This window comes from Aquila chrysaetos (genome assembly GCF_900496995.4).
Source record: "Aquila chrysaetos chrysaetos chromosome W unlocalized genomic scaffold, bAquChr1.4 W_unloc_5, whole genome shotgun sequence".
In the NCBI taxonomy this organism is placed as follows: Eukaryota; Metazoa; Chordata; class Aves; order Accipitriformes; family Accipitridae; genus Aquila; species Aquila chrysaetos.
In genome coordinates, this window is record NW_024470325.1 from 256,185 (window position 1) to 392,691 (window position 136,507).

Consider the following 136,507-nt stretch of genomic DNA (forward strand, 5'->3'; position numbering starts at 1 on the left):
CTGCCTATGGGAGCTGGGGCAGATGAAACCCCCAGCCGAGGGAGAGGGACCCCAGCTCAGCTCCCAGCAGTGCCTGCTTTAGGGGAGGGACACAAAACACCCTCTGCCATGGAAATGTGCCCACATGAGCATCCTCCCAGACAGGCCCTTCTCCAGGCCAGGGGCTGGATGATGGCTGTGGGTCGCAGCCCATGTCTCTTGAGGATCCTTCCTCCCTCCCCCTGAACTTTCCCTCCTCTGCCTCCCAGACTGTTGAGGGAAAGGTCCCCAATTCACCCTGCTCCCATGCCCCCTGCCCCTGCACACAGGTACTGTCCTGACACAAACCCACACTGACACCCCTGGGGGGGCAGCAGGAGGGCAGGGGTGGGGGCTGGAGTGCAGCGGGAAGAGGTCCCAGGGCTGACAGGAATTCTGGGGTCTGCAAGGGCCCAAGGCAGCAGGAACAGCCCATGGAGACTGGGGTCCTGGCAGAGCCAGCAAAGGGGCAATCCCAGCCCGTGTGCCCCAGCAAGTGGCTCAGCACCCTGTGCCAGGGCAGTGGGGAGCAGAGCTGCCTCCTAACCACTGTCGGAGGTGATCCATGGGCCATGAAACACCCTGGGGCTCGCCAGGGTGTTCATGGCATGACAGCAAACTTAGGGCTCACTTCTGTGAGGCTACAGCCCAGGGCTCACCCCAACACAGCAGCTCTGCCACGGCCTCGGCCCTGTTCAACCAGCGTGGCCCAGGCAGGGCCTAGGGGAAAGAATGACCAGGGAATGCTGGGGTGAGGAGATGGGCGCTCCCACTGGGGTGCATCATGGGAACTTGCAGAGAACCATTTTGATGGAACCTGTGACTGTCAGGATGGAAATGTCAGCAGGAATATTCCCCAGGCACCATGGGCTCTTGCAGCCCCACAGCCTGACCCCAAGACTGCTGTCCCTGAGACGTGTCCCTTCCCCACCGCCACGTCTTTGTGCTCTTCTCCCCCCAGTCAGCCTCAGGGAGACACCCCAACACTTGGGCAGGCAAAGCACCAGCTCTGGCTCAAAGTCCCAAAGGCTTTTAATAAGAACAGCGTAAAAACAGGGTCCTAAAAATAGAGGAAATGCCCAGCTGCTTCTGCTGCCCGTGGGAAAAGGGAGACGGTTCCCTGGTGCTCACGGCTCTCCCAGCTGCACAGACCTCTCCTTCCTCCTGGCTGCACCCATCCCCACGGCAGGGACGGGCTCTCCTGGCCCTGCGATCAGGGACTGTTGTGCACTGAGCTCCGGTGTCACAGCCGCTGTGTCCTCAGGGGGATGTGCCTGAGACCCCTCTTCAGCATCATCATAGCCTGTGCTCTCTGGGGACAGGGACCAGGCATCTCCCTCAGCTCCAGGGGCCCCAGCACTTCTCTGGGAGCGCAGGTTTGCCCCTGCAAGCAGCAAGGCAGGCCATTGCACATTTGCCCCATGGGGTGCCGCTCCTGGCCTCTACATTACCTACCTCTATTCTCCTCACCAGTCCTGAGGTGTTCCGCTCCCTCTCCCACCCGCACACCCCCAGAAAAAACTCCTGGGTCATGTTCCTTCACCCCAGGAGGTTGGGCTCTCTCTCAGGACAGCACCGATTCATCCAGCACCCAGGAACTGGCAGCGCTATCTTTCCCTCTCACCTCCAGCTGCATCCCTGGGCCCTGCTCCCTCCTCTGGTGCCCTGGGCATCTCCCAGTCTCCCTGCCCAGACACAGGATCCTCCCCAGGGTCAGAAACCTCCCTGGCATCATCATAGCCATCCAGTGGGTCACCTCCGGGCAGCACAGGGATGCCTGCAAGGAGAGGGGAGCTGGTGACAATGAGAAGATACACATGCAGAGCAGAGATTGGGAGGATATGCAGGGACACGAGGCTCACACAGTGGTGTTGGCAGCACCACAGGAGACCCCCATGTCCTCCCCAGCTTCAACAGTGACACCGCTGTTCTTCGCATATCTGCAGGGAGGAGGCAGCCACTCCTTCCCACACCCTATTACCTGGTGCTGACCCCAGACCATCCTCCTCCTCGCTGTCCCCAGGGTAGGGCTGCAGATGGGTCAGGAACCCCTCTGAATAGGAGCCTGCAGAGAGGTGCAGCAGGTGCTATGGGAGCGTGCTCTGCTGACCCAGACTGTGAGCAGTGCTTCTGGGGACAGGGGACCCACAGAGCCAGGGCTGAGTGAGGAGGAGAGCTCAGGACTCACCCTGCTGCCCTGGGACAAACCCTGTCTCAAAGGGGCTCCCAGAGCTACCCCAGGACAGCATCTTCCCTCAGCCCTCAGGTGTCACCCAGGGTGCAGGGGCAGGCAGAGAGGGGCTGTCCCCCACGTGGATGGGAAGAACTGGTGGGGAGGAAGCTCCTCTCTTGGGCCCAGGACCTGGCTGCTCTCCCCACAGACCCCACAGCCCCAGTGCTGCAGGGACCATTGGCCATGGGACTGCAGGGGGTCAGCCCTGAGTGGGGGGCAAGGGGAGAGAGCCTGGCAGATGTGCCCCCTGGGAGGGACCCACACCCACCTGAGTGACTGAACCTTGCCTGCTTCTCCCACGCCGGGCTGTAACAGATCTCCTCATACACGGCCTCAGGGAAGGGCTCCCAAGCTCTCCTGGAGCCTGCGGACAGTGGCAGGGCTGGCCCAGGGACAGGCAGAGAGGGGACAGGATCCCGCTCTGCCCCCCCAGCTTTGGTCCCCTGGGCCAGCAAAAGGCTATTGCCACAGCACAAGCCCTGCCGCGCTGTCTGGTTGCTGCTACCACCTCCTCAGTGAGGGCAACGTCCCCATGGAGATGGTCTGGAGCAGCGACACCCTCGCACTGTCCCCTCAGAGACAGCCCTTGTGCCCCTCTGGCCCCTGGGTCAGGTCCCTGGTGCTGAGCTGGGAGCAGCTCCCACCTTTCCCTCTCCCCCTCTCTGCCCATGGATCCACAGCAATGGCTCCTGCCCTGCCGGGAGAAGGTCGGGGTTGGACAGAGGAACAGCCCAGGGGCCTGAAACCATGGGCCTTCACCCTGCTGTCCCACACTCCTCCTGACATCTCCCCTGCCCCAGAGCCCCCTCCAGAGCTGCCCACAGTGCTTCCAGTGTGACATCCTCGTCCGTCTCCCCTCTACTCCCGTCTGCCCCAGCCCAGCTCTGCCATTTCTGTCCTCACCCCATCCCTAACTCCCCCCGTGTCTGGACTCTCTACCCCTTGCTGCTGCTGGCCCACGGTCAGGCAGTCAATGAGGCAGTACATGGGAATGAAGGCAGAGCACACCCTTGTCCTCCCAGCTCTGCCTGTGCCACTCACTGGCACCTCACAGCATCCCTGGCCTTGCCGGGAGGCATCTTCCCCCGGTACCGCAGGGGAAGGACCCACCTCTGCGCCCAGCCCTGGCGCTTCGCAGTTGCCCAGCCAGGAGGGCCAGGAGCAGGCAGAGAAGGGCCCCCAGGACGATGCAGATGATGATGGGCAATGAGACCCTCCTACTGCTGGTTGGACGGCCCCGCGTGGGATCTGCACGGGCAGGAACACAGAACGGGCAGCACCAGGCCTGGGAGAGGTGTGGGGCCAGGACACACTGGTCCTGACCCCCACTGAAAAGGTGGTGAGGGACCCCAGGGTGTGAGTGATGGGGAAGCTCCCACCCCACTGGGTAAATGACAGCCCTCCCCAAACCTCACACCACAACTATGGTGCTTATTTTGGGGGAGTTTCACACCCCAGCAAGGAGCCCCTTCCCTCTGGCTGTGGGTCACAGCCTGGCCCCATGAAGACCCAGTGCTGGTGGGGAGGACAGGTTACCTGCTCTGGGGTTTGGTGCTGCTGTCCTGGGTGCAGCTGCAGAGGAGAAGGAGAGCTGGGCTGAGAGGGTGGGTGTGAGGGTACCAGGAAGCATCCTCTCTGAAACACTGTGTGTGTGTGTGTGTGTGTGTGTGTGCACGCACTTGCGCACATCTATCCCTGACACGTTGCACCCAAATCGCCCCTCCTGTGGGGCTGGCCAGGGTGGCTGGGACTGAGCCCAGGGCCCTGCTCTGGGTATTGGGCAGGAGATGCCCCTGGGGGCTGCAGGGCCCTGCGGGCAGAAGCTGGAGGACATCCAGCCCCACAGAGGCTGCTGCCCACTTGGCACCGGGCTCCCATGCTCTGCAGGGATGGCCTGGCTCTCGGGAGCTCTGGGGTTGAGATGGGACCCAGTGGGGAAAACATCTTCCCCAGCTCCCTGCCAATACCCCAGCAAGGGGTCCCAGACCTGCCACTCACCTGAGCAGTTCACAGCAGCGTCCTCCTTGTGCCGGCAGGCACCGCTGTCCCCAGGCCGGGCCCAGCAGTCCTGCAGAGATGGCTCTGTCCCACGGCACTCCACCTGCTCCAGCCAGATGGGGCCTGTCCCCATCCCAAACGCAGCCTCATGCAGGGCAGACACCGCGGGGCCACAGCCCAGCTGCCTGCACGCCACCTCAGCATCCCGCATGTCCCAGGAGTCGTCGCACACCGTCCCCCAAGAGCCACGGTGCCAGACCTCCACTCTGCCCGAGCACCCGTCCTCACCTCCCACGGCACGAATCTTCTCCCTGTCTGGAGAAGGCAAAGACCTCCCATGGCACCGGGACAGCAGGCAGAGCCCTGCCGGGTGAGAGGGACATGTGGAGGAGCAGCTACCTGTGCAGCTTGCGGAGTCTGGGCACGCAGTCCCCAGGGATGGGGGCGTTTCTGGCCGTCTCCCTGCAGAAGGAAATGCTGCCGTGAAGGGGCTGCTGAAGGGGGGGTCATGCAGCAAAGAGCAGGGCTGAGCTCTGCTCATGCCTCCCCGTGCCACCTCACTCACGGCAGCAGCTGAACCCCGGTCATTCGGGGGACATGCATGGCAGTGTGGGGGACCCAGACTGCTCAGCCCCAAAAGGGACCCTGGTTCACAGAGCAGCAGGAGGATGTCCACAGAGGGGACAGACCTCGGAGCCGTGGCTGGTCTCTTCTGAGACCTTGCCTGGAGACACCTCTGCCTCCCCGGGGTGCTGCTGCGAGCCCAGCTGGCAACTGCTGGTGAAGGTGTGGGGCTCTGAGACCTGAAATCCCATTTTTTGCTACCAGCAGCAGAAGAGTTTGGCACATAAAGAAAAAGCTCCTACGGGCTGTCTCTGCGTTTGACCCTGGCTAGCAAGGAGCAGGAGTTAGGGAGGTGCTGGTGCCCGGGTAGCTCAGAATTACCATTGCAGGTGATGTGCGTCTCATCTTGCAGGTCATCGCATGACTGAGGATCCCAGGGACCCGAAGGACACTGCCAGAAGGAGCTGTTTCTCTCCCCACACTGCACATGATCTAGCCAGGTGGGGCCAGACGTCCTGCCGGAGGGCCGTTGTGTGTCTAGGGACCCTTCATCCCCACAGCCCAGCTCCTTGCATGCCAGCAACACCGTTTTGGGAGTCATGGAGTTGGAGCAAACGCTGCCCCATGTCCCGTTATAGAAAACCTGCAGGCGCCCAGAGCAGTTGTTGCTGTTCTCCAGCCTCAGGGCCATGAACTCTGGGAGGAAGGGCCCCAAAGGGGAACAGACTGGTGTGGGGCTGTGGGAGCAGGGATGCCCCTAACAGCCCCAGACCCTCAGCCAGGCAAAGGCATGGCCAGCAAGTCCCCCTTGCACCCACTGGCAGAGAGAAGTCCCCGATGGACAGAAAACCCTGCCCTCCCTGCTTACCCCTGGGGACAGCCGAGCTCCCCAGTGGGACTGAGGGGATGTGTGCGTGGGTGTCTGCGGGTTGGGCTTGGGCAGGGACTGAGAGGCAGCCAAGGACAGCCCCGGCCATTGCCAGCTCTCCCCTCGTCTCGGCCTCCCCGGGCAATGGGCTCCCACCACAGCTCCCACCACAGACCTGAGCAGATGACTCCTGCGTCCTCTTTGTGCCCGCAGTCGTGCTGCCCCCAGGACCCTGCTGGGCAGTCCCAGAGAGAATCTTCGGCCCCGGAGCAGTTCACACCATCCAGCCAGATCTGACCAGAGCCTTCCCCGAACTGAGCGGAGCCAACCACCTCCACTGCCCCTCCACAGCCCAGCTGATGGCAAATGACGGTGGCATCCAACAGGTCCCAGCCGTCATCGCAGATGGTTCCCCAGCTGCCCTGGTGGTAGACCTCCACTCTCCCAGCACAGCGCCCGGACCCGTTCACCAGCCGGACCTGCCGGCTCCCTGCAGTGGGAAGAAACCCCAGCTGCTGTCAGGGGCTGGTGCCCACCCAGCCCAGAGCCTGGGAGGCCTCTGCAGTGTCACTCACCCCAGCAAACGACCCCCACGTCCTCCGCAACCCCTGCCGCCGGTGCACTCTCGGGCAGGGAGGTGTTGCAGAGGGCCAGGTTGGCCTCGTGCCCTGCGCACCGGACCCCTCGCAGCCCCACGGGGCCCGTCCCTCGCTCAGGCTTTGGGGGGTTGTAGGCTGTCCCTGCCTCTCCGCACCGCAGCTGCCGGCACACCACGCTGGCCTCCTGCACGTCCCACTGGTCATCCAGGACTCTGCCCCACGCCCCATTCTGGAAGATCTCCACTCGTCCATCGCACGGGCTCCCTCCACCCACCAGCCGCAGGGACGCGGAGTCAGCTGGGCCTGGGGAGAGCAGCCATGCCCCAAGCCTCAGCAGCACCAGAGAACCCAGACACCTGCAGTGCCTCTCAAAGCTCTGGGACCCTCACGGTGTCCTGAAGCTCACCCGCCCAGCCCCAGCCCTCTGCAGTGAGCTTCAGGAACAGGTTTCCACAGGATTTGTTTCCCAGTCCCTGAGCCTTCCTCAGCAAGACACCGTCTTTGCTTTTGGTGGGGTAGAGCCACTCAACACATCCCTGCTGAGGCAGTTGGGGCAGCTCCCACAGGAGGGAGAAGCAACCAGCGCAGTTGCCCAGGGACAGGCAGCACCAGGAAAAGCCTTGCCGAACCTCAGCCCCTCTGCATCCCTGGGGATCATGGACTGGGAGCCTGTGTCCCTGGCAGGGAGCAGAGCGAGGGGGGCCTTTCCGATCAAACAGGACAAGTCTGGGACTTGCGCCAACTAGAAGCAAGGGCCCAACCCTGCTCTGCAGCTCATATCCCAGGTCTGCTGCTGCTGCTGCTGCTGGGGGCACCCAAGCAGCCCCTGCGGGTGTGGGATGGGGCTCTGAGAAGGACTCTGTGGGGCTAGGACAGGGCTGTCTGCAGCCAGAGGGATGGAGCAGAGCTCCACAGCCCTGTCCTTGACCTGTCCTGCAGCACGAGAGCAGAGGAGCCCAGGCCTGGCAGTGGCTCCGGGGCATGAGCTGCTGCCCCAGGGGCCAGAGACACCTCTCCCAATTCAGCACTCAGCTCTCCCACATCAGAGCAGTCAGTCTGAGCAGACAAAGCTCTCCAGACCACTGCTGGTGAAGCCAGGGTTTCTCCAGGGAGAAATTCACACTCATGCTGCCATGGGGTCTCCTGCTTTGGGTGGCCACGTCACACCCAAGGGGCAAATGGGGTTAACGCAGCATTTTCCCTGAGCAGCACTCACCTGAGCAAATGACAGCAGCATCGTTCTCCTGGGAGCACAAGGCCCCCAGAGCAGTCACTGGGCACTGCCCCAGGTGGCCTTCAGTCCCGTCACAGTGAAATGAGTCTCTCCAGAAGGGGTGGGTGGCTCTCCCAAAATGACCTGGCCTGGGAATGGACTCGGCAAACCCGCAGTCAAGGTGACGACAGAGAACGTGGGCGTCCAAGAGATCCCAGTGGGAGGCACAGAGCTTGCCCCAGGTCCCCAGCACCTGGACCTCCACTCTCCCCTCACATGCCGTGCTGCCGTTCACCAGCCTGAACCCTGTGAACTCTGGGAAGAGAGAAGGGTGAGAAAGGACAGACTTGTGCTGTTGCTCCCTCAGGAGGTAGAGGAGAGGCCAAATGGATGCCTTTCCTTTCTCCTCCTTCTGCACGATTTTAGGGCTGCAGACAAACATTCAAGGTCAGGTCTAATGCGGCTCTGAGCAACCTGATCTAGGTGAAGATGTCCCTGCTCATTCCAGGGGCAGCTGGACTAGATGAGCTTTAAAGGTCCCTTCAAACCCAAACCACTCCATAATTTTATGATCACCCCTTCTGTCCTCCCCTCCAGCACAGTCCTTTCCCTGCTCTCCCGTCCTTAGCACACCCCCGGTGTTGAACAGCCCACCCTGAGTCCTTACGTGTGCAGGTGACACCGGCATCCTTTGTGTGGGAGCAGGACTTGTCCCTTGGGGATCCCCTGGGGCAGGAAGCAAGAAAGGATTCATTCCCCACACACTGCAGCTCTCTGTCCCAGATGGGACCATCCCCTTCTCCAAAGTGAGCTGCCCCAGCGACAGACAGGGCTGTGCCGCACTGCAGCTCCCTACAGACCATGGTGGCAGCTTTGGGACCAAAGTCTGAGTCACAGATGGTTTTCCACTGGTCCCCATCACGGATCTCCACTCGTCCTGAGCAGGGGCTGTCACCCCCAACCAGCTGGACAAATCCTGTAGCAACCAAAGACCCCCGTGAGTTCCCAGAGCCCTCTGGCAGTTAGTTACCTAACCACAGGCCACCTAATCTCTAAGGTGGCTGCAGGCAAAGAGCCCCACAACCATCCCAGCAGCTCCCACTGGGTGCCGATGGCACAAACACACCAGAGCCCTCCTGCTGCTCCTCAGGCATTAGCACGGCTCTCGGGGGCTGCCTCGTCTCCCAAACCCCCAGCCGCAGGAAACACTCGTTCAAACTGGTGCCATCCTGCAGACCCTGGGCTGCCTGGCACTGGCCCCAGGCTCTGCGGCACCCAGAGCGCTTGAGCCCAAGGAGGTGGGCCGAGGCACTGTCGGCTGCTGCAGCCTGCTCTGCCCCACCAAGCTCGGAGCCAGGCTCAGGAACCCCTTGGAGCCACTGGAAATGCACCCCATTCCCAGGTGGTTCTCAGGCCATTGGGGCACTGCTATTAGAGGGCACAGGGCACAGACGCGGTGCAGGTGTACCTGCTGTTGCTGTCCTCACCAGCCCCCGGCTCCAGCGCCTGACTGAGGAGGGGGTCCTCAGCCAGGACCAGAGTACACTGCCAGGTGTGCACATCCCTGGCCAACAGCTGGGTAGAGGGCAGGAGAGTGGGCAAAGGAGCAGCCCTGGGCTGACACAAGCTCCCAGTGCAAGGACGGGCACCAGGGAGAACCAGAAAGTGCTGGCAAATCCCCTGTGGTGCAGGGCAGCCAGGGGCTGGGGTAGGCAGGAGAGCCTGGGCAGCAGGTCAGCACTGCCTGCACAGGGTTGTTTCCCTGTGGACTGGCTCTCACGGGGTGAGCCTGGAAGAGGAATGAAGTGGCCACGGGCCACCCTGTTGTTCTGCCCAAGCCCAGCGCTCCTCCCCTCTAAGCAGCCCCTCTGCTTTGGGGGACTCGTGTCTGCCAGGGGACACAACCCAAGAGTCCCCGGCCACCTTGGGCCCTTCCTCAGGACTGTGGGCGGCCATGTGAGCTGCTCTCACTGCCTCTGCCATGGTGAGACCTGGTCCTCGCTGCTGCCAGACAGGTCCTGGCTGAATGGGAGGAGAAAGATGGGAACCAAAGGAGACTGTGGACCAGGGCATGGCATTCATCTCCCAGCCAGAGGCTCTGATGGAGGGTGAGCTGAGCCACATCCCAGGCCAGGCAGTGGTGAGTTCGCCCGGGGCTTTCCTCAGGCACCAGGGAAACCAGCAATGACAGTCACAGCTCGGCAGTGTGCCTGGCCACACCGGGACCTGCTCCAGTACCCCTCCGTTGTTCCCTGAGGGTGCAGCCAGGTCCCTTCCCCCATCCTGGCCACAAAGGTAGAGAATGGGCTGGCCTCTTACCTGAACACGTCACTCCAGCATCCCAACGGTGATCACAGTACTCTCGAATCCATTCTGTGTTTGTGCACTCAGACAGGGCAGACTCGGTGCCATCACACTCTACACCAGCCATCCAAATGGGGCCAGATCCTGACCCAAAATGTGCTTCCTTATGAGCTTGAAGAGCAGATCCACAGCCCAGCTGCTTACAAACCACTGCAGTATCATTCATGTCCCAGAAGTAACCACCACACACGGTCCCCCACTGGCCCTGTTGTTTCACCTCCACTCTTCCAGCACAGCGCCAGCTGCCACCCTCCAGCCTCACCTCTGCAGCTCCTTCAAACACCAACATAGGACCAGTCAGAAGAGCCCCGAGCCCCAGACTGCAGGTCTGTGGGCCCCCTTCCCACGTGGAGCCACAGACACCGGCACGGGAGCCCTCCCCCTTCCACACTGTCCCCCAGCCACTGTGGGAGCCCCTCCTCTCCCCACGGGCTGTGCAGGCTGGCGGTGCCCAATGCCAGCCCTGCTGGGCCATTCACCATCTCACAGCCCTTGGCACCTCCTTCCACTCCAACAGCCCCATGCCCGTGCCCACCTCCACACTGTGCCCCCAGGCCCTGCCCAGGGCACCATCTCCTCCCCAGCCCAGCACACCCTGCACAGCCCTGTGCCCCCAGGCCCACAGCTTCCCCTGCCCACCACCTGCCCCAAACCCACACCAGACCCTGAGCTTTCCATGTCCTCAGGGAGCACTGAGACAACCCCAAGGTTAACCCAAACGCACATCCCCTCCTCACCCCTGGCATCAGCCCAGCCCCCGTGCTTGGCTGGGGCCCCTAGGAAGGAAACTTCTCTGCCACCTGTGGGTGCAGACAGCCCCATCCCCTTCTCTCCGTGGGGCACAAACTGCCTTCCTGGGGTCGGGGCTCCCCTGGAGCGTGGGGGCAGTGAGCAGCACACAAACCCTCCAGGGCACCCTAGAGATTGGCTGTGCCCTGGGGATGGCTGAGTGCTGCCATCACCAGCTGGGCCACCGCCAGCCTCAAGGGTACAGCACTGGGGAACAAGGGGTCCCAAAAGGGTAACCTAGGATGGGGTGTCTCTAAATGCAGCCAGGCACGGGCTGCCATAAACGCAGACAGGCCCAGGGAAAGGCAGAAGGTCCATGGGCTTGAACACCTTCTGACCCTTGTCTCAGGGGAGCCTGGAAAGGAACCGTGTTCCCAGAGGGATCCCCATGATCCCAGTGGTGCCCACTGGCCCCAGGAAGTGGGATGAGGGAACCAGCACTTACCCCTGCACATCTGCACCCACAGGAGAAGCCACAGCACCTCAGGGAACACCAGTCCCTCTGTCCCCATCCTGAAAGTCCTGCCCTGCTGGCACAGCCCTGCTGCACCCAACTCCCTGTCACGGCTCCCGGGGACACACGGGGACAACAGCGATGGGAGGGTTATATATCTCTGCAGATGCCGACGCAGCTGCAGGAGGAGCCAATCGAAGCAGCAGCACCTTTTTAGACATTATCGGGAGCCATCTCCCCTCCGACACAGCCCAGCCCTCCAATGAACTTCTCCTGCGCCATTCATGACCATATATGAGAGATGGCTCCGCTACAGGTGTCACGTCACTGTGGTGGGGGGCCGTCAGAAGACAGGGCCAGTTGTTGGGGGGGAAGAGGTTTTTCACCCCCTGAACCATGCCGTGTGGACTAGGAGCACTGAGCATCTCCTATTCCGGGCACATCCAAGAGCCTCAGGTGCGAGTGTCCAGCCACCCCTGTGCCGTGGGAATCACAGGGCTGAGACTGCACCGGGGGCTGTGTCGGGAAGGGAAGGAAACAGCCCCTGCCCCTGCTTCAGATCCCACTCTGCGGGGAGCAGCATCTGGGAAAGGGCCTTGGCCAGGGGAAGAGCTCCATTCCATGAGTGCCGGCTCATTCGTCCCTCCCTGGAGAGCCCCATGGTGGGTCCCTCACAGAAGCCAGAGACAGAGCTGGGACATGTCTATGTCCCAGCAGCAGACATGCAGCCCAAAGGCTCAGACACATCCCTGACTCTCAGCATGTCACCGAGGGGCCGTTATTCCCCCGGGTGGCTCGGGAGCTGCAGCCTGCAGGTGCACAAACCACAGCGCACGTGGCCTCGCAGCGCTCCCCGCGCTCCGGAGGAAGTCTGTGGTTTCCTCCTGGCGCCGTGCCCAGGCACATCCCTGCGGTGCCCCCGAGCCGCCCCTACCCCGACTGCTCCAGCCAGGGCTGCAGGGGCTGCTCCTTCGGCCTCGCAGAGACGGGGCCGGGCGGATCCCGTCCCCTCTGATGCCCTTGTGACAGCACACGGCCGCTCTGCACCGAGCCCCGCGGCCATGGGGTGCCATCGGTGACGTGAACACTGCCATCCTCCCACGGCCACCGCTGCGTGCTCATGATTTATACTGACGGTGACCTCACACCCTTCCTACCGCCACCGCTGCGTGTGCCTGAGTTACAGTGCCACACGTGTGGGCGCGGTGGATGGACTTCTGCTAATGATGGTTCTTCCAAAAAGCCGTGTTTGGTTGTGGTCTGAATATTATTTTGGTGACACCAGAAGCACCCACCCTAGCTATGTGCCAGCTCCTGGCCTATCAGCTCTCCAGGCACCAGTGACATCACAAGTTCATCCATACACAGCCACGTGTGTACTCCTAGCCTATCTGCTACTCAGCCACAGTTGATGTCATAGTATCTGCATCTGACATGGGCCTGCTCCTGGCCTATCGGCTATTCAGACACCAATGACCTCAAAACCACCGACACAAACCAGGGAGCTGCTCCTGCCCTATCAGCTACTCAGGCAGCAGTGACATTAGAAGCACCTACACGTGGCATTGGCCTACTCCAGGCCTATGAGCTACTCAGGCAGGAGTGACCTCATGAGCACAGACACAAGCCATGGGCCAGCTCCTGCTCTATCAGCTACTCAGGCACCAGTGACCTCCCACGTACGTGTACACCCATTTGCCAGGTACTTGCTGGTGCAGTAGTCTGCCTCCAGTGACCTTACAAGAACCTATAAGGGCCATGTACCTGGTCCTGGCCTATCACCCCTTCAGCCCAGAATAACAACACAAGTACATACCCAAGCCATGTGTCTCCCTGTCCTGGTTTCAGCTGGGATAGAGGTAATTGTCTTCCTAGTAGCTGCTACGGTGCTATGTTTTGAGTTCAGTATGAGAAGAATGTTGATACACTGATGTTTTCAGCTGTTGCTAAGTAATGTTTAGTCTCAAGTCAAGGATTTTTCAGCTTCTCATGTCCAGCCAGTGGGAAAGCTGGAGGGGCACAAGAGGTTGGCACAGGACACAGCCAGGGCAGCTGACCCAAAGTGGCCAACGGGGTATTCCATACCATGTGACGTCACATCCATTATATAAACTGGGGGGGACTGGGGGCTGGGGGAATCGCTGCTTGAGGACTAACTGAGTGTCGCTCGGCAGGGTGGTGAGCAATTGCACTGCACATCATTTGTACATTCCAGTCCTGTTATCATTACTGTTGTCATTTTATTAGTGTTCTCATTATCATTATTAGTTTCTACTTTTCTCTTCTATTAAACCGTTCTTATCTCAACCCACCAGTTTTACTTCTTTTCCCAATTTTCTCCGCCATACCACCAGGTGGGGGGTGAGTGAGTGAGCGGCTGTGTGGTGCTTCGTTGCTGGCTGGAGTTAAACCATGACAAAGAACCAGTCAGTATGCTGGAGGGCACTACTGCAATCCAGAGAGATCTAGAGAGGCTGGAGTGTGACTAGCCTCCAGCAAGACCTTGTGCCACTGACCACCAGTCTGTGGGCGTGGCCATTCAGCCAGTTTTCAATCCACCTCACTTTCTGCTCATCCAGCCTCTGCTTCAGCAGCTCCTCTGTGAGGGATTTATGGGAGACAGTGTCGAAAGCCTTACTCAACTACCAAGGCAGCCATTTCGTTGGACAAGTTTATCAGGTTATCAAATAGGAATGGCATTTCCTTTCATTGGCTGTGCTCTGGGCCTCTGTGGTGTGTCGGTTGGGGTCTGGCACTTGGAGGGCCATGATGTTATGCCATTGTATAGGCCATAAAGTTTTGGCCACCTCAAAAAAGGGATGATAGGAGGGAAGTGCTACCAGTTTTGGACATTGCTTGGTAGCAAAGAAATAATAGTGGGCTCTATCCAAGCTCTCCAACCTCCATTGCTCTCAGCTCTGTTTAGATATGAAATGCAGATGTCAAATGCTTTAATATAAACTTTTCCTTGGAACAGTTTCTCCATTCAAAGTCTTCATAGGTAATGCATTTCAGAAATGACTGTATAAATCTAGATTTACATAGAGGGAGAAAAAGGGTGATCAGCTTGCTGTTCCATGTCAATGACCAATAGAGAAAGCAATCCTGAGGATTTATAGAAAACCCTCAAAACGCTGAAAATGAATACTTCTTACACACTTATTACCCTCAGCACTTTTCTGCATATGTTTCACTATGTACCCATCATCTCCATTCAAGGGTTGATGCAGTTTCCCACACAAGAGTGGCCACCGTCTCCAAGATACCCTGACGTAGCTGAAGACCTCATGTGGGACCAAGAAATGTGAGGCAGGACCAATGGCAGAACTTCTGGAGCATGAGCTGGTGGACAGGCAGGGTGTGTCAAAGCCTCTTGGCTGAGACAAGTGATATCTCTCCCTTGACTAGAAAGGGAAGCCTTTGCAATTGCACACAAGGTGTCTACTGTTAGAAGTGATCACTCTCATCCCTGCCTTCATCTACAATTGAGACACCTGTAATTTTCCAAGCACCGAATGAAAAACAAGTGTGTCTAGATGATGCAGAGTCTGCTTGAAGATGTTCCTGTAACCCGGATATGTTTGGGTTAGTGCAGATTTGGCTATTCAAAAGGGAGCATTTCATTCCCTTTTTCTCTTTGCTTCCCTCTGCGAATTGAGGGAGCTCGTGACTTCAGCGTGTGACACACTGTGTGCAAGAGTGAATATGGAGAAACAAACAAACTCCAGGACAGGGAATGTTTGGGGAGGTCCTGGGATCTGTGACTAAACACAAAATATGTTTTCTGTTGGTCTAAGGTTATCCACTGTAGAAAGTAGACTTCAACTGAGGCAATGTGGACTTAATACCTAGCTGAGGAATGTCTTTTATTTTTAATTGAACTCTGCCTTCCTTTGTTTTCATATGTTGGCAATTAAACACCCTTCTGCGTCTGTGCACCACTCATTCTCCAAGTGAAACAGGTGGGAATTGGTGCCCATGGGCTGAAACTTACAGCTACAGACTTCAGTGGACAGCGCCCAGATTGGAACAGGGCTGCTCCAAGTCCCAGGTAGCTGATGAGAGACATGGTAGGTTGGGGGTAAGGGTGAAGACTGACCACAGGTTGTGGAACATAAAGGCTCTGGATTTTCTTATCTATGCACAGTGCATTAAGAGTTGCACAGGAGTAATATCGATTAGAGATTGCTGATAGCAATTCATGTATAAGCAGAGAAATAACGTGGAGAAAAAGAAACCCTTTCTTCTTGCTGTTGCTTAGCGTTCATATCATTTCACTTTGATTATACTCCTGAAACTGCTCTAATTAACCACATCAGAATTGAAGACTTAAAGGAAAATAATGCACAGTGACTTGACTTGTTAGGGTGTTTGGCATGTTAATGAGCCCTCTGGTGCTGACTTCCTGAACTGCAGGTCCTGAAAGATTGAAGAAACCCCTAGAGAAGTAAAAGTCAGCAGCAAGCCTCCAAGTTTCTAAGCATGTTAGTGGGCCCCAGTGAGGGCCATCCCTGAAAAGGCCATGGAGGGAATGACCAGAAAAGGGACTATCCCTGGCAGCTGGTGAAGCAGGAAGTCAGACGCACTGCTTAGAGGTGGAAAACCAAGCATGGAATGTGGCTGTGAAAACCCTTGATGTGTTTCACCAAGCAGGACAGCCAAGCCCTGACTCCCATCCTCTGGGAAAGGGGTCCCATTACCTCCTGGGATGCTTGCGTCTCTTCCAAGGAGCAGTGAGATGTGGGGGTGAGCAATGCTGAGTGCAGGACAGGATCCACAGAGGGTGGGTGAGGAGGCAACAATGCCCTGGGGCTGTAAGGACCTGGTGTCTTCTCATGGGCCTCAGTGGAAGAGACAGCAGCCAGGGTGGAGAGGATAAGGATCTCCATTGTGTTGGCTGGTGGTGATCTCACCTGCTGCAATGCCCTCAGTCATCCCCATTGCAGGCTGTCCTACACTGTCCTACGCCTGTGCTGGTTTCCCGGCAGACTTTAGCTACGTCCCCATTTCCCCACCGCATGCGGACCCTGGCATCTCCCGAAGCCATACTGATGCCCTTCTGTCCTTACTGGCTGTTGCTTCAAACACAAAGCTGTGGTCAAGCAAGGATTGGTCAAGGCCTGTGAGTTGCCCACAACCTGTCTGCCTTCTTCCAATACCCTCATCATGCTCTTCTCGCACCCAAACTATCACAGCCCCACTCTTGCTTGAATCTTCTATTTCTCTCTGTATGCCAGCCCTGAAATACATGTCCTCCTTCTGCCACCTCAAAATCAAAACTCCTCTTATTTCACTTCAGCAGGATGCCCTGCTACCCCTTCCACCACTTCAAGTCTGCTACCATAGATGAAGAATGCTGTGTTGCATATATTTATATTTTGGAAGGTGACTGACTTGTTTTTCGTTCTCTTTTTTTTTTTTTTTTAAATAGATACTGAGAGTCCTGGGGAAATCACACAAACACCTACTGAAGGATTCTTGATATGGTCAGGGCTGTATGTATGGGGGCACATAAAAATCAGCCCTGCACCTGATGTGAATTACTTCTGTTGCCAGGGAGAAGCTGAGAGCTTTCCCTCATTTGAAAACATGAAGGGGAAGGAAGGACAGCATCATTCAGGATGGAAAGGACCTCAGGAGCTTTCTGGAAAAAAACTACTGCTCAAAGCAGGGCTAGACCAGATTACTCAGGGCTTTATCCAAAGATGCCTTGGTCACTTTCTGGGATAGAGCTGGCACAAAGTCCCTGGGAAACAGCTTCCAGCATGTGGCTATCCTCATGTTGGAAATGTATTTCACTATATGTACACCAACCCCCTTGTTTCAGCCCATTGCCTCTTGTCCTTGTGTCTTGTACCATGGACACGAGCCTGACTCAGTCTTCCTGGGAACACTGCAATGCTGCTACATGTTTAGCCCAAGATCTTCCTTTCTCCAGGCTGGACAAGCCCAGCTCCCTCAGCCTCTCCTCACAGGTAAAGTGCTCCAGACTCTGACCATTATGGGGGCCCTTTGCTAAAGTTGCTCCAGCTTGCCAACTTCTTTCCTATATTGGGATCTGAAATCTGGACACAGTGTTCGGTATAATCCCTTCCCTCAATCACCTGGCTGTGCTCCTGTTCGTACAGCCCAGGGTGATCCTGTCCTCCCTTGCTGCCAGGGCACACGGCTGCATTCTGTCCATCTCACTGTCCACCAAGACCTTTCCAAAACGCCTCCTTCCAGCCAGGCAGCCCCCAAATTGAGCCACTGACAGGGCTAGTCTCCTGCAGGGACAGAAACTGGCATCTGTCCTTGCGGGATTTCCCGAGTTTCATGCCAATGCATGCTCTCCTCTTCCTTGAAGCCTTTCCCTGAGCACAGGGGCCTGGAGACCATTTCAGTAAAGAGTCAGGCACAGCAGGCATTCATTCCTTCAGCCCCAGCTGTGTCTGCTGTTATTAAATCCCCTTCCCCATTCAGCAGGAGCCCTGCATTTTCCTTGTTCAGCCTTGGTCTCTCAGAAGTGGCCAAAGCTCTTCTGTTTGCTTTTGAATTCCTTTGCCACCAACATCTCCAAGTGAATTTTTCTTTTCCTACGCTCATGCCTCCACAACAAATGCAATATATAGAAATTCCTGCTTTGTACCTGTCCTTGCTGACACCTCCTGGCAGCTGCTTCATGGCGCCTGTCCTTGTGCTGGCCCAGCCCCACTGCCCATACACGGTCCCACTCTGCAGACACAGCACAGGAAAGGGTGCAGTCAGGGATGGGGAAGGTTCCCCCATTTGTGATCCCAATGGCAGCCTTCAGATCACAGTTCCCCCACAAACCTCCTACTTTTGCAATTTCCCCAGCACCCGACCCCTGCCCTGCTGAAGCCTTGTCCCACGTGAGGCTTTGCAGACAGCTCTGCTCCAGGGTCTGCCAGGGTCTGAGGAAGGAGAGAGGCTGGGCAGGGCTGTCTGTTCCCCAAAAGCAGCCCTTGGCTCAGCAGGAAGATGGAGATGGCCTCACAGCAAGACTCAGCCTTAAAACTGGGGTGACCGGCAAGTGCTGCAAATGACCAATAAGAGACACTGGGGATGAGGAGGACCCTGAGCCACCCTCCCCATCTGTCCACACCACCAAGGGCACAGACCATCCTCCTCTCCTCTGCACCTCCATGTCTCCCATGCTTGCCACAAGCCCTGTCCCTGCACCACAACCCCCCGGTGTGAGTCCTCGCCCTGCATGGTCTCACACTGCAAACTCCACACTGATATTTTTCTCTCCTGGGCACTTTCCAGCACAGCGCAGCTCCCCCTAAACTCTCCCCACCTCCCTTGACCTCCCTCCACCTCCCCTGCCCTCTCCCCAGCACAGCCCAGTCTGGCATGGCCCCACACCAGTGCCCACCACAGGGTGCGGCAGAGCTCTGGGCACTCACCCCACAGCCCCAGACCCTCTGAAGGGCACAGCAGCTCCTCGGGGGTGGAGAGGGCTGAGCCCCAGGGCTGGGGGGCATCTGTGGCACAAGGCCTGAGGAGATCCCCTTGTATGATGGAAATGCTGCAATGGAGGCCAGCTCTGTCACACAAGTGCCCATTGCCTGTCCTTGCCTGCGGCCACAGGCCTGCCACACAGCAGGACTGTAACCAAGCTTGAAGAGCACTCAGGCCTTCCACCAACCAAAGGTTTCAGAAGAAAAGCATGGAAGTGGGAAGAGAGCAGCTCGGGAAAGACCAAGCGCTGGTGCTCCCTGGCAGTGCCGCTGTGCCAGGACTCTTTTCTTCTTCCCCTCTGCACACAGGCACTGCTCCCTGCAGCTGCAGAGAAGGTCTTGGAGGAAGAATCTCAGAAGAACAAGTCACTGCAGGGCCCTTTATTTAGGTTAAATACACAGACAGTACAGCTCCTTATTTGCACAGCCTCCAGGGCACACAAAATTTGGATAGACTGTGAATTAGAAACCAGAGGTATAAAGATATTTGTTTGTGGAAAGCATTCAGATGAGTAAACCAAAAAAAAAACCCAGCAAACAAAAGTCAGACTCAAACCCCAAAATCAGCCTAAAAAAACACCAGAAGAAAGGTTGGGCCTGTAAAGATATTTGAGTACTATGCAAAAGACAACAGGAACTTTATTCCTTCTGAAAAGCATCCAGTCATTAGTTTTCTCAGAGCACCCTTGATCTCCTGGATTCTCATGCTGTAGATGAGGGGGTTCACGGCTGGAGGCACCACCGAGTACAGAACTGCCACCAGCAGGTCCAGGGATGGGGACGAGATGGAGGGGGGCTTCAGGTACGCAATCATGCCAGTGCTTACAAACAAGGAGACCACAGCCAGGTGAGGGAGGCAGGTGGAAAAGGCTTTGTGCCGTCCCTGCTCGGAGGGGATCCTCAGCACGACCCTGAAGATCTGAACATAGGACAGCACAATGAAAACAAAACACCCAAATGTAAAACAGACACTAACTGCAAGTACCCCAAATTCCCTGAGGTAGGCATTTGAGCAGGAGAGCTTGAGGATCTGGGGAATTTCACAGAAGAACTGGTCCACAGCATTGCCTTGGCAGAGGGGTAGTGAAAATGTGTTGGCTGTGTGCAGCACAGCATGGAGAAACCCACTGCCCCAGGCAGCTGCTGCCATGTGGACACAAGCTCTGCTGCCCAGGAGGGTCCCGTAGTGCAGGGGTTTGCAGATGGCAACGTAGCGGTCATAGGCCATGACAGTCAAAAGATAAAACTCTGCTGAGATAAAAAAGAATAACAGAAAGACCTGTGCAGCACATCCCAAGTAGGAAATAGCCCTGGTGTCCCAGAGGGAATTGGCCATGGCTTTAGGGACAGTGGTGGAGATGGAGCCCAAGTCGAGGAGGGCGAGGTTGAGGAGGAAGAAGTACATGGGTGTGTGGAGTTGGTGGTCACAGGCTACGGCTGTGATGATGAGGCCATTGGCCAGGAGGGCAGCCAGGTAGATGCCCAGGAAGAGCCAGAAGTGCAAGAGCTGCAGCTTTTGCATGTCTGCAAATGCCAGGAGGAGGAACTGGGTGATGGAGCTGCTGTTGGACATCTGCTGTCTCTGGGTGTCGAGCACTGAACAAGAAGGCAAGGACAGTGACAAGTCAGGGCATTATTCTCTGATTAAAATCAAAGCCATTTCTCATAATACTTGTTCACCAATTTTTTTCCATTTCAGTGAGATCTCTGTTCAGCTCTGTGGATGGAGCTCTGGTTGTTGCTGGCTAAGTGTGCCACGAGGAGCAGGACCTCTGCCCACTGGCTGCCAAGAAGTCAGCCCTGCTCTGTAGCAGTGGGTTTCTGGGAATGGTGTCAGTCAGGGGGTCAGTCCTGGTGTTTGAATTGGTGAGATGAAACTGTTCCTAATATAAAAGTGCTTGTCAGCATCTGCACTCCCAGGACTAAGAAACCACAATCCAAGCATTGTTTGAGATCATGGGGTTTTTATAGCTCTCCCCCACCTCACTTGGACATTTCCCTGGATTTCAGAAACTCATAATTTCTACTTCACTTGGAGAAAACAAAGTGTGTCCTGCGAGGCAAGAGGTTTGCCTATGGCTTAGTGCAGAGAGAGGGGAGCTGGTCTGTCACTCTTGTGGCCAGCTACCCTGAGCTTGCACCTTTCTGAGATGGACATTAATCACAATCCCATGTTAACCTGAAAACACTCCAGGCACTACTGAGAGCAGGGAGACCCGCTGCATACCACAAACTGTCTCCCCCTATCTCAAGATTGCAGCACCCCACTTCTTGCCAAGAACACAGATGGCTCATTTCATAAACTCAACAGCATTTCCTCAGTCACAGCATCTCTCTGATTGTCCATGGGGCATTCAGAAACACCAAGATGCTATGGGACAGATCTGCGTCCTGGAGGGCAGCTCACAGCTTGGAAGGACACCTCAAGGAGGTAGCCAAGTGTCCTGATGATGGTGTCTCAGGAAGGGAGAGTCAGCTCATTTGCCAGGGAATGACACAGGCTGCATTGCCCACAGCCCCACAGCTTGGAGGAGAGCTTGGACACCTGTAACCTTCTTCCCATGGACACAGCTGCATGGGAGGACCCACAAGATCAGTGTGTGACTCTGCAGCTGAAACTCCCATCCCCAGAGAACCTGACAGCAGCAACAACGTAACAATAGCACTAACACAGACAAGTGGGGAAACAAGGAAAAATGCAGTCTAGGCTCAGAGAGGCAAGGGGAGAGGCAGCTGCAGTCTCAGGAAAGAGTTACCCTTCCCCAGCTGTGCATGCCACCTCCCAGACACCAGCACAGCCAGGCAGTTGTTCTCAGTCCCTGTGCTCTACTTCAGGAGGCTCCTATCAGACTTACTGATCACTCCAAGTTACAGCTCAGGAGTCTCAGGGACTTGTTCAAGCATGACAGCTCCTTCTGCTTTTCTCCCCCCATATTTCCCAAAACTAGGAAACAGAAAACACAGACTCAGGAAAGCTCCTATAACTTTATAGCAATCCGTGCTTTGAGCTTCCCCTTGAAAAGTGCCCTCAGAAATGTCCTGGGGGATGTTCTGGAGCAACAAGCAGCCCTGACCCACACAGCACCCTCTTGTCAGCAGAAGGACCCTGCCCTGCTGCAAGCTGTTTCTTCCACCCACAGCTTCTCCCCATTCTGCAGTTACAGTTCCCCAGGCAGGCTGAGTACTTACCCTGACCAGTGGCAGAGTCCCTGCCCCAGCACACAGCCCCCTGGGGTGCAGGGACCCTGCTCAGAAGGACAGCCCTGGGCACCCCTGCCTGCACACCCACCTTCACACTCTGCAGCCATCCCCAGGTGAAGGCAGCTGACATGCCCTGTCCCTCTGAGGGTGCAGCAGGGAAGCTGTGCTCCAAAGCACGTCCTTTTTCTCCACACTGGAGACACTGTGAGAGTCCCTCCTGACAGATCCCATAGGCTGTGGGATGTGCCAGCTTTAGGAGGTCATTCCAGGAACCACAGCTGCATTGCCCTGCAGCCAGAGACTTACCCTGTTAAGGGTTGTGAAGATTTTTCTCCAAGTCAGCTCTCCTCTCTCCACACAGCCCAGACTGCCTTTAACCTCCCTCTCCCTTCCCTCCTTTCCCCTCGGTGCCTGCAGGCAGTGCCCTCAGCCCTGCTACACTTTGCAGAGGAGCTGCTCCTGGGCAGAGCTGTCTCTCCGCAGCGCTGCCCGCTTGCCAGGAGCTCCCTCCATGCCAGGAGCCCAGCCCAGCTCAGCAGCAGAGGACCAGCCCAAGGCAGCACTTTCTCTGCCCCCTCTGGGCTCCCTCCAGGTGCCCCTGGGGCTCCAGGGGAACCTGCTGGCAAACAGCCTGAAGCAATCGCTGATGTTCCCTCCCTCAGCTGCAAAGAGACATTTCTTTCCAGAAGTGTCATTCTCCTCTAAGAGACAAAGTTATAGCTACATGCCAATTTTTTTGCTCTTACTGTTAGACGGGATACCCAGAGAGTGACAGGTAGGGATCTCCTTTACACCTGCTGAGGGAAGGGATCCCCCTCACTCAGTGGAGGCATCTCATCCTGCATTTCTATTCATGGCATTTGAAGGAGGCTCAGCTCCCTCCCATGCACACCACAAAGCCACAGGAGGTGGGAGTCCTCTTGACTCTCTTCAGGTAGGCACCAAATACGCACCTGCATGGGAGCTCCTTGTCTCAGCTCCCATCTGAATTAATGGAGATGGAAGGCAGGAGTCAGGTGTTCAGACACAAATACCTGGTGACATTTGAGTTGCCAGAGGTGGTCCAAGATTTATGTAGGTAACTGCAAGATCCAGCTTAGAAGTTCATAGAGACTAGGGAGCATCTCAGACATCATTTATAAACTGGGTGAGAAATTCCTTTGGCTAAGTGAAATGACAGCTGATGCCTCGCTAAAGGCCAAAAGAACCTTTTCCTTCTCATTGTCTTCATGGCAGTTTATGCAGGTATTCATATGAACGATTGCCGTCAAGTACCATAGGGACAGCTAGGTCTCTCTTTTTTCCATTGGCTGCATTTAGTATACCTCCTCTGAATACAATGGCATTTGTCCCATATTTGTCCCCACATTGCCTAACAGAATTCAGGGTAGGTGCTCTATTTAATGTTCCAATCCAGGCCCAGAGAAATACATGAGAGGCCAAGGCCGGCCTGGACCTCACAGGACCTCCAGAAAAGCAATTCCCATTCAGGGTGGGTGAGTCACAGGTGCCCCAGGTGGCATCACAGAGTGAATGATTTGGTTCCTGTGGGCCTTTGAGTGATACGATGAGTCAGAGGCATCAGTCATCAGATGCCATCAGAGAGGCAAGGTCTGTCCCTTGTCTACCCTAAAGCTGCAGGCGTTGCATGAACACGAAGCATGTCACACAGCGATCTTCACTCACTCTCTTGATGATCCAATCAATGAAAAGACCAAGAATTTTCACAGTGTGCTTGGATACATCTTGTCTTCAAGGACAGCATCCTCCAAGCACAGCAATGGCCCTTTTGAAAACTCAATGGAAACTCAAAGAAGAATTCAAGGGCACCAAAATGACGTTTGGGTACTTCAGGAAGAGTTAAAGAGGAAAAAAGAGACAATGCAGGAGCACTGCTGAATTTCATAACAGTAGACGTAGATATGAGGTTCTCTATGTCACAGCCTTGCTTAATACCAGCCAGGTCTCCCAGGCCTCTGTGCTGTGAGGCAGGACTCTGGAGGAGAACAACCAGCAGTGGATGGGGATCAAGCCCGGGGTTACTCAAGCAAACTACACCCTTACCAGTCCATGGGAACCACAGGGGCTGCATCCAAGGGTGCTGAGAGAGTGTTTTTCCCCAGGAGGTGCTGCTCTCTTGTGATCCCAGTCAGAAAGGCACTTAGACTCTCAGGCATTTTTTAAAATGGTGTTCATTGGGTCTAGGTTGAGAAGGCAAGTATCACAGAGGCAATTTCATGTCCCTTTAGATGGTGGGAACCCCAGGTGGTGTAGCATTGAACGGGCCTTCTACGTGAATGCAGCAAAGCATGCAGACCCCATCCATAGAAGACAGTCTCCTGTTTCGGTCATTCAAGCTACTGTAGGATTTTCTTACCAAAAACCCAACTCTACTCATCATCTCAACAGTCAAACAGAAATGATGTTTTCATAAGAACATCTTGCTGCACGGTTAGATACAGGCAAGGCCACGCAGGAGACGTAATGTCCAGTACAGAGTGGGACCTGCTTGCAGGCTCTTGTGTGACAACATGCTGCTGAGGTTGTCCTGTGGCCAAGGGATTTCTGCAGCACAGAAGATCTTTGATGGCTGTGCTATACGTGAAGCACAGCGCAGCCCTAAGAACTGTATGTTCAATAGTCTTCTGGTCAGGATGCATATTCAGGTTTCCTTCAGAGAAGTCTGTGCTCCATTATGCTGCCACAGCTGATGTACTGTGACCCAAAAGTGCATGGCCAGGAGGAGCTGGGGACTCATGGCTTGTCACAGAACTGTGACGTTTTTGGATTAAACGAGACATGGTGGGACAGCTTGCTGAGCTGTGATGCTGCAATGGAGGGCTACAGGCTCTGCCCATGAAGCAGCAGGGAGGACGAGGACTATGTCCTCTGTATGAAGGGGAAGCTTGGGTTTGTGGAGGTCCTCTCTGTGACAGACAACAGGTTGGACTAGCTTTTGTCATTTAGGATCAGAGCAGGAGTCAGCAGGAGTGACCTGGTGTTGGAAGTTGCAAGCTGCTTGCTCAGGGAGAGGAAACAGAAAAGGTCTTTTGTCAGCAACCCCAGGAAGTCTCCAGGTTCATGAGCAGGCTGTGTGGAAGGTGGGTGAGGAGGCAATGAGGCACTGGAGCTGTAAGGACCTCATGTCCTTTTGCATGTACAGAGTGTTTATTGCTGGTGACTACATCCCACCATCAGTACTCGGCTGTGTGCCACCCCCTGCTCTCTGCAAGACTCAGGAACTGCCAGGTCTGTCTCCTTTGCTAGGGGGATTTCTGTCAGCTACAGTAATCATTTCAGTCATGTCCCAGATAGAGTTCTGTGGCCCCAGTGGAGTGGACCACTTCTTCTGTGATTTCACCCCATTGCTGGAGCTTTCACACACTGGCACTGTGACACGCATGCTTTTTGCTGTCATGCCCTGCTTTTTAGATCGCATCCTCCCCTTCCTGTTCACGTGGTCATCCTGTGTGCATCAGAGCTGCCACCCTGAGGTCTCTCCCATCCGGGGCAGGCAGGCAGAAAGACTTCTCCACCTGCTTCTCCCACCTCACTAGTGCCACTGTTTTCTATGACACCCTCATCCTTGGGTGTGTGATGCCCAGAACAGCCCTCCTGAGAGAGTTTGACAAAGCCCCTTATCTACGCCATCCTCACATCCCTGTTCACTCCTCTTATCTACAGCCTGTGGACTAGAAAGGTTGGGGGAGGGGGACACTGAGAAAAATGCTCAGGGAAGCTGTGAGGTGCACGGAGAGCCCATGGGAGCTGTGGGCCTGCGGGAGGAGATCACTTCTGCTTCTCTTTTGAACCAGCCCAGAGGACCTGGACTGGCATGTGCGGTGTCCTGGGCACTCCCCTGCAAGTGTGGGATATGAAGACGGGTTTTAGTGTGTGACGCAGCAGAGAGCTGCTGGTGGAGCTGGCTGATGTCATCATGAGGCCTCTCAAACATCTTGGAAGGGGCAGAGAGATCAGGGAGGTTCCAAGATCCTCAGAAAAGGCAAATCTCAAACCCATCTTCAAGAAGGGCAAAAAGGAGGATGGGCAGTGTTACAGGTTGACCACCTTCCCCTCAGTCCCTGGCAAGGGGACAGGGAAAATGCTCTTGCAGCCATCTCCATCGCTTGAAGGACAAGAAAAGGATTGCTGAACCCATGTGGGAGGGGAAAGAAGGGCATGCTGTGTACCTGGACTTTTGCAAGTCCTTGGATGTGGTTTTCCGTAGTCTCCTTACAGCGGACTGTTGACATGTGGACTGAAGATGTGGACAATGCAGTGCATGGGAAGTTGGCTGGACAATCAGGATGAAATTCCATCAGTGGTACAAAGTCCTCTGAGGAGCTAGATACTAGCAGAATCCCTCCGTGATCAGCAAAATTTCATAAAAGGTCATTAAAAGCTGGAAATTAGGACTTTTTCTGCTATTACATAGGTTTCCTTTTCTGCATAGGCTTCAACATTTTTCTAAAATTTACATTCTGGACTTGCTTCAGTTGCCCGCACAGAGGTGGCCATTGCATCCAAGCTGTCCTGTGGTAACTGAAGCAGCCATGTGGGAAAAGTGATGCAGGAATCCTTCGGATGTATGAGTGGGTTTGCAGGCAGGGAACCTCGGGGGTGGTGCAGGGCATCACCTTCCTCCAGTGCTGCTGGGTAGGCTGTGAAGAGGCCTCTCAAGCACAACAGACACTATGTCCCCTTGGATGGTGGCTGGGAGGTCACTTCTGACTGGTCAGCAGCAGCAGGGAGAGAGATACTCTGAGGTCATGAAGGTCATCAGGAAGCCGCCCTCAACAAGACGACACATTTGGGGAGGTCAGGAGGAGCCTGGGCAAAAGAAATGGGAGATCTGGGGGAGGGAAGAGGGGCTTGACCAACAGACACGAAAGATTTTGAAGAGGTAAAATGGGTTAAGGGGACGTTGCTGTGAAAACACTGACTGTGAAAACATTCCTGTTAAGACCCTACACTATCTCTAACTAGTAAGCTTAAGCCCTAACCCTACCCCTAAATACTCCTACTCCCCCTGACAGTAATCCACTGTTACTAACCTAACTGAGCTTAGGCTATCGCTAACCTCAAAGCTTACATCTAAGCCAAATCCCAAAGCCATAACCCCTTACCCTTACACTTACCCAGTTGCTCAGCCTAGCCCCTAGCCTCTACCCCTAATATTAACATGTTGGCCTTAATCCTAGCCCTCGCCCCAGCCCTAAACAAACCCTAACCCACCATGCTAGCCCGCACCTTAACACTAGCCAGGGAACCTCAGCAGGACACCAAACTCTCTCCCTAAGCCTTTGCCTAATCCCCAACCCTGAAAGGTGAGCTCTAATCCCTAAGATCCAACCTCAACACCGAATCCCTGAAGCTCTCTTTCCCACATTCTACTCCCCTCATCTTGGTCACCTCTCCTCAACTTTACGTAAGCTGTTTGGCCCCCTGGGACTGGGGCAGGGATCGTGAGGTCCCAGAACAGTCGCATGGCATTGGGAGAGGAATGTGAGGTGACCTGTATCTGATGAGCTCGTAGGCCACAAGGAGGAGATGGGTGGGAATGCTATGGTAAGATCAGCTGTGCCTCAGGATCTCATGGGACAGCAGGGGGCACAAGGCTGGGAAGGTGGCTGCGAGGTCCCTTCTGTCCTTGGAGTTGATAGGCCAGCAGCAGGAGCACGGCTGGGAAAGGGACTGTGAGGTCACTTCTTTCTGAAGGAGCTGATAGGTCAGCCCTTGACTCATGGCTGGGATATCTGCTTTTACCCTCACATCTGCCAGTGTCTCTGACAGGCCAGCAAACCATGTTGATTGTGAGAATCCCTCTCCCTAAGTACCTGGTAGGCCCGTCCAGGAAGAGGGCTCGGATATGGGTTCTCACACCTCTTCTGCCTGAGTACGTGACGGGACAGCAGCAGGCACGTGGCTTGGAAGATCATGGTGAGGTTACTTCTGGCTGGTCAGTTGACATGCCACAAGAAGGCTGATGGGTTAGGCTATCACTCTGACACCAATTATGTCTGAGAAGCTCATAGGCCAGCAGGAGGCACATGGCCATGAAAGCGAGTGTGAGGTCATTGGAATCTCCAATCTCTTGGGGTCATTGGCCATCAGGAAGACACATGGCTGGCATGTCGGCTGTGGCATCACTTCTGCCTGAGAATCTGACAGCCAGCAGCAGGCACGTGCCTTGGTTGTTGTTCTGTACCTGGAGGTTCTGGTTTGTTACGTCCCCAGTAAGAAGGGCACGCAGCCTCGGTGCAGGATCATTTAAAATACCATTTGAGAGAGCAAACACTACAGTGAATAAGGCCAATTACATACAGGGCTGTATTAGGAGGAGCGTGGCCACCCAGGCAAGGCTGTTCTCATCCCTCTGGCCTCGGCACTGGTGTGGCCACATCTGGACTAGTGTGTCTGGGTGTGGGGTTCCCCGGTCTGGAGGAGTGGGGAAGAACTGGAGCGGTCCCAGAGGACATCTGCCAGGATGGGCGTTGGGGCCTCTTTGGAGAGGCTGAGGGACTTGGGCTTCTTTAGCTTGGTGAAGTGGAGGCTCAGGGCACTATGGTAGTAGAGTGCACCTACTTAAAGGGTGGCTTCAGAGATGATGGAGCTTTTCTTGGTAGTGGGAAGAGAAGGAAACCTGACAAAGTGCAGCTTGGAAGGTTCAGACTGGGTGTGTTGAGAAAGAAATGTCACTCAAAGGGTAGCCTTGTGGTGCAAGAGGTCACCCAGAGAGAGCCCGGATCAGCCCATGGCGTTGTGTTTCAAGGGAAAACCAGCCAGGCTGGAGAGACATCAGCGAAGGAACAGAAATGCTGGGGTGAGAGTTAGGTGAGAAAGCAAGATGGACATCAACAGCCTGAAGGGGAAGAGATAAGGCATGGGACAGGTTATGACAGCCTGCAGTAGAGATAGCCAAGTGCTCTGGCAAGGCTGAAAGGCTGAACAGGTCCAAGGTATTTCTTGTCTTGGTTTTGTCAGCTGCCTCTGCCACCAGGGCCTACCAGGTAAAACTGGTTTTGAGGCTCTAGACTTGGTTTCTTCCTCACCTCTGCTTGGGGAGGCTGGGAGGTGTTGCACAGTTTTCCTACGCTTGGCCTTGCTCACCCTCACATCCTGCTGACCCAGGAAGAGCCCTGAGCCATGCATGAGGGACAGGATCTGCCTTCCCAGGGCCTGAGGATCAGGGCTTGGCCTTTCTGCTGCATAAAACAAACCAAGGGTTTTCTCAGCATTACAGCCACCTGCACAGTGCTTTTGCCTACCTGCAATCACAGCCTCCAGTTATCTGCTCTAACGAGTCCCTGGGGAGTCTTTGTCAGGAATGGCCCTCAGTGGGGCCCATTAATGCTTCAAGGCACTTTGCTTCTGACTTGGACTTCTTGAGAAGTTTCTTTCAGTCTGCTCTCAGTAGCTGAGGTTCATGGGCTCAGCCTCAAACACACCATGGGGCTCATTAAGATACAGAAAGCCCTAATGAGCCTTGTTTCTTCCTGCAATTCTCTTCAAGTCTTCAAGACTTGTACAGCTAATTAGAAAAACTTCATAGTGTAGTTAAGGAGGAAGATTTCAAAGTGCACCTATACCCATGATTTTTTTCTTTTAAAGGGTAGGTTTTCTTACTTTTCAGTTTAGAGAAGAAGTGATGATGATCCAGAGTGTCTCCTCTGGAGGTCTGGACAGCTAGGAAATGCAGTGCCTTGAGGTCTGACACTGTATGGACACCCTTGCTCCTCACCTCTCAAACCTCACCACTTCTGACCTTGGCCACCTGGGGCTTACATCTCTGTTCCTTGCCTCAGACTTCTCCACTGATCTCTACAGCTGGAGGTTACAGCTCCATTGCATCATCTCCCCCCTGCTCTCCTTAGAGAACTGCCTGCACACAGGCCCAGAAGAATTTTTCCTGTTTACAAGCAAAGCAAGGAAAATCATGATGAAGTTTCATAAACAATAAGTCACACTCCTCAACCACATGCGACGTACAAGCTGCCCCTAATGAGGCTGCCTTTCTACAAGGGACAGTCTTATGAGAAATGTTTGTGATAGACACTAAAAAGTTAGAGATAAACACAATTAAAGAATTGGCTAAAGAGACAATTAGGCTACTGGAGGACAGGCAAGCTGTTAGCTCCCTGAAGTTCAAAGCAGCTGCATAGGGGAGGGGTATCTTGATGAACAAAGAGTACGGGAAGGAGAGAAGTGGAGCATAATGGAAAGGGCCTTTGCCTAGGCAGTCTGCATCTGAAAAGATGACTTTCAGAAATGGTCATTGTGTCAGGACACGTGTAAGTATATGAAAGACTAGAGAAACCAAATACACAGTAAGACAGGCAGAATAGTGGTAAGGAAGTTACAGGGGAGGACTGATATTTCTTTGGAATGTCCTCTGTAAGGGTCATGGAATTGGTAGGGGTCTCTTGAGAGTGAAGGCAAACCAATGTTGCACCCATCTTCTAAAGAGGCCAAAAGTGCAACCCAGGGAACCACAGGCTGTACAAGGTCACTTTGATGAGGAGCGTGCCATTGAATGACTCCTCATGGGTGACATTCCTGGGCACCTAAAAAAGGACAACATTGGCATGGACTTCCCAAGGGTAAATCATGCCTTGCCAACCTGATTGCCATCATGATGAAGGAAGTGCATTTGTGCACGAGGAGAGCACGGTGGATGTTGTTTACCTGCACTTCAGCAAGACTTTTGGCACAGTGTCCCTCAATATTCTTCTACTCAAGTTAGGACAGTACGGTCTGGATGGATAGACAAAGAGATGGGCAAAACACCAGTTGGATGATGAGGCTGAGAGCACAGTGGTGAAGGGGCCATACCCTACCTGGAGGCCAGTGGGACATATTGGCGCATTGTGGGGCTGCACAGGGGACTCTCCTGGGCGCTGTGCACTTTAACACCTGTATCCATGACCCGGAGGAGGCAACTCTCACCACGTTTGTTGATGGCACTATATTGGGAGGACCATTCCTGTGCCTTGGGATGCCATTCAGGGGAACCTAACAGGCAGAAGGACTGTCCTGTCAGGGGCTTTGTGAGATACAAGAAAGACAAAGGCCAGATCCTGTGCCTGGGATAGACCAATACCCTGCAGTGGCAGGGGAAGGGGACTGCCTGGCCAGAGAGCACCTCTGAGGAAACAGCCCTGGTGGTGCTGGGGGACAGAAGGCAAAACACGATCCAGCAGTGATCCGCATGATCCAGGGCTACCTGGTAGCAGAGGTGGCCAGCAGTGTCCTGGAGTGTAGAAAGAAGAGCCTCGCCAAAAGAGTGAGGGAAATTATTGTCTCCCCTGCCCATCACTTGTCAAGCCACCTGTACACTACTGTGTCCATTTTTGGGACCCTGGTTCAAGTGTCCTGGGTCTGGCTGGGGTGGGGTTCACTTCCTTCGTAGCAGCCCCTATGGTGTTCTGTTTTGCATTGGTGCCTAAAACAGTGTTGGTAACACACCAGCATTTTAGTTGTTGCTGAATAGTGTTTGCACAGCGTCAAGGCCGCCTCTGTTTCTCACTCTGCTGCCTCCCAGAGAGTAGGCTGGGGATGGGCGAGAAGTTGGGGGGCAATGGGACACAGCCAGGCCAGCTGACCCCATCTGACCAAAGGGATATTCCATACCATATGACGTCATGCTCAGCAATAAAAGCTCGGGCAGAGGATGAAGAAGGTGGAGTTTCCTGTCGTTCAAGGTGTCTGTTGAAGGGAGACTGGCTGGGTGTCAGTCTGCTTGTGGGAGGTGGTAAGTGATTGCCTTTGCATTGCCTGTTGGGTTGGGTTTAGATTTGTTTTAATCTTTTTCCATTCACCTATTATCTGTATTTATCCCAACCCACAAGCTGCACAACAGCTCCATGCAGCAGCATGGGTAGAGACCTGGCCAGCTAAGGAGTGCTCTGAGTAGGGCCTGGGCAGAAGGATGATGCCGTATGAGCCAGTGGGCCTCCCATTTCAAAAGGAGAGTGGAGAAACTGGAGAAGGTCCGGAGGAGGTCTGCCAAGGTGGAGTGAGGGGCTTAAGGCACGAGCTGTGAGGAGAGTCTGAGGGAACTGGGCCTCTCCAGCCTGCTGAAGGAGGCATGGGGCCACCTAAGAAGAGCCTCCAGCTACCTGGAGAGATGGTGGAGCCAAGCTGTCTTCTGCAATGGCCAATGATATGACAGAGGCAACAGCCCCAACTTGCCTCTTGGGAGCTTTAGGCTGAGCCTGAGGAAAAATAAAATGGACTAGGAGGAGTGTTGTTGTGATCTGCACCTTTGGAGCTCTTCTTTGCTCTTCAAAGTCACAGCCAGCCTGGAGGCTGGACTAGACACTCCCCAACAGTCTCTTGCCCACCAGCCCTTCCAGGAGCCTGTGCTTTGCCACACGCTGTACAAGAAGAGATCGAGTTGGTGGTGAGGGTCCCTACATCATACGCTGATCAGACAATTCAGGGTGGAAGGGAGCTCAGGAGGTCTGTAGTCCAATGCCCAGCTCCAAGCAGGGCCAGCCCTGAGGTCAGACCAGGTTGCTCAGTAAATGTCAGCAGCCACAGAGAGAGTTGACACATGACCCAGGCATCTAGGCCACCATTACAGAAATGGAGATGAGGCATTTGACCAGCTCCCTGAACACATCTGTGGGTATCCCACGCCTCCTAGACATTCCTGGGAACATCCACATTCTTGTGCACAGGAGTGGGTTCCTTATGCAAGTTTCCTGGCATATCTGCAGACCAATGGGGGTGCTTTAGGCTGCAAACAGAACTGAAAGAAAGCCTGTGACTGGGGTCCTATCAGCTTACTTGCTACAAGAGAGGGAGATGGAGGGATCTCAGAGCTTCCAGGTTCCTGCTGAAGATTTAAGGCCTCTGAGACAGCAGCAGAAGATAACAGCTTTGAACTGGCATAGCCTTTAGATCATCTCACATGTGATGGCTCTGCTCCCCCATTTCAATCATTGGCACCTGGAAACCACCCCTGCTTTTCCTTCCTCTCCTCCCAAAACCTGACCAAGGGATGACAGCAAGAAAGGAAGCAGAAAGGCCCTAGGCCTCCATGAATCAGCTGGGGTCTGGCACTTGGAGGGCCACAGAGTCCTTCCATTGTGCAACCCATAAAGAATCAAGCTGGGAAGTGAGCCTGCAAGTCCGAATCAACAAGGTCCATGGACAGGCAAGGCTGCGCCTATGGCTGTGTCTGGAGACCAGTAGCCCTACAGCATAGATCAAGCTGGGGCTGAAACTCAGGCCTAGGCTACAATGTTCTCCTGGGCCCATGGACAGAGGTGTGGGTGGAGGTCGCAGGTGATGCTGCCCAGGGCCCTGACACTGCCATCTTGGACCCCACCTGCCAGTGCCCTCAATAGGCCAAATTCTCATTCCCTGATGTGCAGGGTCTGCTCTCTGCTACTCTCCTTCTTCCCATCCTTGGGGATCTGGGAGACCCCAGTTTCATGGTCACTATGGCCAAGGCTGACACTGGCCTTCACATCCCTGAGCAGCTCTTCCTCTTCTGGGAGTTCCAGGTCCAGGTGAGCATCAGACTGGATGGCCTATTCAGAAGCTGACCCACACAGAAGCTCCCACCTTATCAGTTGTCTGTCTCATTCAGAATGTCCGTATATATCTGAGCTGCCCCTACATCACACAAGGCATCCCCCACTTCCCACCCTCTTTGTCGGTCTCTCCCAAGCATGTTGTGCCTCCATTCACCAAATAACCCGTGGGAGCTGTCCTTCCTCACCTCAGCTTATGCCACTCATGTCACAGCTCTGCCATGGTACACAGCGCTCCCGCTGTCCGTGCCCCAGGCGGTGGGCTTTGATGTCCATGAGGACTGCAATACCTCAGGTGTGGCTCCAGGGCCAAGGGCAGACTTGTCACAAGGAAAGCTTCTACCAAGTGATGGGAGCCCTTGTCTAGAAAGGCTTTGCTTCTCAGCAGAGGCATGCTGGAGTAGATGGCAGGTGGCAACATCACGATGAATGAGGGTCCCACAAAGAGCAAAAGCTGCAGTCCCCAAGGCCAGAGAGAAAGAGGCCTGGGCTGTGCAGCCCTGGCAGGAGAGGGGTTTGCTGCCCCAGGTGACTCTGCAGCACTCTGGGACCTGTGCCAGAGGTGAAGCTCATCTTCAAGAAGGACAAGTCCCTGGGGGAAGACAGACAGCTTGTGATCCAACCCCACTGTGGACATCATGCTGGGGGTCGACCAGCTAGATAGCAGCTCCACAGAGAAGGACCTTGAGGTGCCAGAGGACAAGCAGCTGAGCCTGAGCAAGCAATGCACCCTCATGGCAAAGGCCAACAGCCTCCTGGACTGCATGAGGAGAAGCCTTGCTGGCAGATGGAGGGAGGTGATCCTTCCCCTCTACTCAGCACTGCTGAGGCCACAGCTGGAGTGCTGTGTCAAGTGCTGCGCTGCCCAGTGCATCATACTTGTTGACCTACTCAAGCAAGTGCAGCAAAGGGCCACAAAGCTGGTTTAAGGGACTGGAGCATCTTTCCTAGGAGGAAAGGACAAGAGATGTGGGACTGTTCAGCCTGGAGAAGAAAAGGCTGAGGGGGATCTTATTAATGGGTATAAAATTCCATCTGAACCCAGGAAAACACCGTTTGACTCTGTGGGTGGTCAAACACTGGAACAGGCTGCCCGGAGAAGTTGTGGAGTCCCCGTCTATGGGGGTCCTCCATACCCACCTAGATAAGGTGCTGAGCAACATACTCTAGCTGAGCCTTCCTCAGCTGAGGGGTATGAACTGGATGGTCTCCAGAGGTCCCTTCCAATCTCAACATCTCTGTGATTCTGTGAGTATAAAGGAGAAAGGTAGGACAGAAAAAAATGAACACCACATAGCCTTGACGACCGATATTGTGTGATCCCATGGAGGAGACCCAAGCTGGAAAAGGGGAGAAGTGTGAGGAGGGAGGAGCAGCAGAGTTGTTCTGTACTGACTATTAACCCCCTCTTCACCGTCCCCCATGCTCCTCTTGGGGCTCGGATGAGTAGAAGAACTTGGAGCAATGGAGTAATTTGAGCCCTGGGGAAAGTGTGAGGGCAATGGACTTGAATAATTTTATCATTGTTTCTCACAATCCAAACATTTTTACTTGGCATAAATTAAATTGGTCTTCCCCAAGTCAACCCTTCTTTGCCTGTGACAGTAATTAGTAAGTGATCGCCCTGTCTTCATCGTGACCCAGGAGCTATTCCATCTTATTTTGTCCCTTTGTCCTTTTGAGTTGGAGGTGTGACTGGGGAGCCAGGTGGGTGTCTGGGTGTTGGGCAAGGCTAACCCACTACAGGACGACCACCTCAGGACTGCTGTGTCCAGTGTGGGGCTCACCAGCACAAGGAAGACCCTGACAGACTGGAGAGAGAGTTGCAGAGGCCAGAAGGATGGTTGGGGCCTGGAGCACATTGTATACAAGGAGAGGCTGAGAAAGCCGGGGTTAGGAAAAAAGTCCCTCAGAGCCAAACACTGGAGCAAGGACCCAGACTGGTTGGTGAGATCTCTATCAGTGGAGATTTTCAAAATCTGTCGAGACAAGCACCTGATGTAGCCGGAGGTGTCTGAGAATGGGCTTGGCTGAGAGTCTGGCTGTGGCAAGAGCTATGGGACTTGATGTGTAACGAGTGTTGGTAGGAAACTGGTTCCCTTTGTATTAGTAATGGCAGTAGAGCTGGGTATCCTAGAGACCTGGAGGAAGACAGGGGTGACCATGCAGCAAAGGTCCTTCCTCAGGATTGGGCTGTATGGCCACTCACTCTCTGGCTCTTCTGTGTTCATATTATAGGCGATCCCCAACACTGAACTGCATTTGCCCCTTCTGTGCCCCCACCAGCCCCACGCCCCAGGGCAGCATGACAGTCCTGGCCCTGGAGCTCCTCAGCCAGCTCTTGCATCTCTCCAGCCCCCTTCCCCTGTGCCAGCTGGGTTCCTGCTGCCTGCCCTTTGATTGCAGAGTCCTCCTTTCCCTGTGAATACCTGGAATTAACACTTTTGCGTGATTCCGCCTGGGCAATCTCTCACTTTGTGGAGCTCCGGTCACACCCCAGGCACACGCTGCCCATGGAGATCCCCTGGGATGTCCAGGCAGCTACAGATTCCCCTCCTGGAAGACGTCTTCTGCCCTGTCACATGTGGGAAAGGACTGGGTTTGTACCTCAGTGACCATTCATCATCTCCACTGTCACCAGGGACTAACAGGTGAGTTCTAAATCCACCCCTCTAGCAGGTCACAAGGTGACAATGAGCTTTTTGCCCTTGAAACCATGGATCAATAGGCCTTTTGGAGGTGCAGTATCACGGGCCTGTTCCTGACACGAGGTTTGGAAAAACAGCCCCACCATCAGGCAGTGCCCAGGGAAGATCCCTTTTTATTACAGAGATGCTATGAGGGAGTCAGCTTGGACCCAGTGTTACAAAGACACATTTCTATATGGTCCTCCAGGTGAGACAGAGGAGGTTCCTGCTTCACATGAAGTATGGGAAGTCCAAGTATTGGTCTACGAACATGAAACCCCAAATAGCAATAACAACAATGATAATAAATCAAAGCATGGGCCTAGTATGGGAATCACTTGTGGAAGAAGACTGGAAGTTTACTGGTATTGAAAAAATGTCCATGAAATCACTTTCCTCAGAACATCTTTGAGCTCTTTGTTTCTCATGCTGTAGATGAAGGGCTTCACTGCTGGAGGCACCACTGAGTACAGAACTGCCACCACCAGGTCCAGGGATGGGGAGGAGATGGAGTGGGGCTTCAAGTGTGCAATCATGCCAGTGCTGACATACATGGAGACCACAGCCAGGTGAGGGAGGCACATGGAAAAGGCTTTGTGCCGTCCTTCCTCAGAGGGGATCCTCAGCACAGCCCTGAAGATCTGCACATAGGACAGCAAAATGAAAACAAAACACCAAAATGCAAAAAAGGCAGTGATCCCAATGAGCCCAAATTCCCTGAGGTACGAGTGTGAGCAGGAGAGCTTGAAGATCTGGGGGACTTCACAGAAGAACTGGTCCACAGCATTGCCTTGGCAGAGGGGTACTGAAAATGTACTGGCAGTGTGCAGCACAGCACTGAGAAACCCACTGCCCCAGGCAGCTGCTGCCATGTGGACACAAGCTCTGCTGCCCAGGAGGGTCCCGTAGTGCAGGGGTTTGCAGATGGCAACGTAGCGGTCATAGGCCATGACAGTGAGGAGATAAAACTCTGCTGAGATCAAAAAGGTAAAGAGAAAGACCTGAGCAGCACATCCTGGGTGGGAAATGGCCCTGGTGTTCCACAGGGAATTGGCCACGGATTTGGGGACAGTGGTGGAGGTGGTGCCCAGGTCAAGAAGGGATAAGTTGAGGAGGAAGAAGTACATGGGGGTGTGTGCAGGTGATGGTCGCAGTCTACGGTGCTGATGATGAGGCCATTGCCCAGGAGGGCAGCCAGGTAGATGCCCAGGAAGAGCCAGAAGTGCAAGAGCTGCAGCTCCCGCGTGTCTGCAGATTCCAGGAGGAGGAACTCAGTGATGGAGCTGCTGTTGGGCATATGCTTCCTCTGGACACGGGGGACTGTGCAAGGAAGAAGAGGCAGTGACAAGTTACCAGAAACATCTCTGAATAAAACCAAAGATATGTCTCATAGACCCTCCCCCTCTCACACACACACCCTTTTTCCTTCCTCAGGAGGAACTTTCATTCTGCCTCTGGTCTTCAATTTCATTTTCTGTGGCTCTGTGTGCTGGAGCAGGGCCTCTGCCCATTGTCTCTTGAGGAGTCGACCCAGCCCCACCGCAGTGGGTATATGGGAATGTGGCAGGGGGCGTGGTTTGATATTCAGAATATGTCAGATAAAATCACTCCTAACACAGGAGGGCTTGTCAGCATCTGCACTCCCAGTGTTAAAGAATGTGGGTGGCAGAAAGAAGTTTCAGGGGCTTTGGGTTTTTTTACCTACTTCCCCCATCCTGCCCTGTGAGTGTTCTCTGAAATCAGAAATCATGAGCTGAGACATGAGAGGCAAAGGGTTTCCCTGTGGCTTTGTGAGGAGTGAATGGAACTGGTTGGGCTTGTTCCCAGCTGCCCCATGCTTGCAGTTTTCTCAGATGGAGGGTGATCACACTCCCATGGTACCAGTAAAAGCCACCAGACACTACTGAAAGGAGAGGGACCCACTGCAGACCACTAAATGCCTCACCCTTTCTCAAGGTCTCAGCACCCTGTTTCTAGCCAAGGACACACACGGCTCATTTCATCAACCCAACAGCATTTCCTCAGTCATAGATAACATCTCTGCCCCTCTCTCTGTGGGCTTTCAGATAACAGAAGGATGCTATGTGAAGGATTTTCATGCTTAAGAACAGCTCGCAGCTTGGAAAGCCACCCCAAAGAGATAGCCAAAGTCCTAAAGATTACATTTAATCCAGGGAAAACCAGCTCATTCCCCAGCCCCACAGACTGCATTGCCCACAGCCCCACAGGTGAAAGCTGGGACACCTCCTTTCCATGGACACACCTGCAGAGGAGGACCCACAAGGTCAGTGTGTGCCTCTGCAGCTGAAACTCCCATTCCCAGAGAGCCTGACAGCAAGGATGAAATAACAATAAAAACAACACAGACAACTGGAGAAACATGGGAAAATAGAGTGAGGGTCTGGCTGAGCGAGGCAAGCAGGGAGGCAGCTGGGCACTCAGGAAAGTTCTGCTGCCTCAGGTGTTCAGACCTCCTCCCAGACACCAACATTGCCAGGCAGATGCTCTCAGCCCTGAGCTCTGCAGAGGGAAATGGGCACGCGGCTGGAGAGCTGCACCCACGGCTCTGCTGGAGCTCTGGCTGCTGAGGAGATGGTTCATGCCTTGGGCCCCCCAGCTCTGAAGGGCAGAGGCTTTGATGGGAGGGAGAGGAGCCAAGGGGGCTTGCTCAGAGGAAGGGGTCTGCACCGGAGGGGATCATACCGAGTTTTCCGAATTCTCCCTCCCACAACATTTTTGCGTTTTGTTTCCTCTCATTCCCTGACCATATTCTTGCTGGCTGGAGATTTTCCTCCTGGGAGGTGTTTCCCTGTGCCATTTCTTTTCCCTGTCAGCACTCACAGATCCCATCCCGATCTCTGTGCGCTCCCCCTGGCTCTACAGAAACCTGCCTGTTTGCAGGGCACTGGCCAGGCGCATGCTCCTTTTTGCAGCTGGAAAAGGGCAGATCAGAACAACCCCGAGAGGTCCAGCAGAGGTGATTCTGGTGTTGTCCATAGGCAGGGGAGTGGCTGAAGGCATTTTAGGAAGCTCTTGGCAGACCTACTGATCACTCAAAGTTGCAGTTCAGGAGTCTCAGGGACTTGTTGAAACTTGAGTGCTCCTTTTCCACTTCTCCTTTTCTCTCCTCCCTCTCTCTCCCCTCTGGAATTGGAAACTGAGAAGACAGACTCAGGAAAGCTCGTAATCTTTATAATAATCCCTGCCTTGTTCTTCTCTTTGAACTAACCTGTTTGGAATATTCTGGGGGTGATTGGCAGCTCTGAGCATCCCTGAACCACGCAGCATCTTCTCGGCCACAGCAGGACCCTGCCCATCCCTGCCCCACCAAGATTTGCTCCTTCCACCCACAGCTTCTCCCCCTCTGTTGCTGGAGTTCCCCAGGCAGGCTGAGTACTTACCCTGCCCAGCAGCAGACTCCCTGCCCCAGCACAAAGCTTTTCCCTGCAGCCAGAGACTTACCCTGCAGAGGGCTGTGAAGAATTCTCTTTGAATCAGCTCTTTGCATCCTCCCACCCCAGACCGCCTTTGAACTCTCAGTCACTCCTCTCCCCTCGGTGCCTGCAGGCAGTGCCCTCACCCCTGCTGCGCTTTGCAGAGGAGCTGCTCCTGGGCAGAGCTGTCTCTCTGCAGTGCTGCCCGCTTGCCAGGAGCTCCCTCCATGCCAGGAGCCCAGCCCAGCTCAGCAGCAGAGGACCAGCCCGAGGCAGCACTTTCTCTGCCCCCTCTGGGCTCCCTCCAGGTGTCCCTGGGGCTCCAGGGGAACCTGCTGGGAAACAGCCTGAAGCAATCACTGGTGTTCCCTCCCTCAGCTGGGGAGACACACTTGTTCCCAGCACTGTAATTTCTCCTATGAGGAAAAGATTTGGACATGAGAATCACCTTTCCTTGTTCCATCGCTACACCCAGACAGTGACAGGCAGGGAGCTCCTTTACCCCTCTGAGCAGAGGGTTTCAGCTGAGTCAATGGAGGCATCTCATCCTGGGTATGTAGTCCTGGTGCTGGAAGGGGACTCGGCTCCTTCCCATGCCTGCCACAAACCCGCAGGAGGTGGGATTCCTCTTGCCTCGGTTCAGGCGTGCACCAAATAGGCACCTGCATGTGAGCTCCTCATCTCAGCTCCCTTGCTCATCAATGGAGAGGGATGCTAGGAGTGAGGTGCAGATGTCTGGTTACGTTTGAGGTGTCAGAGGTGGTCAAAGGTCTGTGCAGGTACCTGCAAACTCAGATGGAGCAGTTCATCGAGACAGGGCAGCATCTGGAGGCATCCTCTTGGAGGCTCTAGGGAATTTCCTTTGGCCATCTGAAATGACAGCTGATGCCCAAATTTAGGGCAGCCAAACTCATTATGTTCAGGGCAGCTCACAGAGTTAGTCATCGGAACACCTGGAGCCCTGTGCCATAGGGAGAGCTCAGCCCCTCTCTTTCCCCTTCTCCAATGGGAGAACTGGGGAAAAAAAAAAAATCAGGTCTCTCTCTCCATCCCTGGGTTTTCGACAATGACGTTGGGGAAAATGCATCTGCAAATGGTAGAGGGGAGAGCTGGGGTGAATGCTTAGGCCTCAACCCTATTTACGTATGCAAGATGAACAGATAAACCAAGCGTTTCCACCAAAGAAGAGGTAGTCCATACACTTTTCTTTTTCTCCCCCTTCCCTCTGTACAACAACGGGATACCTCACTGCAGCTCAAAGCCTGAGGAGAACAACCATGCTAAAACTTTATCGGGAAAATAAATGTGGCAAAAATTCCACTGCCTCACAGAAGAGACTGCAAGAAAAACAGAGAAACTTCCAGAATTGCTCTCAGCCCTGCTCAGAAAAGATGGAGGGAGACAGCACGAGTAGGAGTAGCTACACTTTAGACCAATCTTGTAAAGTCTCTTGTCCACTTCTATGTCAAACGGGCAAACTCACGACATTTTACTTTTTAATTACGTTTGTGTTACAACAACGGGTGCATGTCTTTTTAGAGACCATTAAACCAGCAGATGGGATCTTCCTGAATAGCACCTTTCATGTTAAGTGGCGATCAAATGCCGTCCACCTGCTTTGCATTTAGCTCAAAGGCAGCCTTGACCTCTCCTAAGTCAATATCCCTCAATTATGACAGTGTGTACAATTCATCGATTCTTCTCAAAATAACTGCAGAATACAAATAACGTCACAGCATACTTAAATATGCTCTTTAACTCAACACTGTGTAACTTATCTATCTAATAAATAGCGCAGAAAGCAGAAGCAGTCAAAATGAAAATCCTCCAGGTGACTGACTGCCTGCTCTTTGGGCACTTTCCAAAGCAAATATTCAAGTCAGTTGCCTTAAATCTTTTCACAACTGATCCACAACACATCTCTTATTTGTAGTTAGTGTCCCGTAAAGATATAACTATCACCCTTAAAAAGTGACATACATTGTCAATGAAGGACCTGAGCCATTTACAGTTCTTACGCGCCACGTATCAGTGTTTCTTTATTTATCTTTTTTCACGTGGATAAGATCAGACAGGCTTTCTTTGCAGCCGTGGCAGGAGTCTGTATTGTCATGGGAACAAAGGCCGTGGCACCTTGGCTTCACTGAAACTCAGTGAAACCTCCCACCGACTTCAAAACCTAAACCAGATTTTTACCACCAGCCTTTGATTCCCAGCTTGTGTCTCATAGAAATAAATTTTCCTCGCACCTTCATAGACAGAGGACTAAAATAGAGCACTGTTATACTTTGAGGCATGGGACATGGGCTGCTGGATGGTTTTGGAAGTGAATGGCGATTGGGAAGCACAGCGTGGGTGCTTGAATTACTGCGGCACATAACAAACAGAGGATGAGTTTACACAGGAACGTGACAGCCTTACGAAGTATTCATGGATCTGCTGTCGTAATGTTGATGTCCCACGAACTGAGGACAGACAGAGTCCAATGCATTCAATGCTGCCGTTACTCAGTGTGGCTAGTGGGTTTGCTGGTCATTACGTGTGGTTACTTCTGACTATCAGCTACCTAAAGAGACAAGTAAATATGTGCTGCGTCTCCTGGTTGAGACCTTACCAGCCCTATCTCCTCCCCGTGCTAGCTTACACCACCAGTAAAAATGCTGGTCTTCTCGTTATGCAGAAATAAATAAATACCTGTCCTGTTATCAGTCACTTCTGATAGTTGTGGGCACTTACAGGGCGACAAAACAGGGGTGCCGGAGCCTGTTGATCCAAAATGTGCCCATCTTCATTAAGAGTTTGTCCCTGCGAACAGAGGTACCAGCCATTCCCTCTGCTGTTTGGGGCACTCGCGTCCTTGAAGAGTGCAGCGATGGCAGATCGCGTGAGTGTCACGACCGGAAAGGACAGGTCCATCAATTCCGGATTGCTGGAAAAGGTCTTGCTTGGCTTGTGTGAGCCAGGCCAGCAGCTTCACGCAGTGGCTGTCCCCAGTCAGAGGGGAGAGCTGAACCACTTGCGTACAATCCCACGCTGCCCCGACCCCACGCTGCCCAAAGGGTGCTGCCCCGGGCCCCCAGGATGGTGATGTTTGGGACAGGAGTGTTGTGAAGGAAGCTACCCTGGAAAGCCAGGGATAGCTGCAGGGCAGGCAGAGGGAAAGGGATGCAGCGCCCCTGCGGAGGCAGCTCCATCACGCAGGCTGCTCTAAGCCCCACTCCAGCAGGACTCCTGTCCCACCAGGCTTTCCCAAAGGAGAGCAACACCCCGGTGGTCAGGCTGTTCCCCGGGAATGCCCCTGCCTCGGGGCTCCAGCTTGTCCCCGGGGCAGCGGGAGAGCCCCAGGTGCGCAGGGTGCCCCAGGACTTGCTCCTGCCCGGTCCCCCAGCACTGCCCACCTCTGCCAGCTGCTGGGGCTGGAGGGGAGCCCAGGCGTCCAGGCTGCTTTAACCCCCACCAGAGTCTCCCTGATCGGGCGCTCTCGTGAAGACCAAGCTTGCAGAACGGGTTCCTGGTGCCAGGGGCCCTGGGCAAACACGGCTTATCAGAGATGCTGCAGGGACAAAACATCCCTCCTCTTGCCAGGGCAGCTCTGTCCCCACAATTAGCTCTGAGTGGCTGCCTGCGGACAAGTGTGCGCTTCATCGTGTCCCCCTGGACAGCCGCGTCCTGCTCAGGGACAGCACTGGCCTGGGCCGAGGATGAGGGCATTGAAGGGACATTTGGCCAAGGGCCAGCCAGGAACAGGTCTGGAGCCAGAGCCTTGCTGGGGACAGGGTTACTGGGACCCACCGGCTGGGGGCAGCTTTGCAGAAGTGGGACCCAGGTTTGTCTGGGTGGGCACGGCGGCCCCAGGCAGTGGCAGGGTGAGGGCCAGGGCAGGGGTTAGTCCCCTCTGATCTCTGCTCTGGGGGGGCCGTGGCTGGGGACTGGACCAGTTTGGGGCCTGTAGTGCAAGGGAAATGGGGTGGGCTGGAGCTGGGCACGGCGACCACCCCAGCGCTTCCCCCAAGCCTTACCCTCCTCTCCCAGTGCCCAACATTCACCGGTGCTCCCCATTGCCTCCAGTGACTGAAGATCCCAGCCATCTGGCTGTCCCCATTGCCCAGGCTTGATCTGACTTTTTGGGGCTGTTGGGACGATGGTTTTGCTCTGGAGCAGTGGGTTGTCACCGTAGGCTGTCCGGCTGTCAGAGGCTCACTGCCTGCCCCACCCTCACCACCCCCAGGTGTCTGGGCCCTTCCGTGTGCAGCTGCCCCATGCAGGAAGCTGGACCGATGTCAGAGAAGGTGGCTGGATCCGTGCCGGAGGCGGGGGCAACTCTGTGCCAGGGGTGGGCTCCTTGCCAGGGCTGGTGTCTCTGCCAAGCCTGGCTTTGCCCTGGGGGCTCTCGGGGAGGGGGGAAAGGAGGAGTCCTGGGAGGGATAAATCTGCCCCTCACCTTCTGCAGCTTCACCCAGGACTCGCCACACTGCAGAGGAAGATGAAGGTCGCGGTGCTCAGCCTGGCCCTGCTCTTCACCGTCCTGCTGTGCGTGCCAGAAGGTGCTCAGGTGAGTCCTCAATGCCACGGGGAGAGGCTCAAGGCTGGGGAGGGGTCTTGCCTGCAGGACATCAGCTCTCCTGCAGAACAAAATTGTAGTGGTGAGCACGAAACCCCTTGACTTGGCCTCTCCCTTTCCCAAGCAAGGAGCATCCCCAGGCTCCCCTCACCTCCAGCCCTGGCCAATGCAGCTTTCTCCCTCCCACAATTCCATCTCTTCCCTCCACTTCCCCCACAATTAATCTTCTTGTGCCCAGAGCCCGAGTTCCTTGGGAAGGTTCACCACAAACTCCTGTGAGGACCCCCACCGGTGTCTTGACTTGCTGCCCCCCCCATCTCTCCCTTTTGGGCCTCCCCATCCCATCCTTTTGGTGCCCTCAGACATCTCCTCCCTGGGATCTCCTCTGTGTCCTATCTAGGGTCCCCAAACGCCCTCCCGTTGATTGTTCCCAACGCCTTTCTTTCAGTCTTTCCCCTCAGTCCTTTGCCTTTCATCCTGTCCACTGCGGTATCGTCCCCAGGTCCCCTTCCTTGAACCCCCACTGCCAAACACTCTTCCAATCCCCTCGTTTCCGTCCTCCGCAGCCCTCTTCCTTCTGCTCCCACCAACCACCTCGCTTGAAGTCCCTCTATCCCCTCCGCTTGAATCCCTTTACCCCTTACTTGCATCCCACGCAGGCCTGCCCCTTCAGCACCCCCAGCCCAGTCCCTTGGGGTCCACTCATTCACCCCAGTGCACTGTCTGGGGGCCCCCCCTCACCCTCACCCCCATCCTCTTTGGAGGCCCTGAATTCCCCACACTGTCCTTGTCTCCATCCCCACCCCTGGTCCCTGCCTGAACAGGTATCCCAGGTGAAACTTGGAGGAATGGGGCTGGGGGGAGCAGAAGGGATTTTCCCGCTCAGCCCAGGGGGAAGCCATGGTCCTGGGGGGACTGGGGACGCCTGTGCCCCACCTACAGCCCCATCAAGGTCCAATCCAGACCACTCCTTTGCTCTCCTTCCCTAGGCACTCCCGGAAGGAAGTGGAGATGTTAGCCTGGTAAGTAGTGGGGAGGACTTGGAGGGCATCCAGTCTGGGGAACGGGAGGGCACTTTGGTGCTCCCTTTCCTTGCTGGCACCGGGGACATCCCAGTGAGCTTTCATGCTCTCTCTACAAGAGGAGTCAGTCGGATTTAGGAACAAGGTTCACTGAACTGAACTAAATGACTTCTGCTGGCCTCTTTGCTCTCCTTCCCTAGGCATTCCCGGAAGGAAGTGAAGAAGTTAACCTGAGGGTAAGTGGTGGGGAGGACTTGGAGGGCATCCAGTCTGGGGAACTGGAGGGCACTTTGGTGCTCCCTTCCCTTGCTGGCACCAAGGACATCCTAGTGAGCTTTCATGCTCTCTCTACAAGAGGAGTCAGTCGGATTTAGGAACAAGGTTCACTGAACTGAACTAAATGACTTCTGCTGGCCCCAGACCTTCTCCCGCTATGGCCACGACACTCCGGGGCATCCCAGTGTGCCCCAGTACACCCCACTGCAACCCCAGAGAACACCCCTGCACCACAGCGCTTTCCTAGGGAGGGCCCCTTCCCCAGGGTCCCCATTGCATTCCCATCCATCCCATTACAACCCAGTACACCCCAGTACACAGCCACACACCCAGGTGGGCTCCCTCCCCAGGACCCCCACTGCTTTCTGTGCACCACCATATGAGCTCATGTACCCCATTTCTCCCCGGAGGCACCTTCCCCAAGGATCCCATTGCTTTTCCCTGCCTCCCAGTAGACCCCAGTGCACCCAAGCATGTCCTTAACCCTCCCTTTCTCCCCAGGATCCTCTGACCGAGGAGCAGATAAGACTTCTTCTGCGCCAGAAACGCGTGCCTGCAGCTGCTGCTGTCCAGGTGAGCAACATCAGGGCGTCTGCAGCCCCACAAAGGATCCTGGGGGATCCCTGAGCCCTCTGGGGTGGGCAGACCTTGGGTATGGCAGAAGGAAACAGAGGGGACTGTCCCTGATGCGTGTCCCAGGGGGAGCTGGACAGAGCTGTCCCCATGCCTTTCCTTGCATGCAGTAGGGCTCTATGGAGCCAGAAGGTCACTGTGCAGGCCAGGCAGGGGGTCTGTGCCATGCAGACCCCCCAGGATCACTGTGAGGGCTGGGCAGGCTTCTGGGAGATAGAGGGGCATCCTGGGGTAGGGGGCTCTGGGTGCCATCTGGATCTCAGGTGAGCCGAGTCCTGTCCTGGGTATACTGAGGGCTCCAGTTCCCTTCTCCTTCCCCGGGTCTCTGCAGAGAGAGGTGGTGGGGACAAGGCCCCTCTCATGTCCCAGCGGACACTGCGGGGGGGGGGTGTCACAATTTGGGCTCTCTCTTGCAGTTCCTCAAGTGATGGTGACAGCCCTGTCCTGTCCCCCTCCAGCGGCATGAGGAGATGATCATCCCTGGATGACCCCACCTGATCCCCTGGGAGCCCTGGGCCATTTCCCTCTCATGATCAATAAACCCCTTCAGCAAAGCTACGCTCTGCGTGTGTGTGTGTGTGTGTGTGCCTGCGTCCATGTCCCATCTCCTTGGCCAGCGCCCGGCTGCCTGGGTCCTCTCTGGCTGCACCACCACGATGAGCAGCGTGGCTGAGGGAGCGCGGGCACCTGGGGTGTCCCCTTCCCACCCACCATGTGCCCCCAGATAAGGGCAACCTGGAGTGTCCCCCCAGGAGGCTGGGAGAGGCGAGGGGCAGACGGTGCCAGCCCTTGGGGCAGCCGGAGTTTCGGAGGCGCAGCGGGAAAGAGGTTCTTACCAGGGCTCTAGTGAGTGATACCAAAAAGCCGGTCGAAGAAACTCTCTAAGACTCGTTTTGGAGTTTTAGAAAGCAGGCATTCTTTATTGCAGCGCTGGATGCACGGGGGATAGGTCCACCTAGCGCGCATACCACAGCTTTAGCACTAACAGGTTATATAGAATAACTAATTGCATATTAATCAGATTAGTATACATATACATAAAAATAATTGCAGCTGATTATCTTAGTACTGCCTACATCCGATCGCGCGCAATGAAAGATCCATTTGAGTCGAAGGGCTGCTTTTGCAACCACCGACCCATTTGAAGTTCTTGCTGGCTGTCCTTGAAGTCTTTATTCTTGTCCTTGTTCTTTGATCTTGAAGCTTAATGCAGCTTCAATCCCATGTGGTCAGTTTCAACAGTGTTCTCATCTAGCGTACAGGAACATCTAGTCCTAAGAGCAAAGAACTGCAAAACTTATGAGTTACTACCTCTGCTAGTTAATCGCTTGGCTATACTTTTGTCTATTGTTTCAATCATCGTGTTAGTATACGATTTCTAATAATTATTTACCAAATCTCACTTTTACAGTCACCTAGCAGCAAACCAGTTTCCACGGCTGGTACAAAATATGAAAACCATCAAAATATTTAGACATACCACACAGAATGTATGGAAATATGCTATCATGAGCACCATCCCCCAGGCAGCACAATTTGGTGTCGGGGCAGGAGAGGATCATGAGCAGGCTGCCCGGACCCCTGGGTCCTCTGCCCGCCTCTGGGGGGGATGGTGGTTCCCTGCCTCACGGACTCAGCAGTCCTGGGTTCACAGGAGGTTTCAGAGCCTCATGCTGGACCCAAGTGCCTTCCTGGACCCCCAGCCCACACCCTTCTCTGGGGCACAGCCCCCATCACAGGCCAGGAAGGCAGGTCATTGTGAGAGACTGTCGTCTCGAGCCATTTGTCTCAAAGATTGTTTGCTGTGAGAGACTGAACTGTGAACTATTTATCTTGAGCCATTTGTCTTTGGGATGGCTTGTTGAAGCAGGACACTCCTCTGGCCCATAAGGACGATTACCAGGCCACTGAGGCATCCAGGGGAGGAGACAGGCTGGAGCCGGTGAAGCATGCAGGAATGTGAAGACTACCATTGTCACTGAAGCTGTAGTCTTTGAGAAAATATACTGGTTTCTAGTGTCAATCACCCAAAGATCATGTGATAGACGAAACCTGCAGCGCGCGAACAATTCGTATGTATATACATTGGACTATGCCTTATAAAAAAAAAACGTGGAGACAAGCCATGGTGTGCACCCATAACTGAAGAATTGAGGACTGAGGACCAACGGGACGCCGCTTGATCCATGGTGGTGACTATTCTTGCAACTCTATTCCGACTGATTGCTTGATTTCTGCTTTTTTCTTCCATTCTATCCTATCGCTACTATTTTCTACTTTTGCTACTTTTGATAATAAAAGCTGTTTTGGGTATACAGCATTTGATCTCGTTTGTGTCTTAATCTCGCTCTTGGGATCATATCTAAACCTTCCCCAACATTGGATCAAGACAGTCATGGGCTCCAGATGCTCAGCGGACCTCCCCTCCACCTTGCATGGCCGAGCATTGCAGGACTTTGTGTTCATGATGTCTTGGGGGACGTTCATGGCTGTGGTTTCGTCTCTCCAGGCACGCACTGAATTACCGCTGACTTTTATATTAGGAATTTTTCCCTCACGCCACTACAAGTGATGGTCTTAAGGGTCTTTTCCAACCTCAATGATTCCTTGATTCTCTGATTCTATGATTTCTTGTCTTCAGCAGAGTCAGCTGCAGGGGAATATTTCTCAGGGGGCTGGGGGAACCTGAGAGTCCCCAGGGCAGCAGAATGCAAGTGGGGCTGATAGGCAGCACCATCCTGTGGCTTGTCCCTGGGCTGTGGGGTCGGGGCAGGAGCTGTCCACTGGGAAACCAATAGAAAAAGGGGAAGCCAGGAACCAAAATTTATCAAGACACAGGCCTGGCAGAGCAACCACGGAGACAACGGCAAGAAACAAACTTCACTGCTCACAGTAGTTGATGGGCCATCGAGAAACCACAGGCACCACTTCCAGGAGGATCAGCCTGGACTCTGCAAGGCTGTGAACCAGGGGGACGCTGGACTGGGAGGGATGTGGGAATCCATAGAGCTGTGCAAACCCGTGCGGGACGTGCAGGGGAAGGTGGAGCAGGGAGAAATAAAGATGGGGGTTGGCAGAAAAGGATATAAAAAGGGCCAGTCCCATGTAAAATAACTGCCGCTATCAATATGGGTTGGGGGGTGAAGGGGATTGAGAGCAGCCATGCAAAGAAGGACGTGGAGGTACTGGTGGGTGAAAAGCCGGGCATGAGCCAGCAATGTGCGCTCGCAGCCCAGAAAGCCAACCATATTCTTGGCTGCATCAAAAGAAGCGTGACCAGCAGGTCGAGGGAGGTGATTCTGCCTCTCTGCTCTGCTCTCGTGAGACCCCACCTGGAGAACTGTGTCCAGCTCTGGGGTCCTCAGCACAGGAAAGGCAGGGACATGTTGGAGCGGGTCCAGAGGAGGGCCACAAAAATGAGCAGAAACACCTCTCCTATGACGTCAGGCTGAGAGACTTGGGGTTGTTCAGCCCCCAGAGAAGAGAAGGCTCCGGGGAAACGTTATTGCGGCCTTTCAGTAATTGAAGGGGGCTTGTAAAAAAGATGGGGACAGACTTTTTAGTAGGGCCTGTTGCGATAGGGCGAGGGGTAATGCTTTTAAACTAGAAGAGGGTAGATTCAGACTAGGTATAAGGAAGAGCTTTTTTACGATGAGGGCGGTAAAACACTGGAACAGGTTGCCCAGAGAGGTGGTAGATGCCCCATCCCTGGAAACCTTCAAGGTCAGGTTGGATGAGGCTCTGAGCAACCTGATGAGGTTGGAGATGTCCCTGCTCATGGCAGGGGGTTTGGACTAGATGACCTTTAAAGGACCCTTCCAACACAAACTATTCAAAGAGTCTGTGATTCTATAATTCGATGGTAAAACGGGGCCAGTCAGTGCGCTTCTCCGGCTGAGCCCTGTGCCCCATCACTGCAGTCTGTCCTGTCTTCTTCTATCTTCTTATTAAATATTTTCTTTAATATCTCTGAGTATTCTCACTCTGTCGCGTGTGTGTGCGTGTGTGATGCAAGGACCAAGCGCCAGCTGCCGGTGAGACCCGTGAGTGTGAGAGTGAAAACTGGTGCCAGGTACTGGGGTCAGACCGGGGCTGTGGGGGCCCCTGCCCTGTGGTGTCAGCTACTGGAGTGAGTGGCATCTCTTCAAGGATGCGAGTGCCCCAAACAGCAGAGGGAATAGCTGGTACCTCTGCTAGCAGGGACAAACTCTTAATGAAGATGGGCACATTTTGGATCAACAGGCCTATGGACCTGTGTCTCGGCGGTGGAGAACCTGACCCCTAAATTGTCCGAGCAATCCAAGGAGGATAGCTCTTCCTCACCCACAGTAACCAAGGTCCCAGCTATTAAGTCAGCCTTTTTCTGTTCAAGGGGAGGGTATGGTACCAAACGAGACTCCCTGGTTCCCATCCTCATGCTGATTCAGCGCCTGGAGAGTCAAGGAGTGATCAGCAAGGCTCACTCACCCTGTAATAGACGCATATGGCCACTGCAAAAATCTAACAGAGAATGGAGGCTAACCACGGACTATCATGGCCTGAACGAAGTCGTGCCACCGCTGAGTGCTGCCGCATCGGACGTGCTAGAACTCCACTATGAGCTGTAGTCAAAGGCAGCCAAGTGTACGCAACAGTTGACATCAATAATGTGTTTTTCTCGATCTGTTTGGCAGTGGAGTGCAGCCCACAGCTTGCTTTCACCTGGACGGGCTTCCAGTACACCTGGAATCGGCTGCCCCAGGGGTGGAAACACAGCCCCGCCATTTGGCATGGACTGATCCAGACTGCACTGGAGCAGGGCAAAGCTCCAGAACACCTGCAATGTATTGATGACGTCATTGCATGGGGCAATACAGCAGAGGAAGTGTTTGAGGAAGGGAGAAGAATAATCCAGATGCTTCTGAAAGCTGGTTTTGCCGCAAAAGAAAGGAAGGTCAAGGGACCTGCACAGGAGATCCAGTTTTTAGGAGTAAAATGGCAAGATGGGCATTGTCAGAGCCGAAAGCATGTGATCAATAAAATAACAGAATTGTCACCACCAACTAACAAAAAAATAAACACAAGCTTTCTTTGGTGTCACGGGTTTTTGAAGAACGCATATTCCAAATTACAGTCTGATCGTAAGCCCTCTCCATCGAGTGACCGGGAAGAAGAACGGTTTTGAATGTGCCCCGAGCAGCAACAAGCCTTTGAACAAATTAAATGGGAGATTGTTCGTGCAGTAGCCCTTGGGCCAGTCTGGACAGGACAAGACGTGAAAAACATGCTTTACACCACAGTCAAGGACCATGGCCCCACCTGGAGCCTCTGGCAGAAAACATCTGGAGAGACTTGAGGTCAGCCTCTAGTGTTTTGGAGCTGCGGTTATAGAGGGTCCAAGGCCCGCTACGCTCCAATGGAAAAGAAAATATTGGCAGCATGTGAAGGGTTTCAAGCCCCTTCAGAAGTAGTTGGTCCTGCAGCACAGCTCATCTTGGCACCCTGAGTGCCCGGGCTGGATGTTCAAAGGGAACGTCCCCTCTATGCATCACGCAGCTGATGCTACATGGAGTAAGTGGGTCATGCTGATAGCGCAACGGGCTCGAATGGGAAACGCCGACTGCCCAGGAGTCTTGGAAGTGATCGCGGACTGGCCAGAAGGCCAAAACTTTGGAGTGTCACCAGAGGCGGCGACTTGTGCTGAAGAGGTCCCGCTGTGTAATAAATTACCAGAAAAAAAGAGAAGCAAGGTGCCCTGTTTACAGGTGCGTCCTGTCATATTGTCAGAAAACATCGGAGGTGGAAAGGTGCCACGTGGAGTCCTACAGAAAAGTCGCAGAAACTGCTCAAGGAGAAGGTGGAGTCAGTTTGAAGAGGTGAGAGCCACGGAGCTGGCTTTAGATTTTTGCTGAGCAAGAAAAGTGGCCGGTCCTTAATCTCTGTATTGACCCACGGACGGTGGTAAATGCTCCGTGGGGCTGGCTACAGCAGCAGTAGGAAGCAGACCAACGGGCAGCACGGAGGCAAACCCAGCTGGGCTGCCGAATCGCGGCAAGGTGTTGCTGCCTGGGTGGAGAACCCGGTTGTAAAAGTACGTCCCGTAGATGCTCGCGTACCCAAGAGTCGTGTCGCCGAAGGTCATCGAAACGACGAGCAGGTGGACCAGGCTGCTGGAATGGAAGTGGCTCAGGTGGGTCTGGACTGGGAAACATAAGGACGTGCCCGTGACACGTCGGGACGATTCGGAAGGCGTGCAACGTACAAATGGGCTTGTGAGCAAGGGGTGGACTTGACCTTGATGCCGACCTTTGCCGTGGAGCGTGGACCAGTCGGCTGCCTTTGAAAAACTTAAATGAGTCTTCTTGACAGCCCCGGCACTTGGCCTCCAAATGGTGACAAACCGTTTACCTTATACGTACGTGAAAGAGAAGGAGCCGCCACTGCCTCTGGCCGTATGTCCGGCCAACTCCCCCCAGTTTATATACTGGGCGTGACATCACACAGAATGGAATACTCTTTGGCCAGTTTGGGCCGGCTGCCCTCGCTGTGTCCCCACTTCTTGTGCCCCTCCAGCTTTCTCGCTGGGCATGAGAAACTGAAAAATCCTTGACTTTAGTCTAAACACGACTTAGGAACAACTCTCAGAGCACTTAGGGGGAACTGGGAGCACTGGGGGGAGGCAGGGAGCTGCAGTCGGAGCACTTAGGAGGAACTGGGAGCACTGGGGGGAGGCAGGGAGCTGCACTCGGAGCACTTAGGGGGAACTGGGAGCACTGGGGGGAGGCAGGGAGCTGCAGTCGGAGCACTTAGGGGGAACTGGGAGCACTGGGGGGAGGCAGGGAGCTGCACTCGGAGCACTTAGGGGGAACTGGGAGCACTGGGGGGAGGCAGGGAGCTGCACTCGGAGCACTTAGGGGGAACTGGGAGCACTGGGGGGAGGCAGGGAGCTGCACTCGGAGCACTTAGGGGGAACTGGGAGCACTGGGGGGAGGCAGGGAGCTGCAGTCGGAGCACTTAGGGGGAACTGGGAGCACTGGGGGGAGGCAGGAAGTGTCACTGGGAGCACTGGAGCAGCAGTGGGAGGGAGGACTGGGAGCACTGGCCACTCCCTCATGCCTCCCAGTTGCCCCACTCCAGCTCCCTCACTGGGTGGGGTCCCTGGGGCAGTGTTTGGGGGAGGGGTCCCAGGTTTTTAGCCCCGCCCCCTCATCCCCACCCAGCCATGAAGTTTCGATTGACAGCTGGCATTTATTGAGGGGCTGGGGGGGTTACTGGGAAGGGCTGGGGGATGCTGGGAGTTGGGTGGGGGATGCTGGGAGTTGGGTGGGGTTATGCTGGGGGATGCTGGGAGTTGGGAGGGAGATGCTAGGGGATACTGGGAGTCGGGTGGGGGATACTGGGAGTTGGGTGGGAGATGCTGGGAGTTGGGTGGGGGATGCTGGGAGTTGGGTGGGGGATGCTGGGGGATACTGGGAGTTGGGTGGGGAGATGCTGGGTGTTTGGTGGGGGATGCTGGGGGATACTGGGAGTTGGGTGGGAGATACTGGGAGTTGGGTGGGAGATGCTAGGGGATACTGGGAGTTGGGTGGGGATACTGGGAGCTGGGTGGGAGATGCTGGGAGTTGGGTGGGGGATGCTGGGAGTTGGGTGGGGGATACTGGGAGTTGGGTGGGGATACTGGGAGCTGGGTGGGAGATGCTGGGAGTTGGGTGGGGGATGCTGGGAGTCGGGTGGGGGATACTGGGAGTTGGGTGGGAGATGCTGGGAGTTGGGTGGGGGATGCTGGGAGTTGGGTGGGGGATACTGGGAGTTGGGTGGGAGATGCTGGGAGTTGGGTGGGGGATGCTGGGGGATACTGGGAGTTGGGTGGGGGATGCTGGGGGATACTGGGAGTTGGGTGGGCGATGCTGGGAGTTGGGTGGGGGATGCTGGGGGATACTGGGAGTTGGGTGGGAGATACTGGGAGTTGGGTGGGAGATACTGGGAGTTGGGTGGGGGATGCTGGGGGATACTGGGAGTTGGGTGGGAGATGCTGGGAGTTGGGTGGGGGATGCTGGGGGATACTGGGAGTTGGGTGGGAGATGCTGGGAGTTGGGTGGGGGATGCTGGGGGATACTGGGAGTTGGGTGGGAGATGCTGGGAGTTGGGTGGGGGATGCTGGGGGATACTGGGAGTTGGGTGGGAGATGCTGAGAGTTGGGTGGGGGATGCTGGGAGATACTGGGCGATGCTGGGAGTGGGGAGCGCCCCGCCCCGCTCAGATGGAGATGCTGTTCTCGGTCTCCAGCGGGTTGAGGTAGTTGTATCTGAGCGTGGCCACGTGGTTCCTCTCCTCCAGGAGGTCGTGGATCTCCTCCAGCTCCCCGCGGAAGGTCCGGATGATCCGGCGAGGTTCCGCCTCGGTGAAACGCTCCTCCGGGTATTGTCCCAGCAGCCTCTGGGAGGGGACACAGGGACGGGGACCCATCAGCTTTGACCAGTTGAGGTGACTCGAGTCAACTGGAAGCTTCTGGGAACGCTGGGAGCCATGGCGGCCACCACCATCGGGGAGTCACGGCCTCAGGGGGCAGCTCTTGAGGTTCCTCAACCTGCCCAGAGCCACCGTTTCTCATGGGACTTCATCTCTTGAGGTTCCTCAACCCACCCAGCGCCACCGTTTCTTGTGGGACATCATCTCTTGAGGTTCCTCAAACCCACCCAGAGCCACCGTTTCTCGTGGGACATCATCTCTTGACGTTCCTCAACCCACCCAGAGCCACCGTTTCTCGTGGGACATCATCTCTTGACGTTCCTCAACCCGCCCAGAGCCACCGTTTCTCATGGGACATCATCTCTTGAGGTTCCTCAACCTGCCCAGCACCACCATTTGGGGAGGTCGCGGTGGTGGGGCCACCGTCACCGTGTCATCGAGGCGGGAGCTGAGGAGGATGAGGGCCACCAGGATGTTGGCGGTGGTGTCCACCTCGGGGAGGGTGTCAAGGAAGTGCTGGAGGAAGGCCTTGCCCTTGGCCATTGGCGGCGGGTGGCGCATGGAGGAGGGAGCGTTGGGGACGAAGGCTCCCAGGTCGTACTGCAAGGGGGGGAGAGGGTGGTGGCAGCAGAGGACATCCCGGTGGCATGGAGATGGGTTGGATGGGGATGTTCTCCAGGGATGGATGGGGAAGTCCCACTGGCATGGCGATGGGATGGATGGGGACATCCCTTCGGCATGGAGATGGGTTGGATGGGGATGTTCTGCTGGGGTGGGGACATCCTTCCAGCATGGAGAAAGGATGGATGGGGATGTCCCTTTGGCATGGAGATGGGTTGGATGGGTACGTTCTCCTGAGGTGGAGCAGGGTGGGGACATCCTTCTGGCGTGGAGAAAGGATGGATGGGGATGTCCCTTTGGCATGAGGACAGGTTGGGTGGGGATGTTCTCCTGGGGTGGGGTGGGGACATCCTTCCAGCATGGAGAAAGGATGGATGGGGACATCCCTGTGGCATGGGGACAGGTTGGATGGGGACGTTCTCCTGGGGTGGGGACATCCTTCCAGCATGGAGAAAGGATGGATGGGGACAGCCCTTTGGCATGGAGATGGGTTGGACAGGGACGTTCTCCTGAGGTGGAGTGGGAATGTCCCACTGTCATGGAGAAGGGATGGATGGGGACATTCTCCGAGGTGGAGCGGGGTGGGGACATCCCTCTGGCATGGAGAAAGGATGGATGGGGACGTCCCTTTGGCATGGAGATGGGTTGGATGGGGATGTTCTCCTGAGGTGAGGTGGGGACATCCCACTGTCATGGAGATGGGATGGATGGGGACGTCCCTCTGGCAAGGGGACAGGTTGGATGGGGACATCGCTCCAGTGTGGAGAAGCGTTGGATGGGGACGTTCTCCTGAGGTGGAGCGGGGTGGGGACATCCTTCCAACATGGAGAAGGGATGGATGGGGATGTCCCTCTGGCATGGGGACGGGTTGGATGGGGACATCCCTCCAGCATGGAGATGGGTTGGATGGGGATGGTCTCCCAAGGTGGAGCAGGGTGGGGACATCCCTCTGGCATGGGGAAAGGATGGATGGGGACGTCCCTCTGGCATGGGGACAGGTTGGATGGGGACATCCGTCCAGTGTGGAGAACGGTTGGATGGGGACGTTCTCCTGAGGTTTGGTGGGGATGTCCCTCACCCATGGAGAGGGGATGGATGGGGACGTCCCTCTGGCATGGGGACAGGTTGGATGGGGACGTTCTCCTGGGGTGGGGTGGGGACATCCTTCCAACACGGAGAAAGGATGGATGGGAACATCCCTTTGGCACGGAGATGGGTTGGACGGGGATGTTCTCCTAAGGTTCAGCGGGAACATCCCACTGTCACAGAGATGGGACGGATGGTGACATCCCTCCAAGTACGACGCGAGGTGGGACGCGGACATCTACTCCGCATTAGGGTGGGGGACATCCCTCCAGCACCCACAGGCCTCGGAGAGGGCCACCTCTCCGGCGTGGGTTTTTGGGGGGACATGTGGTTTTTTGGGTGCAGATGACTCTGAGGTCCCACCTGCCCGTTGTTGACGGCCGCGTGCTGCACCGAGCAGGTGAACACCACCATGGTGAGGAACTTGCCGAGCTCCGCCACCGTCCGCAGTGAGGACGGGATACCTGGAAGGTGGAAAAGGACAATGAAGAACATCACGGATCCCATCCTTTACTCCTCCCGCCACCCTTAGGGACATCGCGGAGCACCCATGGGTGCAGGAACACCCTACCCGAAGACGTCCTGCTCAAGAAACCGTTGACAAAGATCTCCATCGCCCACGCCTGCAGCTCGGCGTCCTCGCGTACCGCCGCGTCCTCCTTGTAGTAAAAATCCACGATGGCGGAGACGAACCTACCGGAGGGTGGGATTAAGGCGAGCGGGGTGGTCCCGTAGCACCCATGGGACCACCCCGGCCGGTCGTCACCCACCTCTGGATGGCTTCCCAAAGGATCATCCCGTCATCCCAGTAGCGGTAGTTGGGAATTTGGGTCATGCCACGTTGGCGGATGTCATCGGGGAGGCAGAGGGAGGCGTAGGTCACCTTCTCCAAGCCCTATCGGACCAGTAGCAGCAGTCCCTCATAGGTGGCACCCGAGGACTGGTGGGGAGGGTGGCACCCATGGGTGCGCCGAGGAGGAGGAGGCACTGTGGCCTGCCTCCACCCGCTCCCAGTGCTCCCAGTATACTCCAGCACCCCCGGTTCTTCCCCAGCTCCAACATGGTCTCTAGTGTCCCCCAGGGCTCCCCAGTGCCCCCAGTATACCCCACTGTCCCCAGTGCTCTCTCGTGTCCCCCAGCCCATGCTCTCTAGTGTGCCCCAGTGCTCCCAGTATAGCCCAGTGCCCCAAGAGCACAAGTACTCCCCCAGTGCTCCCAGTATACTCCAGTAACCCCAGTCCTTCCCCAGCTCTGACACGGTCTCTAGTGTCCCCCAGGTCTTCAAGGCTCCCTAGTGCTTCCAGTCTACCCCAGTGCTCACAAGTGCTCCCAGGGCACCAATACTCCAAGTATCACCCCACCCAGTGCTCCCAGTATACCCCAGTGGCCCCCAGTGCTCCCAGTGCACCCCAGTGCGCCCAGTATAACCCCACTGTCCCCAGTGTTCTCAGGCGTCCCCCATCCCATGCTCTCTAGTGTCCCCCAGTGCCCCCAGTATACACCAGTGTCCCCAGTCCTTCCCCAGCTCCAACACCCCGCCCCAGGCCCTCTAGTGTCCCACAGGTCTTCAGGGCTCCCCAGTGCCCCCCAGTGTTCCCAGTCTACCCCAGTGCTCATGAGTGCTCCCAGGGCACCGGTACTCCAAGTATCACCCCCCGCCAGTGCTCCCAGTATACCCCAGTGTCCCCAGTGCTCCAAGAGCACAAGTACTCACCCAGTGGCCCCAGTATGCTCCAGTGCACCCAGTATACCCCACTGTCCCTTTTCGGAAAGAGGCTCTGCCGAGGACGAGTGCCATGAGTTGCTCCATCTCTGGGAAAGCACAGATCCGCAGTGCTGTTGTGTCTGTAGATAGGGCGCCAAGGGAAGGTGAAGAGCAGCAACAGCTTTCAGGGCCTGGACCTTCCTTGTGGGAGCAGGAGCCGGACGTTTGCCTTTTCGGAAAGAGGCTCTGCCGAGGACGAGCGCCATGAGATGTTCCGTCTCTGGGAAAGCAAAGACTGCCAGTGTTGTTGTGCCTGTAGATAGGGCACCAAGGGAAGGTGAAGAGCAGCAACAGCTTTCAGGGCCTGGACCTTCCTTGTGGGAGCAGGAGCCGGACGTTTGCCTTTTCGGAAAGAGGCTCTGCCGAGGACGAGCGCCATGAGATGTTCCGTCTCTGGGAAAGCACTGATCCCCAGTGTTGTTGTGCCTGTAGATAGGGCGCCAAGGGAAGGTGAAGAGCAGCAACAGCTTTCAGGGCCTGGACCTTCCTTGTGGGAGCAGGAGGCGGACGTTGGCCTTTCCGGAAAGAGGCTCTGCCGAGGACGAGCGCCATGAGATGTTCTGTCTCTGGGAAAGCACAGATCCCCAGTGCTGTTGTGCCTGTAGATAGGGCGCCAAGGGAAGGTGAAGAGCAGCAACAGCTTTCAGGGCTGGGCCCTTCCTTGTGAGAGCAGGAGCCGGACATTTGCCTTTTCGGAAAGAGTTTTAGACATGAAACTGAGAAGAAAACCACCTTGTCCAAAAAGCTGGAGCTTCCAGGAAGCTTACAGTTTTAATGAAATTTCTTAGAAACGGTCACCTGCTAAGTCATGAGGGACAGTTACTGTCTGCTGTACTGACCGTGCTTTGCTGGAGCTCCTTTCAGGCGTAGCGGGCTGGAGGCAAGGAATTTTTTCCTTTTCCCATCTCCTCCAGTCAGTTCACTGTGGTTCATGGAGGGAGGACAAGAGATTTACTCAAGAAAATTTCACACTAGAGACAAGTGAAAGTTTTTTCCTCCTGAGGACAGCCAAGCACAGGAAGTGGCTGCCCAGAGGAATAATCCCGTTTCCATTCCTGGAGGTTTTCAAGTCGTAACTTGGATCAAGTGCTGAGGAACCAGCTCTCACCCCAGAGTTGACCATGCTGAGCTGGAGACCTCCTGAGTGTACTGGTTTTGACTGGGACAGAGTTAAATTTCTTCACAGTGGCTTGTATGGGTCTGTGTTTTGGATTTGTGCTTAAAACTGGGTTGAAAACACACTGATGATGTAGTTATTGCTGCGCAGCGCTTGCGCAGCATGAAGGCTTTTTCTGCTCCTCACACTGCCCTGCCAGCGAGTAGGCTGCGGGTGCAGAAGTTGGGAGGGGACACAGCCGGGAGAGCTGACCCCAACTGACCAAAGGATATTCCCTACCATATAATGTCATGCTCAGAAATAAAACTGGGGACGTAGAGAGGTCGGAAGCAGCTGCCGTTTCTTGGGGATTGGCTGGACATTGATTAGTCGGTGGTGAGCAATTGTCGTCTTTTGCATCATTTTTTTTTCTTGGGTGTTATTTTCCTCTTTCTTTGAGGGCTTTTTTGGTTGTATTTTCTTTTTTCCTAGCTTTTTATCAAGTTCATAACTAAGCTTGCCAAGTAGAGCCAATAGCATGGAGAGAGGGCAGCCAGCCTGTTGGCAAAAACAGCTTTGCCCTGCTTAGAGAGGTGGATCCCACCTCTCCCAAGCAGATGCTGCTCTGCAGTCAGGGTGCCACGGGCACAGAACCCAAACCGTGTCCCCTACACCTGTTCTGCAGTTAAGTATTAACTTGTCCTGTTAGTGCCTTTCTCCTCACACCCTTTCCCCTCACCAACAAGGTTGAGGAGAAAACCATCTGGGCCCCCACGCCCTTCACTATCACCCCCAGAGCCCTGTAGTCATATCTGATACCGTCACTTCTTTCCCCTGGCAGTGTGATTCGTGCCCACTTGCAATAAGAGCAGGGGGTAGTAGTCAGAGGGCCGGATGAGCTTTGGACGTCCCACCACAACATCCTGGATCCTGGTCCCCAGCAAGCAGCAAACCTCTCTAGATGGTTGGTTGGGATGACAGATGGGTGCCTCTCTTCCCCGTATTAGGTAGTCATCCATTACGATCCAAAAACCCCCACGGCACTACGTCTAGTTGAGGCTTGACTGTCTCCACTGTGGAGATCCCACAGCCTTTCTGGGTGCATGTTCCCAGTACCTGACAGATCTTATAGTGCAGGTTCTTTTCTCTTAAGCCTAGTCAGAATTTCCCATGGCCCAAATTTTCCCATGGCGTCTCATCCTTCCACTGTGCCCACCTGGGAAGAGTCTGACTCATCCTCCTCTGCACCATCCCATAAGCTAGCTGTAGACAATGACAGTATCTCCCCTAGGCCAGCCTTGAATTTCTGACATCCTTCTCTTTGGCCCAATGATATCGACCGGTCTTCAGCAGACTCCCCATTTCCAGCAGTTGGAGGTTGTTGGAGGGAATGACCAGACAAGGAGACCGTCCCTGGGGGCTGGTGAAACGGGAAGTCAGAGGCACTGGTTACAGGTGGAAGATCAATTGTGGAGGTGGCTGTGAAAGCCCTAAATGTGTTTCACCAAGCAGGATGGCCAAGGCCTGAACCCCATCCCCCTGGGAAGGGGGATCCTTTCCTACACGGGACACTTACAGCTCTTCCTGGGAGCGGTTTCATGTGCGGGGTGTGATGCCGAGTGAAGGACAGCGGTAGGACACCTCCCAGGCTCTTTGGGGGGTCAGTGAGGAGGGAACAAGGGCCTGGGGCTGTAAGAAACCAGTATCCTCACATGGGCTTCAGTGGAAGAGACAGCAGCCACCATGGAGATGACAAGGACTTCAGATCTGTTGGTGGGGAGGAGGGGGGGCAGCCGCACAAAGGCCCTGTTTGCACCACAGACAGTCCTACACTGCCCTATGCCTGTGCCAGTTTCCCTGCAGACTTCAGCTGCCTCCCCCTGTTTCCCCACCTCACCCTGACCTTGGGATCTCCCAAGTAGAAGAACTTGGAGCAAGGGAGTAATTTGAGCCTGGGGGAAACTGTGAGGGCAATGGACTTGAATAATTTTATCATTCTTTCTCACAATCCAAACCTTTTTTACTTGGCATAAATTAAATTGGTCTTCCCCAAGTCAACCCTTCTTCTCCTGTGACAGTAATTAGTAAGTGATCTCCCTGTCTTTATCATGACCCAGGAGCTATTCCATCTTATTTTCTCCCTTTGTCCTTTTGAGCTGGAGGTGTGACTGGGCAGCTGGGTGGGTGTCTGGGTGTTGGGCAAGGCTAACCCACTACAGGACAGCCACCTCAGGACTGCTGTGTCCAGTGTGGGGCTCACCAGCACAAGGAAGACCCTGACAGACTGGAGAGAGAGTTGCAGAGGCCAGAAGGATGGTTGGGGCCTGGAGCACATTGTGTACAAGGAGAGGCTGAGAAAGCCGGGGTTAGGAAAAATCCCTCAGAGCCAAACACTGGAGCAAGGACCCAGGCCGTTTGGTGAGATCTCTATCAGTGGAGATTTTCAACATCTGTCGAGACAAGCACCTGATGTAGCCGGAGGTGTCTGAGAATGGGCTTGGCTGAGAGTCTGGCTGTGGCAAGAGCTATGGGACTTGATGTGTAATGAGTGTTGGTAGGAAACTGGTTCCCTTTGTGTTAGTAATGGCAGTAGAGCTGGGTATCCTAGAGACCTGGAGGAAGACAGGGGTGACCATGCAGCAAAGGTCCTTCCTCAGGGTTGGGCTGTATGGCCACTCACTCTCTGGCTCTTCTCTGTTCATATTATAGGCGATCCCCAACACTGACTGCATTTGCCCCTTCTCTGCCCCCACCAGCCCCACGCCCCAGGGCAGCATGACAGTCCTGGCCCTGGAGCTCCTCAGCCAGCTCTTGCATCTCTCCAGCCCCCTTCCCCTGTGCCAGCTGGGTTCCTGCTGCCTGCCCTGTGATTGCAGAGTCCTCCTTTCCCTGTGAATACCTGGAATTAACACTTTTGTGTGATTCCGCCTGGGCAATCTCTTACTTTGTGGAGTTCCGGCCACACCCCAGGCACACGCTGCCCATGGAGATCCCCTGGGATATCCAGGCAGCTACAGATTCCCCTCCTGGAAGACGTCTTCTGCCCTGTCACATGTGGGAAAGGACTGGGTTTGCACCTCAGTGACCATTCATCATCTCCACTGTCACCAGGGACTAACAGGTGAGTTCTAAATCCACCCCTCTAGCAGGTCACAAGGTGACAATGAGCTTTTTGCCCTTGAAACCACGCATCAATAGGCCTGCTGGAGGTGCAGTACCTCGGGCCTGTTCCTGACACGAGGTTTGGAAAAACAGCCCCACCATCAGGCAGTGCCCAGGGAAGATCCCTTTTTATTACAGAGATGCTATGAGGGAGTCAGCTTGGACCCAGTGCTACAAAGACACATTTCTATATGGTCCTCCAGGTGAGAGAGAGGAGGTTCCTGCTTCATATGAAGTATGGGAAGTCCAAGTATTGGTCTACGAACATGAAACGCCAAATAGCAATAACAACAATGATAATAAATCAAAGCATGGGCCTAGTATGGGAATCACTTGTGGAAGAAGACTGGAAGTTTACTGGTATTGAAAAACGTCCATGAAATCACTTTCCTCAGAACATCTTTGATCTCATGGTTTCTCATGCTGTAGATGAAGGGCTTCACTGCTGGAGGCACCACTGAGTACAGAACTGCCACCACCAGGTCCAGGGATGGGGAGGAGATGGAGGGGGGCTTCAAGTGTGCAATCATGTCAGTGCTGACATACATGGAGACCACAGCCAGGTGAGGGAGGCACATGGAAAAGGCTTTGTGCCGTCCCTGCTCAGAGGGGATCCTCAGCACGACCCTGAAGATCTGCCCATAGGACAGCACAATGAAAACAAAACACCCAAATGCAAAAAAGGCAGTGATCCCAATGAGCCCAAATTCCCTGAGGTAGGAGTGTGAGCAGGAGAGCTTGAGGATCTGGGGGACTTCACAGAAGAACTGGTCCACAGCATTGCCTTGGCAGAGGGGTAGTGAAAATGTACTGGCAGTGTGCAGCACAGCAGTGAGAAACCCACTGCCCCAGGCAGCTGCTGCCAGGTGGACACAAGCTCTGCTGCCCAGGAGGGTCCCGTAGTGCAGGGGTCTGCAGATGGCAACGTAGCGGTCATAGGCCATGACAGTGAGGAGATACAATTCTGCTGAGATCAAAAAGGTAAACAGAAAGACCTGAGCAGCACATCCTGGGTGGGAAATGGCCCTGGTGTTCCACAGGGAATTGGCCACGGATTTAGGGACAGTGGTGGAGATGGTGCCCAGGTCAAGAAGGGATAAGTTGAGGAGGAAGAAGTACATGGGGGTGTGGAGGTGATGGTCGCAGGCTACGGTGCTGATGATGAGGCCATTGCCCAGGAGGGCAGCCAGGTAGATGCCCAGGAAGAGCCAGAAGTGCAAGAGCTGCAGCTCCCGCGTGTCTGCAGATTCCAGGAGGAGGAACTCAGTGATGGAGCTGCTGTTGGGCATATGCTTCCTCTGGACACGGGGGACTGTGCAAGGAAGAAGAGGCAGTGACAAGTTACCAGAAACATCTCTGAATAAAACCAAAGATATGTCTCACAGACCCTCCCCCTCTCACACACGCACCCTTTTTCCTTCCTCAGGAGGAACTTTCATTCTGCCTCTGGTCTGCAGCTTCATTTTCTGTGGCTCTGTGTGCTGGAGCAGGGCCTCTGCCCATTGTCTCTTGAGGAGTCGACCCAGCCCCACCGCAGTGGGTATATGGGAATGTGGCAGGGGGCGTGGTTTGATATTCAGAATATGTCAGATAAAATCACTCCTAACACAGGAGGGCTTGTCAGCATCTGCACTCCCAGTGTTAAAGAATGTGGGTGGCAGAAAGAAGTTTTAGGGGCTTTGGGTTTTTTTACCTACTTCCCCCATCCTGCCCTGTGAGTGTTCTCTGAAATCAGAAATCATGAGCTGAGACATGAGAGGCAAAGGGTTTCCCTGTGGCTTTGTGAGGAGTGAATGGAACTGGTTGGGCTTGTTCCCAGCTGCCCCATGCTTACAATTTTCTCAGATGGAGGGTGATCACACTCCCATGGTACCAGTAAAAGCCACCAGACACTACTGAAAGGAGAGGGACCCACTGCAGACCACTAAATGCCTCACCCTTTCTCAAGGTCTCAGCACCCTGTTTCTAGCCAAGGACACACACGGCTCATTTCATCAACCCAACAGCATTTCCTCAGTCATAGATAACATCTCTGCCCCTCTCTCTGTGGGCTTTCAGATAACAGAAAGATGCTATGTGAAGGATTTTCATGCTTAAGAACAGCTCGCAGCTTGGAAAGCCACCCCAAAGAGATAGCCAAAGTCCTAAAGATTACATTTAATCCAGGGAAAACCAGCTCATTCCCCAGCCCCACAGACTGCATTGCCCACAGCCCCACAGGTGAAAGCTGGGACACCTCCTTTCCATGGACACACCTGCAGAGGAGGACCCACAAGGTCAGTGTGTGCCTCTGCAGCTGAAACTCCCATTCCCAGAGAGCCTGACAGCAAGGATGAAATAACAATAAAAACAACACAGACAACTGGAGAAACATGGGAAAATAGAGTGAGGGTCTGGCTGAGCGAGGCAAGCAGGGAGGCAGCTGGGCACTCAGGAAAGTTCTGCTTACTCAGCTGTTCAGACCTCCTCCCAGACACCAACATTGCCAGGCAGATGCTCTCAGCCCTGAGCTCTGCAGAGGGAAATGGGCACGCGGCTGGAGAGCTGCACCCACGGCTCTGCTGGAGCTCTGGCTGCTGAGGAGATGGTTCATGCCTTGGGCCCCCCAGCTCTGAAGGGCAGAGGCTTTGCTGGGAGGGAGAGGAGCCAAGGGGGCTTGCTCAGAGGAAGGGGTCTGCACCGGAGGGGATCATACCGAGTTTTCCGAATTCTCCCTCCCACAACATTTTTGCGTTTTGTTTCCTCTCATTCCCTGACCATATTCTTGCTGGCTGGAGATTTTCCTCCTGGGAGGTGTTTCCCTGTGCCATTTCTTTTCCCTGTCAGCACTCACAGATCCCATCCCGATCTCTGTGCGCTCCCCCTGGCTCTACAGAAACCTGCCTGTTTGCAGGGCACTGGCCAGGCTCATGCTCCTTTTTGCAGCTGGAAAAGGGCAGATCAGAACAACCCCGAGAGGTCCAGCAGAGGTGATTCTGGTGTTGTCCATAGGCAGGGGAGTGGCTGAAGGCATTTTAGGAAGCTCTTGGCAGACCTACTGATCACTCAAAGTTGCAGTTCAGGAGTCTCAGGGACTTGTTGAAACTTGAGTGCTCCTTTTCCACTTCTCCTTTTCTCTCCTCCCTCTCTCTCCCCTCTGGAATTGGAAACTGAGAAGACAGACTCAGGAAAGCTCGTAATCTTTATAATAATCCCTGCCTTGTTCTTCTCTTTGAACTAACCTGTTTGGAATATTCTGGGGGTGATTGGGAGCTCTGAGCATCCCTGAACCATGCAGCACCTTCTCGGCCACAGCAGGACCCTGCCCTGCCCTGCCCCACCAAGATTTGCTCCTTCCACGCACAGCTTCTCCCCACAGCGCTGTGGGGAGTCCCTGGGCAGGCTGAGTGCTGACCCTGGCAGGCGGCAGAGTCCCTGCCCCAGCACACAGCCCCCCGGGGTGCAGGGACCCTGCTCTGAGGACAGCCCTGGGCACCCCTGGCTGCACACCCACCTTCACACTCTGCAGCCATCCCTGGGAGAAGGCAGCCCAGCATGTTCTTTATCGCTCTCTGATGGTGCAGCCGAATGTCCCTGCTCTGCAGCACATCCTGCTCCTCTACAATAGAGGAACTGCCAGAGTTGTACTTGCAGATCCCAAAAGCTGTGGTATGTGCCACCCTTAGGAGATCCCTCCAGGAACCACAGCTGCTTTTCCCTGCAGCCAGAGACTTACCCTGCAGAGGGCTGTGAAGAATTCTCTTTGAATCAGCTCTTTGCATCCTCCCACCCCAGACCGCCTTTGAACTCTCTGTCACTCCTCTCCCCTCGGTGCCTGCAGGCAGTGCCCTCACCCCTGCTGCGCTTTGCAGAGGAGCTGCTCCTGGGCAGAGCTGTCTCTCTGCAGTGCTGCCCGCTTGCCAGGAGCTCCCTCCATGCCAGGAGCCCAGCCCAGCTCAGCAGCAGAGGACCAGCCCAAGGCAGCACTTTCTCTGCCCCCTCTGGGCTCCCTCCAGGTGTCCCTGGGGCTCCACGGGAACCTGCTGGGAACCAGGCTGAAGCAATCACTGGTGTTCCCTCCCTCAGCTGGGGAGACACACTTGTTCCCAGCACTGTAATTTCTCCTATGAGGAAAAGGTTTGGACATGAGAATCACCTTTCCTTGTTCCATCGCTACACCCAGACAGTGACAGGCAGGGAGCTCCTTTACCCCTCTGAGCAGAGGGTTTCAGCTGAGTCAATGGAGGCATCTCATCCTGGGTATGTAGTCCTGGTGCTGGAAGGGGACTCGGCTCCTTCCCATGCCTGCCACAAACCCGCAGGAGGTGGGATTCCTCTTGCCTCGGTTCAGGCGTGCACCAAATAGGCACCTGCATGTGAGCTCCTCATCTCAGCTCCCTTGCTCATCAATGGAGAGGGATGCTAGGAGTGAGGTGCAAATGTCTGGTTACGTTTGAGGTGTCAGAGGTGGTCAAAGGTCTGTGCAGGTACCTGCAAACTCAGATGGAGCAGTTCATCGAGACAGGGCAGCATCTGGAGGCATCCTCTTGGAGGCTCTTGGGAATTTCCTTTGGCCATCTGAAATGACAGCTGATGCCCAAATTTAGGGCAGCCAAACTCATTATGTTCAGGGCAGCTCACAGAGTTAGTCATCGGAACACCTGGAGCCCTGTGCCATAGGGAGAGCTCAGCCCCTCTCTTTCCCCTTCTCCAATGGGAGAACTGGGGAAAAAAAAAAATCAGGTCTCTCTCTCCATCCCTGGGTTTTCGACAGTGACGTTGGGGAAAATGCATCTGCAAATGGTAGAGGGGAGAGCTGGGGTGAATGCTTCAGCTTCAACCCTATATACGTCTGCAAGATGAACAGATAAACCAAGCGTTTCCACCAAAGAAGAGGTAGTCCATACACTTTTCTTTTTCTCCCCCTTCCCTCTGTACAACAACGGGATACCTCACTGCAGCTCAAAGCCGGAGGAGAACAACCATGCTAAAACTTTATCGGGAAAATAAATGTGGCAAAAATTCCACTGCCTCACAGAAGAGACTGCAAGAAAGAAAGAGAAAATTCAGAATTGCTCTCAGCCCTGCTCAGAAAAGATGGAGGGAGACAGCACGAGTAGGAGTAGCTACACTTTAGACCAACCTTGTAAAGTCTCTTGTCCATCTCTCTGTCAAACGGGCAAACTCGCTACATTTACTTTTAATTACGTTTGTGTTACAAAAACGGGTGCATGTTCTTTTTAGATACCATTAAACCAGCAGATGGGATCTTCCTGAATAGCACCTTTCATGTTAGTGGTGATCAAATGCCATCCACCTGCTTTGCATTTAGCTCAAAGGCAGCCTTGACCTCTCCTAAGTCATATCCCTCAATTAGACAGTGTGTACAATTCATCGATTCTTCTCAAAATAACTGCAGAATACAAATAACGTCACAGCATATTTAAATATGCTCTCTAACACAACACTGTGTAACTTAGCTATCTAATAAATAGCGCAGAAAGCAGAAGCAGTCAAAATGAAAATCCTCCAGGTGACTGACTGCCTGCTCTTTGGGCACTTTCCAAAGCAAATATTCAAATCAGTTGCCTTAACTCTTTTCACAAGTGATCCACAACACATCTCTTATTTAGAGTTAGTGTCCCGTAAAGATATAACTATCACCCTTAAAAAGTGACATACATTGTCAATGAAGGATCTGAGCCATTTACAGTTCTTATGCGCCACGTATCAAGAAACGTAGTGTTTCTTTATTTATCTCTTTTCACGTGGATAAGATCAGACAGGCTTTCTTTGCAGCCATGGCAGGAGTCTGTATCATCATGGGAACAAAGGCCGTGGCACCTTGGCTTCACTGAAACTCAGTGAAACCTCCCACCGACTTCAAAACCTAAACCAGATTTTTACCACCAGCCTTTGATTCCCAGCTTGTGTCTCATAGAAACAGATTTTCCTCGCACCCTTCATAGACAGAGGACTAAAATAGAGCACTGTTTTACTTTGAGGCATGTGACGTGGGCTGCTGGATGGTTTTGGAAGTGAATGGCGATTGGGAAACACAGCGTGGTTGCTTGAATTACTGCGGCACATAACAAACAGAGGATGAGTTTACACAGGAACGTGACAGCCTTACAAAGTATTCATGGATCTGCTGTCGTAATGTTGATGTCCCACCAACTGAGGCCAGGCAATGAGTCCAATGCATTCGATGCTGCCGTTGTTCAGTGTGGCTAGTGGGTTTGCTGGTCATTACATGTGGTTACTTCTGACTATCAGCTACCTAAGAGACAAGTAAATATGTGCTGGTCACCTGGTTGAGACCTTACCGGCCCTATCTCTCCAGTGCTTGCTCACACCACCAGTAAAAATGCTGGTCTTCTCGTTATGCAGAAATAAATAAATACCTGTCCTGTTATCAGTCACTTCTGATAGTTGTGGGCACCTACAGGGCGACAAAACAGGGGTGCCGGAGCCTGTTGATCCAAAATATGCCCATCTTCATTAAGAGTTTGTCCCTGTGAACAGAGGTACCAGCCATTCCCTCTGCTGTTTGGGGCATTTGCATCCTTGAAGAGTGCAGCGATGGCAGATCGCGTGAGTGTCACGACCGGAAAGGACAGGTCCATCAATTCCGGATTGCTGGAAAAGGTCTTGCTTGGCTTGTGCGAGCCAGGCCAGCAGCTTCACGCAGTGGCTGTCCCCAGTCAGAGGGGAGAGCTGAACCACTTGCGTACAATCCCACGCTGCCCCGACCCCATGCTGCCCAAAGGGTGCTGCCCCGGGCCCCCAGGATGGTGATGTTTGGGACAGGAGTGTTGTGAAGGAAGCTACCCTGGAAAGCCAGGGATAGCTGCAGGGCAGGCAGAGGGAAAGGGATGCAGCGCCCCTGCGGAGGCAGCTCCATCACGCAGGCTGCTCTAAGCCCCACTCCAGCAGGACTCCTGTGCCACCAGGCTTTCCCAAAGGAGAACAACACCCCGGTGGTCAGGCTGTTCCCCGGGAATGCCCCTGCCTCGGGGCTCCAGCTTGTCCCCAGGGCAGCGGGAGAGCCCCAGGTGCGCAGGGTGCCCCAGGACTTGCTCCTGCCCGGTCCCCCAGCACTGCCCACCTCTGCCAGCTGCTGGGCTGGAGGGGAGCCCAGGCGTCCAGGCTGCTTTAACCCCCACCAGAGTCTCCCTGATCGGGCGCTCTCGTGAAGACCAAGCTTGCAGAACGGGTTCCTGGTGCCAGGGGCCCTGGGCAAACACGGCTTATCAGAGATGCTGCAGGGACAAACATCCCTCCTCTTGCCAGGGCAGCTCTGTCCCCACAATTAGCTCTGAGTGGCTGCCTGCGGACAAGTGTGCGCTTCATCGTGTCCCCCTGGACAGCCGCGTCCTGCTCAGGGACAGCACTGGCCTGGGCCGAGGATGAGGGCATTGAAGGGACATTTGGCCAAGGGCCAGCCAGGAACAGGTCTGGAGCCAGAGCCTTGCTGGGGACAGGGTTACTGGGACGCACTGGCTGGGGGCAACTCGGCAGAAGTGGGACCCAGGTTTGTCTGGGTGGGCACGGCGGCCCCAGGCAGTGGCAGGGTGAGGGGCCAGGGCGGGGTTAGTCCCCTCTGATCTCTGCTCTGGGGGGCCGTGGCTGGGGACTGGACCATTTTGGGGGCCTGTAGTGCAAGGGAAATGGGGTGGGCTGGAGCTGGGCACTGCGACCACCCAGCGCTTCCCCCAAGCCTTACCCTCCTCTCCAGTGCCCAACATTCACCGGTGCTCCCCATTGCCCTTCCCAGTGAATGAAGATCCCAGCCATCTGGCTGTCCCCATTGCCCATGCCCCCCAGTTGTCCTCCCACCTCCGGTGTTCCAAACCCCGGGGTCCCTGGTGACCCAAGATAGAGGGGTCAGTCCCAGCACCCTGTTTACCCAAGGGGCTGGAGAGGGAGTCAGCGATGACTCTTAGAGACCACGGGTTTGAGGCTGACCTCATCTCTGGGGGAGTCCCGGAGGTAAAGGCTGGCCTGGGAGGGGGGCGGCACTGGGAGATGCAGTGCTGGGAGGTGAGGGGCACTGGGAGATGGGGGGATCTGGCTTTGGGGGGCTGTTGGGAGGAGGTTTTGTTCTGGAGCAGTGGGTTGTCACCGTAGGTGTCCGGCTGTCAGGGCCCTTCCGTGTGCAGCTGCCCCATGCAGGAAGCTGGGACCGATGTCAGAGAAGGTGGCTGGATCGTGCCGGAGGCGGGGGGCAACTCTGTGCCAGGGGGGGCTCCTTGCCACGGGCTGGTGTCTCTGCCAAGCCTGGCTTTGCCCTGGGGGCTCTCGGGGAGGGGGGAGAAAGGAGGAGTCCTGGGAGGGATAAATCTGCCCCTCACCTTCTGCAGCTTCACCCAGGACTCGCCACACCGCAGAGGAAGATGAAGGTCGCGGTGATCAGCCTGGCCCTGCTCTTCACCGTCCTGCTGTGCGCTGCCAGAAGATGTTCAGGTGAGTCCTCAATGCCACGGGGAGAGGCTCCAAGGCTGGGGAGGGGTCTGGCTGCAGGACATCAGCTCTCCTGCAGAACAAAATTGTAGTGGTGAGCACCGAAACCCCTTGACTTGGCCTCTCCCTTTCCCAAGCAAGGAGCATCCCCAGGCTCCCCTCACCTCCAGCCCTGGCCAATGCAGCTTTCTCCCTCCCCACAATTCCATCTCTTCCTTCCACTTCCCCCGCAATTAATCTTCTTGTGCCCAGAGCCCGAGTTCCTTGGAAGGTTCACCACAAACTCCTGTGAGGACCCCCACCGGTGTCTTGACTTGCTGCCCCCCCCATCTATCCCTTTTGGGCCTCCCCATCCCATCCTTTTGGTGCCCTCAGACATCTCCTCCCTGGGATCTTCCTCCGTGTCCTATCTAGGGTCCCCCAAACGCCCTCCCGTTGATTGTTCCCAACGCCTTTCTTTCAGTCTTTCCCCTCAGTCCTTGCCTTTCATCCTGTCCCGCTGCGGTATCGTCCCCAGGTCCCCTTCCTTGAACCCCCACTGCCAAACACTCTTCCAATCCCCTCGTTTCCGTCCTCCGCAGCCCTCTTCCTTCTGCTCCCACCAACCACCTCGCTTGAAGTCCCTGTATCCTCTCCGCTTGAATTCCTCTACCCCTCACTTGCATCCCACGCAGGCCTTGCCCCTTCAGCACCCCCAGCCCAGTCCCCTGGGGTCCACTAATTCACCCCAGTGCACTGTCTGGGGGCCCCCCCTCACCCTCACCCCCATCCTCTTTGGAGGCCCTGAATTCCCCACACTGTCCTTGTCTCCATCCCCACCCCTGGTCCCTGCCTGAACAGGTATCCCAGGTGAAACTTGGAGGAATGGGGCTGGGGGGAGCAGAAGGGATTTTCCCGCTCAGCCCAGGGGGAAGCCATGGTCCTGGGGGGACTGGGGACGCTTGTGCCCCACCTACAGCCCCATCAAGGTCCAATCCAGACCACTCCTTTGCTCTCCTTCCCTAGGCACTCCCGGAAGGATGTGGAGATGTTAGCCTGGTAAGTAGTGGGGAGGACTTGGAGGGCATCCAGTCTGGGGAACGGGAGGGCACTTTGGTGCTCCCATCCCTTGCTGGCACCGGGGACATCCCAGTGAGCTTTCATGCTCTCTCTACAAGAGGAGTCAGTCGGATTTAGGAACAAGGTTCACTGAACTGAACTAAATGACTTCTGCTGGCCTCTTTGCTCTCCTTCCCTAGGCACTCCCGGAAGAAAGTGAAGAAGTTAACCTGAGGGTAAGTGGTGGGGAGGACTTGGAGGGCATCCAGTCTGGGGAACGGGAGGGCACTTTGGTGCTCCCTTCCCTTGCTGGCACCAAGGACATCCCAGTGAGCTTTCATGCTCCCTCTACAAGAGGAGTCAGTCGGATTTAGGAACAAGGTTCACTGAACTGAACTAAATGACTTCTGCTGGCCCCAGACCTTCTCCCTCTATGGCCACGACACTCCGGGGCATCCCAGTGTGCCCCAGTACACCCCACTGCAACCCCAGAGAACACCCCTGCACCACAGCGCTTTCCCAGGGAGGGCCCCTTCCCCAGGGCCCCCATTGCAATCCCATCCATCCCATTACAACCCAGTACACCCCAGTACACAGCCACACACCCAGGTGGGCGCCCTCCCCAGGACCCCCACTGCTTTCTGTGCACCATCATCTGAGCTCATGTACCCCATTTCTCCCCGGAGGCACCTTCCCCAAGGATCCCATTGCTTTCCCCTGCCTCCCAGTACACCCCAGTGCACCCAAGCATGTCCCTAACCCTCCCTTTCTCCCCAGGATCCTCTGACCGAGGAGCAGATAAGACTTCTTCTGCGCCAGAAACGCGTGCCTGTAGCTGCTGATGTCCAGGTGAGCAACATCAGGGCGTCTGCAGCCCCACAAAGGATCCTGGGGGATCCCTGAGCCCTCTGGGGTGGGCAGACCTTGGGTATGGCAGAGGGAAAGAGAGGGGACTGTCCCTGATGCGTGTCCCAGGGGGAGCTGGACAGAGCTGTCCCCATGCCTTCCCTTGCATGCAGTTGGACTCTATGGAGCCAGAAGGTCACTGTGCAGGCCAGGCAGGGGGTCTGTGCCATACAGACCCCCCAGGATCACTGTGAGGGCTGGGCAGGCTTCTGGGAGATAGAGGGGCATCCTGGGGTAGGGGCTCTGGGTGCCATCTGGATCTCAGGTGAGCCGAGTCCTGTCCTGGGTATACTGAGGGCTCCAGTTCCCTTCTCCTTCCCCGGGTATCTGCAGAGAGAGGTGGTGGGGACAAGGCCCCTCTCATGTCCCAGCGGACACTGCGGGGGGGGGGTGTCACAATTTGGGCTCTCTCTTGCAGGTCCTCAAGTGATGGTGACAGCCCTGTCCTGCCCCCCTCCAGCGGCATGAGGAGATGATCATCCCTGGATGACCCCACCTGATCCCCTGGGAGCCCTGGGCCATTTCCCTCTCACGATCAATAAACCCCTTCAGCAAAGCTACGCTCTGCCTGTGTGTGTGTGTGTGTGCGCGCCTGCGTCCATGTCCCGTCTCCTTGGCCAGCGCCCAGCTGCCTGGGTCCTCTCTGGCTGCACCACCACGATGAGCAGCGTGGCTGAGGGAGCGCAGGCACCTGGGGTGTCCCCTTCCCACCCACCATGTGCCCCCAGATAAGGGCAACCTGGAGTGTCCCCCCAGGAGGCTGGGAGAGGCGAGGGGCAGACGGTGCCAGCCCTTGGGGCAGCCGGAGTTTCGGAGGCGCAGCGGGAAAGAGGTTCTTACCAGGGCTCTAGTGAGCACCATCCCCCAGGCAGCGCAATTTGGTGTCGGGGCAGGAGAGGATCATGAGCAGGCTGCCCGGACCCCTGGGTCCTCTGCCCTCCTCCGGGAGGGGTGGTGGTTCCCTGCAGGACTTTGTGTTCATGATGTCTTGGGGGCCGCTCATGGCTGTGGTTTCGTCTCTCCAGGCACGACACTGAATTGCCACTGACTTTCACATCAGGAATTTTTCCCTCACGCCACTGCACGTGATGGTCTTAAGGGTCTTTTCCAACCTCAATGATTCCTTGATTCTCTGATTCTATGATTTCCTGTCTTCAGCAGGGTCAGCTGCAGGGGAATATTTCTCAGGGGGCTGGGGGGACCTGAGAGTCCCCAGGGCAGCAGAATGCAAGTGGGGCTGATAGGCAGCACCATCCTGTGGCTTGTCCCTGGGCTGTGGGGTGGGGGCAGGAGCTGTCCACTGGGAAACCAATAGAAAAAGGGGAAGCCAGGAACCAAAATTTATCAGGACACAGGCCTGGCAGAGCAACCATGGAGACAACGGCAAGAAAACAAACTTCACTGCTCACAGTAGTTGATGGGCCATCGAGAAACCACAGGCACCACTTCCAGGAGGATCAGCCTGGACTCTGCAAGACTGTGAACCAGGGGGACGCTGGACTGGGAGGGATGTGGGAATCCATAGAGCTGTGCAAACCCGTGCGGGACGTGCAGGGGAAGGTGGAGCAGGGAGAAATAAAGATGGGGGTTGGCAGAAAAGGATATAAAAAGGGCCAGTCCCATGTAAAATAACTGCCGCTATCAATATGGGTTGGGGGGTGAAGGGATTGAGAGCAGCCATGCAAAGAAGGACGTGGAGGTACTGGTGGGTGAAAAGCCGGGCATCAGCCAGCAATGTGCGCTCGCAGCCCAGAAAGCCAACCATACTCTTGGCTGCATCAAAAGAAGCGTGACCAGCAGGTCGAGGGAGGTGATTCTGCCTCTCTGCTCTGCTCTCGTGAGACCCCACCTGGAGAACTGTGTCCAGCTCTGGGGTCCTCGGCACAGGAAAGGCAGGGACATGTTGGAGCGGGTCCAGAGGAGGGCCACAAAAATGAGCAGAAACACCTCTCCTATGACGTCAGGCTGAGAGACTTGGGGTTGTTCAGCCCCCAGAGAAGAGAAGGCTCCGGGGAAACCTTATTGCGGCCTTTCAGTAATTCAAGGGGGCTTGTAAAAAAGATGGGGACAGACTTTTTAGTAGGGCCTGTTGCGATAGGGCGAGGGGTAATGCTTTTAAACTAAAAGAGGGTAGATTCAGACTAGGTATAAGGAAGAGCTTTTTTACGATGAGGGCGGTAAAACACTGGAACAGGTTGCCCAGAGAGGTGGTAGATGCCCCATCCCTGGAAACCTTCAAGGTCAGGTTGGATGAGGCTCTGAGCAACCTGATGAGGTTGAAGATGTCCCTGCTCATGGCAGGGGGTTTGGACTAGATGACCTTTAAAGGACCCTTCCAACACAAACTATTCAAAGAGTCTGTGATTCTATAATTCGATGGTAAAACGGGGCCAGTCAGTGCGCTTGTCTGGCTGAGCCCTGTGCCCCATCACTGCAGTCTGTCCTGTCTTCTTCTATCGTCTTATTAAATATTTTCTTTAATATCTCTGAGTATTCTCACTCTGTCGCGTGTGTGTGCGTGTGTGATGCAAGGACCAAGCGCCCGCTGCCGGTGAGACCCCTGAGTGTGAGAGTGAAAACTGGTGCCAGGTACTGGGGTCAGACGGGGGCTGTGGGGGCCCCTGCCCTGTGGTGTCAGCTACTGGAGTGAGTGGCATCTCTTCAAGGATGTGAGTGCCCCAAACAGCAGAGGGAATAGCTGGTACCTCTGCTAGCAGGGACAGACTCTTAATGTAGATGGGCACATTTTGGATCAACAGGCCTATGGACCTGTGTCTTGGCGGTGGAGAACCTGACCCCTAAATTGTCCGAGCAATCCAAGGAGGATAGCTCTTCCCCACCCACAGTAACCAAGGTCCCAGCTATTAAGTCAGCCTTTTTCTGTTCAAGGGGAGGGTATTGTACCAAACGAGACTCCCTGGTTCCCATCCTCATGCTGATTCAGCGCCTGGAGAGTCAAGGAGTGATCAGCAAGGCTCGCTCACCCTGTAATAGACGCATATGGCCACTGCAAAAATCTAACGGAGAGTGGAGGCTAACCACGGACTATCATGGCCTGAACGAAGTCGTGCCACCGCTGAGTGCTGCCGCATCGGACATGCTAGAACTCCACTATGAGCTGTAGTCAAAGGCAGCCAAGTGTATGCAACAGTTGACATCAATAATGTGTTTTTCTCGATCTGTTTGGCAGCGGAGTGCAGCCCACAGCTTGCTTTCACCTGGACGGGCTTCCAGTACACCTGGAATCGGCTGCCCCAGGGGTGGAAACACAACCCCACCATTTGGCATGGACTGATCCAGACTGCACTGGACCAGGGCAAAGCTCCAGAACACCTGCAATGTATTGATGACGTCATTGCATGGGGCAATACAGCAGAGGAAGTGTTTGAGGAAGGGAGAAGAATAATCCAGATGCTTCTGAAAGCTGGTTTTGCCATAAAAGAAAGGAAGGTCAAGGGACCTGCACAGGAGATCCAGTTTTTAGGAGTAAAATGGCAAGATGGGCATTGTCAGAGCCGAAAGCATGTGATCAATAAAATAACAGAATTGTCACCACCAACTAACAAAAAAATAAACACAAGCTTTCTTTGGTGTCACGGGTTTTTGAAGAACGCATATTCCAAATTACAGTCTGATCGTAAGCCCTCTCCATCGAGTGACCGGGAAGAAGAACGGTTTTGAATGTGCCCCGAGCAGCAACAAGCCTTTGAACAAGTTAAACGGGAGATTGTTCGTGCAGTAGCCCTTGGGCCAGTCTGGACAGGACAAGACGTGAAAAACATGCTTTACACCACAGTCAAGGACCATGGCCCCACCTGGAGCCTCTGGCAGAAAACATCTGGAGAGACTTGAGGTCAGCCTCTAGTGTTTTGGAGCCGCGGTTATGGAGGGTCCAAGGCCCGCTACGCTCCAATGGAAAAGAAAATATTGGCAGCATGTGAAGGGTTTCAAGCCCCTTCAGAAGTAGTTGGTCCTGCAGCACAGCTCATCTTGGCACCCTGAGTGCCCGGGCTGGATGTTCAAAGGGAACGTCCCCTCTATGCATCACGCAGCTGATGCTACATGGAGTAAGTGGGTCATGCTGATAGCGCAACGGGCTCGAATGGGAAACGCCGACTGCCCAGGAGTCTTGGAAGTGATCGCGGACTGGCCAGAAGGCCAAAACTTTGGAGTGTCACCAGAGGCGGCGACTTGTGCTGAAGAGGTCCCGCTGTGTAATAAATTACCAGAAAAAAGAGAAGCAAGGTGCCCTGTTTACAGGTGCGTCCTGTCATATTGTCAGAAAACATCGGAGGTGGAAAGGTGCCACGTGGAGTCCTACAGAAAAGTCGCAGAAACTGCTCAAGGAGAAGGTGGAGTCACTTTGAAGAGGTGAGAGCCACGGAGCTGGCTTTAGATTTTGCTGAACAAGAAAAGTGGCCGGTCCTTAATCTCTGTATTGACCCGCGGACGGTGGTAAATGCTCCGTGGGGCTGGCTACAGCAGCAGTAGGAAGCAGACCAACGGGCAGCACGGAGGCAAACCCAGCTGGGCTGCCGAATCGCGGCAAGGTGTTGCTGCCTGGGTGGAGAACCCGGTTGTAAAAGTACGTCACGTAGATGCTCGCGTACCCAAGAGTCGTGTCGCCGAAGGTCATCGAAACGACGAGCAGGTGGACCAGGCTGCTGGAATGGAAGTGGCTCAGGTGGGTCTGGACTGGGAAACATAAGGACGTGCCCGTGACACGTCGGGACGATTCGGAAGGCGTGCAACGTACAAATGGGCTTGTGAGCAAGGGGTGGACTTGACCTTGATGCCGACCTTTGCCGTGGAGCGTGGACCAGTCGGCTGCCTTTGAAAAACTTAAATGAGTCTTCTCGACAGCCCCGGCACTTGGCCTCCAAATGGTGACAAACCTTTTACCTTATACGTACGTGAAAGAGAAGGAGCCGCCACTGCCTCTGGCCGTATGTCCGGCCAACTCCCCCCAGTTTATATACTGGGCGTGACATCACACGGTATGGAATACTCTTGGCCAGTTTGGGCCAGCTGCCCTCGCTGTGTCCCCACTTCTTGTGCCCCTCCAGCTTTCTCGCTGGGCATGAGAAACTGAAAAATCCTTGACTTTAGTCTAAACACGACTTAGGAACAACTCTCGGAGCACTTAGGAGGAACTGGGAGCACTGGGGGGAGCCAGGGAGCTGCAGTTGGAGCACTTAGGGGGAACTGGGAGCACTGGGGGGAGCCAGGGAGCTGCAGTCAGAGCACTTAGGGGGAACTGGGAGCACTGGGAGGAGGCAGGGAGCTGCAGTCGGAGCACTTAGGAGGAACTGGGAGCACTGGGGGGAGGCAGGGAGCTGCAGTCGGAGCACTTAGGAGGAACTGGGAGCACTGGGGGGAGGCAGGGAGCTGCACTCGGAGCACTTTGGGGGAACGGGGAGCACTGGGGGGAGGCAGGGAGCTGCACTGGGAGCACTGGGAGGAGCCAGGAAGTGTCACTGGGAGCACTGGAGCAGCAGTGGGAGGGAGGACTGGGAGCACTGGCCACTCCCTCATGCCTCCCAGTTGCCCCACTCCAGCTCCCTCACTGGGTGGGGTCCCTGGGGCAGTGTTTGGGGGGAGGGGTCCCAGGTTTTTAGCCCCACCCCCTCGTCCCCACCCAGCCAAGAAGGTTTGATTGACAGCTGGCATTTATTGAGGGGCTGGGGGGGGTACTGGGAAGGGCTGGGGGATGCTGGGAGTTGGGTGGGGTTATGCTGGGAGTTGGGTGGGGGATGCTGGGAGTTGGGTGGGAGATGCTGGGAGTTGGGGTGGGGGATGCTGGGGGATGCTGGGAGTTGGGTGGGGGATGCTGGGAGTTGGGTGGGGGATGCTGGGGGATACTGGGAGTTGGGTGGGAGATGCCGGGAGTTTGGTTGGGGATGCTGGGGGATACTGGGAGTTGGGTGGGAGATACTGGGAGTTGGGTGGGGGATGCTGGGGGATACTGGGAGTTGGGTGGGAGATGCTAGGGGATACTGGGAGTTGGGTGTGGGATGCTGGGAGTCGGGTGGGGGATGCTGGGGGATACTGGGAGTTGGGTGGGAGATGCTGGGAGTTGGGTGGGGGATGCTGGGGGATACTGGGAGTTGGGTGGGAGATGCTAGGGGATACTGGGAGTTGGGTGTGGGATGCTGGGAGTCGGGTGGGGGATGCTGGCAGTCGGGTGGGGGATGCTGGGAGTTGGGTGGGGGATGCCTGGGGGATACTGGGAGTTGGGTGGGGGATGCTGGGAGTTGGGTGGGGGATGCTGGGGGATACTGGGAGTTGGGTGGGGGATGCTGGGGGATACTGGGAGTTTGGGTGGGAGATACTGGGAGTTGGGTGGGAGATGCTAGGGGATACTGGGAGTTGGGTGGAAGATGCTGGGAGTTGGGTGGGGGATGCTGGGGGATACTGGGAGTTGGGTGGGAGATGCTGGGAGTTGGGTGGGGGATGCTGGGAGATACTGGGAGTTGGGTGGGAGATGCTGGGAGTTGGGTGGGGGATGCTGGGGGATACTGGGAGTTGGGTGGGGGATGCTGGGGGATACTGGGAGTTGGGTGGGAGATACTGGGAGTTGGGTGGGAGATGCTAGGGGATACTGGGAGTTGGGTGGGAGATGCTGGGAGTTGGGTGGGGGATGCTGGGGGATACTGGGAGTTGGGTGGGAGATGCTGGGAGTTGGGTGGAGGATGCTGGGAGATACTGGGCGATGCTGGGAGTGGGGGAGCGCCCCCCCCGCTCAGATGGAGATGCTGTTCTCGGTCTCCAGCGGGTTGAGGTAGTTGTATCTGAGCGTGGCCACGTGGTTCCTCTCCTCCAGGAGGTCACGGATCTCCTCCAGCTCCCCCCGGAAGGTCCGGATGATCCGGCGAGGTTCCGCTTCAGTGAAACGCTCCTCCAGGTATTGTCCCAGCAGCCTCTGGGAGGGGACACAGGGACGGGGACCCATCAGCTTTGACCAGTTGAGGTGACTCGAGTCAACTGGAAGCTTCTGGGAACGCTGGGAGCCGTGGCGGCCACCACCATCGGGGAGTCACGGCCTCAGGGGGCAGCTCTTGAGGTTCCTCAACCCGCCCAGAGCCACCGTCTCTCGTGGGACATCATCTCTTGAGGTTCCTCAACCCACCCAGCGCCACCGTTTCTCGTGGGACATCATCTCTTGAGGTTCCTCAACCCACCCAGCGCCACCGTTTCTCGTGGGACATCATCTCTTGAGGTTCCTCAACCCACCCAGAGCCACCGTTTCTCGTGGGACATCATCTCCTGAGGTTCCTCAACCCGCCCAGAGCCACCGTTTCTCGTGGGACATCATCTCTTGACGTTCCTCAACCCGCCCAGAGCCACCGTTTCTCGTGGGACATCATCTTCTCTTGAGGTTCCTCAACCCACCCAGAGCCACCGTTTCTCGTGGGACATCATCTCTTGACGTTCCTCAACCCACCCAGAGCCACCGTTTCTTGTGGGACATCATCTCTTGACGTTCCTCAACCTGCCCAGCGCCACCGTTTCTCGTGGGACATCATCTCTTGAGGTTCCTCAATCCACCCAGAGCCACCGTTTGGGGAGGTCGTGGGTGGTGGGGCCACCCTCACCGTGTCATCGAGGCGGGAGCTGAGGAGGATGAGGGCCACCAGGATGTTTGGCGGTGGTGTCCACCTCGGGGAGGGTGTCGAGGAAGTGCTGGAGGAAGGTCTTGCCCTTGGCCGTTGGCGGCGGGTGGCGCATGGAGGAGGGAGCGTTGGGGACGAGGCTCCCAGGTCGTACTGCAAGGGGGGGAGAGGGCGGTGGCAGCAGAGGACATCCCGGTGGCATGGAGATGGGTTGGATGGGGATGTTCTCCAGGGATGGATGGGGAAGTCCCACTGGCATGGAGATGGGATGGATGGGGACATCCCTTCAGCATGGAGATGGGTTGGATGGGGATGTTCTGCTGGGGTGGGGACATCCTTCCAGCATGGAGAAAGGATGGATGGGGATGTCCCTTTGGCATGGAGATGGGTTGGACGGGGACGTTCTCCTGAGGTGAGGTGGGGACATCCCACTGTCATGGAGATGGGATGGATGGGGATGTCCCTCCAGCATGGAGACGGGTTGGATGGGGACATCGCTCCAGTGTGGAGAAGCGTTGGATGGGGACATTCTCCTGAGGTGGAGCGGGGTGGGGACATCCTTCCAACATGGAGAAGGGATGGATGGGGATGTCCCTCTGGCATGGGGACGGGTTGGATGGGGACATCCCTCCAGCATGGAGATGGGCTGGATGGGGATGGTCTCCCAAGGTGGAGCAGGGTGGGGACATCCTTCCAACATGGAGAAAGGATGGATGGGGATGTCCTTCTGGCATGGGGACAGGTTGGATGGGGACGTTCTCCTGAGGTTTGGTGGGGATGTCCCTCACCCATGGAGAGGGGATGGATGGGGACGTCCCTCTGGCATGGGGACAGGTTGGATGGGGACGTTCTCCTGGGGTGGGGTGGGGACATCCTTCCAGCATGGAGAAAGGATGGATGGGAACATCCCTTTGGCACGGAGATGGGTTGGACGGGGACGTTCTCCTGAGGTTCAGCGGGAACATCCCACTGTCACAGAGATGGGACGGATGGTGACATCCCTCCAAGCACGACGCGAGGTGGGACGCGGACATCTACTCCGCCTTAGGGTGGGGGACATCCCTCCAGCACCCACAGGCCTCGGAGAGGGCCACCTCTCCGGCGTGGGTTTTTGGGGGGACATCTGGTTTTTTGGGTGCAGATGACTCCGAGGTCCCACCTGCCCGTTGTTGACGGCCGCGTGCTGCACCGAGCAGGTGAACACCACCATGGTGAGGAACTTGCCGAGCTCCGCCACCGTCCGCAGCGAGGACGGGATACCTGGAAGGTGGAAAAGGACAACGAAGATCGTCACGGATCCCATCCTTTACTCCTCCCGCCACCCTTAGGGACATCGCGGAGCACCCATGGGTTGCAGGAACACCCTACCCGAAGACGTCCTGCTCAAGAAACCGTTGACGAAGATCTCCATCGCCCACGCCTGCAGCTCGGGCGTCCTCGCGTACCGCCGCGTCCTCCTTGTAGTAAAAATCCACGATGGCGGAGACGAACGACCGGAAGGTGGGATTAAGGCGAGCGGGGTGGTCCCGTAGCACCCATGGGACCACCCCGGCCGGTCGTCACCCACCTCCGGATGGTTTCCCAAAGGATCATCCCGTCATCCCGGTAGCGGTAGTTGGGAATTTGGGTCATGCCGCGTTGGCGGATGTCATCGGGGAGGCAGAGGGAGGCGTAGGTCACCTTCTCCAAGCCCCGTCGGACCAGTAGCAGCAGTCCCTCGTAGGTGGCACCCGAGGACTGGTGGGGAGGGCGGCACCCATGGGTGCGCCGAGGAGGAGGAGGCACTGTGGCCTGCCTCCACCCGCTCCCAGTGCTCCCAGTATACTCCAGCGCCCCCGGTTCTTCCCCAGCTCCAACACAGTCTCTAGCGTCCCCCAGGTCTTCAGGGCTCCCCAGTGCCCCCCCCCCCTCCCCCAGTGCTCCCAGTCTACCCCAGTGCCCCCAAGTGCTCCAAGAGCACAAATACTCCCCCAGTATGCTCCAGTGCACCCAAGTACCCCCAGTGCCCCCAGTATACCCCACTGTCCCCAGTGCTCTCTCGTGTTCCCCCAGCCCATGCTCTCTAGTGTCCCCCAGTGCTCCCAGTATACTCCAGCGCCCCCAGTTCTTCCCCAGCTCCAACACAGTCTCTAGCGTCCCCCAGGTCTTCAGGGCTCCCCAGTGCCCGCCCCCCCCCCCCCCCCCCCCAGTGCTCCCAGTCTACCCCAGTGCCCCAAGTGCTCCAAGAGCACAAATACTCCCCCAGTATGCTCCAGTGCACCCAAGTACCCCCAGTGCCCCCAGTATACCCCACTGTCCCCAGTGCTCTCCTCGTGTTCCCCCAGCCCATGCTCTCTAGTGTCCCCCAGTGCTCCCAGTATACTCCAGCGCCCCCAGTTCTTCCCCAGCTCCAACACAGTCTCTAGCATCCCCCAGGTCTTCAGGGCTCCCCAGTGCCCCCCCCCCAACCCCCAGTGCTCCCAGTATACCCCAGTGCCCCCAGTGCTCCAAGAGCACAAATACTCCCCCAGTATGCTCCAGGGCACCCAAGTACCCCCAGTACCCCCAGTATACCCCACTGTCCCCAGTGTTCTCTAGCGTCCCCCATCCCATGCTCCCTAGTGTCCCCCAGTGCCCCCAGTATAGCCCAGCGCCCCTAAGTGCTCCAAGAGCACAAGTACTTCCCCAGTGCTCCCAGTATACTCCAGCACCCTGGTCCTTCCCCAGCTCCAACACAGTCTCTAGTGACCCCCAGGTTTCCAGTGCTCCCCAGAACCCCCAGTATACTCCACTGTCCCCAGTGCTCTCTCGTGTCCCCCAGCCCATGCTCTCTAGTGTTCCCCAGTGCTCCCAGTATAGCCCAGTGCCCCAAGAGCACAAGTACTCCCCCAGTGCCCCCAGTATACTCCAGCGCCCCCAGTATACTCCAGCGCCCCCAGTCCTTCCCCAGTTCTGACCCTGTCTCTAGCGTCCCCCAGGTCTTCAGGGCTCCCCAGTGCTCCCAGTCTACCCCAGTGCTCACAAGTGCTCCCAGGGCACCAGTACTCCAAGTATCACCCCCCCCCCTCCAGTGCTCCCAGTATACCCCAGTGGCCCCAAGTGCTCCAAGAGCACAAGTACTCCCCCAGTGGCCCCAGTATACTCCAGTGCACCCAAGTATGCCCAGTGGCCCCCAGTGCTCTCTAGTGTCCCCCATCCCATGCTCCCTAGTGTCCCCCAGTGCTCCCAGTACACCCCAGTGTCCCCAAGTGCCCCTAGTATACCCCATGGTCCCCAGTGCTCTCTTGTGTCCCCCAGCCCATGCTCTCTAGTGTCCCCCAGTGCTCCCAGTATACTCCAGCGCCCCCAGTCCTTCCCCAGCTCCGACACGGTCTCTAGCATCCCCCAGGTCTCCAGGGCTCCCCAGTGCCCCCAGTATACTCCACTGTCCCCAGTGCTCTCTCGTGTCCCCCAGCCCATGCTCTCTAGTGTTCCCCAGTGCTCCCAGTATAGCCCAGTGCCCCAAGAGCACAAGTACTCCCCCAGTGCTCCCAGTATACTCCAGCGCCCCCAGTCCTTCCCCAGTTCTGACACGGTCTCTAGCGTCCCCCAGGTCTTCAGGGCTCCCCAGTGCTCCCAGTCTACCCCAGTGCTCACAAGTGCTCCCAGGGCACCAGTACTCCAAGTATCACCCCCCCCCTCCAGTGCTCCCAGTATACTCCAGTGGCCCCAAGTGCTCCAAGAGCACAAGTACTCCCCCAGTGGCCCCAGTATACTCCAGTGCACCCAAATATGCCCAGTGCCCCCCAGTGCTCTCTAGTGTCCCCCATCCCATGCTCCCTAGTGTCCCCCAGTGCTCCCAGTACACCCCAGTGTCCCCAAGTGCCCCTAGTATACCCCACGGTCCCCAGTGCTCTCTTGTGTCCCCCAGCCCATGCTCTCTAGTGTCCCCCAGTGCTCCCAGTATACTCCAGCGCCCCCAGTCCTTCCCCAGCTCCGACACGGTCTCTAGCATCCCCCAGGTCTCCAGGGCTCCCCAGTGCCCCCAGTATACTCCACTGTCCCCAGTGCTCTCTCGTGTCCCCCAGCCCATGCTCTCTAGTGTTCCCCAGTGCTCCCAGTATAGCCCAGTGCCCCAAGAGCACAAGTACTCCCCCAGTGCCCCCAGTATACTCCAGCGCCCCCAGTCCTTCCCCAGTTCTGACACGGTCTCTAGCGTCCCCCAGGTCTTCAGGGCTCCCCAGTGCTCCCAGTCTACCCCAGTGCTCACAAGTGCTCCCAGGGCACCAGTACTCCAAGTATCACCCCCCCCTCCAGTGCTCCCAGTATACTCCAGTGCCCCCAAGTGCTCCAAGAGCACAAGTACTCTCCCAGTGGCCCCAGTATACTCCAGTGCACCCAAGTATGCCCAGTGGCCCCCAGTGCTCTCTAGTGTCCCCCATCCCATGCTCCCTAGTGTCCCCCAGTGCTCCCAGTACACCCCAGTGTCCCCAAGTGCCCCTAGTATACCCCACGGTCCCCAGTGCTCTCTCGTGTCCCCCAGCCCATGCTCTCTAGTGTTCCCCAGTGCTCCCAGTATAGCCCAGTGCCCCAAGAGCACAAGTACTCCCCCAGTGCCCCCAGTATACTCCAGCGCCCCCAGTCCTTCCCCAGTTCTGACCCTGTCTCTAGCGTCCACCAGGTCTTCAGGGCTCCCCAGTGCTCCCAGTCTACCCCAGTGCTCACAAGTGCTCCCAGGGCACCAGTACTCCAAGTATCACCCCCCCCCTCCAGTGCTCCCAGTATACCCCAGTGCCCCCAAGTGCTCCAAGAGCACAAGTACTCTCCCAGTGGCCCCAGTATACTCCAGTGCACCCAAGTATGCCCAGTGCCCCCCAGTGCTCTCTAGTGTCCCCCATCCCATGCTCCCTAGTGTCCCCCAGTGCTCCCAGTACACCCCAGTGTCCCCAAGTGCCCCTAGTATACCCCACGGTCCCCAGTGCTCTCTTGTGTCCCCCAGCCCATGCTCTCTAGTGTCCCCCAGTGCTCCCAGTATACTCCAGCGCCCCCAGTCCTTCCCCAGCTCCGACACGGTCTCTAGCATCCCCCAGGTCTCCAGGGCTCCCCAGTGCCCCCAGTATACTCCACTGTCCCCAGTGCTCTCTCGTGTCCCCCAGCCCATGCTCTCTAGTGTTCCCCAGTGCTCCCAGTATAGCCCAGTGCCCCAAGAGCACAAGTACTCCCCCAGTGCTCCCAGTATACTCCAGCGACCCCAGTCCTTCCCCAGCTCTGACACGGTCTCTAGCGTCCCCCAGGTCTTCAGGGCTCCCCAGTGCTCCCAGTCTACCCCAGTGCTCACAAGTGCTCCCAGGGCACCAGTACTCCAAGTATCACCCCCCCCTCCAGTGCTCCCAGTATACCCCAGTGCCCCCAAGTGCTCCAAGAGCACAAGTACTCTCCCAGTGGCCCCAGTATACTCCAGTGCACCCAAGTATGCCCAGTGCCCCCCAGTGCTCTCTAGTGTCCCCCATCCCATGCTCCCTAGTGTCCCCCAGTGCTCCCAGTACACCCCACAGTCCCCAGTGCTCTCTCGTGTCCCCCAGCCCATGCTCTCTAGTGTGCCCCAGTGCTCCCAGTATAGCCCAGTGCCCCAAGAGCACAAGTACTCCCCCAGTGCTCCCAGTATACTCCAGCGCCCCCAGTCCTTCCCCAGCTCTGACACGGTCTCTAGTGTCCCCCAGGTCTTCAGGGCTCCCCAGTGCTCCCAGTCTACCCCAGTGCTCACAAGTGCTCCCAGGGCACCAGTACTCCAAGTATCACCCCCCCCTCCAGTGCTCCCAGTATACCCCAGTGGCCCCAAGTGCTCCAAGAGCACAAGTACTCCCCCAGTGGCCCCAGTATACTCCAGTGCACCCAAGTATGCCCAGTGGCCCCCAGTGCTCTCTAGTGTCCCCCATCCCATGCTCCCTAGTGTCCCCCAGTGCTCCCAGTACACCCCAGTGTCCCCAAGTGCCCCTAGTATACCCCACGGTCCCCAGTGCTCTCTTGTGTCCCCCAGCCCATGCTCTCTAGTGTCCCCCCAGTGCTCCCAGTATACTCCAGCGCCCCCAGTCCTTCCCCAGCTCCGACACGGTCTCTAGCATCCCCCAGGTCTCCAGGGCTCCCCAGTGCCCCCAGTATACTCCACTGTCCCCAGTGCTCTCTCGTGTCCCCCAGCCCATGCTCTCTAGTGTTCCCCAGTGCTCCCAGTATAGCCCAGTGCCCCAAGAGCACAAGTACTCCCCCAGTGCTCCCAGTATACTCCAGCGACCCCAGTCCTTCCCCAGCTCTGACACGGTCTCTAGTGTCCCCCAGGTCTTCAGGGCTCCCCAGTGCTCCCAGTCTACCCCAGTGCTCACAAGTGCTCCCAGGGCACCAGTACTCCAAGTATCACCCCCCCCCTCCAGTGCTCCCAGTATACCCCAGTGCCCCCAAGTGCTCCAAGAGCACAAGTACTCTCCCAGTGGCCCCAGTATACTCCAGTGCACCCAAGTATGCCCAGTGGCCCCCAGTGCTCTCTAGTGTCCCCCATCCCATGCTCCCTAGTGTCCCCCAGTGCTCCCAGTACACCCCACTGTCCCCAGTGCTCTCTAGTGTCCCCCATCCCATCTCTCTAGTGTCCCCCAGTGCTCCCAGTATACGCCAGTGTCCCCCAGTGCTCCCAGAGCACCACTACTGCAAGTACTGCCACCCCCCAGTATCTCCCAGTATACCCCATGCTCCCCAGTGTCCCCCAGGGCCCTCTGTGCCCCCCAGTGCTCCCAGTATATGCCCAGTGGTCCCGAGTGCTCCCAGGACACCAGTAGCCCAGGTAACCCCCAGTCCTCCCCCAGTGCTCCCAGTATACTACAGCGCCCCCCAGCGCTCCCAGTAGACCCCAGTGCTCCCAGTATATGCCCAGTGGTCCCAACTGCTCCCAGGGCACAAGTAGCCCAGGTAACCCCCAGTAGCCCCCAGTGCCCCCCAGCCCTCCCAGTAGACCCCAGTGCTTCCAGTATATGCCCAGCGGTCCTGACTGTTCCCAGGACACCAGTAGCCCAGGTAACCCCCAGTACCCACCAGTGCCCCCCAGTAGACCCCAGTGCTCCCAGTACATGCCCAGTGGCCCCAACTGCTCCCAGGGCACCAGTAGCCCAGGTAACCCCCAGTACCCCCACTATACTACAGTGCCCCCAGCCCTTCCAGTAGACCCCAGTGCCCCCTCCATCATCTCCAGTAGACCCCAGTACCCCCAGAGCTCACCTTATCGATGATGCCGCCGGGGTTGATGAGGACGCTGCGGGCCAACGTGTTGATGTGCAACGTGAAATGGAAGTGGGGGATGAGGAGCTGGCGGTGGAGAACCAAGATTTTGGAGACGACCAAGCGGAACGACGACGGGTGGGAGAGGGAAACTGGGCGGTCCTGAACTAGGTGGTCCCGAACTGGGTGGTCCCGAACTGGGACCTTACCTTGAAGATGGGGTGACAGGACGGCAGTTGGCGTAGGGTGGCGACGGCGAAGACCTCGCCGAAGAGGTGGGTCCTCAGGAGGTGGGTGAGGAGCTGGTGGCTGTAGAAGTCGGCGTTGCGCACCCAAGTCTTGGCCAACAGCCAGTCCCACTCGGCGTCGCTCGGCAAAAAAACGGGGCTGGTGGGTCCCGGCGTTTGGCTGAGCTGCGGGGACGTCGCCGGCGCGGTGGGATTATCTCCGCCGCCGTCGCGGTGGAAGTCATCTCCTGGTTTTTTTGGGGTGGGAATGTCTCTACCTGGATGGCGATGGGGCGTAGGAGCCCGTCGGCGCCCTGGTGCAACAAGCAGAGCGGGGCGGCGATGTATTGTTGGCGTCCGTGGATGGTGCCGGCCGGGATGTCGTCCAACACGTCGTAGTCCACGATGAAGATCCGACCTTCTCGCATCTCCTTGTCCAGGTCGGTGCCGCCACCCAAAAAGTCGGCCACCATCTGCGGCGTCACCGGGAATTTGGCCGGCAGTGCCGCGCATTGCCGGATGACGATGGGGTTGTTGCCATTGAGGAACTGGTAGCCGAAGAAGTCGTCTTCTCGCCAGTGCGCGGCCACGTACTCGGGGACTAAAGGGGTGGCTGGATGTCAGCGCCCAACTGCCCACCCTCCACGTCGAGCCGGGGACTTCTCGGGAAGCCCTGGGTGGAGGGGACACACAAAGCACCCACCGATCTCCCTGCCCTTCGTCCGGGAGAAGATGCTGCGCATCTCATCCAGGCTTTTCCAGGAGGTGGATCTCAACAGGAACCCTGCCAGAAGGTGGGAGGTCGCTCTACGGGAGAGAGGTGGACCTCAAGCACCCACCATCCCCTTCCCTGGCACCGGTGACGTTCCTCACCCCCATCGTCCAGGTCCTCCCCAACTTTGGGGCGTCACTCACTGGAAGACGAGAAGACCGTTGAAGTTGGTGGCCCTCACGCAGGAGAACCGAACGTTGGAGTCCAGCTCGAGGACCGAGTCCACGTTGAGGCAACGGGGCCAGCCCTCGGCGAAGGTCTTCCACCTGCGGGCGGGGACGTGGGGATGGGCGCCAGCGTCACCGCTGGCCGAGCCACCCTGGCCGTGGTGGGCTTCCATCCCTATGTCCCTGCTCTTACTGGTAAGCCTCCTGCCGCTCCTTCAGCTCCCGCCGCCGATGCTCCCTGAGGATCTCCAGCTCATCGTCCGCCAGCTTCTTCCCTGGAAAGGAGAGAGGGGGGTCAAGGTTGGACCTCCTGGCTAGCAGAGGAGGATGAGGGTGGGATGTATCCTACCAGAACCCTCCCGGAATTCCACCGTGATGACCCCTTCCAGCCACTGGTAGCAAGGGAAGCGGTAGAGGGTGCCGTCAGGGGCTGTCACGCGAACGTCCTTGCAGAACCAGGCGTCCTCCAAGAAGAGCCGCCACTTGTGAAGGCGGATGAGGACGATGGGCCCCAGGTCCTGCTCGCAGCGCACGGTCAGATCCTTCTCCTGGGACGGAGGGGCAACGGCTTTGGCGGTGGGCAGCTGCCCTGGCGCGGCACCGGGAGATACGGCCACATCCCACCGGCGGCATCAGTGCTCAGGGCGTCCCCAAGGATGTCCTCAATCCCTGCCAAGACCCTTCCCACCATCCCCAGGACCCCCTTTCCTCCAACACCACCACCACCAAGACCCCTTCCCACCACCCCCCAACCACCAAGACCCCTTCCCACCATCCCTCAGGATCTTTTTCCCTCCATCGTCCCAAGACCCTTCCCACCATCCCCAGGACCCCTTTCCTCCACCACCACCAAAACCCCTTCCCACCATCCCACCCCACCAAGACCCCTTCCCACCATTCCCACCACTATCAAAACCCCTTCCCACCATCCCCACCACCACCAAGACCCCTTCCCACCATCCCCACCACCACCCAGACCCCTTCCCACCATCCCCACCACCACCAAGACCCCCTTCCCACCATCCTCCTCAAGATCTTTTTCCTCCATCGTCCTAAGACCCTTCCCACTATCCCCAGGACCCCTTTCCTCCACAAGCCCACCACCAAGACCCCTTCCCACCATCCCACCACCACCAAGACCCCTTCCCACCACCCCCACCACCACCAAGACCCCTTCCCACCATCCTCCTCAGGATCTTTGTCCTCCATCCTCCCAAGACCCTTCCCACCATCCCCAGGACCCCTTTCCTCCACCCCCCCAACACCAAGCCCTCTTCCCACCACCACCCCCTCCCTCCAAACCTTGAAGGTGACCCAGCCCTTCTCCCAACCTCTCCAACAAAACCCATGCCGGGACCCCCCAGGACAGCCCGTGCCACCGCTTCGTGTCCCCACGCTCACCGTCCCCGGCAGGAACCAGTACTTGATGGTCGTCTGGTGGCTCTCGCCACGGCTGCCCACCAAGGTGATGGAGATGGAGTTTTTGGTTCCGGCTTTGAGGATGTCGCCCGTTGCCACCTTCACCTTGTAGATGGCCATGGCGAGCTCCACCGAAGACTCACGGCAACGTCCAAGAGATGCCTTCAAAAAGCAACTGGCCGTAGGGGCGAGGGGTTTTTTTTTTTGGGGCGGAAACCCGCCGGTTTGGGTGGTTTGCGTACCGCGAGCCCCGTGGCCGTTGCACAAGCCGGGTGGCCGGTCCTTCCTTCTCAAGGGGAGATGTTATCAGATGACCGTTACTGGCCAGTATCCTGCATATCTTATCTCAACAGATGCGGCCACCGGGATATTACTCAAGCGGTGGCCACAGGCCCGTCCTGCCTCCCCAGGGCCTCCTCCGTCTCCTGCCACGTCCCTGTCCATGCCACTGTCCCCAGTTCACCGGCTGCTCAAGGAATGCCGCGGAGCAGCGGTCGTGGGGCCAGCACGGACTTCCCAAAGGAAGGTGGCGGAGCAACTAATCCTGGAAACCACTTCCAGGCACGCGATGGATGAGAAAAGCATCAGGAGGCATCGGCGTGGCCTCACCGAGGAGAAGTCACGCTCAGCCGACTCAATAAAACATCTACGATGCCAACAACTGCCGTGGGGAGAACGGTCTCCCGTTCTCCCATTTCAATGCCACCTCCCGTTAGATCCTCCTAGAGAAGCTGTTTGTAGGGGTCAGATGAGCAGCGAGGTGGGTTGTCAACCGGCAAGGTTGGAGATGACCCCAAACCGGGAGGAGCGGCTGAAATGCCCAAAGGGTCCCGCTGCCACCCAGAAAAACCAGTAAGCCGGAGAGATGGCCTGATAGGAACATCATGGGGTTACTCTCCTGGTGCTGGGACAACCCCGAGCACCAGGACATGGCGGGGACACGTGGTTGGAACGTAGTTTGATAGAAAAGGTCCTGGCAGACATCAAGTTGACCGTGAACTTGCCGCAAAGGCAGGTCACGGTGGAGGGAGGTGGTCCTTCACCTCCGTGCTGGTGAGGCAACACCTGGAGGGCTGGGCTTCCCAGTACAAGAGGGACATGGCCATACTGGAGAGAATCCAGTAAAGATGATAAAGAGACTGGAGCAGCTGGTGCCATACTCAAGGTTTTGGCTTCCGTGATCGTGGATCTACGTTGGAGAAGCCAGGTCTGTCGGGAGATGATGGGATTCATCTGACCAACTGGGACAAGGGGGTCTTCGCCAACAAGTTGGCGAAACCTCTACGGAGAGCTTGAAAGGAAACTTAGGGAAAGGCCACCGAGATGGTGACGAGACCGGAGGACCTCTCGTAGGAGAGGCTGATGGAACTGGGATGCTCCAGCCTGGAGAAGACACTGGAGAGATCTCATCCATGTCTATAAACGCCTGCGGGGAGAGGACAGAGGTTTGGGCACGGACCTCCTTCCTTCTCCAGGAAGATGGAGAGAAGGAGCTCACCGCACGGGTCAAACCCTTGACAGCGCTGGGGTATACTGGGAGCACTGGGGGGCAGCTGTGGTCTTTTTCCTGCCCCTGGCCATCTGCAGAGGCCAGTGGCCCCCTTGAGCCCCACGGTAGCCCCTGAGAAGGTCCGGTCGCACCCGTAACACCAGCCGGATCTCCTCCACCACCGTTTGAGGAACGACACGAAACCAAGACGGGTCCTTGAGCATTTAATGATGCCGGAAGGGAGAGGAAGGAATGAGGCGGGACAAGAGGCCACCGCTGATGGGCACGGAGGGGACACGGAACCACTCTCCAACCAACATCAGGGTGGTAGAGGGGCTTCCAGCTCCTCGGATCCCACTGGGGATGCGTCTGTGGGAACGGTCTCCCAAGTTCTTGCTGCGGCTCGGTACGGTTGGAGGGACAGGGACGCTTGGGATCGGAGGCCGGAGCTGCTCCCAGCAGCCCACAGGCAACTGGTGCGTTGAGCCCGGAGCTGGGATTGGGGTAGACGGTTCCTCTGCGCCCAACGGGGACAAGCCACCAGCAGGGTCGTTGCGAGAAGCGGGGCTAACGGCTGCCTTGGCTGGCCTCTCCTGGCCGTACGCGGGAACGTTGATTTGACTGGTCTTCGCAGCCGTCCTCCAGACGGAAAGGATCTTCCCGACAGGAATGCCGGGGTCCAGGGCATCCGTGAGAGTGTCCACGGTCGTGGTGGGGAATTCTTTGACTTCCAGGAAGAACATAAAGGCGTCCTTCAGCCTGTGGGGGAAGCGGAGCAGAAAGGTGAGGGGGTGGAGGCGGGATGGGTGGCCCACCAACCCCAGCAGCTAGCCACAGCCAGCGTTGGCTGTCAACAATAAGCACTGTCTTGGTCAAGGTCACTGGTCAACGGCGGCTTTCAACGGTGGCCAAGGTTACTGGTCAATGACGGCCAACGCCTCGTGCTAAAGGCCGCCCTGGGGTATCTCCAGGGGCACCAGGAGCCAATGGGGCGGCTGATGGCTGGGCAATAAGAAAAAAAACCTCTTCCCATCAGGGGTGACGTCACCTCGGGACAGCCCCCCAAGACGAGCATCTCCAAAGACAAGAGATCCACGAACACGCAACCAGGCGAGGCCTCGAGTAACCTGCCTGGGGCAGGAGGACGTGGCCCGGAGAGCTTCAGAGGTTTCTCCTCAACCAAAACCTCCCAGGAAGCCGCGACTCCTGCCGTCGCTCCAGGAGTCCCAGGATACGACCCCGGACTTACTCATGTTCGGGTTGATATCCGGACAGCGCCACCGCGATCATCTCGTGCAGCTCAATGAGGAAGAGGTCGAGGTTGGTGTTGGACAACGCGGAGGCCAAGGCTTTCGCCTCGCTTGCCTCCAGCTGCCCTTGGAACTCCTTGGGTACCAGGCAGAACGGATCCTGCGAAGACCACCAGCTTCAGCAACAGGGAGACCCCAGCACACCCTACCCAGATGGCTCTGGAGGCGACATCGGGTAGAGGAAGGAGAACCACAACCCCCCTTGCATCCTTGAACCTCCTATCGGGGCCACCAGAGAGCTTCCAAGACCCGAGCTGGTCTTGAAAGTACCCGGAGAGGGGCGGATTATCTTCCGGATGAGCCGGAGACCTTGATTTTACCCAGGGAAGGGGTGAGACAGGGATGTCAAAAACGCCGCCCGGCCGCGGCAATGTTATTTCCTTCCTCCTCCCGCGGGGGCAAACCCAATCTCCTTCCCCAGCGTCATCTCCCTCACCTGGTTCATCTGTACCAACAGCATGGACCTGCGAGCCGCCAGGACCTGCCACAGCGCCAGGATGTGCTTCAGCCGGGCGTTGGGCACCACCTGAAGAAAGGGAGGACAGAGAAACACGGGAGGACAGAGAAACACGGGAGGACAGAGAAACACGGGGGTTCATCTCCTTAGAAAGGTCCCATCCTGCCCGGTTGAAGAATCCAGGTGGGCGCATCTACAAACCCTCGGCTCCCAGATGACCGGCGTCGCCCGCAGAGGCGCCCATGGTCATCCACAGCGTGTCGGTGGACACGGCGTGAAGACCTGGCAGCGCCCAGCCAAGCTTTTAAATCCACCCGGGGGGGACCAGGACCTCTTTTGCTCGGAGCAGGAGAGCCCCAAGCCTCCACGGACACTAGACTTGGAGACCTTGGAGCACGTGAAGGTGGTGGGAGCCACGGGAGATGCAAAACCCTGTCCCTCTGGTGAAGTCACGAACGTCCACGCTTCCCACCCGCCCCTCGCTTACCGGCAGGTCCTGGAATTGTTTCGCGGCGGCGTCCATCTTCAGCTCCTGCCGGACGTATTCGGGCAGCGGGCACTCCGGGTGCCCACCTGTCACAGCCAGAAATTCGGCAGCCACCTTCAGGGTGGCCAAGGTCTTGGAGAGGGCGTTGACCGAGCGGGCTTCTTCCATGATGCGCTTCTGCTGGTTGATGCTGAGAGGCTCCTGGTAGCGAGAACAGCAAAGATGTGACCTGGAGAAAGCTGGCACCACCACGATGTCTTGCCCTCCCAGCCCGCTCATCCCTTTGGGATAGGAGAACCGGGGCCTGCCAGTTCTCCAACCCCCTGCTTGAGTTGGCTTTGGGTCTTCCCGCAAAATCTGCCCCGTCTCCGAGCCCCTGTCGTGTCACGGAACTTGAGGGGAGACCTCAGGGTTGGATGGAGAAGACGACCGGTGATCCGTTTCCTACCTGCGGCACTTGATCCCTGACTTTCATCTTGGTGGCCTGGAGGGTCCTCACGTTGTTGAGGGCAACGGATGGAGCCGTCTGGAAAGAATTTGGGATAGACGGTTACGAAAACGTGTGGACACATATTTAGCTAACGTCGGTTGCAAGAGCATTGCAAACGCCTTTAGAAGACCTCGAACAGAATAAACAAGACGACAAAAAAAGAAAGATGATAATAAAGCCAATTAGAACACAGGCGTGCACTCCACGATAAAGGGAACTTGGCACAAAAAAAACTCAATTGGCAGTTTATCTCAACCAATTAGACTGAGACAAACTTTGCATGTTTAAGTTGGTATAGCCAATTATATCTTACGTTTATGCGCGTGTACAGAGTTGGTATAGCCAATTATATCTTACGTTTATGCGCGTGTACAGTGACTTTGCAGAATATGTGACTGTAAATACGTGTTTTTTAGCAATAAAGGGTCATCTGCTTTCAACTTCACAGGCGTCCGTCTACTTCAGTCTCCTCAAAAATGCCTGGCGTCACTTAACGGGGGCTGGCAGAGAAGCTCAGCTGGGCAGATTTGAGTCCGTGGGATGTCCCCCACGGTTCTGCCGGAGGTGGTTGACGACCTCCTGAGGCCACTGCGGGGTTGTGGAGACCAGCAGAGGTCCCCGATGGCTGGAAGAAGGCACCTCCATGAAGGAGGACCAAAAGGTCCTGGGAACGGCCAGCGTGGACTCATCTCCACCTTTAGGACAGCACACACGCCCCAGTTGCCGCAGGACAGCCTGGTTCGTGCGTCCTCAAGTCTCCTTCTCCCACCAGCTCCGGGCTTCATTTTCACAGAACGGAGACCAGCAGCCCCAGCCAGAAGAGATTGAACCACCTTGGAGGAGCACGAGTCCCGCTTTGGACCATACATAACCCTGGAAGATGCCTCCTGAAGTTCTTCGAACAGCCACCAAACTCCTCCCTCCTTCTCAAAGAAACCAGGTTGGCTTCCCCTTCACAAAAGACAAGGCTGTAGGTCCTCGCGCTACCTTTCAGGCCACCATTTCCCGACCGCAGAAGCGGTTTCTGGCCGCGGCACTCCTTCAAAACCCGAGGAGCAGAGACAGATGCACAGCAGGCACCTGCCAACGTCTTCAGTTGAGTCTGCCGACTCCAGAAAGGCACGGAGAAGAGGCTGGAAGCAGACCCCAACCCCACTGCTGAGCTGGGACGACACAACTCGGCCAGCGCTGAGCTCACCTGAGCCTTGATAAGGGGCTTTCCGCTGATGAAACGATGAACCACTTGCCGCTGGAGCATCTGGAAGTCGAAGTAAGGGTCCTCTTGGTGCCGTCTTCGTCGATCTCGTACTGCAAGTTGGTAAGCGCCATGGTCACCAGATCGCTCTTGGTTATGGCCAGCACGGAGGAGGGTTTCACCTCTTCTGCAGAGATGGACCTGGGAGAGAAAAGGTTGCCCCGTGCGGTTACGGGACCTCTCGCCTCATCCTACCCCGCCACCGAGGACCCGCTTTTGCCGAACGCCAAGCCACCGGGACCTTGCGACGGCATCGTCCGGCCGCCACAGCTCCGCCGCGAGTCCCGCGCCGGTCCCGAAAACCTCTCGTGGAGCTTTTACGGAGGGTGGAGGAGACGGACGAGCGCTGGGGTGAACGGCTGGAGACCTACCGTTGCCTCTCCCTGGTGACCTGCGCCGCCGTGTCGATGCAGTTGTTCTGCAGCTGGATGAGGAACGTGGTCACCAGGTGGCTGATGGACGGTTGGGTGGGGAGGAGGTGAAGGACGGCGGTGTTGACGTTGATGTCGTTCGGCGAGAGGTCTGGCAGGACGGTGATGCCTGGAAAAGGGTGGAACTGGCTTGTACGGATTCCCGGGGGTTTTTTTTATTAGGTTTTGTATTCTTTTATTTTGGGGTTTAGCTTTCTTTTATTTTGGGGTTTTGCTTTCTTTTATTTTGGGGTTTAGCTTTCTTTTATTTTGGGGTTTAGCTTTCTTTTATTTTGGGGTTTAGCTTTCTTTTATTATTGGGTTTTGCTTTCTTTTATTATTGGGTTTTGCCTTTTTTCTATTAGGTTTTGCTTTTTTTTTATTAGGTTTTGCATTTTCAGAAGGGCTTTTAGCAGGTGGAAAGCAAGCAAGCTCAGTGGTTTTGCTAGGAAGGGTCACGGCAGAAAGCAGCTCAGCTTCGGAGCACCTCCAGAAGAAACAGCCAAGGAAAGAGGGACGTGACGTCCCAGGGATTTCCACATACCTGAGCTGGCCGGGTTCATCTTAATATTGCTCCAAACTTTCTTGATCGTCTCTATAGCTCTGCTGAAAGCCAAACGCTGGTCCTCTGCGGACACGGAGAGAGGAGAAAACGGCCCCAATCAAGGCATCCTCCCAGGAGACACGGCAGGTGGAAGGATGTCTCCCAACAGACACATCACACGAGGTGTCGGACCAACGCCGCGCGGGCTTCGAGCCAGCACGAGATCACGTATGACATCACCCAACCGGGCACCATGACTTAAGAGCTGAAAAGCCTGTCTCGCCCATCTCGCTCGCTCACAGCAGCACAACCTCATCAAGCACCAAACGCCTCAGGAGAAAGGATCTGCCCTGGATCTGTCTCAACGCCTCAGACCTCCGACCCTCTCCTAAATTTCCTCCCCCCCCCCCCGCCAAAACTGCTCCTGCAGAGGCCCCCCCCAGCCTCGACAGGCTGCTTTTGGCTCCACCGCGCAAACTACGGCAGCAGCTTCTCAGCAGAGCATCTGGGTGCCGAGGGGTGTCTAACGCCCACGTCCCAAGGCACTGCGGAATTCCATGTTGCACCTGAAAGTTCAGGCTGGTCCAGGAATTGCCGGACTGTGTACTTTTCCCCTTTGTGGCTGTTTTGGAAGAAGTGGATCAGGGAGTTCTGCAGACGGAAAATGTCGGGCAGGTGTCGGACGTGGGAGATGTTCTCCAGCTGGAAGAGAAAATTCGGCGTGATTCAAGGGACTGGGATCCCAGCTGGCACTGCAAAGTATTCTGGAGGAGGACCTTGTCTTGCTTGGATGCTCCAAAGAAACACAACGGGGGGAAAAAAAGTTACCCCGGTGCCTCACGGACACCAACCAGGCTGAAATTTACCGCATCTGCTTTGGTGTAGAGGGGATGTTCCCACAGCTAACCTTCGAGAGGAGCTTCCAGTAGAATGGGGTATGGATTTCCAGCGCCTCCTCTATCTTCCTGCTGCAGGAAATGCATCAGGGTCTGGATGGTCATCTTCTGTTCAAATCTCCACATGCAGGGCTGGTTGATCAACCCTGCCTTGGCAGGTCTTGGAAAGGTGGTGTCTGGGCCGTAAGCTATTTTCAGGAGGACGCTGGAGCCATGGGGACCTTCGTTCATCCTCTGCTCCTTGACAGAATTAAGGGTCTGCTCCAATTCCTGCAAGAAACCAAGGGTTGTTAGGAGCCACCCCTGGTTACCCAAGCAGCCTGAGGGGATTCACGGGGTCTTAAGGCAAAAAAAAAAAGCAACGAGGGCTCTGTGGGGGGGGCGCGATGAGAACTTGCCACCACAGGGACAAGAACAGAAATTCCCGGGGAGAAACCCACAGGTGGTTTTCTCCAAGGCAAGAAACCCATCCTGTTTCCAAGGAGGATCTGAACTGGCATAGAAAAAGCATCCCAAAAGCCACCTCTCTGCAGGAGCAGAGCAGGAGACCGCACCAGCACAAGCTCCCAGTTCAAAGGAGAGGGGACAAACCTCTTTTTTCTTCCACGCGGGAATGCCCTGAGCTCAGCAGATATCCCTGGACACGGACGCGACCGCCGGCAAAGCGGTGCTTTGGGTACGCAATAGCCGCGAGCAGCAGCCGGGCGCAGGCGTACCTGGAAGAAGGGCTGAGCCAGGGCTTTGAAGGAGGTTTCCCATTCTTCTCGGTCCTTTTTCTCACGCAGGACGCTCAAGGCTGCGCTCTCATCTGTCGAAGACGCAAAGAAAAGAGGGCGAGCTTTTACCCTGTAGGCCCTGGGTCTGCCCAGAGCTTTGCCGGGTTTCTTGACGGCGAGGAGTAAGAAGATGGAGAAATAAGAGGAACCGAGAGTGGAAGGGATGACATGGACGCCTCCTCGGAGCAAACTATCTCCCAATCTCTTCATGCCCTCAAGCTGGTTTGGCCCGAGTGCTTTGAATGAGCTCACTGCCCTCCCTGTCTTCTCACCGGTTTCCCGGGATGGAGACTGTCCCAGGAAGAAGGAACCAATGACGCTAGTCCCGGTTAAAACCCGACCACCGCAAGCCCGCTGGTGACCTCCCGGAGCTCCCCAGCATCTCTCTACCTGCTAGGCTGTCGTTGCTCAGGTGCCGTAGAAACAGATGGACAGTCAACACGGCGTCCTCCGTGTTCCTGCCGAGCGCTTCTGCCAGGCACGCCACATCTTTCCGAAGGTGGCCCCAGAAGAACTCTTCCACGTCCTCTGGTTGCTCTTTCATCAGGTCTCGAATTGCCTGGAAGACGGAGCAGGTTCCTCCGTTAGGCTCTCAGGAACGTCCCCCTCCCAAGCGAGGCCGAAGGCTCCTCACGGCGTGGTGGTGGCTCACCTGTTTGTCCGCATGGATCCCCAGCAGGAGGGACGAATGGAGCAGAGCTCTCACGAGACCCACGCAGGCAGGAGACAGGCACCTCTCCAGCTCGTTTCTCCGCGAGCCAGGGCTCTCCAGGACGTACCCTTTCTCCGTTTTGTCCTTGGTGCTGCATTCAGAACGAGCAATTACCCACCACGTCTTTTCCTAGGTCCCGCGATGGGACCGCGGGATGCAGAGACTTTTGTTTTGGCCAACCAACGGCATTTTCCCCGTGCCCGCGGCTCTGCGGGAGGGTTAGGTGGATGGGTGAAGCCCTCTGGGGTGCTTTGGAGCCAGGAGGGTTGACTTACATTTCCTTCTGCGTGAAGCCTGCCTCAGGTTTGTGGTTAGCTCCCCCGACGATGGCGCCACATTTGCATTTCTTCATTTCCATGGGAAGCCCACACTGTGTTTGGACACACGAGGAGGGGGTTGGAAGCTCAGCCAGGTGCTGGAGGGCATCTAGCAAAAGCTGAGGGCACCCAGGTGGCTTCCACGTCCTCCAACCTGGTTTTCTACACGAGGGCATTGCAACGGCTAACGAGAGGCAGGAGGAGACGCCTGCCCACGAGCAAACATCTCCAGTCCAACCAGGTTCCTTCCTACAGCCAGCAGGACACGTCTAGGCATCAATTCTGGGGGGGTGAGACTAATGAAGAGCTGGAAGCACCCGCTCCACTCCACTGCTCCCACAGGGAGACACAAATCCCAGCTCCGTTTAGCCTAGCACCTCGCTGGGAGATGAACCCAACCGGCTTGGAGAAGAACCCATGCGGCTTCTGAGCCTTGCAGCTGCTCTTGCAGCTAAAGGACCACTTGACAGAGCAGTGACGCCGGAGTCCACATTCAGAGGGGAGCAGGGGGGCAGGAGGAGCGTCTATAGAGACCACCTGGTAGAAACAGCCAGCCAAGAGGCCGAGACGCGTTTCAAGACGGCGCAAAGGGGACGGGCAGCTCTGGGAGCCAGGAGAAGAGCCGAGAAGCTCATCCCGAGCCTGGCTTTTTCCCCACGGAGGCGACAAGAGAAGCGCAAGACAGAGCTGCAAAGACCGTCAGCCACAAGGAGACACTTACGTGGGTGACGATCCAGTACGAGCCGCACCGACAAGCTACGTGTGAAAAGAGGATACGGTCAGTCAGTCATCTCCCGCAACGACCTCCGCGATGGGAACGTGGCCAGAAGCTCTCCAAGAGGGCGACAGGCCTGGTTCTCACCTCCCGACATCCAACCCGACCATGCGCCTCTCACAGAGCTTGTCAAAAAGGGACCCAAAAGTTGCTCCGCCCAGGTGAAGATCATGAAGGACTCAACAGAAGGACAGAGGCGGCCTTCAGGAGTCTTCAATCCCTTCCCTCCATCCCCCCGGCCGATCAGTTGCTGACGGATCCCCTACACGCACAGGAGTGGCAAGATTCCCCCAGTACTTACTCCAAATCTTTTCCGATGTGCCGATTTTCCAGTTCCCCTCATCAAAAAGCAGGTCTCCAGGCATGGTGGAAGGTAGGAGCCCTTGGAAAGGAAAGGCAATAGAAAACGAGGCGTGGGGTAACCGTCGTCCTAGCTCGCTTGCCACCGATCTGAGGAGCAGTTCTGCTTCTAAAGCAAGGAGCAGGGAGGAAGGGTCCTCCCGCACGGCCGCTGGCATCAGGCAGAAATTTCTGGTGAGGGAATGGGGATCAAGCGAGGGAGCAAGGTCCATCAGACAGGGAGACATGAGGCTGAAACGACCAGACGTGAGCGAAGTCCCCAGTTATTCATGAGTTTTGATTCCGGAACTGAATACGCCATGGGCCAAACATGGCCTCGATGGGAAGGGAGAGGATCCAGAGGTTCCACCGAACCTCCAAGAAAACTTCGCTTCCAGGAAAAGCAGCGCGATGTCCTGGTTGCTTCCTGCAGCCCTCAAATAACGGGAACAACTCGTGCACGGAGAGACCCTCATGCACGGACAGACCCAAGGGGAAGCCCAGCTCAGGAACGAGCATCTCCACCCTCATCGGAGTGATGGAAGACCTTTGGCAGAAGGAGGACGCTCGGGTTGGGCTTCAAACCACCTAATCCCCACTAACGAAGCTCCGCCAGGCCCCCAGCAGCCCTTGAGTCAGCAGAGAGACAGGCATCTCCCGTAAACCATCCATCTCATCCACATTTGAAGTAGAGACCAGGACGGATGGTCGCAGTTATTTCTCAGCGCAAGGAACGAGAAGGAAGAGGGAAAAACCATCTACAGGACAACAAGCTGACCAAAACAAAGCCTGTCTGCCGGGAAATATTGCACCAGGACAGTGGGTTGGAGAGCGCTGCACACCTCAGCCTTGCGACTCACCTTCACCACGTCAGGCTTGAAGCAGATGTTCCTGAAGAGGTGAGTGACGCGGCTCGGGAACAAGACCAGAACGAGCGCAGCGTGGAAGACCAGCTCCAGCAGGCCTGGGTCTTCGCTGTCACCCAACGCATCCATGATCTTCCTCAGTTTGTCTTCCAGCAGCTCATCTGGGACGGACGGCAACCGGAGGATGTTCTCCATTTGTCGCAGGACAGGCTACAAAAGCCGAAACAAAACAAGATGTAAGCAAAGGCAAGCAGCGCGGCGCTTCGCCGTGAGGGGTCTTCTGGGTTCCCCGCGGAGTTTCAGCGTCCACGCAAAGTCCCGTCTGTGTCTCCCGGCAGCAGGGAGCTGCCGCAGCTCTCCATCAACGCAGATGGAAACCTCCTGTTTCCAGGAGGTTCCAGACTGACCAACAACGGTTCCAGACCGAAACCCGCGGAAACCTCCTGTTGGAGATTCAACCAATACTCACAGTCAAGCTCTGGTTTTCTGTGGAATCTTTAATTTTTAGCTGGTTTTGGGCTTTGTCCAGCACCGAAAACATCTGTGTTGTATTTGACCAGGTGCTTCTGTCCTGAAAAATACCGATGCGCATTGTTATCCCAAGAAGCAAGTGGAAGAAGAGGAAGTTGACTGCACCCTACGAGGGCCTGTCGTTCTCCTCAGCTGGAAGGGAGCCCCACGAGTCCATTTTACAGGGCTCAAGCTCGGCAAATCCCACCCCCTCAGCTCTGCTTCGGCACAAGGCTCTTCAGAAATAACCCACCTGCGAAATTTCTACCCCTTGGGGTAAAATCCACTTCTCCACCTGGAGGATCTTCCACATGGAGCTGAGCCCACAGATGTCACAGAGATTCCTGATGAGGAACACCTGAGGCCACGGAGTCTGAGCCTTCGCAACCAGCCGCTTCATCGCGTTCACCAGGTCTTGCTCTTTCTCGTTCCCCTCGGCAGCGGGTGCGTTGGGGTCTGCAGCTGGAAAGCAGGTTTCTCGTTATGCCCGGTCCCCAGTGCCGGCATGTCCTTCACCAACGCAGCCCCTACAGCTCTTTAGGCTGTGGTAGGACCTCAGGTGCAGCAGGATCTTCTCCCCACAGGTTGAAGCATGGCTTCAAGCCAACGTACAGAGGGTCCCTTAATACAGAGGGTCCCTTAATACGTCGGGAAATACTCGGGAGAACACAGCAAGTCTGGGGACTGAAGAGCTGGGAAGTTTGTCCAAAACAACTTCAATTTTCATAAAAACAGTCATTTTCCAGCAAAAACCTCCAAGGCGAGACCTTTTTGGGGGCTTGTTCTAGACCTGCTTAGGGGTAGGCACAGTTCTCATGGTACGCTAAGCAAAAGAACTCACCGGAAAGCATTTGTCTGCCAAGCACAGCGGCCACGTGGCTGATGGAGAGCCGGAGCTGAGCGATGAACTGGAGCGTGTTAATTCTTGAGACGTCGGGCTCGCAGAAAGCAGATAGGTCTGCGGTGGAGAGGCAGTTTTCAGCAAGCTGGGTGACGTCTTCTTCAGAAGATGGATACATAAAATCCTGCTCGAGAGAGACAGACAATTTTTAAGAGCCTGAAGGTGTGTTATAACTGAGCAGCTCCTCCTTCTTCCTTGTGCCTTCTCCTCATCTTTAAGGTGAGCTCCTCCTTTGGTTCCTCATCCATAAAAACATGTGGAGAGGGGGTAATTAATGTGATTAATAGGTTTTAGCTGGGGTGGTGGTGTGACGGTCTGACAAATTATAGTTAATGTCTCAAACATTCTTTAAAGAACTTTGGTGGAGAAAACGGCCTCTGTAAAAATGCTGGAGTTTTGTGAACAGGACAATGTGGCCGGAGAAGAGGGCCCCCCGGAGGGTGGGACCGCGCTTCTCCAAAGCCGCAATTCCTTATCTTAAGTGACCAGGAGGAGGAGCACAGCATATGCGCCTGGAGGAGGAGGCCCCATGGAAGATGGGACTGTGCTTCTATCTTAAGCGGTCATGCCAGCAGAAAAAGAGAGGCAACTCCGCAATGAATCCCCCCCCAAAGCTCTCCAACCGATTCCAGAGAACCCCGGGAATGGGACTGCGCATGTCGAGACCATCGACTAACACGCTATAAAAGAAGGGAGAACGAGTTCTCAGTGCGCACCCTCTGGAACTGGATCTCTACACTGGCTGGACCAACGCTGGACCCAGGACTGGTGAAACCCTTTCCTTCTCTCTTTCCTTCTTTTTCTTTCTTTCTTTCTCTCTCTCCCTCTTTTCCTTCTCTCTTTTCCACAGTCCCTACACCTCATCCTTTTAAACATAAACCGTTGACCAAGTCTGAGACTAGGAGTGGATCTAGCCGCCCCTGGGCTCCTCTTTGAGAAGGAGTCCAGAAAGCAAGAGGGTCTGCTCTGAATCTCGTGACTCAACAGGAGGGCTCTCCTTCTGACACAGTTTCATGTTCCTTTTTCCATTTCATTTTTCTATACTTCCCTTCTCAAACAGCAGCTTAATGACATGTTGAAAGGTTCATATTGATAAGTTCACATGTACTTGGACAAAGTTAGCTAGGTTGAATAAATGTTGATTGTTGTTCGAACTCCCCTGGTGTCGTTTCACCTTAATTCTGACAAAGGAAATCCACGAACCTGAGTCGCTCCAACTTTGGGACGTGACAGGTGGCTCCAAGTTACGGTGTCCGTTGGGATTCTCAGCGCATCCCAACCCGCACTTACCTCCAGACAATGCACCACCATGAAGTAGAAATGGTCCCTGTTACTTTGGTTGGATATTATCTTCTCCTCCATCTGGGACAGGTATTCTTCCAAGTGAACCTTGACATTGTTGAACCTAGGGCGGAAAAGGACACAGAGCATCAGCGTCCGTGTAGCCGAGGGGTTTGGCAGCGGGGTTTTGGGAACAACCTCAGGGCTGACCCGCATCGCAGCAGCAGCTTCAGGAGGGAGGACTGGACGGTAGGACTAGTGTCCATGCACTCTTCGAAGGGCGACAACTCGCTTTTTGGCTTGTACACTAGGAAGGAAGAGCGACATCCGTTATTTGACTTCCAAGAGCGCGCGGTCGGACCCGGGTAGAGCGGAATCAAGCTTTTTTACCCCTTTTCCCCGCCTGATGCTCGGGGCTGGGTTTGCAAGCCACAAACTGTATCAGTCGCTGAATGATTTCGGCAGACGGTGCCTCTCTGTCTCCCAAAAAGTACATGGCGATGAACTCAACGAAGAAGGAATTGCATTTCCTCCTGAATTTGTTGTGACAGGCAACAGCTTCCCTGGAGGAAAGAAGAAAACCAAGACTCATGGTCAGCCTCCAACCAAGGAAAAGAAACAACGTCCCTCCCTCTGCTGAGCACAGGACCAAAACCAGGGAGACAAGATGGCCATTTGTTCAGGCACCAGCATCTTCTGTCTCAATATTTAACACGAAGACACTGGATGCAGGCAGGTTTTTGCCGGCGCCGGGATACCTTGTGGCCTCTGAAGCCATGGGTGTGTAATCCTCCGGGAATTCCTCCTTGCAGATCTTACACTGCTTGTTCGTCCACTCCAGGATGCAGCGAGTGCAGAAGATGTGGCTGCAGGGCAGCTCGGCCGGGTCTGTGATCTCCCGCAGGCAGCTCTTGCATTCCTTCACACCTTTCCTGAGAAATATCACGAAAAGAAGCAGCAGTTCAGTGCTGCTGCCAGATTTGAGGAGGAGTGCGGGCCGGCTCCTGCCTAACGTACACCCTGGGGTGGGGACGAAGCCGGATGGGCGCTTTGGCCTAGCCTAGAGAGTAGAGAAGTAGAGAACCAGGGTGACCCCACCACCGCTTCAAGAACCAGCAGCTTCTAAGCTGCCCGAGGACCATCCCGTCTCGGAGAGGCAACAGTCCGTGGTGAGGACGGCTGGGTGAAGGGGATGGAGAGCCTGGGTGCTCAGGGGAGCCGGTTTCTTTGGCAGCACGCCTACGAGAAGTTCCTCCAGAGACGATTCGTCACCTCCAAGACAGGTTCTCGCCCCTCGGCTTCAGCAGCGCGGCCTCCCTTTGGCCCAACGAGGTCCACCCCTAGTGCTGACATATTTCCCCCACCCTTTACAAACATCGCGTCGATGGATAAGGACCCCAAAGCCAACTTTTTTTCAGCTCGGACTTACACCAGATACACAACATCAGCATTCTCGTTGCATTTCTTCAGCACTTTTGTCACCAAATCAAAAGTCTTCTCCGGCTCAAATCGCTGGCTCGCGTAGAGGCGCTGCAAAAAGACAAACACGCGGCGCAAGTTCAGCAGAGACACCTCTCTGGTACGCGGAGGACAAACATTATGGGATGTCAGTGCTGCAGGGACACAGGGTTAGACGGCAGAATTAAGCAGATCCAAGTATGGATGTCTCTGCCCGGACCACTGAGGGTAAGCGACCGGGATCAACCCTTTAAATTCTGAAGGAAGCCTTCCTTGATTCCGAATCCTCATTTTGGATTCTGAATCCAAGTAGCGTTTGTCCCCTGGATGGTGTTTCCAGCCTTCTCCCATTCCTAAGCCCTCCCTATGGCTGGGATCAGACGTCTCCTGGAAAAGAAGAGCCCTCCCAAGCTTCACAGCCAGGAGCTGCCCCAGGAAACACCTACGTTCCAGAGGAAGATGAACTGCTTCACCACCAGCCTCAGGAGTTTCTCCTCTATTTGTGTCTCGTTGTGCAGCAGGTGGTCAATCAACATGTAGACAATGTTGGTGCAGGTCCAGCGATGTCTGTAAAACATACACCCCAAATGATGCCGATCTGTGACTCATCCCGGGTCGCGTGTGGTCACTCGAGGACACAAGACCTCCTGAGATTGCATCAGAGGGAGAAAGATACGGCATGGTCCTGCCTACGCTGCTTGTTTCAACCAACCTTGGGCGAAACTGAAAATGCCAGCCCATTTCTGGGCGTTGTCTCTGGAGAGACCCGCTTGTCCCGCTCCAGAAAACATTCTGGCGCCGTCAAGCGTGCAAGGAGAAATTCCACCAGAACTAAGCAATTTGATGAGGGTGAAACATCCACCACTCTTTTTTGGAGCTGCTTCACCACCGTGTTTGCGATAACGAGGCAGGACCAGGAAGGAGGGGACAGTTGGAGGATTTGTGACTCCAGCTCCCCAAGAGGAGGGTGGCTTCAGTTCACCTGACCTACAGACGTCAAGAAGTTCGCTTGCGCTACCGTCAACAGAGAGCGACTGAACTTACAACACGCTGTCTAGGAGTTCCTTCTTCTTCTGGTAGAACTGAAGCTGGTAGTTGTCCAGACTGATCCACTCCACCCAGGGCTTGATGGACTTGACACTTTCGAGCCACGCTATGCAGGCGTCGAAGGGCAAAAGTCCATTTTCGGAGGGCTGCACTTTCTTCAGGAGAATGTTCAAAGCATCGAGGGTGACAAACTGAAATGACATTTGCGAAGAGAGAGAAAAAGAGTCTAGGTAAAGAACTGACCTCGCTGGTGGGTGGCACAGAGGGAAGGGACACCGCGTGACTAGATGCTAGTATAGCTTTTGGAGTAGTTGTCAGGGCTACGTTAGAAAGAAATGGACTTTTACGGGTGAAGTTGTGGCACCCGTAAACCAGGAAGGGCTTTAATGAGCCTAACTGCGCCCTGGAGAAAGAAGGATCTTGGAATCACCGTGGGGAGTTCTCAAAAAAACTTAGCTTGCTGCTCGAAGCAATAAGCGTCTTCAGAGGGATGCGGACATCTCCACACGGATGGGGCAAGCTAAGGAGCTGGAGCCCACCACTGAAGCACTACACAACGAATCCCGCCCACCTCGAGGGTCAAAGTGTCTAAGGGGACTTCAACGGGATACCCAGACTGACACAAACACAAGGACTTCTTACTAATTACACAGTACGTAATTAAATGATGGAAGTTGTGAAGACCACCGTGTTCAAGAGCCGTAGAAGAAGGGTTAGAGGGCAAACGCAGCTCTTTCCTCACCATTTCTGGGGTCGTCTTCTCATACATCGCCTGCAACTCGCCTACGACGGCATCGTTGCTTTTTGCTATGTCGACGAAGAGCTGATAATCGTCTCGGAGGTAGAAATATTCTACGTGAAGCCAAACTGGGGAAAAGCCCATCTCCCCTCCGCCCACGGAAGAGCAGAGTTGTGCTGCGTTGGCGAGGAAAACTTTTGAGAGAATCTGCAGGTAAAATAAAAGGCGTTATTTCCGCTCAAAGCAAACAGCAAGGGGACTAAGGCGGGATGCTCAGCATTGCTGTTGTATGCTGTATGAAGTTTCCTCATCAAAAATAGTCCTCGAGGTGGAATTAAGACTGAATGTTCACAACAGTTGAGGAGTAGCACAAGGGAGGGTTTATCGAAACATCAGATTTGGCCCGGAAGGATAGGACTAGGGCCAAAGCCAACGCCAGTTGAAGACAGTGCTCCACCTAACCCTACTCACCTCATAGACAGAGAGATCTTGTCGAGGAAAAGCCATCCTGAGAAAGTCGTCGGTGTGTAGCAGCGTAGCACACCTAGATTGCTGCCGTCTGGCATCAAGACGTTCTTGATGAAGGCTTGGTAGAACCTGACCACTTCCTTTGTTGGCTTCTTGGGCTTATCTAGAAGGGACAGCCAAGAGAGTTAGGGCTACTTAGCGGAAAGTGGGAGCTCCTCATTAAGACCCAGGTGGTCGTGTGGCCAAGTGCAAGGCCACGGGTGAAGAGGCAGAATGCCTCCATTGGAATGATATAATGTATATCAGAAAGATACGATGTGTATCGGAAAGTTACAACGTGTATCGGAAAGTTACGATGTGTATTATGATACATCATATCGGAAAGATACCACGTGTATCGGAAAGATATAATGTATATTATGATACATCATATCGGAAAGATACCATGTGTATCGGAAAGATAATGTATATTATGATACATCATATCGGAAAGATACCACGTGTATCGGAAAGATATAATGTACATTATGATACATCATATCAGAAAGATACCATATATATCGGAAAGATACCATATATATCGGAAAGATACCATATATATCAACATAGACATAATGCAGAAGAGACGCACAACACATTTCTGGGCCATCTGAGTGAGGAACACAGCCCCCATGGTTCCTCCTACTAAGGATGGAGATTTTTGGCAGCTTCGTTGGGTTAAAGCTCGCCCTGGAAAGTCTGATGTTACCTTTCATATGATAGACCTTCTCCCATACGTCGTCCAGGTAGGCTTTCAAAACCCAACTGAATGGGAACCGGCAGAAGAGGGAGGTGTTGGGGTCTTCCGTCATGGACAACACGGAAATCTTAGCATCTGCCGGCCTTGAATTCAAACAGCGCAGAAAGAAGCATTAAATTGTGCAACAGACCGTAGGTGTCCAGGGGCGGACCACCTCAGGGAAGTTCCCAACTCCCACTGATATGTGTTCTCTTTAAAGTTCAGAAACCCGGAGAGAAATGTGGTAGGAAAGTCAGGGAAAACTGGGCAAGAGCAAGGAAGGAGCCAATTTTGCTGGCAGCTTAAAACAACAGGGAAGTTTTTGGTGCCAGTGGCTTGACATGCAAGACCTTCCGTGGCTAGGTTATCAACATCTGCACCTCAAGCACGAGCTACTGTTTCACTACTAACACCAGCTTTTACTCTCCTAAGGAAAACCACCTCACTGTACATTTACACCCCATCTCTTACTTGCTGGTGTATTTAATTTTTAGGACTGTTGCTTCTTGGAACATCTGGAGCCACAGTTCCGCGAGTGGAGCGCCTTGAAAGATGTGATCCAGGTTGTTGTTGGCATCCACCACGGCGAGAATTTGGGCAAAGACGTTCGCCACAATGTCTTCCAGGTACATCCAGAGTGCTTGCCTGAAAAAGGAGGTGACGCGGCTCATCGCGTCGCTTCCCTGCCTCCCACCAAGAAACCCTCCTCTGCCCAGGGGACAGCGTCGGTCTTGAAGACCCACCAGTCAACCAAGACAACCCAACCGCTTCTGAAGATGCCAATCGTGGACATCCAGGCTTGAGACTAACCATCCTCGCCTATCTCACAGTCAACCAACGTTGTTTTGCTTCCAGGAAAGCCCTTCCAAAAGAAGCTTCCTCAAAATCGACAGTGCTCTTAATTAATTTTTTGCTTTTGAGACCGACTGTGGCCTTTCTGCAAGCCCCTACCTTGTTCTAGGCTGGTAAAAACCCCCCCGTATTTAGACGCTTCTTGGTTGTCGTGTCTTGGTGTTTAAGCAAGGCGCCTCACGCTTCACGCGGAGCCATTTTAGGAACAGAACGACTTGACATTAGGAAGGTGGCCCACAGCCAGCACTACCTGAACGATGTGTCTTCCAGGATGAAGCTGGTAGAAAGAGCCCGGCGGAAAATCCATCCCCTTGGCTCGTGGATCGGTTTCTCTCGTTCTTGTAGGAGGTAACAAATTCTCTTCTTCAGGATGGTCATAAAGTGGCTGGAAACTAATCACAAAAACGCCGCTGGTTAAAACCCTCCCGGCGCTCATCTCCAAGTAGGAGAGACCATCAAAAACCTACAAGGGATTTTGGTTGCCAGTTTTCCACTCAAAACTCACACCACCTAATAATTTTTTATCAGTCCAAGCAGAAATCAGCTTCCACTGGGAAGTGATATCTGTCTGGGATCATCTACCAAGGTCTGCAGCAAAGCTTTGGGGTTTAGTACAGATTCCGATCATGCACGTGAGGGACTGTGCAGGGAGGTCCCATGCAACCTCACCCTCCGTCTCCTAGGTGCTTCTCCACCCACGATGGCTTTGAAGGACACCAGAACTGGCTCTTAACCTCTTGGTTGTCTTATTCCAGCCGCACACCTTGCAACGCGCAAGAAGGAGCCACTTCTAGTTCTCTCTACTCACACGTACCGCTACTCTGACTGTGGAAAAGCAAGTTGTGAAGGATCTTGATTCTCTCCGTTGCACGCTGGCTGTTGTCCTTCTTGTCCTCCAGCTGGATCACGGCCTTCTGGATGCTCCCTTTGATCATTGAGTCCACATCAAGGAACTGCGGCTAGAAAAGACTGGAGGTGAGTTGCTTGCTTGACGTTACTTTGCTCTCATTTGCCTGGGGACGCTCGTCCCGAGATATCATCTTCTCCAGAAATTAGCACAGTGAGCTCCAAGGTCTGTACCCATCTCGCCATCCCAACAAACCCTGGTTAAGTTGGTCCTCAGGGCACAGAGCACTGCTGATGTCCCCCCGTAAGGGACACGGCTTTGTTGATGGTGACAAAAGGCTCCTGGTCTTTGGCCAGTCACTCACAGTGGGGCTGGGAGACCACCACCCTACTTCAACCTCACAACGTGTGACCCAGGAAGACCTGCAGCTAATTCTTTCCTGTGACAAGGTACCAGCCCAAACAACGACCTTCAAAAGCAGATCCCAAAATGTCTGTTGATACCCAAAGCCAGTTCTTGCACAATGACAAGTGACTAAAATGAGGAGGAAAAAATAAAATAATAATAAAAAAAAATCATACATTTTCGTCCGGGTAACGACCTGACATGGTGAGGCTCCCCAGGGCAGCAGAATCCTCCGGAGAACCTGAAATCACCATTAACCATGTAACTCAGCTGTTAAAACCCCAACAAGAGCTACTTCCATCCACGGGAGGCATCAGGAGTGCCTTGACAATCAACAGGGAGAAATAAAGCAGCACAGGGTGGAAGCTACCCAACTACTTGGTGTCAGCTTCTTGATGACATGAGACCCTCGGGCTTGGGGAGCAATTGGCCGGACACCTCTAACCAAGAACATGGATTCAAGAAGCCACCCCGAGTTGACTTGTGGGACATCGGAGGATGGGGCAGTGGGTTTCTGGAAGGGAGAGCAGTGGGGAGACGGTGGGTTTATGGTGAGAGAGCTCTTACCTGCTGGGAGATGCTGCTGCAGGGAGCTGCTCAGGAAAATCTCGGCAATGGTCATTTTGGAGAGGTGGCCGAGATTGGCCTTAAAGTTCTCTGGGGGCATCAGGTCATCCAAGTGGATGGACTTCCACTTGCCTGGAAAGGCAAGAGGACGGATGAGTCCACCCGCTCTCTTTTGGTGCATCAGCCGTTTGGAAAACCGGTGAGCTCGGCTGCTCGGATTTACCAGCCAACCCGGGGAGGAAAACAGCAAGAGGTGGAAGATCCACCACTTCGCAGGTTTTTGCTGCACGTCTTCATCTTCCCCTCCCGCTCTTTTCCCGACCCAAAACAGCAAGCGTAAGCTTACCGCTGTCAAAAGCCAGGTAGCTGCACCCTCCCAGGACCCGCGGGACTTTAGTGATCAGCACGACGTGCAACAGATGGGGGCTGGCTGATCTCCTCTGCTCATCTGTGATGCAGTACCTGGAAACGCCACCAGAAAGTCAGAGCTCGTTAATTCCAGACTCGTTTGACCCATCTCTCCAAGCAATGACTGCACATTCTCCCTCTGTGAGCCCTTCCGGAGGTTAATCTCCCTCCCCACCAATGGCTGCAGTCATCTGAATCTGCTTTCTTGGGTGGATGCCACCCCAAGAAGACATTCTTTCTAGCCGTTGTTGGTACGATCTGCTACAACCGCATCTGCAAATGAGACAAATCAGGTCCAGAGCAGAGCCCGGTTCAAGTCTTAGGGGGCAAAAAAAAAAAAAAAGAAAAGCCAAAAGGTAGCACAGGTTTCAGAGAAGTATGTTGTGCCTGGAAGAAGGAAGGAGAGAGGAGGGAGGAGGAGGAGGGAGGAGGAGGGAGGAGGAGGGAGGAGGAGGAGGGAGGAGGGAGGAGGAGGAGGAGGAGGGAGGAGGAGGAGGGAGGAGGAGGGAGGAGGAGGGAGGAGGAGGGAGGAGGAGGGAGGAGGAGGGAGGAGGAGGGAGGAGGAGGGAGGAGGGAGGGAGGAGGAGGGAGGAGGAGGGAGGAGGAGGGAGGAGGAGGAGGAGGAGGGAGGAGGAGGAGGGAGGAGGAGGGAGGAGGAGGGAGGAGGAGGACAGAGGACGGAGGAAGGAGGAGGAGGAGGACGGAGGGAGGAGGACGACGGAGGGACGGAGGAGGACGACGAGGAGAGCAAAGGACAAAGGCAAGCTGCTTACTTGGCACACGCCAGGAGTCTTTTGCTGCTCTGCGGCTCATCGAAATGAAACTGAACAAGAAGCAGTCTCGTTTCTTGCGGCTCTCTGAAGAAATTCCTGCAACAAAACGGCCTCTTTAATGCTTTCTCCTAGAAAGGTCTCACCCCGAAGCACTGCGAGAGGTGGGAATCACCTGTAAGGTTAAAGAAAAGAAATAGCAGAGCCCACCTGAGGTCCTGGCGGAAAGCATGTTCGGTGTCAAACTGGCTTAGGAAGAGGCAGTGGATTGTATCGGGGAGCTTGAGCGTCTTCCTCAGCACTTCTAAATCCTTCTGGTTTAGCAGCCTGGCATGGGTAGAAACCTGCGGTAAAAAAGGGAAATCAAAACCGGTTGTCCTGCTGCCTCCAACAGGTGGGATCCTCCAGGACATCTCCATCGGTGCTTGGTGCTCATCTACAGGCAACTGGAAGGTGCCTTGAGCATCTCGGCCCGAGCCAGAGCTGAGCAGATCCCGTCTGCCTCCCGAGGAATGGCAGGGTCTACCCTGGCAGCAGATGACCACGGAGGCAAAGAGGGTGGACGTAAGCCCATCCTCGTCCCGGTCTAACCAAGACGACGGAGCCGCCACACTTGCTAGGAAAACAAACAGCACCCTTGGGTGCTTTGCGGCCAAGTGCGAGTACCTGCAGGCACAGCCCGGCGGCGCTCCCCTTCTTCTCGTGTTGGTTCATCATCTCGCGCAAGAGGCCGGTCAGGCTGTTGTGCCTCTGCTCGATGAAATACAGGTCCTGGATCCGCTCGGCGTCCTCCAGATCACAGTATTTAAGGCGCAGGATGGAGTCAGGAGTGGCACACTCCACCAGTTTGCTTATGGCAGCGGAGAGGATCTGCTCCCCGTAGCGTTCGTAGCCGTCGCAGCGGGCTTGCTGGGAGCTCTCCAGTGCGACGGTGGCAGACGTGTCGTCGCTGAAGCCGACGAAAACGTCGTGTTCCTTGGGAGCGAGCGCGCGGGACCAGAGCACGGACGAATCCGCGTTCTCGATACGGACGAACCGACCGGCCCATCTCTCCAGGTCCTGCTTCAGGTCTCGCTGTTGCCAGTTGAGGATGGTGTTCATGTCCAAGCAATGTTTCTCCAGACGGCTCAGCAGAGGGGTGGGGAACTGCGTGTAGACCACTTTCTTCTCCTCTATAACAATCAGCCGGAATTCCTCCTTCACGCGGCTCTTCACCCTATGAGTGCCAAGGCCCAGGTCGACGTAGTAATTGTCACCCAGGCTGACGAAGCATTGATTGAGCGTATCGTAAAGGCTCTCATAAAGGTTCTGTATGTTGAGGAGGACAACGGGCCTGCCTATCTCCATGCAAATTTTCACCCTGTTCACGGAGCGGCACACCTGGGAATAATCCTGGTCCCGTGGGAAGCCGGAGCCAAATATAATGTCACAGTTGCCGGTGTCGATAAGCCCCGTCATCTGGATGATCTGAAAGGCGGCGTTGTTGGTCGTTATCAACAGGAGGTAACGCGACATGAATCCCGCTTGCTGTTTCTCCATGTTTTCCTCCAGCAGACGGATGCAGCTGGTTTCCCTGGCATCGGTAAGACGTACCTCGCTGGTGCAGTTCCGGAAGATTTCCAGAGGACGGATATCTTGGGAGCCTCCAAAGTTTCTCTGGATGGCCTTTACGAGGAGCTCCTCTTGAGAACCGTGCTTCGTGTTCTGCATGTAGGACGCAACCATTTTGATTAAGCTGTAGAAGTCCCGAAGCCCGAAGAACTCCGTTTCCTGCGTTTTCAGCACGTTGCAGTAGAAGTTTGCCAGAATGGGGAACAAATGCTCGATTCTTTCAAGGTGAGGTTGGTCAGCACAGATGCCTTTGGCAGTCTTGACCAGCTCTTCCTTGCTAGGTTCAGTCCGAAAGACGAGGAGGCCCCTGTTCATTTTGGCAGGGTCCAAGGCCCAATTGGAGATGCCCACAAAGCCAACCTTCTTGTAAGCCTCCGGATTCTCGTCGTCAACGCATCCGTCTTCCAGAAGAGGATGCAGCGTCTTCAACGGCATATCGGGCGAGTCTTCCGCGAGACCAATCTCGTCCAGCAGGACTACGGACGCAAACTCATTCAGGTTCTTGCCCTTCTGGAACTGAGCACATTGTCGGAAAGTGGAGATGATGCCTTCTGGTTTTGAATGGGGGCTGCACTGGAAGGAGACCAGTTGGACCTCTTTGCATCTTTTGAACAAGGGGCTTCTGGACAACGTGCCTTCCATGGCGTCTACGGCAATGGTTTTAGAGAGAGATTTGGAGCTTCCCGGCTTCCCAACCAGAAAGAGCGGCACGCGGAGGTCCATGCAGACAACCATCATGAAGATGTTCTCCCTCAGAGCGCTGTTGCAGGCTGTCGCTTTAGGAACAGAGACGTTATCGAGAAATACCTGTTGGCACAACTCGATCTCTTGCTGCAGCAGGGACGCGGGGACTGAGAAGCATTTTGCAACCTCCTCCAGGTACTCCCGGCGGCTCTCCAGAGACACGTAGTAGCAGACCCCTACCGACAGGACCAAAGCCCTTTGCGCGTCATTTAAGGCCGGCTCCTCTTCCTCCTCACGCTGCCTCTTCATATCGATCTGGTGGAAAAGCAGGTCCCTTAAGTCATAAAACCAGAGCACTATTTTCATGCAGCGGTCTATATCCCGGAGGCTGGCAACTCTGCATTCGTCCTTCCTCTCTCTCAGGAACTTCTGGGAGGCTGAAATGACATTGGTGAAGACGTCCAGGTTTCCCGCAGGGATCTTCGTCTCCACGGTGGACTTCACGATCTCCCTGATGTACAGGCTTTGCGTCTTCTCGTTCAGCTCCCCAAAATCCCAGACCAGAGGCAATAAACTGGGAGGAAGGGGCTGCACCCGATACACCAACTGCCGCAAAGGAATGTAACCCAGCTTCTCGGGAGTGTCTTCGCTCCGGACTCGGTATCCCAAGCCAGCTTTCTCCAGTTTCTCAATGGTCTCCTTGGTGTGTCTTTTGTAAGGGTTGCAAGCGGCCACCACTTTTAAGCGGTCGGTGGAAATTCGCCTTCCGTTGACGCTGTGGTCACACAGCACCTCTTTGATCGCAAAGACGGCCTCCGAGGTGTTGGCTTCGTCGAAGAAGAGCACCGTGTCCATGTTGTGCTCTTCCTCGTTGGCACGTGCCAGCTCCACGGCCTGCCTCACCTTCTCCCGGATGGTCTTGGTGGTGGTGCCGCCGTGAACGCGCACCACCATCATGTTCTGAACTTTCCTGCCCGCCCTTTGCAGGTTGCACATGAATTGCACCAGCTTTGTCTTCCCACAACCCGTTTCGCCCATGATGATCACAGGGATGCCACACTGGAACCGCAGGTGAATAGCCAACATCTTCATGGTGTTGTCCAGAGTCAACTGGTACGAAGCATCTGGATCTTCCCGGCATTTCACGCCAAAGACTCGGCAGAGGGCCTCCAACTGCTCGGTTCTGGGTAAGGTTTCAAATTTCTTATTGAAAGGAACATTCTGGTGTGCCAAGGTCATGTATAAATTCCGGCTTATAACCGCCGGCTCCAAAACAGCCTGGGAATAAGCATCAATAGCGTCAAAGTTCTGGTTGATGTGGAAACCCAAAAACTCCATGGAATCACCCTCCGCGTGGAAGACTATGTACGGGTGAGACTCTTGCTCCCACTTGCGTCTTAGCTGGTACTCTCTCAAAACACTGTCCGTCTCCTTCCGCTCCTCGCTCAGCACGCTTTCGTCAGACATGTTGAGGGAAGGCATGGCAAAGTCCTTGGACATGGCGACCATGAACTTGATGACGAATGTTTTGAAGCCGCAGAACTCCGCTCCAACCACCGGACTGAAGAAGACCGATTGCTCGCACTTTCTCAGCTGGAAGTTCAAGAAGTGCGTGAAGTTGCTGAGCTCAGTCCAGGAGGGGTCGCTTCTCCCGCAGAACTCCATCAAGCACGCCAGGCATTCTTTCTCTGTCCCTTCAATCCTTCCAGGGACAAAAGTGAAACCGTCGAGGTTTTCCTTTCGTTTGTATCTGCTGAGGTATTGGTAGGACCTTTGGAAAACTTCACTATTTAGCTTGTCCCGGTCAAACTGTTCCTCCCTCAATTCTGCAGGAGGGACAGAGCTGGGATCTCCCAGCGAATCGAGCACCCGCAGTGGCGATACACATTCCACGGTAGGAAAAAGATCCAGGAATTTTTCTTCCATTTCAATGGACATCTAAAAGCAAGAGGACACAAATCAACATGAGAACCATTCTCCAACCTCCCGCATTTTCCTGCATCAGCAAACACCTTTTTTTTTTTAATTTCCCCCCGGTCACAAATGGTTCAGCAAGTTGGGAAAAAATGTAGAAATGCCAAGATTTCTCCAAGACTTCATGTGGATCGAAATCCCTATAACCATTAAGGTCTGTCTTGCCCAGCGTCCTGTCTCGGGTCAGGTAATCTTGTTAGCTTCTCCTACGCTTTCTCATGTTCCACTAAATCCTCTTGGAGACGGAGGGACCTGAACTCGGTCAATATTCAAGGAATGGTGAGGAACAACAGATGGATGATCAACCGCTAGTGAATCTGGGTTGCATTTCACACCTTCGATAACTAAAGCATGGCTCAGGGGCAAAGTGGCTTTAAAAACACGCGTGAGGTTCAAGTTACAGTAAAAATTGGGATGAAAAAGCTTCCTTTTTCTTCCAAAACTCAGTGCCGGGCCTGATATTTCACTTTGAGTAGAGATGCGTTTGACCTGGTTGCTTCTACATAGGCGAAACATTGCCCCACTGGAGAGACAGACTCTAAATTATGCATCGCTCCAGCGGAGACATCAGAGTTTAGCAGGTTTACTCATGCTCAGCCTTAACGCAGAGCCCCAACATACCTCTTGCTTCCTCGTACTGCTAACGCCTTTCTTTTTTGCCAGGTACTCAATCAAGTAAAGGTGAGAGGGTTTGCATTTCCAGACCAAGCCGTTGGGACTCTGGATGTGCCGCAGGATGCACAGGTCAATCAGCAGCCGGTAGAGACCCTTTGACACCTGGCAGGGCAAAAAACAGAAAAGAAATTAAAATTGATGCAGAAGTCTGCCAAAACACGCTTGCTGCTCTGATTGGGCTGGATTTGAGTTTCCACCTCCTCTTCTCCCTCCCTGCGTGTAGGGTCTTCTGTGTTTCACCACCTTTTCTTGTCCGCTTTAAGATCCAGGCACTCACCACTGGAGACACATCGATGTGGAAGATGCTGGGCTGAAGTTCGGTCAAGGATTCCTCGATAGAGATGAGCTCCTTGACGAAGAACTGGAAATCGATCTCTGACTCCATCAGCCTAATGGTTTTCTGAAGCGGTAGCGTGCCACCCAGCTGGGCACGGACCTTCCTGATGGTATTGTCCACAAAGAGAGACTTCCCTAAGGAGCGGAAAAGATGACCGTCAGTCAGTCTACCCTTCTACACCTGCGTGCAAACCAAAACGAGAAAATCTCTCCCCAAAAGCACGCTGTGCCACCTCGCCTCCTCGGTTTGAGGTACAACTTGGAATACGACTCCCCAAAAAACCTACCCATTCCCGCTCGCTCCGAAAAGACAAACTTCACGTTCTGCTGATGGGGCTCTTCAAAGGCTTGAGCGATGGGGGCCGTCCCACTCGGCACTTTGAGATGCATTTTCAGGTAGGTCTGGATTTCCGTCTTGGAGTAGCATGGGAAAGTCACCTTGTAGGCGTCGAAGGCCGTGATCACATAGGATTTGTGAGCTTTGGCGCTGCAGAAGATGATGAATCTGTAGTTGGGGATGCTGGAAGATTGCACCAGGTGGAAGAAGTGGGACTCAAGTTTTTTGGAAACTTTATAAACTAATTGATCAGCGCCCAGCAGACAGTAGATCTTCTGGTCTTGGGAACCTGGGGAAAGAGCTCTCCTGACAAGCAGCTCCACCTCTTCCTCCTCCGTGTCAGGTGTGCACACCAGGACCTCGTCATACGATGGGAGAGGTGCCGTCTCGGTGTGTTGGTAGACAAATAACATGTTGGGTAACATTTCCTCTTCCTTACACGTGACAAGAAGCGGTTTTCCCGCTTCAAAGCCTATGGGTAAACTTCTCTCAATGCGTGTGCTTTCTAGAGCGGCCAAGCGCTTCAGCGTCTCCCCAAAAACATCCAAGCCTATGTATTTATCGGACACCAGGCCAGTGAATTTCTTACAATAGGCATCCCAGAGCAGATTCACCTTGTCGTAAATAGACGGCAAGCTCTCAAAGGAGGTGGCCAGCTCGTCCCGTGCCAGGCTGCTGAAGGAAACCTGGTCAACGTCTCCGTTCCCGGTCTTAAATTTCCGTCTCTTCTGCAGAAAGGCTTCCCTCGTCTCCTCGTACAACCGGCTGAGCTCTTCCACCAACTCCTTGTCGTCGCCCTGCTCGAAGGCGAAATCCATGAGCATCTGCTCCGTGATGGGCGAGCTGGACAGGCAGCTCTGCAAGGCTGCCTTCGCCACCGACTCATCGTAGCCCGATTCGGCCAAGCTTTTGATGAACTGGGGAAAACGAACGATGTAGTCATGCCAGGTAACCGACTCCTCGCCTCCTGCCAAGGTATTCACAGAGTCCTGAGGAGTCATCAGCGCATCCGCCAGGGCTTTTTTGAGATCTTCTTCTTTGATGTCACGCTTGATGACAGAAAGCATGACGAGCACCTGCGGTTCTACGACGCCCTTCTGGACTCTGGCCAGCTGGCTGCATAAATAGAAGAGCTGGTGAGCAGTGAACAGGTTGAGGTGATAGTAGGTGTCCCTTTGAGTCTTCAGGTACTTCTTCCACTCTGCCAGGCAACGCTCCATCGCTTTAGAGAGGTTGCCCAGCTCCTCCAGGAGGGGTCTTGTGCTCTGAACGAGGATCCCAGCAATTCCAAACTCCGTGTAGATTTTCACACGTTGGTGGGGGTTGCAGTAGATGTCAGCCTTCCAGTCGATGAAGAGGATGTTGCCAACGCTGAGAAGCTCCAGGTACAACTTTCCAACCGTTTCCACTCTTTCCAGTATCTGTAACACACCAAAGACACAACAGGGAAACGGATCAGGTACCGCAGCACGTTCTCGACAGCTTCCCAACACCGCTCGGGTCACGCTTTCCTCCAGAGATCTGTACGCTTGTAGGCTCCCCAGTACAGGAGAGACATGGACGTACTGGGGAAGGAAGACAATGAAGAGACCGGAGAGTGTGGCTGCATGGCTGGTGCCGTACTCAAGGTTTGGACTTCTACAACCACGGACCTACCTTTGAGAAGTCAGATTTCCCCTTGAGAAGCCCGGTCTGTTGGGAGATGATGGGATTCACCTGACAACTGGGGACAACTGGGCCTTCACCAACAAACTGGTCAGATCTCTACGGAGAGCTTTAGACTAGACTTAGGGAAGGGGGTGGAGTTTTGAGCAACAGAGAAGGGCAAGGGGCTGCTGGTGTGTTAGGAACCAACAAGGAAACACCCGTGAAACGTCTCAAAGGAATTAGGGTGCGTTCCGCTAAAAAGGACAAGTTGGAAACTTTTGGGTAAAAATTAGCAGCCAAGCCAAGAGAGGAAACCTCGTGGTTGGTGCTTACTAGAGGATGCCCAATCAAGAGGAGCCTGTTGCCAAAGCGTTCTTACTTCAACGACAGGAACCATCCCGCTCGCGGGCTCTGATCCTGCTGGGGGACTTCGATGCCCTCGATATCTGCTGGAAAATCAGCGCAGCAAGACGTAAGCAGTCCAGGAGACTCTTGGAGAGAGTTAAGGATAATTCCTTAATCTAGGTAATAGCCCAGCCAGGGGACATGCATTACTAGACCTGTTGCTACTAGACGTAGACGAACTAATTAGGGATCTCGACAGGCTGCCGCGGTCATGGCCTGGCGCAATTCGCAGTGTTGAGGGATACAGGCCAGTAGAAGAGCAGAGTCAGGACGCTGAATTTTGGGAGAGTGAATCATAGAATCATAGAATCATTTAGGTTGGAAAAGACCTTCAAGATCATCGAGTCCAACCATTAACCATGCCCACTAAACCATGTCCTTAAGTACCCTGTCCACTTGCTTTTTGAATACCTCCAGGGATGGTGACTCAACCATTTCCCTGGGTAGCCCATTCCAATGTTTAACAACCCTCTCAGTAAAGAAATTTTTCCTAATATCTAACCTAAATCTCCCTTGCCTCAACTTGAGGCCATTTCCTCTTGTCCTATCTCCAGCCACCTGACAGCAGAGACCAACACCCACCTCACTACAACCCCCTTTCAGGTAGTTGTAGAGAGCGATCAGGTCTCCCCTCAGCCTCCTCTTTTCCAGACTGAACAGCCCCAGCTCCCTCAGCCACTCCTCATAAGACTTGTGCTCCAGGCCCCTCACCAACTTGGTTGCCCTCCTCTGAACACGCTCCAGCAACTCAATGTCCTTCCTGGAGTGAGGGGCCCAAAACTGAACACGGGACTCGAGGTGCGGCCTCACCAGTGCCGAGTACAGGGGAACAACCACCTCCCTGCTCCTGCTGGCCACACTATTTCTGATACAGGCCGGGATGCCGTTGGCCTTCTTGGCCACCTGGGCACACTGCTGGCTCATGTTCAGCCGGCTGTCAACCAGCACACCCAGGTCTTTCTCTGCTGGGCAGCTTTCCAGCCCCTCTTCCCCAAGCCTGTAGCGCCGCATGGGGTTGCCGTGACCGAAGTGCAGGACCCGGCACTTGGCCTTGTTGAACTTCATACGATTGGCCTCAGCCCATCGATCCAGCCTGTCCAGTTCTCTTTGTAGAGCCTCCCTACCCTCAAGCAGGTCGACCCTTCCCCCCAACTTGGTGTCGTCTGCAAACTTGCTGAGGGTGCACTCGATCCCCTCATCCAAATCATTGATAAAGATATTAAACAGAACAGGGCCCAACACCGAGCCCTGGGGAACACCACTTGTGACCCGCCGCCAACTGGATTTCACCCCATTCACCGCTACCCTCTGGGCTCGGCCATCCAGCCAGTTTTTCACCCAGCGAAGAGTGCACTTATCCAGGCCACAAGACGCCAGTTTCTCAAGGAGTATGCCATGAGAGACAGTGCCAAAGGCCTTGCTGAAGTCCAGGAAAATAACATCCACAGCCTTTCCCTCATCCACTAGGCGGGTCACCTGGTCATAGAAGGAGATCAGGTTGGTCAAGCAGGACCTGCCTTTCGTAAACCCATGCTGACTGGGCCTGATCCCCTGCTTATCCTGGACTTGCCATGTGAGTGCTCTCAAGACAAGCCGTTCCATAATCTTCCCCGGTACCGAGGTCAGGCTGACAGGCCTGTAGTTCCCCGGATCCTCCCTCCGACCCTTCTTATAAATGGGAGTCACATTGGCAAGCCTCCAGTCCTCTGGGACCTCCCCTGTTGACCAGGATCGCTGATAGATGATAGGGAGTGGCTTGGCAAGGACCTCTGCCAGTTCCCTCAGTACTCCTGAATGGATCTCATCAGGTCCCATAGATTTCTGAGTGTCCAGATGACAAAGTAGGTCCCTAACTAATTCCTCCTGGATTAAGGGGGGTATGTTGTGCTCTTCATCCTTACCTTCCAGCTCAAGGGGTGCAGTACCCTGAGGATGACTGGACTCACTATTAAAGACTGAGGCAAAGAAGGCATTAAGTACCTTGGCCTTTTCCTCATCACTGGTTGCTACGTTCCCTTCTGTATCCATTAAAGGAAAGATATTCTCCTTGGGATTCTTTTTACTGTTAACATATGTGTAAAAACATTTTTTGTAAACACATTGTCCCTTACAATAGTGGCCAGGTTTAGTTCTAGCTGAGCTTTTGCCTTTCTAATTTTCTCTCTGTATGATCTAACCAGATCCCTGTACTCCTCCCAAGTTGCCCGCCCTTTCCTCCAGAGATGATAACCTCTCCTTTTTTTCTTGAGTCCTAGCAAAAGCTCCCCATTCAGCCACGCCGGTCGTTTTCCTCGGCGGTTCGACTTGCGGCACATGGGAATAGCCTGGTCCTGAGCCATTAAGATTTCCTTCTTAAAGAATGTCCATCCCTCCTGGACCCCTCTGCCCTTCAGGACCGTCTCCCAAGGGACTCTCTCAACCAGTGCCTTGAAGAGGCCAAAGTTAGCCCTCCGGAAGTCCATAGTGGTGGTTTTGCTGACCACCTTCTTTGTCTCACCAAGAACTGAAAATTCTATCATTTCATGGTCGCTAAGCCCAAGACGGCCTCCGTCCATCACACCTCCCACCAGTCCTTCCCTGTTCGTAAACAGGAGGTCTAGCAAGGCTCCTCCCCTGGTTGGCTCACCCACCAGCTGTGTCAAGAAGTTATTTTCCACACACTCCAGGAACCTCCTAGATCGTTTACTCACTGCTGTGTTGTATTTCCAGCAGATGTCTGGAAAGTTAAAGTCCCCCACAAGGACAAGGGCACACGATTCTGAGACTACTGCCAGCCGCTTCTAGAGCAATTCATCCGTTTCTTCAACCTGGTCGGGCGGTCTATAACAGACTCCCAGCACAATATCTGTCTTATTGGCTTCCCCTCTCATCCTCAGCCATAAGCACTCCACCTTGTCATCAGAATCGTGTAGCTCTGTACAGTCAAAACATTCCCTAACATAAAGAGCCACCCCGCCACCTCTTCTACCTTGCCTATCCCTTCTGAAGAGCTTGTAGCCATCCATTGCAGCGCTCCAGTCATGGGAGTCGTCCCACCATGTTTCCGTGATGGCAACTAAGTCATATCTATCCTGCTGCACGATGGCTTCCAGCTCCTCCTGCTTACTGCCCATGCTGCGTGCGTTGGCATAGATGCATTTGAGCTGGGTTATCGAATCCACCCCTAACATCGGCATGCTGCCCCCAGGCTCATCTCTGGTGCAGCTAGTTTTATCCCTTACCCCCTTCAAACCTAGTTTAAAGCCCTCTCTGTGAGCCCCGCCATCTCATGAGCAAGGATTCTCTTACCCCTTTGAGACAGTTGAACACCATCTGTCGATATCTGCTCGGAAATCAGCTCAGCAAGACGTAGAGCATCCCGGAGACTCTTGGAGAGAGTTTCCTAGGATAATTCCTAACTCCTAGGAATACCCCCCAATCTCTAGGTGTACAATGCAGCTTACTGACACAGCTCGGATATGCTACAGTAGGGCCCTCTTCCGAATGCGTGTGAGGGAGGAGAAGCTTCACCCGCAGCCTCAGCCCAGCCAGGAGGATGAGAGCGGACCCTCGGCCGGGGATGAAGGTCACAGTGAGCCTGGGACGCATCCGACAGCGTCTGACAGCCAAAACTCCATTCCCGAGGGACGCGAGGACGTCGGTTCAACCCCGGAGCAGGTGACGGGGGACCACGCGTCCGACTGCGACAACTCCTGGGAGATCGTCTGCAGCGAGCCAGGTACTGCCGGAGCGGAGGTGGATCCCAACGGGATCAGGGCAGGGAAAAATAAGGGAGCGAGAGCAGCCCCTCACTGGCATCCCGCCTGCGGCGCTTCCGTTTTAGAGCTGTTGCCAGCGGATCCGTTGGTGGGAGATGGAGACGACTGCGGCGGGCAGGCCACCAAATCCCTCAGCGGACACGAGGTGGGTGCTTGGAACTCCTCGGTTGCTTGAAATCAGGTTTTTGCTAGTGAAAACGTCGAATTTGGGGGTCTGAAAAACTTCTATTTATCAGCAAAGCGCCACACGGCCGCTCGTTGGCCAAGTTCCCAGTTAGGAAAAAAGAAACAAAAACCCAACCTTAAATCCCCTCCCCCCCCCGAATTCCCTGTTTTTTCTTTTTATTGTGGAGAATGATGTTAGGTGGAGCAGATCTTTGGTCAGTTGGGGTCCTCCACCTGGTTGTGCACCCTCCCGACCGATTAACCTTTGCTGCGGTGGGGGGAAATTGAGATATAGCGGTCTTGTGCGCATGCTGTTCAGCAAAACCTCCAACATCTGCCTGTCGTGAGCGCTGTTTTGACCGTAAACCTGCATCCTATGAAAATTAACTCCATCCCTGGTCAGACCCAGCCACGTCGTGCTCCAAGGTGGCTCCGCCGTTCCTCCAAACGCTCTTGTGACCACCAGTAACTCTTCTTCTCCTTCCCAGGATCCTCCACAAGATGAAATCCGGGTCCAGCAGATGGTGGCGCACCACTATGCACCGGTGGAGGAGAATTACCAGAATGCTGGTGTCCGTCCGAAGGGAGCATCGGAAATGCAGGAGCAGAAGCATCTCAGGAGTCCGGTGAGTCTGCTGTGGCTTTCGAAGCTCTTGGAGGACAAAGGTTGAGTTTTCCGTGCCACTGGCCTGGATTTTGGAGCTCAACTCTCTACAAATGGTAGAGGCAGAAGAAGACCGTGCCCAGCCCTTTGTCTCTCCGGTCCTTTGAGCTCTCAGCTTTTGAACTTCATTTTTTTTTTTTCCCTTCAACTCTTCCCATTTTTCTTTTCTCCAGGCGAAGGTCCCGGCTGACGTTAAGAGAGCAGAGATGACAAACGAGGGGAACCTCAACCGCGCAGGTACCGGTGGGAGCGTCTCCTCGGTCGTGTCGTCTTCTCTGACGATAAATTGGGTGCCGAGTCGCGTCGGGAGCGGCCCTGGGTGACGAGAGCTGGTTGGGAGGTGGAAGTTTTTGGTGACGCCACACGGAAAAGCCTCCTGGGCTTCCTCGGGGACCTGCCCAGGGAGGAAGATGCGATGGGCCGTGCCGGCGGCTGCCCTCGCTCTGCCAGCCTTGCTGCCCGTCCCCAGCTGGGCTGTGCCCGAGCGCTGGTGAACTTGAGAGGACGGTGAAGACCTTGCTCTTAGATTGGGTTGGTCAAGAAGACCGTGCCCAAGCTGCGAGGAGCCCCCCCCTCTCCCTGGTGAAACCCACTTTCTACCTTTTCTTGGCTTGCCACCTTCTTCGGAGGCATTAATAAATGCTTTCTCCTCAGCTGCAGATCCCCGGGGGATCAGAGAAGGGCCAGGACCTTCCAGAAGGTTCGTTGCCCGGAGGGACGTTATCACCGAAGGGTTTGAGGTTGGGTCGGGAGGGCTGGAGGTCCAGCGCTTCCCCAGGGGAAGGGGCTGTGGTGGAGGAGATGCAGCTTGAGCATCGTTAAGGTCCCTTCTCACCCCCAAATCCCACCCCTCGGGATGTCCTTCCGCAATCCTCTTCCCGCACCCAAGTGGTGGGCGCTCGCTCCAAGACATCTGGGTTTTTTCCGAAATAACCTCGGAGTAACCGAGGGGTCTTCGACAGGGCGGGAGGTGACAACGTGGGGGACACGCAACCACCGGGAACGTCAGCCAAGAGCCGACTGCAGTGGATGTGAGTGGTGGAGCGGATGGAGATGGGGTTAAGGGGATGGTGGCAGGAGGACGCGGTGGGGACCCGTCACCTTTTTTTCTAACAGCTGCCAGCCCAGCCCATATCTTTTTGGTGGATGTTACCCAATCCAAGACACGATGACCCTGGAGTTCGTTGCTGTGCTGTCAGATTCTCATCTTGACGAAAGATTCAAGATCTGTGTTGTCTTCTACAAACAGCCCGGCCTCTGCGAAGAATTCGCCAAAATGGAGAAAAGGTAAAAAAAAAAAAAAAAAAAAAAAAGATGGTTGAATTTATGCTGAGGAGGCATTTCCGCTGCGGTTCTCCTTTGGGAGATTCAGCTCTGGGCTGAAGGACCTCGCTGCAGGTTCCTCCAGAGGTTGGAGGTGAACCCCCAAACGGAGAGGTCCCGGAGGAGTTGTTGCGCTTGCGCTTGGTGGCGGCTCCTCCAATCTTCCCATCGCTCGTTTATGGCTGGGGCCGGGATTTTTCAGCCCTGTGCGAGGATCTGAGCCGGGTTGATTGTTTTAATTAGTCCCCTGGCTGATGAACCGGGCTGTGGATTTCTACCGGACGTTCTGAAGGCCAACGATGTCTCGTTGAATGAGCCCAAACTTGAGCGTTGGCTTGGGGTTGACCTTGGTGGTCAACCCCAAGCCAACAAACTCCTTCTCTTCCTCTTCCAGAGAGAAAGTGCTCACGGGCAGAGCCAGGATCCCCCTTTCTCACCTGCAAGAAGGACTCATCTTTTATAAATACGCCCTCGTTAACATCTACAGCCGAGACAGAGAGTGTGAATTAGAGCACATTTCTTTAGAGAACTCTGACATCCCAGAGACCTTCAAGTACAGAAAGGCTCGATTATTTCGTGTCGTGAATATACCTAAAACAGAGATCAAAGCGGACGGTAAGAGCTGTTATTTACCCTAAAGTCATGACCGGAACCAACGGTGATGGCCATAGGCTGACCTACGTTTAACCCTGGTTTATTTTGGGAGGTTTACGAGCTGCTCGTACAATTAAATTTTTTTTTTTTTTTCCTCGTAATAAAAATCACAGCTGGCACCCAAATCCTTTGCAGAAAATGGGTGGCTTTTTTAGGTTTATTTTGGGAGGTTTACGAGCTGCTCGTACAATTAAAATTTTTTTTTTTTTTCCTCATAATAAAAATCACAGCTGGTACCCAAATCCTTTCCAGAAAATGGGTGGCTTTTTTAGGTTTATTTTGGGAGGTTTACGAGCTGCTTGTACAATTAAAATTTTTTTTTTCCTCGTAATAAAACTCACAGCTGGCACCCAGATCCTTTCCAGAAAATGGGTGGCACCTCTTGGCCTGGAGAAACACGGAGATGGTTTCATGCTTTTGTGGCTCAGCCGAGCTTGGTGTCTACGTTTTCTTCCCAAACTCTTCCTTTTTCCCTCAGGAACATGGACCTTCTTCGAACACTTGGAATGCGATTTCTCCAGCAGCAGTACCAGCCTTTGGAAAGCCTTATACAAAACGGTGTCCAGGTGTGAGATCCAGATGGAATACCTGGCGCACAATTTCTTTGCTCATGCTACCTCCTGGAATTTCCTCGAGGATATGGAGAGGAAACTGGATAGGTACAAGGAGAGCATCAAAACCTGTCTCGGGGACACCAGGGAAGGAGAATGCTTTGAGATCATCCACAGTTCGGATGCGAAAGCGGTAAGCATCCACCAAAACCCCTCGGGAGTCGGCAGAGTCATGTCCCTCGTTTTGCGAAATGCCCTCTCCTTATTCTCGTTGTCCAGGTGAAAGACGGTATCAAATCCTTCGTACAAGCAATTATGAAGAGCCTGAAGACCGCGGAACATAAACTTCTTAAGCTCCTGTTTGCCTTTCACGTCTTGTTTCGCTACGACGTCACCCTCCCCGCGGCGTCCATTGCCAAGGCCGAAAAGCACTTCGAGGCCATCGAATTCGTCAACAGCGAATACGAAGAACTGAGAGGAAAAAGGTAATTTGGATTTGTCAACCTGCTCGCTCGGAGCAGGGTCACTTTTAGAGGTCTGGGGCTCAGCTCAGTTGTCCCCATGTGTCACGTTGGGTGCCGCGTGTTATCCCAAGGGGTTTTTGACAGCGGATAAACCCAAGTTGGTGGCTTCCAGCCCGGTGAGTCCATCTCGGGCACCTCGAAAGAGCGTTCGACATCTCTGGTATTGGTTGTCCTGTGGAGATGTCTCGATCTGAGCTTTTTCCAGACAGCTGCCCGCAGGCGGGATGAATCCTATCGTGCATTTTGGGAAAAGACTCCGTCCCGGCTTGGCACCCGTCTCCTGCTGGCATCCCAGAGGTTGGTTATGGGAAGTTTGACTTTTTGGGCCTTTTTTTTTTTTTTTTTTTTTTTTTTTTTGCAGCAAATACTTCCCGGCTCTGAAGGAAATGTGTCTCAGGACCACTGATGGCACCTTGTGGATCTGGTTGGTCCCGCTGCTCTACGCAATCAAGGAGAAGACCGAAGACCCCTTTCACCCCTATGAACCTCCTTTGCATGCCTTCGTACAGCTGAGAGGGGACAAAGAGAAGCAAAGGTGGGTTTGAAAGACTGAGGTAATAAACTGTCCTGCTTTCCAAAGCGCTTTTCATTCCTTCTGCTTGGCGGGGCTGCCCCTTCTCCTTGCCGTGCTGCGTCCCCTGCCCCGGGGGGGTGTTGAAAGAGATTTTGGTGGACCTTGAGGGGAGGATGGAGCCAGGTGCTCCGTGGTCTTATCCAGACGGTTGGATGGGAGCGGTTCTGGGGAGAGAATGGGTTGGAAAGAACCTTCAAAGATCATCTAGGCCAACCCCCCTGCGGTGGGCAGGGACATCTTCCACAAGATCTGATTCCTCAAAGCCCCATCCAACCTGACCTTGAACAATTCTGACGATGGGACGCCTGCAGCATCTCTGGGCAAGCTGTTCCGGCGTCTCGCCACCCCCATCGTACAACGTTTCTTCCTTAAGTCGGATCTAAATCTCCCCTTTTTCAGTTTAAAACCATTGGCCAGGCGCAGGACCTCGCGCTTGGCCATGTTGAACTCCGTGAGGTTGGCCCAGGCTCGCTCCTCCAGCCTGTCAAGGTCAACTTGAACCCTGAGTTTTGTCCTCGTGACATTTAAAGCAGGTGAATTTCCCAAAATTCCTGCTTTGCCTTGTAGAGTCGCTCTCCGACAAACCCCAGCTCCTCCTTCCAGCCCCCAGCCACCCCGGCTGTAGGTCACCACCGCGTCTACCGGTCACGGTGCCATCAGAAACGCCACTGACACGCCTGCCGGTCCTCCAAAGTCCATCTGATGTTCTTGACCTGCTTTCCTAGGGAAGTCCTGAAGATGATACATGCTCACAAGACCTTGATTAAAAGATGTGCTCCACTGGCGAAGAAAGTGCTGGAGATGGTGGCTGTGAGCAACTTCACCAGGGATCCTTTGCCCGACATTTCCTTTCCGCTCCAGCTCCTCTTGGAGACCTTGTACGTGCGCATCCTGGATTCCCAAGTGCCTGTAAGGACTACTGACCGATGGAAGACCTTCTTCTGCTCCGTAGGGAGCGGTGGGGCTGTTGAAACGTGGGCCAGATGGTGTCCTTGGTTCCTGTGGAGATTTTCAGCAGGACTAGAAGGGACTTAATTGTAGAAACCTGGGATTAGAGCTGAATCCTGGGACTGGATGAAAGGAAATCCTTTTAATCTTGCCAGAAAACTTCACGCTTGAGTGTTTTAAGTGTGGAAGCTGCTCAGCCGCGGGAGCAGGAGCCTCCTCGTGTTTGTCCTCAACGTCTTTCTGTCCTCTTTTTAGGAAGACGGTTTGAACGTGGCTTTGGAAAGCATCGCCACCAGGATGGACGTCTGGTTCAAGGGCTTGTGAGTCGGGGCTTCTCACAAGGAGAGGTGCTGCGACGCCTCTGGAAAGGGTCCGGGGAGGGATGGATGGAAGCCTGGCTGAGCAGAAAGAGGGTGGCTGCCACGATTTGCCTGTTGCTTTTTTTTGATGTTTTTAACCCCACCGTGGCACGGAGACCCGCAACCTACGAACCTGCCCGCATCTCCCAGCCGCAGATGGTGGCCGTGGTCGGGTAGTGACCGTGAAAAACAATCGCAAGAAGCGTTTGGTCCTTTCCCGCATCCCCAGGTGCCCATCGGGGTCTTCAAAGCCGTCGCTGAAGCCCACGCATGAGCAAGAGGTCTTGCAGTGTCTGAATTTGGTGTACATCTTGCTGAGGCACGTTTTGGAGAGGCTGGCGAAACTGGTGTTGTTCAGCTCCGTGATGATAATGCTGCGGATGCTTGGGATGTTTGTCAGCAAAGCGGATTTACTGCAAGCGAACAAGGTGAGAACGAGGTTTGTGGCTTCTGTCACGAAGGCTTAGCCTCCTGTTCGTAGCCGAGGAGAACCCAGCGCTTCTGGCTCGCTCTTTTGTTCTTTAATTTCTCAAGGAATTCCAGCAGTTTACCTCAGCAGAAAGGTTTAAAGAGTTTTCACGTTGGACCACGCCGTGGCTCGAGAGACACTTTCACAAGGCACCCGTGGACGAGAAAACCTTTCTGAATAACATCGAGGCGAGTGACAATGCGAACCGCGACCCTTGGGTAGACCCGCTTGAGGCTCTGCTGATGGGTTTGGCTTTTCCTCCGTAGATGTGGCAGCAGCTGCTTTCGCTGAAGATCCTCTGCGTGGGATGGACCAAGGAGTGGCGGAACTTGATCCGCAACGCGTTTGAGAAGTGGCTGAAGAAGGTGAGTCGCGGAGACCCTCCGGCTGGTGTGGGGGGGTGATGCTCCTGGTCTTTGCCGCCCTTAGTTTTGCCTTGGTCGCTGTTTTGGTGGTGGAACTTGAGGAGACCGGTAAGGACCCGGAAAGCAGCTCCCTCTTAAGCGTTTCCTTGCCATAGGTTAGTGACAAACACCTCCTGGAATTCTACTTGGCTTTCCTGAAGATGGAGAAGCACCGTGAGACGGAGTTGGAGAGCTGCTTTATGAATTGCATCGTCCAGTGGATCAGACGCCTCGACAGAAGCGAGGTATGAGAGCTGCCGCTCCTCCTTGGGTTGCCGGCGGCCTCTACGTCCCGCTTTGCCAGCTCTTTTACTGGTCTGCGCTGGGTTGAGAGAGAGGGGGAAGCTCTTTCTCCCCTAAACAGGAGAAATTTCTCATCCTTCCAGGAATCCATGCTAAAATCCATGATGCCCATGTTCCTCAAGATGAGCAAACCAGTTGCTGGGATGGTGCTTTCTGTTGTCGTGGAGAAAATGTGTTCGGTGGTGAAGAGGCTGGGAAGCACCAACACATTTGACGAGAGCACCGGCCCCGTTCTTGCAAACCTGCTCAACGCTCCCGGGGTCTGCGATCTCATTTCTGCTGTCGGTGAGTGTCCCCTGAGCAGTTTTCTTGGGAGAAGCTCTTGATTTCTAAGTGAGCTAGATGGGAAGACCAGGTCTTTTCACAGAGACCTTCTGATTTTGTTGGCAACAAAAAATGAGAGGGGGAAAAAAAAAAAAAAAAAAAAATCATCTTCCATGCTAGAAAAATGGAAGTTCTGTTCCAGGAATGGAGAGCTGGCTGCCCAACCTCAGATGCAATCTCCTAGGTGGTCCCCATTGTTTCAGGCAGGGGGAGATACCTGGGTTTCCCAAAGGAAATTTGGGATTTTCCCCAGGTGCTGGTTTTGACAGTTGAGCTAGAAAGTAACCACACATGTCCTCCTCACCAGTAGGGTGATGGACCCCCCCGAACTGGAAGCTGCTGGCTCTTCCTGAGGATCTGGCTTCAAACGAAACACAGGAGAGAAATTGCTGGCTGTCTTTCACCAAACTTCATTTATTTTACAGAAGAATTGGAGTGCAAGTTTCCGGTTCAGCTCAGCGACGGTGCAGAAATCCTCCTTTCCCGGGTGTACGCGCTCTTCAGCTTCGTGGGACGTCGCGTTCTCTTGGGAGATATTCCCTGCAGTATCCTCTCCGACGTCTTAAAGCATGAGGAGATGTTTAAGAAGCTGCTGTGCACCTGCAGTAAGTTTGGAGTTTCCAACTTGGGTGTGTTTCCATGGTTATGTGGCCAACAGGAGACATATCTACTGGATAGTTACCTAAAATGCAAAGAAAAGTAAAAATTATCTGCAACGGGAGTCCAAAAAAACAGAAGTAAAAGTGTAATAGTAGGTCACAGAGGTGATTTTAAGCAATTGAGAAGCAGGAAGGAGTGGAAATGCTGGAGGGTTTTTTTATGCAGTTAAAGTTTTGGGGTGTTTGTGGAATTTATTTCAAGGATTGCGGTGGTGTAGCTTCCTGGTTACACACCTTGCCTTCAGGCCCGTTGCAAACGCCAACTCTACGTGATTAAAACTGAGAGGAAAGGGGGCAAGTCCTCCAAATTCCGCTCCAAGAATAAACTTTATCGGTAATTTTGGGGTTTTGGGGGGCAAGTCCTCCAAATTCTGCTCCAAGAATAAACCTTATTGGTATTTTTGGGGTTTTTGGAGGGCAAGTCCTCCAAATTGTGCTCCGAGAATCAACTTTGGTATCAGTGGTTTTGGGGGTTTTGGAGGGCAAGTCCTCCAAATTCTGCTCCGAAAATCAACTTTATCAATGTTTTTGGGGGTTTTGGAGGGCAAGTCTTCCAAATTCTGCTCCAGAAATAAACTTTATCGATATTTTTGGTCTTTGGGGGGGCAAGCCCTCTAAATTCTCCTCTGAGAATCAACTTTATAGGTAGTTTTGGGGGGCAGGTCCTCCAAATTCTGCTCTGAGAATTTACTTTATTGATATTTTTGGTGGTTTTGGCAGCAGTGCTGCTTTGGGAAGGAGCTGCAGGCTTTCCGTAAACTGAAACACTCGTCATTTTTTTGATGGCAGTGGTTACGTTCCCTGCAGCTCTTCTCTTTCCAAGGGGTTCTCCTTCATGTCTGGGTCTCTTTTTTCCAGATTCCTCTTTCTCCAAGTGTATAACAGAAGTGCTGAGGGTCAGGAAGCGGGAGTTTGAGCAACTGGAAGAGCAGAAGCAGCAAAGATGCTCCTTTCTCCGTCTGTGCCGTGGCATAGAGGATATAATAAAAGGTACCAGCTGGGTTAATGGTGCTCCTTCTGTGGTTGTTGAGTGGGGAGATATTTCCTAAAATATAGTCTCACAGTGGGTGGGAGGGAAACGCAATCAGGGAACCTGTTGACTTCAGGGCTTGTCTTTGTTGGTGGAGAGACGTGCGACGTGAGCTCCTTCTTGTTGTTCCCACCTGGTTTAGTGGATAGAAGTGCCGTGGAGAAAAGCATCATGGACAACGAAAGTTTTAAGGATCAGATGTCGGTGAAGAAGTTCTCTATCGATGGCAAGAGCGAAATGGAACCCCACGTCCTCGCCAATTACAGTGACATGATGCAAAAACTTTATGTTGTGGAGAAAAGCCAATGTTTCCGTAGGCTGTGGAAGATGAGAGCGGAGCAAACCAAAGCCGCGATCCCTGAAGATCAAATTTTGTCCGTAGAAGATGTTCAAGAAAAAATTTTTAAGCCAGCCTTCGCTGACTTTCAGAAAACCTACCTGTCCCTCAGAGACTTCTCCATCACCCTGGGGGCCGTGCAGAGCCAGTTTGAGAGGGTGCTGGGAGAGAAGGAACAGCTCCTGGAGGAGTTTGAAATCATGGAGGACAGCGTAGGGGCAAGGAACAGAGGAGCTCGCTGGATCGCAGGTGCGGTGGAGAGGATTGAAAACTACCTGACCCTCTCGAAAGTGGTGAACACCGCCAAGATGATCGACGCTTTGAGGCAGATACTTCGGCTGGAGGGGGATTTCCAGATTCTCAGCGACCTGACGAAATACGTACGTAGGAGACGCGTGGGCGGTCTGCGTCGGTTGCTCTTGGGAAAATCCATGTAGGCAGGTCCATGTGGTATCTTAAAATTAAATCCTATCGGGTGTGATTCCTTCCTCCTTAATTAAACTTGAGTGATAGGCTGAAGGAATTACTTCCAGCTGCCTCTTCCTATTCGTCATGGAGGCCTAGAGGGATGAATTCAAGAGCAGACTTTGGTTTGAGGCCGAGATCTCATCTTGTTCGGGGAGGAGGAGGTAGAACTGAGCTTCTTTTCTTCTCTTCCCAACAGACACGTATTGGGTTTTGTTTCTTCTTTTGTCCAGGAAGAGCAGGAATTCAAGAATAAGCGACTTGATTTTATGACCGAAGACTTAATGAGCGTGAAAAAAAGTTTGAGTGACATTCCCCGGGGAGTCTTGGACTTTTTGAGGGTACTTCTGGAATGTGCAAGGAAAGGTTTTACCTCCTGGATCAAGACCATAATAAAAGGTGGGTTGGAGGGAAGGAAGTCATCAGATACGGCAACAGAAGCAGACCCCTTAGTCCTCGTCTGTTCCCACATCCAACACAGTTTTACATGAATCAGAGAAATTCCTCGACTGTCTTTCTTATTTTTTCTTTTTTCTTTCTTTTTTCTCCTCCAGACAGGACAGAAATCCCCGTATTTGTGGAGCTGGCATCGATTTCTGCGGGTGAAAACGACATGGATATTGACAGAGTGAGCTTCTTCCGTGATGCCATGGCTGCTTCTGCCCCCATCGTATTAGACCTGAGTCCCACAGCTGGGTTTGACCAGTTCTTGGCAGCTCTGTCTTTCATCAGAGAAGCCATCGCGAAAGACAGTAAGCTGCCCAAGAAACTGGTAAGTCTTCAAGTCCCGTGTCCGAAAGTCACTTGGACTCTTGCTGTGAGGCCGAGTCGCTTGCGTGTAGGTGTCTGATGACATTTAAGATGGTTTCCCCAGGACATCCATGTGGGCCTGGCAGGACCTGGGCAAAGGCTGTGCTCTTTTTTGGAGCGGAAGCCTGGTGGAACATCTCAAATGACCTTACACACCCGTGTGGGCAACTGGAGGAGGCCCGGCGGGTGTTGTGAAGAAGAGGAAACGAGTTCTGGAGTCTACGGTTTAGGATCACGGAATAGTTGAGGTTGGGAGGGACCTCTGGAGATCATCTCACCTAAATTCCCCGCTTAAAATGCAGGCAGGTAGGGCAGGTAGCTCATGGCCGTGTCCGATTGAGTAGTGAGCATCGCCAGGGCTGGAGGACTCCAGAACCTGTTTCGGAATTTGACAGAAAAGCTTCTGTTTAACAGAATCCCTTATGTTTGTGCCCCACGCTGTCACTGCTCTGCTCCCCACCAAAACTAGAGCGGAGAACAAGAGCTTCGCCACATGCCAACGCTCTGGGGTGTTGGGATAGTTCCGGCTCTGGGGCTTTGTCTCCTCAGAAGAAATGGGAAACCTCGTCCTCAGAAGAAACGGTCCCAGAAACCCCACCATCAAGTGTGGGGCGGGGGAGTGGTGCCCAGTGTCCTTCCAGCTGGTTACTGGGTTTCCCTTTGGTTCTTCTTTTGCAGAAAGACTCCTGTGACAACAGAGAATGGATACAGATGGTTCATGACTCTCATGGCTCTGTGGAGCGTTCTTCAATCTCTCAAGCCAGAAGCATCAACAGAAATGGGATTTTTACCATCTTGACACCTCCGAAATTCAAGGTAAAGGGTCTCCAAGACTGTTTCTTGTCCGGTTGTATTTTTTTAACGCTATTGGGAGAAAAGATCTTTCTTGAAATCAACTTCCGATGAGCGTGCCAGCTTGCCAATAGATCTCCAGTTGGGTTTGCAGCTCGTACCGCCATTTTTCTGTTAAAGCTTGAGTACGTTCAGTGGAAAATTCAGTGGAAAACAGTCTTTCCTTTCCTCCAAAGGAGGCGGTACAAGACATGGAGAGTCCTGATGTGCAGCATTTCAACTCAAAGCTATGTAAAAGGCCATGCGGTGATGCCGGTTGTCTTCTCTACTTTCCAGGCTACGCTGGAGGACTGTGTCTCGTTGAAACTGCTGAATGACAGAGATGAGACCGCATCTCCGGCAGACCAGAAGGCCAAGAAATACAGTTTGTCTCAGCTCACAGAGCTCCAGAACAAGCTTATGTTGATCGCCACCAAGGTTGAGCAGGGCAGGGAGGAGGCAAACCGTTTCTTGGAGGTACGTCACACTGCGGCGCCAACATCTGCCTGAAAAACGGTGGCCGTTGGGCGTGGGATTTTTCTGGGATTATTTCCGGGAGACTCATCCATGACCCGCGGTTCTGGCCTTTCACGAGCAGAAGCGTTGCTCTAGGATAACGCCCGCTTCCCAAGCTACAGAAGTGGGATTCGCTTCCCTGAGGATTGTTCCTCGCTTTTGGTGCCCCACAGCCCGTCCGAGACCTTTCATACTTTGGTATGGAGGGACTCCTAGAATGGTTTCAGTTGGAAAGGAGCTCTGAAGACCTTCCAGTCCATCTCCCCTGCAATGGACAGGGACATCTTTCACTAGATCAGGTTGCTCAAAGCCCCGTCCAACCTGACCTTGAACACTTCCGATGGTGAGGTATCCGCAACTTCCGTGGGCAACCCGTTCCAGCGTCCCAGCGCTCTCGTTGTAGAATGTTTCTTCCTTATATCTGATCTAAATCCACCCTCTTTCAGTTTAAAACTGTTGTCCCTTGTTCTGTCACTACAGGCCTTGGTAAAATGTCTCTCTCCATCTTATAAGCTCTCTTGATGCATTGAGCAGCCACAAGAACATCTCCCCAGAGCCTTTCCAACTGAACAATCCCAATTTTCTCAGCTTTTCTCCACAGCAGAGGTGTTCCAGCCCTCTGATCATTCTTACGTCCTTCCTCTGGACCTGCTCTAACAGGTCCACGTCTGTCTTAGAATCGTAAAATCATTTAGGTTGGAAAAGACCCTTAAGATCATTGAGTCCAACCGTAACCCTAACACTGCCAAGTCCACTGCTAAGCCATGTCCCGAAGTGCCGCATCTGCACGTCTTTGAAATCCCTCCGGGAACGGTGACTCCACCGCTTCCCTGGGCAGCCCGTTCCAACGCTTGACAACTCTTTCAGGGAAGACTTTTTTTCCTAATATCCGACCTAAACCTCCCCTGGTGCAACTTGAGGCTGTTTCCTCTTCTCCTATTACTTGTTACTTGGGAGAAGAGACCGACCCCCACCTCGCTACAGCCTCCTTTCAGGTAGTTGGAGAGAGCGATAAGGTCTCCTCCCAAAAGCCTCCTTTTCTCCAGTCTAAACAACCCCAGTTCCCTCAGCTGTTCCTCATCAAACTTGTTCTCCGGACTTTTCACCAGCTTCGTT

General features: G+C 54.9%; 8 protein-coding genes, 1 long non-coding RNA gene and 1 pseudogene across 13 annotated transcripts in view; 2 read left to right on the forward strand and 8 right to left on the reverse strand.

Moving 5' to 3' along the window:
• Positions 1–1,145: 1,145 nt before the first annotated feature.
• On the reverse strand, positions 1,146–11,218 carry LOC115337583 (scavenger receptor cysteine-rich type 1 protein M130-like). The gene is made up of 14 exons (XM_041121660.1): positions 11,092–11,218; positions 9,813–10,130; positions 8,161–8,469; positions 7,497–7,808; positions 6,257–6,583; positions 5,857–6,171; positions 5,195–5,509; positions 4,649–4,699; positions 4,250–4,564; positions 3,788–3,823; positions 3,362–3,499; positions 2,520–2,615; positions 1,643–1,795; positions 1,146–1,402 (listed from the first exon to the last, which is right to left on the reverse strand). Exons 1-14 carry the CDS (start codon positions 11,156–11,158, stop codon positions 1,146–1,148), a joined length of 3,009 nt encoding a protein of 1,002 aa, XP_040977594.1. The 5' UTR covers positions 11,159–11,218.
• Positions 11,219–19,179: 7,961 nt separating this feature from the next.
• LOC115337584 (olfactory receptor 14A16-like) lies at positions 19,180–25,182 on the reverse strand. Its single transcript, XM_030005958.2, has 2 exons — positions 25,166–25,182; positions 19,180–20,125 (listed from the first exon to the last, which is right to left on the reverse strand). The coding sequence occupies exons 1-2, from the start codon at positions 25,180–25,182 to the stop codon at positions 19,180–19,182; spliced, it is 963 nt and encodes a 320-aa protein (XP_029861818.2).
• Positions 25,183–36,353: 11,171 nt separating this feature from the next.
• On the reverse strand, positions 36,354–37,291 carry LOC115337606 (annotated as a pseudogene).
• A 6,600-nt stretch (positions 37,292–43,891) lies between these two features.
• On the forward strand, positions 43,892–73,044 carry LOC115337616. Of its 5 annotated transcripts, none has more exons than XR_003922198.1 (5): positions 43,892–43,980; positions 44,979–45,011; positions 71,779–71,814; positions 72,356–72,427; positions 72,903–73,044. It is a non-coding gene; the product is annotated as an uncharacterized LOC115337616 (long non-coding RNA). The 5 variants fall into 5 exon arrangements; XR_003922199.1 differs by lacking the exons at positions 43,892–43,980; positions 44,979–45,011 and adding exons at positions 70,533–70,543; positions 71,546–71,578; XR_003922201.1 differs by lacking the exon at positions 71,779–71,814 and having other exon boundaries at positions 43,894–43,980.
• LOC115337612 (hydroperoxide isomerase ALOXE3-like) lies at positions 54,127–90,062 on the reverse strand. The gene is made up of 13 exons (XM_030005981.2): positions 89,883–90,062; positions 88,831–89,029; positions 88,675–88,756; positions 88,458–88,580; positions 88,246–88,349; positions 87,821–88,143; positions 87,525–87,728; positions 87,316–87,402; positions 81,665–81,834; positions 56,647–56,768; positions 56,439–56,539; positions 54,798–54,968; positions 54,127–54,335 (listed from the first exon to the last, which is right to left on the reverse strand). Exons 1-13 carry the CDS (start codon positions 90,018–90,020, stop codon positions 54,156–54,158), a joined length of 2,004 nt encoding a protein of 667 aa, XP_029861841.1. The 5' UTR covers positions 90,021–90,062; the 3' UTR covers positions 54,127–54,155.
• On the reverse strand, positions 62,428–63,387 carry LOC121233064 (olfactory receptor 14A16-like). The gene has a single exon (XM_041121662.1). It carries the CDS (start codon positions 63,385–63,387, stop codon positions 62,428–62,430), a length of 960 nt encoding a protein of 319 aa, XP_040977596.1.
• Positions 90,063–91,600: 1,538 nt separating the features above from the next.
• On the reverse strand, positions 91,601–96,901 carry LOC115337585 (E3 ubiquitin-protein ligase RNF213-like). Its single transcript, XM_030005960.2, has 9 exons — positions 96,877–96,901; positions 96,343–96,426; positions 95,760–95,928; positions 95,332–95,515; positions 94,092–94,169; positions 93,644–93,844; positions 93,136–93,225; positions 92,639–92,799; positions 91,601–92,148 (listed from the first exon to the last, which is right to left on the reverse strand). The coding sequence occupies exons 1-9, from the start codon at positions 96,899–96,901 to the stop codon at positions 91,614–91,616; spliced, it is 1,527 nt and encodes a 508-aa protein (XP_029861820.1). The 3' UTR covers positions 91,601–91,613.
• LOC115337609 (E3 ubiquitin-protein ligase RNF213-like) lies at positions 95,788–100,183 on the reverse strand. Its single transcript, XM_030005980.1, has 10 exons — positions 100,120–100,183; positions 99,765–99,799; positions 99,002–99,096; positions 98,667–98,817; positions 98,405–98,573; positions 97,955–98,046; positions 97,250–97,508; positions 96,909–97,044; positions 96,343–96,426; positions 95,788–95,928 (listed from the first exon to the last, which is right to left on the reverse strand). Exons 1-8 carry the CDS (start codon positions 100,181–100,183, stop codon positions 96,917–96,919), a joined length of 993 nt encoding a protein of 330 aa, XP_029861840.1. The 3' UTR covers positions 95,788–95,928; positions 96,343–96,426; positions 96,909–96,916.
• Positions 100,184–106,225: 6,042 nt separating this feature from the next.
• Positions 106,226–119,762, reverse strand: LOC115337586 (E3 ubiquitin-protein ligase rnf213-alpha-like). Its single transcript, XM_041121659.1, has 17 exons — positions 119,698–119,762; positions 117,622–119,092; positions 117,276–117,469; positions 116,945–117,100; positions 112,721–116,287; positions 112,265–112,398; positions 112,058–112,153; positions 111,223–111,338; positions 110,877–111,008; positions 110,486–110,550; positions 109,872–110,016; positions 109,308–109,449; positions 108,677–108,850; positions 108,176–108,309; positions 107,431–107,590; positions 106,963–107,166; positions 106,226–106,411 (listed from the first exon to the last, which is right to left on the reverse strand). Exons 1-16 carry the CDS (start codon positions 119,713–119,715, stop codon positions 107,073–107,075), a joined length of 6,798 nt encoding a protein of 2,265 aa, XP_040977593.1. The 5' UTR covers positions 119,716–119,762; the 3' UTR covers positions 106,226–106,411; positions 106,963–107,072.
• Positions 119,763–123,197: 3,435 nt separating this feature from the next.
• The window catches only part of LOC115337587 (E3 ubiquitin-protein ligase rnf213-alpha-like), a 14,376-nt gene continuing 1,066 nt past the window's right edge, over positions 123,198–136,507 (forward strand). The window contains exons 1-25 of the mRNA XM_030005962.1: positions 123,198–123,441; positions 123,547–123,626; positions 124,135–124,272; positions 124,484–124,547; positions 124,965–125,010; positions 125,273–125,341; positions 125,427–125,597; positions 126,028–126,248; positions 126,766–127,031; positions 127,118–127,323; positions 127,724–127,897; positions 128,662–128,845; positions 129,140–129,204; positions 129,473–129,671; positions 129,778–129,900; positions 129,979–130,077; positions 130,233–130,361; positions 130,503–130,704; positions 131,169–131,348; positions 132,261–132,392; positions 132,575–133,149; positions 133,468–133,633; positions 133,789–134,006; positions 134,723–134,860; positions 135,173–135,352. Coding sequence (XP_029861822.1) covers positions 123,207–123,441; positions 123,547–123,626; positions 124,135–124,272; positions 124,484–124,547; positions 124,965–125,010; positions 125,273–125,341; positions 125,427–125,597; positions 126,028–126,248; positions 126,766–127,031; positions 127,118–127,323; positions 127,724–127,897; positions 128,662–128,845; positions 129,140–129,204; positions 129,473–129,671; positions 129,778–129,900; positions 129,979–130,077; positions 130,233–130,361; positions 130,503–130,704; positions 131,169–131,348; positions 132,261–132,392; positions 132,575–133,149; positions 133,468–133,633; positions 133,789–134,006; positions 134,723–134,860; positions 135,173–135,352 — 4,260 coding nt within the window. The 5' untranslated portion in view covers positions 123,198–123,206. The remainder of the gene's footprint in view (positions 123,442–123,546; positions 123,627–124,134; positions 124,273–124,483; positions 124,548–124,964; positions 125,011–125,272; positions 125,342–125,426; positions 125,598–126,027; positions 126,249–126,765; positions 127,032–127,117; positions 127,324–127,723; positions 127,898–128,661; positions 128,846–129,139; positions 129,205–129,472; positions 129,672–129,777; positions 129,901–129,978; positions 130,078–130,232; positions 130,362–130,502; positions 130,705–131,168; positions 131,349–132,260; positions 132,393–132,574; positions 133,150–133,467; positions 133,634–133,788; positions 134,007–134,722; positions 134,861–135,172; positions 135,353–136,507) is intronic.

What these genes read in the sequence shown, in the direction of transcription:
- LOC115337586 (XM_041121659.1), bottom strand. An exon ending in GCAGTACGAGGAAGCAAGAG is followed by an intron (nt 116,288 to 116,944) that starts GTATGTTGGGGC and finishes TCTTGCTTTTAG; the next exon opens with ATGTCCATTGAAATGGAAGA. An exon ending in CTGGAAGACACATCGTTCAG is followed by an intron (nt 108,851 to 109,307) that starts GTAGTGCTGGCT and finishes CTCCTTTTTCAG; the next exon opens with GCAAGCACTCTGGATGTACC.
- LOC121233064 (XM_041121662.1), bottom strand. Translation starts at nt 63,387, where the DNA reads ATGCCCAACAGCAGCTCCATCACTGAGTTCCTCCTCCTGGAATCTGCA.
- LOC115337583 (XM_041121660.1), bottom strand. Translation starts at nt 11,158, where the DNA reads ATGGGGACAGAGGGACTGGTGTTCCCTGAGGTGCTGTGGCTTCTCCTG. An exon ending in GGCAAGGTTCAGTCACTCAG is followed by an intron (nt 1,796 to 2,519) that starts GTGGGTGTGGGT and finishes CTCTCCTTGCAG; the next exon opens with GCATCCCTGTGCTGCCCGGA. An exon ending in GCCCAGGGATGCAGCTGGAG is followed by an intron (nt 1,403 to 1,642) that starts GTGAGAGGGAAA and finishes TGCTGCTTGCAG; the next exon opens with GGGCAAACCTGCGCTCCCAG.
- LOC115337609 (XM_030005980.1), bottom strand. Translation starts at nt 100,183, where the DNA reads ATGCCTGGAGACCTGCTTTTTGATGAGGGGAACTGGAAAATCGGCACA. An exon ending in GGATCCATGCGGACAAACAG is followed by an intron (nt 98,574 to 98,666) that starts GTGAGCCACCAC and finishes TCCGTCTTCCAG; the next exon opens with GCAATTCGAGACCTGATGAA. An exon ending in GAGCAACGACAGCCTAGCAG is followed by an intron (nt 98,047 to 98,404) that starts GTAGAGAGATGC and finishes CGTCTTCGACAG; the next exon opens with ATGAGAGCGCAGCCTTGAGC.
- LOC115337612 (XM_030005981.2), bottom strand. Translation starts at nt 90,020, where the DNA reads ATGGCCATCTACAAGGTGAAGGTGGCAACGGGCGACATCCTCAAAGCC. An exon ending in ACTGGTTCCTGCCGGGGACG is followed by an intron (nt 89,030 to 89,882) that starts GTGAGCGTGGGG and finishes CCTCCGTCCCAG; the next exon opens with GAGAAGGATCTGACCGTGCG. An exon ending in CCTGTCACCCCATCTTCAAG is followed by an intron (nt 87,403 to 87,524) that starts GTAAGGTCCCAG and finishes CTCCACCGCCAG; the next exon opens with CTCCTCATCCCCCACTTCCA.
- LOC115337585 (XM_030005960.2), bottom strand. Translation starts at nt 96,901, where the DNA reads ATGGAATTCCGCAGTGCCTTGGGAC. An exon ending in AGCCCCTTATCAAGGCTCAG is followed by an intron (nt 94,170 to 95,331) that starts GTGAGCTCAGCG and finishes AATTCTTTCCAG; the next exon opens with ACGGCTCCATCCGTTGCCCT. An exon ending in TGTTGGTACAGATGAACCAG is followed by an intron (nt 92,800 to 93,135) that starts GTGAGGGAGATG and finishes TGGTCTTCGCAG; the next exon opens with GATCCGTTCTGCCTGGTACC.